This window comes from Gobio gobio, assembly GCF_949357685.1.
Source record: "Gobio gobio genome assembly, chromosome: 21".
Taxonomy (NCBI): domain Eukaryota; kingdom Metazoa; phylum Chordata; class Actinopteri; order Cypriniformes; family Gobionidae; genus Gobio; species Gobio gobio.
The window spans coordinates 2568685-2712863 of NC_137117.1; the positions used below are offsets into that span (position 1 = coordinate 2568685).

The 144179-nt window shown below is 40.9% G+C and overlaps 5 protein-coding genes across 8 annotated transcripts; all 5 read right to left on the bottom strand.

Moving 5' to 3' along the window:
• Positions 1-10771: 10771 nt before the first annotated feature.
• On the bottom strand, positions 10772-24379 carry LOC307117645 (E3 ubiquitin-protein ligase TRIM39-like). Of its 2 annotated transcripts, none has more exons than XM_079802620.1 (7): positions 24263-24379; positions 22219-22775; positions 18202-18297; positions 15673-15906; positions 13525-13678; positions 11615-11641; positions 10772-11498 (listed from the first exon to the last, which is right to left on the bottom strand). In XM_079802620.1, exons 2-7 carry the CDS (start codon positions 22771-22773, stop codon positions 10957-10959), a joined length of 1608 nt encoding a protein of 535 aa, XP_079658746.1. In that variant the 5' UTR covers positions 22774-22775; positions 24263-24379; the 3' UTR covers positions 10772-10956. The 2 variants fall into 2 exon arrangements, with proteins under 2 accessions (XP_079658746.1, XP_079658747.1); XM_079802621.1 differs by having other exon boundaries at positions 24248-24366.
• An 18824-nt stretch (positions 24380-43203) lies between these two features.
• Positions 43204-43968, bottom strand: LOC307118002 (E3 ubiquitin-protein ligase TRIM39-like; the record flags this gene model as incomplete). The annotated part of the gene is given in 3 exon segments (XM_079803295.1): positions 43204-43622; positions 43625-43790; positions 43945-43968. Coding segments are annotated over 3 exon segments (609 nt in total).
• LOC307117643 (E3 ubiquitin-protein ligase TRIM39-like) lies at positions 43822-100098 on the bottom strand. 2 transcript variants are annotated; one of them, XM_079802617.1, is made up of 7 exons: positions 100023-100098; positions 95533-96017; positions 73690-74228; positions 73293-73400; positions 51668-52046; positions 47370-47396; positions 43822-44915 (listed from the first exon to the last, which is right to left on the bottom strand). In XM_079802617.1, the coding sequence occupies exons 2-7, from the start codon at positions 95591-95593 to the stop codon at positions 44350-44352; spliced, it is 1680 nt and encodes a 559-aa protein (XP_079658743.1). In that variant the 5' UTR covers positions 95594-96017; positions 100023-100098; the 3' UTR covers positions 43822-44349. The 2 variants fall into 2 exon arrangements, with proteins under 2 accessions (XP_079658743.1, XP_079658744.1); XM_079802618.1 differs by lacking the exons at positions 95533-96017; positions 100023-100098 and adding an exon at positions 94161-94241.
• Positions 100099-105540: 5442 nt separating this feature from the next.
• Positions 105541-128843, bottom strand: LOC307118003 (uncharacterized protein; the record flags this gene model as incomplete). Its single annotated transcript, XM_079803296.1, has 10 exons — positions 105541-106082; positions 106695-106721; positions 107177-107327; positions 107858-107989; positions 111450-111912; positions 113570-113697; positions 117013-117240; positions 122467-122700; positions 124320-124415; positions 128289-128843. The coding sequence occupies 10 exons, from the start codon at positions 128841-128843 to the stop codon at positions 105541-105543; spliced, it is 2556 nt and encodes an 851-aa protein (XP_079659422.1).
• Positions 128844-133983: 5140 nt separating this feature from the next.
• On the bottom strand, positions 133984-139295 carry LOC307117656 (uncharacterized protein). Of its 2 annotated transcripts, XM_079802638.1 has the most exons (7): positions 139190-139284; positions 138560-138663; positions 136356-136618; positions 136052-136242; positions 135659-135749; positions 135357-135556; positions 134029-134581 (listed from the first exon to the last, which is right to left on the bottom strand). In XM_079802638.1, exons 4-7 carry the CDS (start codon positions 136191-136193, stop codon positions 134391-134393), a joined length of 624 nt encoding a protein of 207 aa, XP_079658764.1. In that variant the 5' UTR covers positions 136194-136242; positions 136356-136618; positions 138560-138663; positions 139190-139284; the 3' UTR covers positions 134029-134390. The 2 variants fall into 2 exon arrangements, with proteins under 2 accessions (XP_079658763.1, XP_079658764.1); XM_079802637.1 differs by lacking the exon at positions 138560-138663 and having other exon boundaries at positions 133984-134581; positions 139190-139295.
• Positions 139296-144179: the final 4884 nt, after the last annotated feature.

Below are 144179 nucleotides of genomic sequence, written 5' to 3' on the forward strand. Positions count from 1 at the left end.
TCACAAATCAGTTTTTTTTATAACTGTAAAACCTCTTTTCATGTGGTTGCGATGTTATATTGACGGGCCGTTTCCCCCTGATTTCTCTCTTGAAAAGCAAATCAGCAGGACTTGTCCCCGTAGTGTTATGTTCAATAGCTCTGTAGGTGGCCACATATCTGCAGAGATCCTTTTTCCAGTCTAGGCCTTCCACCTGAGCAATCCGTATGCGTTTCAGTATAGACGCATTCTGTCTCTCCACCTCGCCATTTGCCTGTGCCCACTTCGGCATAGTCTTTATATGCCGAATGCCATTTGTCTCACAGAATTGTTGAAATTGAGTAGACATAAACTGTGGACCACAATCTGATCTGAGGGTGCACGGCAGACTGTGACTGCTAAAAACCTCCTCCAAACAGTCAATGATTTTATCAGCTGTGGTAGACTTGAGTATAGCATACTCATAATAGCGGTTGTAATAATCCACTGTCACTAGTATGGACTCTCCTGTGGCAGAGGACCTAATATGTCTGTGGCTAGATCCTGCCAAGGGTCTTCAGGTAGGCAGGTAATTCTCAGAGGCTCTGGATTATCAAGTCTCATCACAAGTTGGCATGCATGGCATGACCTGACATGCCTTTCTGCGTCTTTATCCATGGCAGGCCACCATAATTTACTTTGAAGGTTCTGCTTGGTTCCTACTATACTCAAATGTCCTTCGTGAGCTAAATTTAATTTCTGAGTGACTCTGGTAGTACAATGCGTGTACCTTTTAAAACCAATTGTCCAATCACGCTTAACTCATTGGCAATGGGGCATACGACTTGCATTCGTCAAAACAACCAGTTTGTATGGCATGTCTGACCTTTCTTAACTCATCATCGACCCCTGATGTTTTTTCCATAGTTTGTGTTGTGAGTGCACTTGGAGTAGCCTTTACAGCCACAAATCGCACATACTCCTCAGCTTCATGCTTATGTGTCTGTTTTCCCATCTTTCCACAAACCAGACGCTAAAGTGAATCTGCTATGTTTTGCTTGCCGGGGATGTGGACTACACGAAAGTCATATGGTTGTAGTCTTAACACCCACCTCTCAATTTGAGCACATGATTTTGACCGCAGCTCATAGATAGTTTCTAGTGGCTTATGGTCAGTGACCAGGTCAAACTTTTGTCCATATATGTATGGATGGAGTCTCTCACACGCCCATACTAAGGACAACGTTCTCTGACCTCGACCACGGCACAAACCCTTTCAGCTGTTGAGCCAATCCCTTTGTCTGAAAGAAGCTTTCCCATGAACACAAGCTTATTCATTATTGTACTGACACTTTTCCTCATTGAGTGTCAGTCCACAATTCACAAGCCTCTGCAAGACAGCATGTAGTCTCTGATCATGTGTCTGCTGGGTTGGAGCATGTATAATAATGTTGTCAGAGATATTTTCCACTCCCTCTATACCGGCAAGAGCTGATGCAACTTCATGCTGATATTGCTCACTGGCTGATGACTCCGAAGATAAGTCTCTTGTATCGATATATGTGCCATTGTGAATGGCAAACGTGGTAATACATCTGGACTGTGGCGTAAGCTCTAGTTGGTGGTAACCTCACTTAAGGTCAAGCTTACTGAAAATGGAGTAGCCATTCGCACTCTGAAGGAGCTCATCTACGGTTGGAATCGAGTATCGGCCCCGAATTATGGGTTTATTTGCCTGCCTCATATCCAAACATAGCCTAATATCTTTGTCGGGTTTAGGTATAGTCACCACAGGATTTACCGATGGGGTGGTGCCAGAAACTGGTTCAATAATGTCCATCTCTAAAAGCTACTGAATCTTACGTTCCACTGCTTCTCTCAAGTGAAATGGAGATCATCGTAATGGTTGAGCTATTGGTGTCACGGTGTTATCAATGTGTAAGCTTATCTGTTTGGTGTTAAGTTTTCCAACTCCCCTAAACAGAATTGGATACTGTTCCCGAATTCTACTGATTGTAGCTACGTTGAAACTGACTTTCAGTACTCCTAGTTTAGTAGCAGTCTCTTTACCCAGTAGTGGCTCTCCTTTTCCTTCGATTACTGTGAATTCAGCCTGGGTGCTCCGTTTTCCGCATTTTATTTCAAGTCAAGTCAAGTCAGTCAAGTCAACTTTATTTATATAGCGCTTTTAACAATGTAGATTGTTTCAAAGCAGCTTTACAGTGTTAAACAGGAAAATAATGCAGCATAATTTTATTCAGCTGTATAGCCATTCTGGAAAAATTTCAAGTATCATACAGTGACAGTGTGGGCTTTAGATCAATAATTTGATCAGTAATTTAGTTTAAATGGTTAATTTAGTTTATTATTTAGATGTATTTCGATGTTTAGTTGAAAAATTTAGTGTCCCCAACTGAGCACGCCAAGCCAGAGGCAACAGTGGCAAGGAAACCAAAACCCCATTAGGTGACCTAATGGAGAAAAATAAACCTTGGGAGAAACCAGGCTCAGTCGGGGTGCCAGTTCTCCTCTGGCCAATTAACAAACAGCGTATTATTATTATTATTCTGGCAGTTTTACAGCTCGGAGGTCATAATAGATCAGAATATTCGAGGGACCGGGGGCAACATGCTGGAGACGGGTTTATTGAGGATGATGTTGATTAAATAATTATTAAAGTGCAATATTCGAATGATCGGAGGCAACACGCTGGAGACGGGTTTATTGAGATGCCGTGTCGATGAGGCAGTTTCAGGGGGAGTCTAATCACGGTCTCCCAGACACTTCGGGGTCCTGTGTTGGTCTTCTCTGGGCGCAGGTCCACCATCTGATCTGGATACGGCCCGGATCCAGCCGACTGCAGTAAACCTCGGGATAAAACAGAGAGACTAACATTAGCGTAGATGCCATTCTTCTGATGATGTAACGAGTACATCAGGTGTTATGGGAAGTGTTCCCAGTTCCGGCTGACCTAGTTAATGCAGCCTAACAATCATTTCATTGAAAAAGTGTTTTATGTGTATGCCACAGTAAAGAGATGTGTTTTTAGTCTAGATTTAAACTGACAGAGTGTGTCTGCATCCCGAACAATGTTAGGAAGACTGTTCCAGAGTTTAGGTGCTAAATAGGAAAAGGATCGACCGCCTGCAGTTGATTTGGATATTCTCGGTATGATCAACTGGCCAGAATTTTGAGACCGCAGTAGACGTGATGGAGTATAATATGTTAAGAGCTCGCTCAAGTATTGGGGAGCTAAACCATTTAGTGCTTTGTAAGTAATAAGTAAGATTTTAAAATTTATGCGATGTTTAATAGGCAGCCAGTGCAGTGTTGACAGAACTGGGCTAATATGGTCATACTTCCTGGTTCTAGTAAGAACTCGAGCTGCTGCGTTTTGGACCAGCTGGAGTTTATTTATTAAGCGAGCAGGGCAACCACCCAGTAGAGCATTACAATAATCTAACCTTGAGGTCATGAACGCATGAACTAACTGTTCAGCATTTTGCATTGAGAGCATGTGCCGTAATTTAGATATATTTTTAAGATGGTAGAAAGCAGTTTTACAGATGCTAGAAACGTGGCTTTCAAACGAAAGATTGGTATCAAAGAGCACACCCAGGTTCCTCACTGACGACGAGGACTTGACAGAACAGCCATCAAGTGTTAGACAGTATTCTAGGTTACTACTTGTGGAGCTTTTTTGTCCAATAATTACAAATTCAGTTTTTTCTGAATTGAGTGCAGGAAATTACCAGTCATCCAATGTTTTATATCAGCTATGCATTCCGTTAATCTTGTGAATTGGTAAGTTTCTTTAGGGCGTGAAGAAATATAGAGCTGAGTATCGTCAGCATAACAATGAAAACTAACGCCATGCTTCCTAATGATATCTCCCAGTGGTAGCATGTACAGGGTGAAGAGTAGCGGTCCTAGCACTGAGCCTTGCGGTACTCCATACTGAACTTGCGATCGGTGTGACATATCTTCATTTATTTACTACTACAAACTGATAACGGTCGCATAGGTATGATTTAAACCATGATAATGCAATTCCACTAATACCTACATAATTTTCGAGTCTATTCAAAAGAATGTTGTGGTCGATAGTATCAAATGCAGCGCTAAGATCGAGTAACACTAATAGAGAGATACAGCCACGATCGGATGATAAGAGCAAATCATTTGTAACTCTGACGAGAGCAGTCTCAGTGCTATGATACGGTCTAAATCCTGACTGGAAATCCTCACAGATACCATTTCTTTCTAAAAAGGAACATAATTGTGAAGACACTGCCTTTTCTAGTGTTTTTGACAGAAAGGGTAGATTTGAGATTGGTCTATAATTGACTAAATCTGTAGGATCAAGTTGCGGTTTTTTAATAAGTGGTTTAATAATAGCCAACTTAAAAGTTTTCGGTACATATCCTAATGACAAAGATGAATTAATGATATTAAGAAGAGGATCTATGACCTCTGGTAGGATCTCTTTTAATAGCCTAGTTGGTATAGGGTCGAGCATACATGTTGTCGATTTTGATGATTTAACGAGTTTAGCCAATTCTTCTTCTCCTATAGCAGTGAATGAGTGTAATTTTTCCTCAGTGACACTACAATGCTCTGTCTGATGTGATGCTGTATTAGACGGCTGCATGGTTAAAAAAATTTTCCTAATATTATCAATCTTACATGTGAAGAAGTTCATAAAGTCATTACTGCTGTGCTGTTTACAATCATCAGAAGTTGAAGCTTTATTTTTGGTTAATTTAGCCACTGTATCGAATAAATACCTTGGGTTGTGTTTGTTTTCTTCCAAGAGAGTTGAGAAATAAGCAGATCTAGCAGTTTTTACAGCCTTTCTGTATGTGATCATGTGCTCTTTCCACGAATTACGAAATACCTCTAATTTTGTTTTCTTCCAGCTGCGCTCCATTTTTCTGGCTGCTGTTTTAAGGGCCCGGGTGTGCTCATTGTACCACGGCGTTGGACTATTTTCTTTAATCTTCTTTAAGCGCAGAGGAGCAACTGTGTCTAAAGTACTGCAAAAGAGAGAGTCAATAGTTTCTGTTGCAACATCGAGTTCTTCTATACTATCTGGGATGCTGAGCAGATGATACTGATGAGGGAGATTATTTAAAAAGCAATCTTTAGTAGCGGCAGTGATTGTCCTGCCATTTTTAAAGCGAGGGGGCGGCTTTGCAACCTTAGCTAAATTAAGTATACATGATACTAAGTAATGATCTGAGATGTCATCGCTCTGCTGCAGAATTTCAACGGTATCAACATTTATTCCATGTGACAATATTAGGTCTAAAGTATGATTATGGCGATGAGTGGCTCCTGACACGTGTTGCCTAACTCCAATAGAGTTTAGTGTGTCTTTAAATGCTAATCCCAATACGTCTTTTCCGTTGTCAACATGGATATTAAAATCACCAACAATTAGTACTTTATCTACGGCCAGTACTAACTCTGATAGAAAATCAGCAAATTCTTTGATAAAGTCTGTATTATGCCCAGGTGGCCTGTAAACAGTAGCTAACACAAATGTTGAACGGGTTTTATCATGTACACTACATAGCGTTACATAAAGCACCAAAACTTCGAAGGAATTATATTTGAAACTAGACTTCTGAGTAATACTGAAGATATTATTATAAATTACAGCAACCCCTCCCCCATTACCTTTCAGACGCGGCTCATGTTTATAACAATAATCTTGGGGGGTGGACTCATTTAAGGTAATGTAGTCGTCAGGTTTTAGCCAGGTTTCTGTCAAACAGAGCACATCTAGATTATTATCTGTAATAATATCATTAACAATAAGCGCTTTTGGGGAAAGGGATCTAATATTCAGCAACCCAAGCTTTATCAATTGTTCATCTGTATTATATATTTTGTTTATTTGTTGGACGTCAATTAAATTTTTACTGTTGAATGGTTTTGATGTTTTTTTTTTTGTATTTACTAATTCGGGGAACATGTCCCCGAATTTTTCACATGTGAAAGCTCCTTTTATGGGCAGGGGTTCTTTAGAAGTCAAGTCAAGTCAAGTCAGCCTTATTTATATAGCGCTTTTAACAATGCAGATTGTTTCAAAGCAGCTTTACAGTGTTAAACAGGAAAATAATGCAGCATAATTTTATTCAGCCGCATAGCTACTCCGGAAAAAACACTGATGTCATCAGCCCATCTCAACCATCACACAGCGACAGTGTGGGCTTTAGATCAATAATTCGATCAGTAATTTAGTTTAAATGGTTAATTTAGTTTAATAATTAGATTTATTTGGATATTTAGTAGAAAAATTTAGTGTCCCCAACTGAGCACGCCAAGCCAGAGGCAACAGTGGCAAGGAAACCAAAACCCCATCAGGAGCAGAATGGAGGAAAATAAACCTTGGGAGAAACCAGGCTCAGTCGGGGTGCCAGTTCTTCTCTGGCCAATTAACAAACAGCGTATGATTATTATTCTGGCAACTTTACAGGTCAGAGGTCATAATAGATCGGAATATTCGAAAGATCGGAGGCAACACGCTGGAGACGGGTTTATTGAGGATGTCATATTGATTTAAGAATTATTAAATTGTAATATTCAAAGCATATTTAGAAGCATTAGCATATAGCTTTTTATCAGACTTGTATGAGTGGCACACAATTCTTCTGCTTTTCAATACTTCCCATGTAGCTTCATCTACGATATTGCTTGTGGCCCCGGATTCAATCAACATGTCCAACTCAACTCCACCAACAGCAAATGTATATCTGTTCGATTCACAGTCTTTCACTACAAATGCATATTGATTATCAGCAATTTTGTTCGTTTCTCCACTGACATATTTTGCTGTCTGTTTAGTTAAATTTTTGGTTTTGCACATTTTGGCAAAGTGATTGACGCCTTTGCATTTTCTGCATTCTTTGCCCCTTGCCGGACAGGTTGGGTCTTTGGCAAAATGATCCAGTCTCCCGCATCTATAACACTGTCTTTCTCTCTTTTCTGCCCCTTGTTTTGGGATTCTCTTTTGATATTACCCCCCTTTTTTCACAATCCGATGTACTGATTCTTTTTCACTTTCTGGCTAACTGACATGCATGGCAACTCCAGACGTTCACATGGCATGGCAATTTCGAGTGTAAGCGTCAATGTTTGTTCTGTCCCTTCTTCTAACAGTTTTCTCCGGATGTAATCCGAACTGCATTTGCTCAAAACTGCATCACGTAGCTGATTATCTCTGTCAACACCAAAATCACAGTCTTTTGCAGCTTGTCTGTTGTACAGTCTCACCTTGTTGCATGATTTGATAGAAGGACTGTCTCACCAATGCTGCCGATGTTTACTCTGGGAACAAAGTACGCATTTAAAGAGGCCACAGCAGCGTCTTAATCTGTTGCGGTTCGTGTGTCCTCCAATGTTGAAAATATATCTTGCAAATCTGTGCCCGCGTGATGAAGTAATAGTGCCCTTCTTCGCTGTTTCGTCGCGTCATTTGCGCCTTCTCCTAACAGCAATCCTTTTCCATCCGTAAACAGTTCAAATGCCGACAGCCATCTCGTCCAGCGTGGTCCCACTGCACTGATGCGGCAGAATCCATTTTCTGGTTTCAATTAACTCGCAATCACATTTAACTTGATACTCATCTACTTTCTGTTCCCATCGACATTGTTATATCATCGCTTAAACCAGCTGAAGACATCGGATTAAATCAGAATGGAGACAGACTGATGGTGTACTCAACTTGTTGAACTCAATGTGTCATCACACGCATTACACGTGAGACACGACAGTGTAAGTGTGTGTTTCCTCCTGGTGCTCCAGTTTCCCCCACACAGTCCAGACTATAAGAGGAACAGTCTTGGTTTATTTTCTCAATCTTAGATCTTAAATCTCATTCTCTATTTTGCACATTCAATCTGTCACAGTATGTTCAGTTACGTCATGTGTGAGAATCCATTGCGTTTAGTGTTGATGCTGAACCTGGTGAAACATCTAAAGGCGTCGTATTTGGATTCAGTTCATCATGAAACTCTCCATCATTGATTGTGTTTGTGCTGTTTCAGCCTCTAGAGGACGCTGTGCTGGGGAAAGAGTTGACAGTCAAGATCCCGTTCCTGAACCCGCTGTCACAAGTGTTGAGGAACGTTTTGTTCCGTATAGAGGGATTGGGAATGCAGAGCGTCAGGAAGATCCCGTATGGGTAAGACTTTCAGTGTTTAACAGCAGTTTAATTTCAGCTGTGACGTGTTCATGCACTTTAGATTGGTTCAGAAACATAGATTGTACTGCATTAAAGGGTAACTAAACCCTAAACCAACTTTTTTTAGTTAATGATCTGTAATACTGGGGCTTTATTAATGCTGTTCATTGATTCGAGTAAATGTTTTGACATTTGAGTATAAAGTGTTTTAATTCTATAAAATATGGTGTAAAACCGCCAAAGTGCTGCCCTCTTAAGGTTGAACGGTGGCTACTGCAGTTGAATTTTCCTACTGGACGTTGTGGTACATCGTGACGTAGGATGGTACTTCCAACGGCTCACTATCCGCGCCCCTGACACGAGCTCACCACGCCCTCAGAAAGTTTCCCCCAATCACACGATGAACGGCTTCACTCCAGTATGAACTGTCATGTTACATGAAGTAGAAACATTATGAATGAAACTCACTTGACACTTGCTTTAACATTGTAATGAAGAAAATACGGTTCAATAATGCAGTTGTCAGTACATGTCAGGCTTTTCTTGCGATATTATTGCCGCCCGTCATGTGTACAGATCATTTTCATACATGAGATGCGCTTTCAAACCCTGACACGCAAGTGGTTGCCTCGGTAACGAACAACAATACCGTGCTGGCGTATATAGTCTAACGCCGCATTCACACGGGGCGTCGGCGTCAACGCTTCTCGTTTACTTTGAATGGGTGACGTCATGTGTTGCCGAACTGAATTGTGCGTTCCGTCGCGGCGCTTCACTCGCGTTGCAAGCGGCAAAAGTTGAAGATTTCTCAACTTTTCAAGCGCCAACGCAGGCGTCATCCAATCAGATCACCCTATGCAAATATCCTAGAGCAGACGCTAGCCAATCGCGTTCGTTTAAAACACCGGTGAATGAAGAGTGAATGAAGAGTAAAGAACGATCTAAAATGGAGGAAAAGCTAATAATTCCGGTGGGTAATCACCCGGTCCTTTACTACCAATCATTATTTACATACCGGGACACAAACTGGAGAGACCAGGCCTGGAAGGAGGTGGCAGAGACGGTTGGAGAATCTGGAATGTATCATGCTTGTATTCCGTCCGTGTACTCTGTTTATCATTGAATGACAGCAGCATATCATATCATGTGTGGTTCAAATAGGCGCTATCCCCCAGCCAAATGAGGAATCAAATATTAAAGTGATCAGTTTTCATACACAAAATAGTCTCACAGACTAGCTGTCAAAAAAGGCGCTTTTTTGTGTTGTGTTGTGGTCCAAGCGGCAAGTAATGTGATTAGCTGTTGTCACTATGACGGTCGCGTCAGGCACCAAGCTTCAGCCACGCCCTCCATCAAGCGTTGACGCCGAAGCCCCGTGTGAATGCGCCGTAACTTATTTGAGGAAATCCGTTTATTATAGGCTTTTAGGTCTGAACTTATTGATTCAGTTAATTTGATTGAAAATACATCGTATGTATATCAGATATCTGATCTGTTTTTAGTGGCATTCAGTATAAGGATTTGACTGTTCATAGATTAGGTCAGTTCTCTTGCGCTGCTGCTTCATTGTCTGCATCGGGAGTTAACGCAGTTTGAGCAGCGGCTCGCATTGATAAGGCTCCGGGTTTGTGTCTACAGACCTTTCACCCTCCTCCACTTCAGGAGAAGGTAGGAGAATGACCGCTCTGTTGCAAAGCTGGCGTCACTCCAGTCATTCTCCATCTTTTGACTCGCGAGTCTGACAGCTGTCAATCAATCCATCACTGCGGTTCTCAGGTGCACGCCCTCCGCTCAGCCCCGCCCTCGGTTCGTCCCCTCTGTCTCCGCTGGGCTCTGCCCACTTTTCCAGCATTTTTTAAAAATTGACAGTGGGTGGAGTTAAGCTCTGAGCAGGGGTTTAGTTACCCTTTAAATATGATATTTAAAGAGTGAACAGCTTCCAGAGAGTTGATATTGTCTTTCTGTCTGTCAGTGATGTGGAGAAGCTTGCGACGGTTACACTGATGGAGAAGTTTGTTCCCACCGTCTCCGGCTCTCAGAAGCTCCTGGCATCACCTGCCGTCAGCTCACTCAGGTGCATGGATTCACTGTCACGATTCCTATTAGATTATATTAGAGTTTTTCTCCTAATTGTGCAATTTCATTCACAATCTTTGTGTCACAATCAATGAGATTCTGTTTTATTCTTATCCTGTCTGTCTGTTGTAATGTTTATGTGAGCAGATGCTCATGAACTTTCATTCTCTAATGTGTTTATATGATAATTATCTGTTTAGATTATAATCAATATCAGTTATAGAATTGAACACTTGTCTTTATTCAGATGCTGCACTTATTACAATATAAACCAAAAGCCTCAACATTTCACAAGACATTCAATATTAACAGCTGGAGATGAGAGAAAGAGAAAATGACTTCAGAAATTTCCTTACAAAATAACAATATAAACACTCTGGAAAGTTTGGAAATGTAGCATATTATGTAGAATCTCATAGTAGATTTGAAAAGCAAAAGCAAAGGAGAAATTAAAGAGAAAAACAAACAAATATTTGTGTTTGTGCCATTCAAATGTAGTGATGAAATATATATATATATATTTTTTTTTTTTTTCTTTTTTTTTTTCAAACAACATATAAATCACAAATATTTTATAGTTGATATTTTGTCAGTGGTTGGGCCTGAATATACAGTTCATTTTTGCACTTGTACACATTTTGCCCATCACATATTAATTTCTTTGTAATTGTTAGTAAAATCTTCTTGATTCCGGTTTGTGCAAATTATGTTTTTGTTTTTATTCACATATTCTAATTCATTAAAGGTGAGATGATCAGTGGGTTTGAGTTTTCACCTTCATCATTACGGCCAGGGCTGAAAAATGGATAGAGTTTCTCAGTGAAAGTCTGACCAGTGAAAGAGTAGAGATGAGATCTGGACTCCACGTCATAAAAAGAGACCAGACCCTCCTCATAATCCACAAACACACCCACCTTCTCAGGTTTCACTCTCAGAGATAAAGAGACAGGTGGACTTTCACAAGCTTCATATTCATTCTCATTACTCAGAATCACAGTCCAGAATCCATTATCAGGTCTCCGTGTGATCATCTCCTTCCTGTTAATGGATTCTCTGGCCACTCCTAATCTCCACTCAGTCTTTCCCTTCACCTGCACCTCATAGTAAAATCTCCCTGAACTGAATCCCTGCTTTGCCAGAACACAATAACCCTTATCAAATCTCTTTGGGTTTTCTGGGACGTTCCGCCTAATGCCTCCATGACTGACTTGTTTTCCATCCTCAGACAGGATGAGATATGGATCCGCTGTATCAGGATCCAGAGTCACATCCACTGAGAGAGATCAGACATTATCAATCAACTTCAGAACAAACATGTTCAGATGTACAGTATATAATACAGATTATAAACAGAAGTATTGTGAGTGTATTGTGTCAGTCACACTGTACCTGCAAACTTCTGCACAAACTTCAACCCTGTGAACACAGATGACAATATAATGATGAATTATTAATAGGAATAATTTCAGGTTAACAGTGAGTTTCTCTCTATTGGCAGCATCAGTGGTGTGTAGTGAGTTCTGCTGATGTGTTAGTGTTTGTCAGTGATGCCAGTAACGCGTTACTTAGTAACTTAGTTACTTAGTTACTTAGTAACGCGTTACTCTAATTTGACCACTTTTTCCAGTAACGAGTAATCTAACGCGTTACTATTTCCAAACCAGTAATCAGATTAAAGTAACTTATCCAAGTCACTGTGAGTTACTTTTTTTTTGTCATTTTCCTTAGTAAAAATATATATTTTTGCTTTCTTGTTTAGTCTCAGCAGGGTTTTTCCTGCATAGAGAATTATGAGTCGGCCGCTCCGTCTGTCGACAAAACTCAAGACAGGCAGTCACTTGTTCAGATTAGGCATGTCGTGATAATTAAATAATCATCAGAAATATATATTGTCACATTATCCTTCAGCAATCATTATTAGTATATTATTATTTGCTAGTAGCCTTCAAAGTCATCTAAAGCCATTCCATAGCTGAATGTCTTTCCTCCGCTGCTCTGTCATTCTCCGTTCAGCATTCAAACTGCGCGTCGTTCGGTTCCAGTCAGCAGTAGCACGGTAAAGCTCACTCCAATATGATATATTCCCGTTATAATACTTGATATGTTGATAAAATAATTTATCTTCCTGGAGTTTATCTTGCGGTTTCTGAAAGATGTTGTGCTCGCTACTCAGGTGACAACACAAGGACTATTAATTAGCATCACACGCACAATAACCAGAATTAAAAACTGTGAAGAAACAAATAATCAGTGAATGTTTGGACCGATAGGCTACATAGTAGACTAGGATTTGTGGGCCCGACGCTCATCTTCTCTTTATGCCGTGGACTTTTCAATGTGCACTCGCGCTGCACTGCACACTCTGATTCCATGTTGCTTTAAGCGCATCATTCTGCACCCGGGATGCGCAGAAGCGCTTTGTTGCCGCTCTGTTTTGAAGCGTTTCATATATTTTCATAGTTTTGTGCACTTAAAGATTATTAAAAAATATATTGTTCTCACGGATCGATCATATATTTGTTGTCCCTTTACAGAGCTGCACATTACGTTTACAATAAAATATAAATCTTGTAATTTTATATTATTTGTGTAGGCCCATATAATTATTTACATTCATATATAAATATAAATTAAAAATTAAATATAAATTGTTTTTCATAAATGTATTTAATAAAAACAAAGTAATTTGTACCTTTTCATTAACATGTTTAGGGTTTTATGTTTAGTGTTTTATGTTTAGTGTAGTGTAACATGTTTTATGTTTAGTGTTGGCAAAAACGGTTGTCATTTTTATGTTGAGGCTGCAGAGGTGTTGTCGGCAACTGATGAATGTAACTAATAAAGTAACTTGTAATCTAACTTAGTTACTTTTAAAATCAAGTAATCTGTAAAGTAACTTAGTTACTTTTAAAATCAAGTAATCTGTAAAGTAACTAAGTTACTTTTTCAAAGTAACTGTGGCAACACTGGTGTTTGTACACGGATAGTTACATCATGTTGCTTACATGTCTCTAAAGTAAGTTAAAGTCATAGTGTTTTAACTGATTATGACGTGAGTTAAATTTAAACTTTACCTAGACTGGGTTTAGTAAGTGATTTTATCACACCAGTCTAATGCTAACATGGCAGGTTGAAGTTATGTTGTGGTTATATTTATAAACAGTGTGATCTTTTGCAGACAGAGAAAAAATAATTCACAGGTCACAGATGCAAAAATATTATATATTTTCCTTGAATTTTTTTTTCCGTAGATATTTACTAACAAAAAAAAATCTGTACACTGTATGATATTCTCATACCAGTTTGACTGAGCTTTTCATTTAGTGTCTCATGAGTTTTCTTCAGTTCAGTCAGAGCTCTAATCAGAGAGTTCACATTCAGATTCACATCAGAGTCAATCCTGATCTCAGTCCAGTTTTTGGTGTGTGGACGACTGTACAGAGATGAGCTCATCTACAGGAGAGAGAGAGAGAGAGAGAGAGAGAGAGAGAGAGAGAGAGAGAGAGAGAGAGAGAGAGAGAGAGAGAGCATCAAATATTTTGTTGACATATTAGAGTTAAAGTCCCATTGAACCGTATGTTGCAACTGATTTTATTTCAGTGCTGTGGTGTATTTCGTGAACCGGAAGTTACTTTTCAGATTTTGATTAAAGATTACCACGCAAACCATTTTTTTCTGTGTATTAACTTGCACGGATTAATTGTTCACCCTAAGACCTGTAATCGATTTTGATTTCATGAGGACTTTTTTCTACGTACACAAATGGCCTATTTCTCTCAAATATTATTCACAAATCTGTCTAAATTTGTGTTAGTGAGCACTTCTCCTTTGCTGAGATAATCCATCCACCTCTTAATTTCTGATAAACATTTCAAAAGTTATGAGCAAAAAAAAAAAATTGGATCTCTTGACCATAGGTGTAGGTACAGTACATTTTATAATGTCAACTACTGAAATGGGCTTAATGTGAGATATTGAATGTGATCAGCATGAGAAGCGGAATCAGGTGTAAAGGTCTAAGAATTGTAATCCTATGACAAAGGGTTTAAAAGTTATAATCATTTGAAAAGTTAATGTTTGAGCTGGTTGTGGGGTTATAGAGTTGGTCCAAAAGACCCCAAAGTTGGTTAGGTTATTATTCATTACCATCACTACAAGTGTGCCCGTTTTCATAATTTTCCTACTAATGGTTCATAGGGCTGCCATAGACTCCCAGTGGGGAAAAATAATAATAAAACTAACAATTACCATAGGGGCTGATATTCTAGCAGTGGCTGCTGGTCAATAGAGGGCGCTGGGGCACCGCCCCCATCAACATTCCAGAAATATACATGTATACAAAAATGATATAAAAGTGAAATAAAAATAAAATAGTTTACTCATACGATGTGACGGCTGTTAGTAAGAGCCTCAGCATTTAATAAAAACTGGCTTTGATCGGTTAACTATTTTATATGTTCGTCAATATGTTTCATGCGGTTTCATGCGTGAGGGACGCCGGACAAATGGATGTCTATCTGAGTCTAAAAATATACGGGCAGCATGTGACCTGAAGCTGGTCTCTAATTGGTTCTTAAAGATCCTCCTCCGGACGCAGGTCCCTTGCGAATCAGAATTGGATGTGTGTTATTTTGTCCAATCTGATTGGTTCTCGTCACCTGTCATTCAACTTTACACTCTTGGCAACTAAAGCGAAAGTGACACATTCACTCCGACTCGCCAAAACCTTGCTATGATGATCACTTTCGTAGAGATGGCAGCAGTTAAACCAAATTCTTTCATAAGGCGTTCGCTGGAAGAAAACAAAAGGATCTCGAACCGGACCAACGCAATTTACAAATCCAGCAGCAGGCCAGTGAAAGAGGATGAAGCTGCACTCGGAGATTCACGCGCTTGTTATGAGAAACGTAGATGGCTGGCTGGATGTGTTGTTAGCAATGCCCTTTATTGCTTTCCCTGTCTTTTATTTCAAAGTGTCGGTACTGAAGTTTTTTATGGACAACAACGGGTGTAAGAGACCTCAAATATCTAACTGAACAATGCAAACATCATGATACTACTGAGATGACTGACTTTAATCATTGAGAAATTTGCTGGCCAGAAAGAAAGGAGAGCAAAATGTATGTTCAAGTAGTCAACATGCTAGTCGGTTGTTGCTGTTTTTGTTTTGTTTTTCCTTTCCTCATTCAATTATATGTGGGAAATGAATGTGTAAAAAGATAAAAGTGAAGACGTGAAGACGCCCCTTCCCCCCCCCGAAAAAAAATAATTATCACCAGCCGCCACTGCATAGGGGATATAGCACCTTCAGTGCACCTCTTTTGCTGTGGCTTGTTTGGAACTATTATGATTGGAGTGATACAGCAAAAACAGAATATGATCAAAGTCCCCCACCTCAGGTTTGTCCTGTAATATTGTACATGATGATGAGACAGATGTTGACAGACCTGTACGAAATGGAGATGATGGTCAGTGTGTGAGAGCTGCTCCAGCTCAGTGTTTCTCCTCTTCAGCTCAGTGATTTCCTGCTGCAGCTCTTTAATGAGATCTTCAGCCTGTTTCTCTGCTGCTTTCTGCTGTTCCTCCATCATCTTCAGCTGCTCAGACTGACATCTCTCAATGGAGCGGATCAGATCAGTGAAGAGCTCAACACTGGAGGATTTCTCTTCCTCTGTGTTTCTCTGATGAATGACAACAGTTTAGAGATGTTCTATTTGTTAATCTATTACGTATTATTTAAAGGAATACTTCACCACAAAATGAAAATTCTCTCATCATCAATTAACCTCATGTCTAGGGATGCACCGAATCCAGGATTCGGGTTCGGATTCGGCCGAATATTTGGCTTTGTGACTTGGTTTGGTTTCTGCCAAACCTTAGAATTTTTTTCCACCGAACCGAACCCTAGGCTTGCACTATGCGCGCTCCGCTGGTCGAACGTAATAACGCTGCTGTTGATTATGGGAAGGTGTTTACTAGCTGGACCGTTCGACTGCAGTCAGCTGTGAGAAAGTGAAAATGGAACTTGTGCACAGAAAACGTGATTTCTGGCAGTACTTTCAGTCAAAAGAAGGCGATTCAAGTCGAGCTACATGTTCAATTTGCAATGCCGATTTGTCTCGTGGTGGCAAGGACCCTAAACAATAGCCGCTGTTAAAACATTTGCGTAAACATCCGAAAGAATACGAGTTGTGCATGAACTACAGACAGCAGACAAAATGCAGCAACTTCAGGTAGGAAGGACAGTCATCCTGACATAATGATGCCTATTCTTCATTTAAATTAAATAAAAAATGCACTGCTGTTGGGATGCTCATTTTGGTTAATTTTTCCAACCGACAACCGCTGCTCATTATCCGATTATTAACCATTAGTTGATAAGATTATAATATTGAATTGGCATTAAATAAAAATATGATTGATGAGTGTCTATGACCCATTAAAAATATACTTTTTTCACAGGTTTATTTTACCGTGCAAACAGCAGCATACAGATCAAATAAAATATAAATAAAAAGAATAAAATAAATAGGCCTACACTAAATATTTTTCACTTAAATAATTACCAAATTAAGATTACAAAACGAAAATACACTGAATCCGTTTGAAGCTTTGAAGAACCGGAATAGTTTTTTTGTCAAATAAAAACAGCAGGCCTACCTCAACCCTTACCTTGTTGTTTTTTTTGTTTTTTTTTAAAGTAACATGTCTACGTGATGTGGGTTAGTCTGGAGCGCAGCCTGTTGACAGCCTTGTCTTGTTTATACTTTCGTCTGTCTCTGCAGTGCGAGCCTCCAACGACTTCTGCACTCTCCGTTGTGCTGTTCTTTGAAACGACAAAGGGCGACTCAGGGTAATTGTTCTATAAACCATCAGGAAACAGCGGCGAGAAGAACTTGCGTGACAATGTTTTCTTTAGTAAACTTGACCAAAACCACACTACGAAAAGCCTTAAACAAGGCATCAGATGGCACTGATGCCCCGGGAATACAGAGAGAATGCCTCGCTAGAGTGGCCAGCCTCGGGGAGAGCCTTTCATTTGCTTTCCACCAGTCAGGAGCTTGTGCTACTGCTGTATTTTAATACCGCATTGCATATTTTGCAGTATGAGCATTCCTACACTGCTGTGGACTTTGTTTACTTCATTAATGTGTTTACTGTGTTAATGGACTGAGGATGGGAGTAGGATTCGGTATTCGGTTTGGCTTCGGCAAAATCTTAACGAGTGGATTCGGTATTCGGCCGAACCCCAAAAATCTGGATTCGGTGCATCCCTACTCATGTCACTTAACTCTTTCCCCACCAGAGAGAAACGCATTTTTGTTAAAGACTACATCTGAATCGGATTCAGAAAGATGATCAAAACATAGATGGAGTAGATCGAGTCCATCAACACCCTAAAGCTTCATAGTCCTTTAGCTCTTCCTGGGTCGACATTTCATTAGGGTAACATGGGCAGTTTTGATTTATATGCTTTTTAATGTTGATTGCATTATTTTACGTATGCATATTCTTACATATGCAATCACTTGTTTCTGTTTTTTATTCACCTGTGTTTTAATCAGGAGATTCAGTTCTCAGCTCTTTCAGAAGATGTATAATAGTGCCCCCTACTGTATAACAGTGAAAACACAGAAAGCCGTAAATTTCCGGCAATGGCGGGGAAAGAGTTAAAATGTGTGATTTTCAGTGTAACACTAAATAAATGTTCATGCTGCTTTTGAGGACAAGCTGACAAAGCACTCCAATAAAACTGCATACAACTCGTGCAATAAACCAAGATTACTAAAAGATGGCAGAACTCTCAATGTATTCAACACCTTTATTAATTAGATTGAAATATTATGATGCATTAAATTTTTTGAGATGTATTTTTTGATAGGATAGTTGAAGAGTGATCAGAAAGTGAAATGGGAGAGGGGGATCGGAAATGACCATGAGAGAGGATATGAACTGGGGTTGATCGAAGCACAAACCTTTCTCAGCTCTACAGAGTGTTTGATCTCTTGAATCTTCTTCATTCTGTCCTGGATCATCTGATGAACGTCTGTCTGTGTCTGAACCAGCTGATTCTACAAACAGAGAAAAACACATTCATCACTGAATATAGCTTGTTTAATAGAATAAAACAAAACATTCAAAGATCATGTGAATTCAAAATTACAGTTTTGAATCTTTTAGTCCATGTCTGACAATTTTGGGGGTAACAGCTTTTATTACAAAGTAAAGCTTTTATTAGATGTAATGAAAGACTATTGGATTTAGCTGGGTTTTTTTGTTAAGGGTCAGGTTCTTCAACATGTCAAGACTAAGGAAAGAAAACATTTAGGTTACTAATGTCACCCCTATTGCCGGAAGGAGGGAATGGAGACGTTACGTCGGACTGAACTGACATAATGGGATCTCACCTGAGTGACTTTTACCAATCAACTTCAAGTGGTAATAGAACAAGCACATTGGCAAATGAGATTTGCACCGCAAGCCATTCCCCGCTTCCGGTATATAAGGCAAACTCTCACATTAAGTTTTCTGCTGAGGAGACGAGACGGAGTCCCTGCCGTTTCAGTGGAGTTGTGGCTATGGAACGTTATGTCTCTGTTACCTCTTTCAGGGAACAAGGGTTACATTAGTAATCTAGACCTTCCCTATCAGTCATTGATGGAAAGTGTTACAACAACTGCCCTGAGTAAGTGCCCTATGTCGATCACTTGTGTTCCTTCTGACCCTATACAGTGAGACTACATCCTGCCCGTAGGGAGGTAACATGTGGACTTACACATACAGACTGACGATTTGGGGAGTGCTACATATGAAAGATCTCTATGGGCAGAACCCGCCTTGTTCAGGGGTGGAGTCAATACCATTACAGAGTTGGTAGAGGATCACCTAGGAGGCATCTAGTCTAGTACAGGGGCCGACCAACCGGGCATACACACAAGTACTATACCTGGCATCAGCATCTGACTGCCGAGAATGCTGGAGGAACTCCAGGGTTCAACAGTTGGAGAACTCACCTGAGGAGCAGAATAGGCACTCGTATCCCGTCCTCAGAGGGGAATGGTGCAGCAAGAGAGACACTGAGCCAGCCTACCCGGCATATTACCTGTTTGTATCAAGGTAATATGCCGGGTAATATGCCACATAGGAAGAAACTAGCCCCCGTAAGCATGCCTCATCGAGGGGGCTTCAGCTGAAGTGATAGTGTCCCGGTGTGGGGGCCATGATTGTGGTGGCAAACTTACCTGGCTCCACAGTTCCCGTGAGGGAGAGGCTTGAGATGCATGAGAAGGCATTGTGTCATCGAACCACAGACAGCAGCAGCATTCTGCCGGGGCAGAATGTGTTTTATCGTCTCTGTCTGCATTTGTACTGCTGAGAACTGCTGGGCAAAGTTCTCAACAGAGTCGCTTTAAGTATTATTATCAGAGCCTGCTGAGCTCCCAGCTGAGCTCACTCAAGCAGTGAATAGTTTCTATTTAACGAGCGTTCCATGGCTGGCGCGGAAGCTGCGCATTTTCAGCCTCCGCGTGTGAAGACCGACGTAGGTAAAGACATCTGTATTCGACTCTTCCTCTGCGCGACTCCTCCGATGCAAGGACTCCGGTAAGGCACAGAGTTATCTCCGTTTCTTGTCCTCTTTCACCTCCCTTTCCTCTCTCTAACCATGTGTGTCCAGGCCATTCCCGTTATCTCTCAACCATGCCCCACTATTACACGTAGGCCTTCACGGCACCGTAACACTGCTAATCTACGTCCTGTTTCCTCCTCCTCTAATGTCCCTCCCTCTTTTTCTGTGGGGCTATGTAATTGTCGGTCAGCTGTCAATAAAGCTGACTTCATTCCAGGCTTTGCCACTCAATCCGCTCTCAAAATCTTGGCCTTGACTGAGACTTGGGTCCGCCCAGAAGACTCAGCAACACCTGCTGCTCCTTCTAATAACTTCTCTTTCTCCCACACCCCTCGCCAGACTGGGAGGGGTGGAGGAACGGGTCTTCTCATTTCTAACAACTGGAAATACTCAACTCATACATCTCTTTGCAATAACAACACATTTGAATACCACGCTATTACGCTTACAACCCCCTTTAAAATCCATATTGTAGTAGTTTACCGCTCCCCAGGTCCATTGACCACCTTTGTTGTCCTCATTCCCAGAGGATGGCAGCCCACTCATAGTCCTTGGCGACTTCAACATTCACCTGGACAAATCTTATACTTCAGATTTCCACTCCCTCCTAGCATCATTCGATCTCAAACGCCTCATCACTTCACATACCCACAAATCTGGTAATCATCTGGACCTCATTTACACATGCAACTGCTCTACAGGCAACATTTTGGTCAAACCTCTACACATCTCAGATCATTTCTTCATCACACCACCAGTTCCTCCACCAGTTACATTCAGGCGAAACCTGCGCTCACTTTCTCCTTCTAATCTCTCCTCTACTCTGTCATCCTCCCTTCCCTCATCCACACAATTCTCCTCTATGGATGTTAACACTGCAAGTGACACTTTATGCTCCACTTTAACTTCTTGTCTAGACAGTATTTGCCCTCTTTCTTTTAGGCCAGCACGAGCTACTCCCTCTAACCCTTGGTTATCTGATGTTATTCGTGAACACTGGACGATATTCAGGGCAGCAGAGAGAAAATGGCGTAAATCTAACCACCCATCTGATCTAGGTAAGTATCAGTCCTTGCTCTCATCCTTCTCGGATGAAGTACATGCAGCTAAATCTTCTTATTTCCAAAACAAGATCAACAGCACCTCAAACTCAAGCACACTTTTCAGAACATTTAACTGTCCTCCCCCACCACCTCCCTATCTTCAGACGATTTTGCCCAATTCTTCACAAACAAAACAACAACTATCAGCAGTCAGTTCTCACCCACACGCACTGTGGATTTTAGATCAGCCACATCCACAACCAAACATCCTCTCCCTTAATTTTCTACACTCATATCTCAGTCTTTATCTCAGCATTGCAATGGTCATCTTCCTGCAGTGGGTGCATGACTCATGAACAAATGCTACCTCAGCATGCTCGGGCTGTCAGACGAGGCCAGGAAATGAACACATCCAGAAATAAACGGGTGGAATGACATCTTAAAAAAGATGCAGCATCTGCATGTTTACTCTTTTACATAAATTGCTCTTTAGATGTTGAAGCGCCCTGGGGTACAGCCGCTGAACTTAACCGTGCAAGCACTCAACAGCCGCAATCTCCGCTGGAATGTGCCGTCACACCAACACAGGAACAGCTTCCCTCCTGATCAGTGGACTCACTGAATTATGATCGAAAAGTAGAGTGAAACAATGTCCGCTCTGCTCTGAAGCTCTCATGGTTCATGGGTTCATTGATTCATTCTCTCTCTGTTTGTGTGGTTGTGTTGGAGGCGTGGTTACTGATTGCTGCTCTGATCATCACATCCAGCTGCACCTGATTACCTCTCCCTATATATTCACCTCACTCACTCTTACGTGTTGTCAGTTAGTTACAGGCTTTGCTGTGTCGTGTGTGTGTGTTTCCCTGGGAGTTCTGCCCGTTTCGGTTCTGAAATTCTCCGCTGTGGATCTGCCCATTGCATCCCTGCGTCCCAGCCCTGCGTTTCATCCGCCTGTTCCTCTGCCTGCCTGGAAATCCTGGTCCTCCTCTGTAACTACGGACTTCCTGAGTGATCTTCCTCTGTGTGTTCTGAGAGCTAAATAAAGCACCATTTTACTTGCAATTGGATCCTATGTATCTTTCCCTGACAGAAGCAACAGCTTAATGTGTGAGTTTGCATGCTGCCTTATATACCCGGAAGCGGGGAGTGGCTTGCGATGCAAATCTGACTTGTTGGCTTGTTCTGTTGCCACTCGAAGGTGATTGGGCCCTCAGGCGAGATCCCTATAAGTCAGTTCAGTCCGACGTAACATTGAACGTGACTGACTGATAGGGAACTGCATTTCATGGGATATTTAAAGTGCTTTGTTTGTATCTCTTTACCTTCTTCTCTCGGCTCTCCTCCTCTATAGGAACAGTGTTGTGAGTCCTGTGTTCTCCTTCAGTGCAGAACAGACACACACACGTCTGATCATCTCTGCAGAACAGCTCCAGAGGTCTCTCGTGTTTCTGGCATATGTAATCCTCCAGATTTTCCACAGCATTGATGAGTTTGTGTTTCTTTAGACGTGGGACTCTGCGATGAGGCTCTAGATGAGTCTCACAGTAAGAGCTTGGACACGTCAGGCAGGTCTTCACAGCTTTCTGCTTTCTTTCATCACAGACATCACAGAACACCTCAGGTTCTCCTAGATTGAGCTTCTCCTTAAAGTGTTGCGCAACCTCTCTGAGTGTTGTATTAATCTTGAGATCAAGTCTTTTGCTGAATTTATCTTTACAGAGTGGACAGAAGCAGGGCTGTATGTCCGTCCAGCACTTGCTCAGGCAGGTTCTGCAGAAGTTGTGTCCACATGGAGTGGTGACTGGATCAGTGAACACTTCCAGACAGATGGAGCACTGGAGCTCCTCATTTAGTGCTGGACCACTGGAGGACGCCATGGCTGAAAAGATAAGTGATGACAATATATCATCTACATTACTGATGAGAGGGATTTTGATAATTATATGCACTGAATAAATTAGGCTATGGATTTTGCATGTTAAATACTCAGTTTTGGGGAATAACTTGTGACATATAATGGAGTTATGTAATTTAATTACAAAAAAAATTTAACTGTTATCAGTTACTGAGGAAAAAATGTGTAATTAAATTACAGTTAGTTATGAAAATGTTAATGATTACAAAAGAATATATCTGAATATCTTCTGTAAAAAGCTAGGATATGTTGAATAATATTAGTTTGTTGCTTTGCCTGTTTTTGATGTGTGTGAGGTCTCCTGCCATTTAAAGGCTGTTTAGTAAAGCGATGCTATTCTGATGCTTTTGATTGGTTCTCTTGTTTGAATTTGCAGCGCACGTCTGCCAATCACATCAATCCACATTGCCGCTGAAAGCTTTAGGCTACAATCTGTCTGAGAGTTGCCACCATGGCAAATTATGAAAATACGTTCCAGTGCTGGAAATTTAAAAATAATTTCATGCAGAAATCATAAAAGGGCGCAAATATAACAGTTCAGTGCAAAATATGTTGGCCAGCTATTAAAATGCTATCAACATCAAAGGTTTCAATGTCGAACCTGAGGAAGCATCTCCTATAATGAATGTTAACCTGAAGCGCCACCTAGTGGACAAATCTCTCGATTAGTTTGTCCCATTTTGACTTCTTTAACTACACAACGATTGGTCATTGAGTCTAAACAATATTTAAGGTGGAATATAACTTTTATTTAAAAAAATTATGACAGCTAAACAGTCTGTTTGGGTTGAATCTATTCTTGCTTATGTTAGTGAGAAATCAATATTAGCTCTTAATATATGGTATAATGCTTTCCCTTCATACACACAAAGTGGTAAAAAGGCTAGTATGCAGATTTTTATTCATTTTTTTGTATCAGTTAGAAGAAAAACATGAAATTAAGGTTGAACCACTTGGATTATTTTAACAATTTCTTTCTGGACCTTGAAATTGGTCATTAAATTGCTGTCTATGGAGGATCGGATTTCATCAAAAAAATATCTTAATTTGTGTTCTGAAGATGAACGAAGGTATTTTTGGGTGAACTAACAATTTAACTTCTAAATACAGAAACTAAACAGAAACTAAATATGCGTCTCTGGGAGCCACAGAACAGCAAACTTAACAGGTCTTTTACAACAACATTTTAAAACCATCATAAGATCTTTTATAAAAGACAACACAGAAAATTAGTGGAACTGTAATTTTTCAAACAAATAACTTACTAAATAAACACCAAGTGTCATTTCTGTTTAATGGAGTTATGATTTTCTCTGAACTTTGTTTATTCTGTCTGCAGTTCACACACTTCCTGTTTCTGATATGTGACATGAACACAGACTTTGATTTGACAAACATTCTTATATTGCATCATGACATTAAACTAGTGAACTTACATTCCCATCGCTTACCTGTGAGTGAATATCAGATCTGATCGTTGATTTCAGAGTTTCTGAATGTTGTTGTGAAGAAGCTTCAGGTTCATCTGTTCAGTTTCACTTTCACTGAAGTCTTCACACACATGCAGTGATGTCATAGAGCTCCACCCATAATCATGAATATGAAGCAGTTCCTGATTCATCCCTGATGAAAACAGTGTAAGAAACTGTTAGAATATGTGTGTAGTTGTGATTAGTTCCTCAATGTTGTGTTTGCTCTGGACGGTGTGTGAGTCTCAGTGTGGACTGACTTGAGGAGAAAGCGAGACCTGAGCCCTGATCCTCCAGAGATGAAGGTGTTGTGTTTCTCCACTGCCAGTGGCGGCGCTAATGCACTATTGAGTAGTTTAAGATCGTCAGAGATCCAGAGACACACAGGACTCACTTTACTCTGTGACACTGACGCTCAGGAGAGTGTGTGTGACAGTCATGGATCCACCGATCAAACCTGCACAGAGTCTCTGGGTTCAGACTGGAGAACAGCAGATGATGAAGATGAAGAGAGAAACCACAGCTGAGGAACAACACAGCCACGAGGATTTAATCCTTCAGGTGTGTTTCTTCCTTTAATGTTTTTACCTTTTCATGACATTTGTCTGCTATGACAGTAACTGATGGTTTCAAATCAGTCGAGTTGCTTTTAAAGTCACTTTTTTCCCCTCATATGTGTAAAACTCTTGTAAAAACTGGCTTTTAGATTCATTTGGTAAGGGCTGCAATTGAGGCTATTTTGATTATCTGCCATTTATTTCTTGTTTTATTAAGACAAAACACGTTATTAATCTCTCAACAGATTGAGTTCAGTAACTGTGAATTCATTAGTGAATCTGGATTAGTCTCTTTTGTGGGCAGTGACACTAATAATGATGATTCTTGGTCTTGACAAGCCGTTTTCTACTATATTTGATCGTATAAACATGACAGAATTGACCTTAAGCATGTAAAAACAAATACTTCAGTTTCTGGTTCCCTTCCATTTCCCTTTGCTTTACATTTTCCACAATATAATTGATTTTTGACAATTTGCTGTGGTCATTTTTAGACTTGATGGATGTGAAAAACTGAGCGAAGTGGAGAAGAAACATCAGCGTCAGAAACCTCATGATCTCAGAACTGAAGAAAAGTCTTTCAAAGGCCATCAACGTGGAAAGAGTTTCATTCAGAAAGGTATTAACATCACAAACCGTACTAATGCAATCAGTGTGGGAGAAGTTTCTCACAAAGAGGAAACCTTGAAATGCATATAAATATTCCCACTGGAGAGAAACCGTATTCATGTCACGAGTGTGGAAAGAGTTTCACTCGGGCAGAGACTGTCAAAGATCATCATCTCTGAATTCACTCTGGAGTAAAGTCATTTAAACTGAGCAGTAAAACATTGAGAATCTGTGCAAATGAGAAGACTGTAGACTATTTAATCTTTTGAGCATTTATTTTGATACGTATTTAATGTCTATCGATATAAAATGACAGTATTCGCACAAGTCAGGGTTGTGATCTGCATTTAATACTGTCCTAAAATGGCCGCCCGCTTCGGCTCCAAGCCGACTCTGTATCCGTCGTCCAGCGACGTGAGCGTTGAGATCGTCATGGACGGGGCAGGACCTCGTATCGGTGGAGACGCCAAACTCTCCATCGTCCTGAAGAACAAGAGCTCAAAGCAGCGCAGGGCCAGTCTGCTGTATGAGGAGCTGGTCATGAACTACACCGGAGCGATGAAAGACACCGTGAAGAAGGACCGGATTCCTGTCCACCTCAAACCACAAGAGAGTGAGTGAGTTTGACTATTAAACTGACTTTTCTCTGATAATTGTGGCCCAGAATGTCTGAGTTAGTAGTTGCACTTCTTAAAAATCACTTGATGATGACGCCTGATTCAGATTCAGCCCAGAAATGTTCAGTGGGGTTCAGGTCAGAGCATATAATGCGTTCGGTTACGTGTCACGTGTGAGAATCCATTGCGTTTAGTGCTGATGCTCAACCTGGTGAAACATCTAAAGGCGTCGTATTTGGATTCAGTTCATCATAAAGAAACTCTCCATCATTGATTGTGTTTGTGCTGTTTCAGCCTCTAGAGGACGCTGTGCTGGGGAAAGAGTTGACAGTCAAGATCCCGTTCCTGAACCCGCTGTCACAAGTGTTGAGGAACGTTTTGTTCCGTATAGAGGGATTGGGAATGCAGAGCGTCAGGAAGATCCCGTATGGGTAAGACTTTCAGTGTTTAACAGCAGTTTAATTTCAGCTGTGACGTGTTCATGCACTTTAGATTGGTTCAGAAACATAGATTGTACTGCATTAAATATGATATTTAAAGAGTGAACAGCTTCCAGAGAGTTGATATTGTCTTTCTGTCTGTCAGTGATGTGGAGAAGCTTGCGACGGTTTATGTTTTATTCATATTCTTTCTGTTGTAATGTTTTTGTGAGCAGATATTAATCATTATTAATAATTTCCCAATGTGTATTTGCATAATAATTAGCAAACTATTTATATTACAATATAATTTATATTACAAAATAAACCAAAGACCTAAAAATTCCACAAGTAATTCAGTTTTAACAGCTGGAAAAGAGAGACATGGCTTCAGAGATTTCTTTACAAAATAACAATAGAAACACTGGAAAGTTTGGAAATGTAGCATATGTCAGATTTGACCATATAATATTAAATTATGTAAAATGTCATGCAGTTGTGCATTATCAAAAAATATGTTTATGCAAGTTATATATATATTAAATATATAATATCAGTAGGAATTCAGTACAATAAATGAGTTCAATGAGTACAAAGAAAGAGTTGATTTATCTGTCCATATCTTTTTAGCAATCAATCTCAGTCAGGTTTTTTAAAATAGTTTGCCAGGTCTGAAACCCTACATAAAGAGGTTATTACACATTATTAAGCAAGTCACAGTTCGAATGACTGCATTGTGTAAAGTTTGGTGAAGGGGGATTATGGTGTAGGGTTTTTTTTCAGGGGTTGAGCTTTGCCCTTTAGTTCCAGTGAAAGGAACTCTTAATGCTTCACCAAGACATTTTGGACAATTTCATGCTCCCAACTTTGTGGGAACAGTTTGGGGACGGGCCCTTCCTGTCCCAACATGACTACGCTCCAGTGCACAAAGCGTCGCTCCATAAAGACATGGATGAGCGAGTTTGGTGTGGAGGAACTTGACCGGCCTGCACAGAGTCCTGACCTCAACCCGATAGAACAGCTTTGGGATGAATTAGAGCGGAGACTGAGAGACAGGCCTTCTCGCCCAACATCAGTGCCTGACCTCACAAATGCACTTCTAGGAGAATGGTCAAGAATTCCCATAAACACACTCCTAGACCTTGTGGAAAGCCTTCTCAGAAGAGCTGAAGCTGTTAGAGCTGCAAAGGGTGGGCTGACTCCATATTAAACCCTACGGAGAAAGAATGGGATGGCATTATAGTTCATGTACATGTAAAGGCAGACGTCCCAAAACTTTTGGCAATATAGTGTATATCGTCCATAGGGTTGGGTACCGAAATCCGGTTCCAATATGGCACCGGTACTTATATAACCGGTATGTACCGGACCGAATCAGAACGCAGATTTCGGTTCCTCATTTCGGTGCCAAAATTCAAACGTGCTTTCGCATGCTTTGGCTGCACCGAGCCAGAGACAGACGCTCAGCGCTGGACACATCACAACTCATGACAACTATTCAGTGTTTTCAACGACATCATGTTTATTTCAGGTTTCAGACATTTAAATGTTCATAAGTACTAGCAAAAAACACACACTGATGTCTATGAAAGCGGCAATGACAATCCTTTCAGACGGTTATAATTTGACTAACGTTACGTGTTTTATTCACATCAGATAAATGCACATTATATAGTAACTATATAGTTTACTCTATTCTTCTTCCAGTTCACTGGTCACTTACTTTCATGTATTTCGTGAGACGAGAATGAACTCAAGTGTTGTAAATCCGACAGATCCGATTCTGAGGCGCAAACTAACATGGCGCCGCCCATTGCGCTTTATAGATCAACTAACACACATTCACTCACACATTTGAACATCAGATAGTTCGTGACACAGTTAAGAAGTTTGTGAATATTTTGAATAAAAAGAAAAAACGAAATAAACCCGATACAGCTGAGCTGTCAGCGCTATTGCGGCTGCTGTGTCATGTGAGAAACATGACGCGTCGCCATGGAAACATTAAGGCGATGTGTTCTAAAATATTTAGCCAGAGAATATGATCATATTTCAAAATAAAGCTGAAGCTCGAAGCTGGTTTGTAGCAGAGCAAGAATACAGACGACTGCTGTTATTACTGTAACTGTTTAGTTATATTAGGCTTGTTGTAGTTGGGTGGCTTAGGTTTTACTGTGAATTTGTAAATATGTCAATTATAATTTGTAAATAAGTAAATTGTGTTTTGTATTTATTTATATTCATACATTAAAGTATACATTGAACTTTTAATAAATGGTTCAATTTAAATAATAAATAAATAAATAAATAAAAAGCCATTTAATGTCATCCACCTCGTTTGGTGGCCTTTAAAAAAAAAAAAAGTATCGGTTCAGGCACCGTTTAGGCACCGGAACCGTTTTAAAAGTATCGGTTTGGCACCGGAATCGAAAAAAAAACAAACTATACCCAACCCTAATCGTCCAGCCCTAAAACTTGTATAGTTTTTGTTTAAAGTTTTTTGTTTAAAAAACAGATTATCCAGAATATACGATGGTAAATATTTCATTGAGTAATCAATACAATATTTAACAATACAGTATATAGGGTATGATTTTATCCTAACTCAACATATTGACAAAATGATAACTGCAAATCCAATGCTGACGCTCAGTCTTTTTGGCACTCAGTGGGCACTGACTGACAGATGCGATGCGTTTGCACAAAGCCGATATAAACATATACACAGAATTACAGTATTTCAAAATATCTCTCTTGGCAAGTATTCATGCATTGCAAACATTATCTGTTATAATATATGTTTAATTTATATAGCGCCTTCCCAAGCTCAAGGACGCTTTACAAGCAGTAACAGAATAGACAATCGATTCACATAATAATAAACAGCCATTCCATATAGTTAATTAATCATTTAAATGGACGGTAGACATTTGCCCAGTCCAGAAATAGATATGAGATGCAGTTGCAAATCATAGTACATTTACGAACTTAAAACAGGGGTACAGCACATAATTATTAAGTAAACAAAATCAAAATGAAGTAGAACACAGAAAATAAATATTGAGAGAAAAACAAAAACAGCTGGTACATTATGACTGATAGTATTGGGTGAACAAGTAGGTTTTGAGTTGTGATTTAAATACAGAGAGTGAGGTTACAGTCCTTAGTGCCAGTGGTAAAGAGTTCCATAGTTTAGATGCAATGACGGAAAAAGACCTTCCGCCCATTGATGACAAACAAAATCTGGGTACAGTAAGAAGTTCACAACCAGAAGATCGAAGAGATCGAGATAGAACATAAGGAGACAGTAGATAAGAGAGGTAAGGAGGAGTGATACCATTGACTGATTAAAAGGCAAACAGAAGAATTTTGTAAGTAGTCCAATGGAGGTTAAATAAAATCGGGGTAATATGAGCAGATCGTTTGTGTGTTAATATTCGGCAGCAGAATTTTGAATGTTTTGCAGGAAATAGAGTGCAATCATAAGGGCAAGCATAAGAACAAAGTTTGGTTATACTGCGAAGCATTTTTGGAGCATGCTCATCTAAAACATCAGAAATAACAGAGCAATATAGGTCAGATATCACAGATGGACAGGTAAAATTGAAAACATCAGGAAGAGTAGAGGAAGCAGCAAAATCAGTTACATTGATAGCATTAATTTTGCGATAAGAAATGGTGGTATTAGTAGTACAATTAGTAGAATGCAATTGTAACGGAGGCCAGCTAGTAGTTGCTGTGCGATAGGGCTGGACGATTCATCGAAAAGTAATCGAAACCAAAATTTAGAACCTCTAACCAACGTAATTTTCCCATGTCGGTTATTTCGGTTTTAGTCACGTGACTCTACCCCGTCCGTCACATCAAGTGCAGTTTGTAGGCACACAGAAAGATGCAGCCATGCAGGAGCAGTTATCTTTGTTTATAGATGCTCAGAATTTCTATGGTAATTGCATGTTTTACACAGTTTATACATGTAAGTTAATAGCCGTTCTAATATGCACTGATACACACACACAGAGACGGCGCACGCAACCCCCGGAGCCAGATCACTTTCACTTGCGTTCTCATGAAGTTTGTCAATTAAATGCGTTTAAAGGCTTGCCAGTTTGAACATTAAAGTGATTGTGCACTATTCAAGAACAACAATACGGAAAACTTCTCCGTTCAGTGCTCATGAGCTTTTTTCTGTGACACAGAGCCGAGCCGTGTCGCGTCTCTGACAAGGCAGACCTCTTTCACTTGCGTCCTCACAAAGCTTTGTCATTTTGTATGTTTTAAGGCCTGCCAGTTTGAACATTGAAGCGAGTTTTAGACCATCAGATGTGTATTTGTTCGTGTCACAATATATCAGGCATTAGTTCAACATAAATTATGTAGCAGACAGAAGCTCGCACATCACGTGAAGATCACGCGCAGAGAGGAGCGAAGAAACTCATTGTCAACGCTGCCCTGTGATGTATCACTAAAGTAGCTTAGAAACTCAACCGTTATTTTAATACTTTTGAAGTAAAGTACAAACCACAGCTTCGTAATTAATAGAGACGGTATGACTAATTCACACACAATCACTCTCTCATTAATGCATTCAGATAAATGTAATGTAGTCCTGTGCGCTAATTTATCTGTATCTGATGTACAACAAACAAAAATCTGCCCCATAGACAATAACTGCTGAAAGTGAACCGATTCCTTCAAGTATTTTAAAATCACAAAGAAATTCACTTTTTCATTAGAAAAAAATATCCCACCTTTAAAAAAATAATAAAGAAGAAGAAGAACTTCAAAATAATCGTTCATTTATCGTAATCGAGGTAAAATGTTCAATTAATCAAGATTTTTATTTTTGGTCAAATCGTTACAGCCCTTTTGTGCGAGTAAACCTCACTCCTCTGATCTCAAGAGATGCTCTAGCGACTGACTAGAGGTTGCAGCCTTTAGCCTCATTATTAGAGCATTTGACTCTCATGCTGGTGGACCCGGGTTCGAGTCCCGCTTGGAGTGGGGCGGTTCGAACAGGCGGGGGTTACACAATAACGTAAAGTCAAAAGTAATAAGCTTATGATCAGAGATAGGGATAGCTTGACTGCTGATGGAGATATTCATTATTCATACCAGACGTACAAACTAAGTCAAGTCTATGACCATGAGTGTGAGTTGAGAAATTAACATTCTGGATAAGATTGAAGCAGTCCAATACAGCCATTAATTTAGTGCTGTTAGAGCAGACAGTATCAACATGAATGTTAAAGTCACCAAGTAAGATAACCGGGGATGATGCAGCACAAACTAAAGTTAATAGTTCACAAAGTTCAGAGAAAAAATCAGTTTGTTGCTTGGGTGGCCTATAAATTAGAATAATTATAAGAGGACAGCTTGAGCCAACTTTCAGAACCATGTACTCAAAGGATTTAGGATTGTGAAAATCCAGCTGAGTGATAGAAAAACAGTTACTGTAGATGACCGCAAGACCGCCCCTTTTCGGTGTCAGCAGGTTAAGATGTACAAAGTCATTCTGTGTTTGCCATGTTTCAGTAAGAAATAACATATCCAGGTTGTTGTCTGTAGTTAGTTCATTTACATTTGGACCCTTATCCGAGATTAAGTGACAGTTGAGGAGAGCAAAGTGATTTTGCAATGCACAATTTTTCAATTGTGTTGTTATTGAAGTTTGTCCTATTTATGTAAACAAGCGACCATGGTGGACAATAGTAGTTTATAGATGTAGACGTAGACGTTTATTCGTAGGTCTGTTATTTGACCAAATACAAGGAATACCAGTAGGTGATGGCTGGTAAGCAGTGAAAAACCTGTGGGTCGAACGATGCATGTAGTGCGGGCATTGAATAATGCTAAGTGAACAACAGTGCTCGTACGTCGCTACATCAAGGCGTCAATGCCCGTTAAGCAGTGGTGGAGGAAGTAGTGAATGTCAGTACTTAAGTAAAAGTACAAATACCCAGAGATATATTTACTTTAGTCAAAGTAGAAGTACCACAATGACAACCCTACTTAAGTAAAAAGTACCTGATTTTAAATGTACTTTAAGTATTGTTGTGAACTTCTGTTGTTTCTTGAAGTAGAGACCAGGAGAACTTGGATAGGTTTTTCAGCAGGATCCTTTATTGAGAAAAACGTGCTGTCTTTCCGCTGACGTTCCAAATAGGAAGTTAATAAGGAGTTATATATTGTATTTTATCTACATTTTAGGGGGAGGGATTATACAGCAGGGGAGGAGACACTCTGAACAATACAATGCAAATGTTGTATAGGTAAAAGGACACACCCTACATAACTGTGTCACCTGTCCAGATTCAATCAGCATAACAGTGTCATTCAAATTCATAGATGCTAATCCAATCACTCAAGGGCTCCAAGAGCCATTCAAGACAAATGGTGCTCATTTTACTTACAATGAAGAGAACAGGAACTGGCCGGGAAAATACAGGTTTTGGGAAACCTGCCCAGACAGAGTACCACCAATCTCTGAGCTCTTTATGCTAAATGGTCAGGAAGAGCATAAAGACAAAAGACTTAATATCTCCAACCCATGGGCTGATTAACTTGATCATGTTAGAATGTAGTCAATCTTTACCTTAAACTGTTCCACAATATATTTCAAACATTAATACATTTGTAATCTTACATTTCCCCCTTTGAGAGTTCTAATAACTCTTACAAAATACAAATTTAGACACTTAAAAGTTCATTCTTGTAACTTGTGATCGTTACAGGCACATATCACTGTTTCTGTGTTGATTGTCTGTAGTGACGAATGACATGCTGACACAGAAACAAACATGCCACTAAGGGTCCGTGTAGTTCATTACGGGTAATGTTCTTTTGTGGTTGGAACAGTCCTTGTGAGTCCTTTGTTGACCTTACAGGTTTCTGAACCATGAAGAATTATCTTAAGTCATCTGATGTAATTTTGCTGAAAGATCAAGAATGTCTTGTTGGATTTTGTTCAAGAGTACTTGACCATCATGTCTGTGCATAAGGGAGTCCTTGAATCTTCTTTGTTGGTGGTAGGAGCTGAAATATGTAGCAACCAGGGTGCACCTGCCATTGAATTGGCTGAGCAGGATGTTATATACAGACATTCCTCCCATCATGTGCCACCCATGGGATTCCTGCTCCTACTGAAGGCAGGTGTGGCATGCAAACGTTCTTTCCAGCAAACAAGGTGTTTCTTGACATATTCATCAGCTCTAAGAATATGTTGTTTCTGGAGTCTACAGTTTGTACGATGTCCATAATGAGTAGTAGCAAAGCAATCTTGATCATGTTGATGAATGACTGAAGTTCCCGTAGGTGATTCTCTGCGTTGTGTATTTTTTTATTTTTTTCTTCTTCTTGACAGTTGACTCAGTACTGGGTCTAGTTGTCCTTCAGAGGTTGTAGCTTCATACGCAGGTGAGGAAGTCTGTGCATATGGGTCTGGGGACAGCCATCAAGTGGTATCTGCACAGATTAAGAACGAAAAACAAACGACAACAGAGCAGTATTTGTTCTAAAAGACAGCAAACATTAGGGTTGTATCCTCTGTTCAATCTGATTCTGCTATTGTTGTTCCTTCTTTCCCTATTTCTTAATTCATGCGACACCTAAAAAAACAGTGAGGAAAGGATGGACTAGTGGATGGGGAAAGGCCTATAAGGAAGTCTTCACCGCAGGGTTGGCCCCCGAAGCTTATTGCATTCGGTTCTTTCCTGGGCTCCTCACTGTTCCGTGTCCTATCCTATCCCTGTTGGTGGGGGAACAACTTTACAGTGTGACACATGACTCCAGGTTTTCCTTCCCTGACACAACACTGCAGCTGCTGTAATGTTACCTTCAATCACTTGAGCTGAACCATCATCAAACAACTCCAATTCTGCCTTTTCAATGGGAGTTTCTGCTGTTTCATTCATTGCTGCGTATGTAAGCATAACACAATCATGAGTCATTTCATCCTCTAACAAAACTTCAGTCATTGCAGACATCATACATGAGGATGGGTTTGTGACTGGTGCCCGCTGTAAAACAATGCGAGGGGATGTGAGGGTCGTAAACCAATTTCCCCAACGAGAGGAGGTGACACAAGTGACTTTTGCTTGATTCATTGGTGCGGACACTTCGTGAGGGCATCTTACATTTATCGTCTGTCCTAACCCCATTCCTGATGAAGCCTGAAGGGCTAGATGAACTGCCTGCACTGCTCTAAGACAAGGGACCCATCCCTTGAGCGACTATGTCAAGTTTACCAGAATAGTAATGAATTGGGCGTAAACTGCCCCCACGATCTTGCATTAGACATGCAGTCATGAAGCCTAAGTGTTCATGTACATAAAGCACAAAAGGCCTATCAGATTGAGCAATTCCTAATGCTGGTGCTTGACATAGTGCTCTCTTCAAATCATTGAAAGCTTTGAGCTGAAATTCTTCCATACAAACAGTATCAGAATCTTTAACTTGGCCTTTCAACAAGTCATAGAGAGGCTGTGCAATTGAGGCATATTCTTCAATCCAAGGTCTACAGTAACCTACTGTTCCTAAAAATGATCTGAGAGTTTTAATTGTATTAGGCAGAGGTATAGCTCTGACAAAAGCTGCTCGATCCTGTGTAATAGATCCATTTCCTGAATCTTCACCTATTACACCAGTTAAACAAAGTTCAGTTTTCTTGTACGGAATGTTTAAATCTTTAGCCAATTTTGTAGGAATTACGGTAATTTCTGCACCTGTATCAAGCAAAAATTCAATCTTGTTCTCTTGTATGCTACCTTTCACAAAAATTCTTTGGTCATTTTGATGGATTACTGGGGAAAGGTAGCTACTCACAGCCCCCACAATCAGTTTTTTGCCTGTTCTTTTTGTGCTCTTAGAAGAGCCTGAGTAAGCTGTCCTAAAATTCCACTGTATCCTGGCTGAACTATTCAGGGTTGTAGGCGGGCTGAGAAGGAACAGAATTATGCAAAATATTTATTTTACTATCTCGCAACTTCTTCCTACACTCTTTCTCCCAATGTCCTAATTTTCCACAGTAGTGGCATTTGCCTTTTTTCTTAGGCAATCTATTGTCTGAATTCCTTGTGCTAAACGTAGCTGCTGCTACTCTCACTTTTGCCTTAACATCAGCATCCCTTTCCCATATAGCTAACCTTTCTAGGTTACTTCTGAGGGTTTTGTTAGACCAAGTTAGATCAAGGAATGGCAATGCTTTTCTGTACTCGGCTAAAAGGCCATCTGACCAGACGCGAACAAAAACTCCCTGGTCATCTAGCACACATTCAGAATCATCAACTATCCCACTATAAGTTACAGCTGACTGACAAAATCTTTCAGTGAATTCACTTACAGTTTTTTCTTTCCTTTGCACACAGTTAGTGATTCTGGACCAGTCTATTTTGGGTTCCATGATATTCTTTAGAATTTTCAAAACACCTTCTCTCAAATCGCCTTCACTGGCATGTTGTAGTTCAGAAGTAACAGCAGACTCAAAACTTTTGAATTCAGATTCAGTTAGAATCTGTGACATTAGCTGTGTGACTTCTGTTAACGACATGTAGAGACGCATTTTGCATAACAATGTCCTTCTAAATTCAGAAAAATGTGTACGTGCTGAGGGCAAGCTCTGGGATAATCTTTCGATGTCTCTAGGTCCTAGCAATTTGGCAGTTTGAACTTGGACAACAGAATTAGCAGGAATACTTTCAATTCCCTCAATTCCCTGTGACCGTCTCCTAGTGCCACATACTTTCACTGAATCAACAGGCACATCAGATACTGATTGAATGGCTACATCTGTTTCAAAGAAAGCTTGCAAGTCAGGATAAACTTTATCAGGCTGACTAACTTCATTCACGTGAAGTTTTAGTAACTAATTTCGGGAGGAGCACGTCCAGATAATTAAACCTATCTAAACAATGGAGCACGCCAGATAATGTAACCTAATCAAACCCAAGAGGAGCACCCTCAGATAATTAAACCTAATTAAACACATGTGGAGCATATCAAGCCAATCGATTTAATCAACGATAAGAGGTGTGTGTATATATACAGCATATTTACCTTCTTTCGTTGACCGTTTTTATTTTTTAGCATCCCTCCACCACCCCATCTCCTCACTTTGATTTAATAAACTCATTAGACGTCAACACAATCCATAATAAAATACAGTCTAGTTCTAGACTATCTTCATCATGGGGGGGATACTCTAGGTTCGGGCCAAATTCCGAGCCCGAAGCCCTCCCCCGGACAGCACGCCAAATACGCATAATCTTTACTCCATTTAATTGGATGTACGTGTGAACTCGTGAAATCAGTTTTCTCTGCAGCTTTATTGTGGTTCAATTTCTTAGTCAAAGATGCTACTCTAGCACAGAGTTCTTTGTTCTGTTTCTCTAGCTCTGAGATGTTCTGAGACTGTTGTCTAGCTAGCGCTAAACCAAATTCTCTGTGACAACAAATAATGCCTTTCACATTGTTCTTGCGAATACATGCTCCTAAAACTTTTTTTACATTCATCAATCGACCAAGTCTTGTCTGGATGGATCTCATATTTCTGCATTAGTTCTTGCCTAACTTTCTCTGTGACAATTAAGTCCATCTGCACTCCTAACTGTGATTTGAAATCACTGTCTGTCCACAAAGGAGCTGCGAGACCACCTTTTTCAGTTGTGGGGGTCAGTCTAGCATTCTTGCCAAACATTTTTGAATTTCTTTGTTACCACACACTCACAAACACGTACTTCTCTGATCAACAAACTTGTTAACACAGCTCAACTATTGTTAACTTTCTTTGGCAAAAACAGAGGACAACACAAAAATTAGCCTGTATGTTAATCTTCCCTGCTTGAAAACAGAGGATAACTCATCTCTAAAACAAACTTTTTTAGAGGGTATTTTAGTTAACCAAACCCTACAGCTGTCTGATAACTCTTCTCTCACAGCGCAGAGGAAAACAAATTTGTACTGGTCTTTAAGGTTCTTTTGGATAGAGCAGCACTCACCACAACCCTTGGTTGAGAGAAAGATTCAGTCTGGAAATCTTTGTTCAGCTGGAAGTTTCGCTCTGGATTCCAGTCTGCAACGTAGGCAGATCTTTATCTTTGAGCTTGAAGTTTCAATCTGGATTTCAGGTGAGGAAGCTGGAAACTCTATCCGGGTCACAGAGCACCAAAACTGTTGTGAAATTCTGTTGTTTCTTGAAGTAGAGACCAGGAGAACTTGGATAGGTTTTTCAGCAGGATTCTTTATTGAGAAAAACGTGCTGTCTTTCCGCTGAGGTTCCAAGTCTAACAAGGAGTTATACATTGTATTTTATCTACATTTTAGGGGGAGGGATTATACAGGAGGGGAGGAGACACTCTGAACAATACAATGCAAATGTTGTAAAGGTAAAAGGACACACCCTACATAACTGTGTCACCTGTCCAGATTCAATCAGCATAACAGTGTCATTCAAATTCATAGATGCTAATCCAATCACTCAAGGGCTCCAAGAGCCATTCAAGACAAATGGTGCTCATTTTACTTACAATGAATGTAAGTAAAACTTAATGTCTCCAACCCATGGGCTGATTAACTTGATCATTTTAGAATGTAGTTAATCTTTACCTTAAACTGTTCCACAATATATTTCAAACATTAATACATTTGTAATCTTACAGCATTAAAAGTAAAGGTACTTGCATAACAATTTATTCTCTTAATGTCTATATTGTAATAAATAAATAAAAAAACAGTATGGGATGTGGCATTTTAATTAAGTTAGTTTTGGGTAATTGTGCTTACCATCTGTGGCCCAGTTTACATTCTGACTTACAATTCTGGTTATCTATAAGGGTGATCTGCAGAATTAAATATCATTATTCTGAAGCAATATTCTCACCAGTGTTCAATCAGCTTTGACGTATTTAAATCTGCATATTTATTACATTTTTCCCTAATCGTATTATAAATGGTAAATGGACTGCATTTATATAGCGCTTTTAACAGACCTACGGCCATCCAAAGCGCTTTTACATTTGCCTCACATTCACCCATTCATACACTCATTCACACACCGACGGCGGTGTCAGCCATGCAAGGCGCCATCCAGCTCGTCGGGAGCAGCTGGGGTTAGGTGTCTTGCTCATGGACACCTCGGCACTTGGTCAGGTGGAACCGGGGATTGAACCACCAACCTTCCAGTTTGTAGACAACCTACATGAACCACTGAGCCACTGCCACCCCTGCCACATTATATATAGGCTATGCTTCAGCTTTCCTTTTATTTTCTTAAATTTGATTACAAACTGCATTAAATAATGTTATGAGATTGTTTTACATATTTTTGAATACAAATAAGAAATGTTGGAAAGAATGTTTAAACATGAAAGTAAACTACCAGTAGGTGGCAGCAGGTGACCGTCTGAATGAGTCAGTCATTGAGTCAATTCGTCCAAATGGCTGATTCATTCAATAATGGGGCAGTCGTTTATGAACAGGTCATTGAATCTTTGATTCAACCGATTCATTCAAACTGCTGAATCATTCAGTAAAGAGATGTATAGTAACGAAGTAGAACTACTTCACTACTGTACTTAAGTACTAAAAGGCAGTATCTGTACTTTACTAGAGTATTATTTTTTTCTCCTACTTCCACTTTTACTTCAGTACATATTTTCGATGAGTTTAATACTTTTACTCCGATATTTTTTTATGTGCTGCATCGTTACTCGTTACAATTATAAAAATGTTACGAATCATTCCATTCCAAACCTACATTACCGCGCATGAGAGAGAGAGCGCGCGCGAGAGAGAGAGAGAGAGCGCGAGAGAGAGAGAGAGAGCGCGAGAGAGAGAGAACGCGAGAGAGAGAGAGCGCGCGCGCGCGAGAGAGAGAGAGAGCGCGCGAGAGAACCCCACGAGCACGCATTCACTGTCTCGAGCGTCTTGCGCTCAAATTGCTCTCTATTTGTTTACATAGTTAATGTGCACTGTGAAGTAACATATACAAACAATGAACAGCTGTATTTTTAATAACTAAGATTAACAAAGATTAATAAATACAGTAACAAATGTATTGATCATGGTTAGTTCATGGTTAGTTCTAATATATTAACTAATGTAATGTTAACAAATCAAACCATATTGTAAAGTGTTACAAACAAATCATTTACTCAGAACACCTCTTGAAATGAGAATATAAGTGTGCTTACCCCATTTTTTTTTTTTAGTAAGAGTGGTTATAGTAAGATTTAATCTTAATGAACTACAGCATTTTCAGGTTATTTATATGACAATATGTAGAAAAATTACCTACCAACATTGTGATTGTCCTTTAGCTTAATCATTTGAAATAATACAAACTTTTGACTACTTTCTTTAATAACTACATAACACAATACTTGTACTTTTACTTTCAGTACTTGAGTAGTACATTGTAAAATAAACTACTTGCAATACTTAAGTACAAAAAATGTTGAATACTTTAGTACTTCTACTTAAGTGTGGTGCTTAAAGAGCACTTCAACTTCTACTCAAGTCACTTTTTTGATAAGGAACTTGTACTTTTACTCAAGTATGTGTCTCTAGTACTTTATACATCTCTGATTCAGTAACACATGTTGCTGTGAGATGCGTACGGTTCTGCTGTGATCTTAGAAATATTTTCGCTGCTGAAATGGAACAAAAGCAGTCAATATTGCATCTAAAATGTAAGTGACTTGTTAATTAATTGTGTATGGAACTGTCATATGAAATCAGTGTCACATTTTAGTCATGATGATATTCAGGAAAACAGCACTCTTGCTAGTTTTATGTTGTTTAACTGAGCCAGTTTTCTGCAAAACTACGTAAGCCAAAACCACAACCATCACAGCACCTAGGGCTTACGGAAAAGTAAGCTACCCAACCAGACAGTAAGCACATATGATGACTGATAAGAGGAGTGCTAACTCACCTCACAGTCAATCCAACAGGTGGAGGATAGAGGGGTTAGAAGGCTCGTAGCAGACCGACAACCAAGCGTTTCCGCTGATAGAAGGCGGACAGCAGAAGTCAGTCCAGTTGCAGAGGATGTATTGACCAACAAAGCCAGAATAATCCTTTGTAGTAAACAGCAAAAGTGACAAACACAAATAAAAAAAAACAACAACAACCCAGCGTGGAGCGGCAGCCAGAGGCGTGCTGTTGGAAAACCCCTAACCCCTGATGGGGTTTTGGTTTCCTTGCCACTGTCGCCTCTGGCTTGGCGTGCTCAGTTGGGGACACAACATTTTAACTAAATATCGAAATAAATCTAATTATTAAACTAAATTAACCATATAAACTAAATTAATGATCTAATTACTGATCTAAATCCCACTCTGTCACTGTATGATAATTGACATGAACTGATGACATCACCGTTTTCTCCAGAATGGCTATACGGCTGAATAAAATTATGCTGCATTATTTTCCTGTTTAACACTGTAAAGCTGCTTTGAAACAATCTGCATTGTTAAAAGCGCTATATAAATAAAGTTGACTTGACTTGACTGTTATTACCAGGGATTTTAAGGTATGGTTACCTGGTGATTTTTGTTTTGTAACCTTCAGAAAACTTTAACTTGATCATTTCGAAAGTTTTTTAATAGTGAATGTGAACAATAACAACATTTTTTTGCGAGTCATTTTCCCAGCATGGGTCACATACATTGGACTAGACTCTGAATTATCCACTTTGAATTACCCATCACTCAAAAAATTATTTTATGATGCTGTTCACTTTATTTAAGCACAATTAGATTAGATTAGATTAGATTCAACTTTATTGTCATTACACAAGTACAAGTACAAGGCAACGAAATGCAGTTTAGGTCTAACCAGAAGTGCAATAGCAGCAAGTGCAGGATATATACAATGGTTGCGTAAGTGCAGGACATAAAAATGTTCTGAATATATATAAATATGTATAAGTAGAGAGATGGTTATTACTATAAGTAGAACTGAATTTACAGATGAATATATACAGTGAATAAATATACAGATGGCTATTACTATAAACAGAATTTACAGGTGAATATGTACTAGAATATAATATACAGATGGCTATTACTATAAACAGAATTTACAGGTGAATATGTACTATGAATATAATATACAGATGGCTATTACTATAAACAGAATTTACAGGTGACTATGTACTATGAATAAATATACAGACGGTTATTACTTGAACAGAATTTTACAGTTAGAGGTATACAATAATATGTTAGGCTAATATGAGGAATATAGCAGTGGATTAAGTTAGTACAATAAATTATGGACAGAGCTATCCGAATTATATCAAGTTTCTGGTTCAAATGTAATTGATTCATGTTAAACTGACTTAAAACCGTTACTCTTTGACATAACTTGATGTTTTCATTTTGAAATAACATGTTTCAATCAAGTAACCCTAACAAACAGGATGTTCACTTCCCATCATGCTTTGCAAAGGGGCTGAATTCGGAGATTAAATGTTTAAATAAAGTGCTAGTTGATGCATTTTTAACAAGATGAGAAAATGGAGAGACTTTTTAATGCTTAATGTTTTATGTTGGTATTTAAAAGTTTTTGTTATGTTTAGAGATGTTCCGATACCCTTTTTCCCTTCCCGATACCGATTCCGATACCTGGGCTCAGGGTATCGGCCGATACCGAGTACTGATCCGATACCTGGGTGTGTATCTGTATATAAAGCTGTATACACTCCTAGCCCTGTATGAATTGCTAGAATTATTTTATGGTGTGCTTCAGACCTATCCCTTAATAAAACATGAACAAATACATACAGTGAACTACTGTATTCATTACAGTATTTTTATTATCTGACATGCATTTGATAGTTATATTATTTATTTTTCTTAAGCGAAAAAGTACTTCAAATGCAGCCACAAATCTAACACTGCAAACTGATTGGTTGTAGGTATATCCAATTGATTGCAGTTGCATTTTCTTTGCTGTCTCGGTTAAAACATGCCCCATAATCACAGCCCAATGGAGCAGTATCAGACTCATATTCTGACTAGAATTGAGTATGACTACGTCAAGCTAGTTAATGCCCATGTATTTCTGTTAATTCCGATGGAAAGTTTCCAGTCTTGAAAATTCCCGTAACTTTGCAACCCTAATTGAAATAGACACTGTATGATATTCCTTATGTTAGTGTTTTTGGAGGTTACCATTGTGGTGAAGTAGAGCATGTGCTTGGGGTGAGGACCTGATAATAACAATTAAAGTTGTTTTAATAATAAAAAACAACTAATTTGGGCATGCCATGGATGTAACAAAACCATCTTCTGGCTAGCCAATAAGACCTTGTAAAAGGTTTTGTAAATGTTGTCAAAATAGTATTTCACTAAATAAAAATAATCAGTTATACTGGATTATTTGTTTTGGTTTGTTTTTTATATTCATTTTAGAATAATTAAATTGAATAATTTTGGACAAAATTAAGAATGTTAACTTGATTTAACTAAAGGGCATTGAATTAACCTTACGTAAAAAACTTAAGTTTACTGAAATAAACAATTTTAATTATATTCAACATAACCCAATTACGTGGAACCTGTTGACATAAAAAAAATTAAGTAAAACCCACGTATAATTTTTTTGATTGATGTACTTAGTGTGCAGTTTTGCATATTCTAATCCTTTAATCATTTGGCATATATATCTTTCCAGATTTCCCGTTTCATATTTTGGAGGGATGTATTTGTTCATTTTAATTAGGTAAGTGAGATGATCAGTGGACTGGAGTTTTTACCTTTATCATTAAGGCCTGGGTCAAACGCTGGATAGAGTTTGTCAGTGAAAGTCTGACCAGTGAAAGAGTAGAGATGAGATCTGGACTCCACGTCATAAAAAGAGACCAGACCCTCCTCATAATCCACAAACACACCCACCTTCTCAGGTTTCTCTCTCAGAGATAAAGAGACATATTGATTATCACAAGCTAAATATTGATTCTCATTCACCAGCATCAGAATCCAGACTCCATTATTAGGACTCCTTGTGATCTCCTCCTTCCTGTTAATGGATTCTCTGGCCACTCCTAGACACCAATGAGTCTTTCCCTTCACCTGCACCTCATAGTAAAATCTCCCTGAACTGAATCCCTGCTTTGCCAGAACAGATCTGTCAACTAATCTCTTTCTGGGATTTCTGGGACGTTCCGCCTAATGTCTCCATAATGGACTTGTTTTCCATCATCAGACAGGATGAGATATGGATCCGCTGTATCAGGATCCAGAGTCACATCCACTGAGAGAGAACTGAAGCTTCTAATGCTCTCGCTTCTCTTGAAGAATATGCACTAGATTGAAGAGTCATCTACACTGAATGATAATATTAGTGTTTTCATTCACAATCTTTATTATTGAATTACATAATAATTATCTGTTTAGATTATAATCAATATCAGTTATAGAATTGAACACTTGTCTTTATTCAGATGCTGCAGTTATTACAATATAAACCAAAAACCTCAACATTTCACAAGACATTCAATATTAACAGCTGGAGAGAAAAAAGAGAAAATGACTTCAGAAATTTCCAAATGAAATAAAAATAGAAACACTCTGGAAAGTTTGGAAATGTAGCATATTATGTAGAATTTCATAGTAGATTTGAAAAGATAAAGCAAAGTATAAATGAAAGAGAAAAACAAACAAATATTTGTGCTGAATAGAAAATATATAGAATCATAACAAATTGACCGTTCAAATGTAGTGATGATAATATATTTTTTCCAAACAACACATAACTCACAAATAATTCATTATATTTGATGTTTTGATTTGATTTTTTTAAAGGCCTGAATATACAGTTCATTTTTGCACTTGTACACATTTTGTCCATCACATATTCATTTCTTAATAATTCCAGGTAAAATCTTCTTGATTCAGTAAAGGTGAGATGATCAGTGGGTTTGAGTTTTTACCTTTATCATTAGGCCATGGGCTAAAAAATGGATAGAGTTTGTCAGTGAAAGTCTGACCAGTGAAAGAGTAGAGATGAGATCTGGACTCCACATCATAAAAAGAGACCAGACCCTCCTCATAATCCACAAACACACCCACCTTCTCAGGTTTCACTCTCAGAGATAAAGAGACAGATGGACCTGCACAAGCTTCATATTCATTCTCATTCCTCAGAATCATAGTCCAGACTCCATCATCAGGACTCAGTGTGATCTTCCCCTTCCTGTTAATGGATTCTCTGGCCACTCCTAAACCCCACCCAGTCTTTCCCTTCACCTGCACCTCATAGTAAAATCTCCCTGAACTGAATCCCTGCTTTGCCAGAACACAAACGGCGTGATCAAATCTCTTTGGGTTTTCTGGGACGTTCCGCTTAATGTCTCCACGACTGACTTGTTCTCCATCATCAGACAGGATGAGATATGGATTCGCTGTATCATGATCCAGAGTCACATTCACTGAGAGAGATCAGACATTATCAATCAACTTCAGAACACACATGTTCAGATGTACAGTATATATTCAGGGGTGCACATAACTCGTTTGGTCTGGTTCTCAAGGGGAGAAGCTGATTGGTGCTCACACTTATCCTACACGCTGACATCATCACTTTCCTCCTGACTGCTCTCCTCACCGTCTTCTTTTCTCTTCAACATGGCAGATGATATTCCGGTTTATTTTTTAATTCCGTTTTTTTTTTTTTTTTTTTTTCATTTTAAGTTTTTGGGCTCTATCTTAATTGTTAAATAATATTTTAGTAATCAAAAAGCATGTCTAATTAATTGAAATCTTGAAATGTATACAATTTAAAGGTCCCATGGCATGGATTTTTTTAATTATGTTTCCTGAGGTGTATTTATATTGTTAGCATGGTTTTTACATAAGTCATAATTTAGAAATAAAAAGCATTTTTTTCTATACTGATATTAGCCTCTGGCTCGAATGCTCTGTTTCAAGGGGCGTGCATCAAGACGGCCAGCGGCGGGACTTACAGTATTAGAAAGATAGAAAGAGTTAGAAAGAAAGTCTGTGTGAACTTGAATGATTAGCTACACATCAGAAATCACTGATCACAGATCAGGCATTAATGAACACTGTAGCTCACTGTTTGTGGCGGTGCTGTCAAATCCATATCTTAAAAGTCTGTTTGTAAAGCCTGTGCTGATATTGCAAAACGTAATCCATTTTCTCCAAATTATATTTACATTTACATTTACATTTAGTCATTTAGCAGACGCTTTTATCCAAAGCGACTTACAAATGAGAGCAAAAGAAGCAACTAGAACAGTCAAGGGCAACAGTATGCAAGTGCTGTAGCAAGTCTCAGTTAATCTAGCTCAGAACACACAGGACATATATATATATATATTTTTTTTAATAAATTAGACAGAGAATGAATAGAATGATAAGTGCTAATCTTGATTGGTGAGGTGCTGCTGGAAGAGATGTGTCTTTAGGTGTTTTTTGAAAATGGCTACAGACTCGGCCTCTCAAATTCATAGTAGATTTGTCTATAATTATCTGGGCGGGCAAAGCAGAGGAAGGGGACCGTTCCCTGTATGTCGAAGATAGGGAAGATTCCAGATCGGCTCGTCTGAGCTCTCATTTTTTCAAAGGCAGAGACCCAGAACTCGGTTTACACCTATCAAACCTAGCCACTTGGGGACCATATACAGGCTAGGGGAACTCATATTAATGTTAAAAAACCTTATGAAATGATAATTATACCATGGGACCTTTAACAATTTATAAAAAAAAATGTAGGGCCCTATGAAATATGTTGTTTTTTCAGCTTTATTTTTTACCAAATTCTGTTTTCCTTTTTTAAGATTTCTGGATGGTTTAATTAAATTGTAATAATCAAAAAGCATGTCTAATTAGTTAAATTCATAAAGACAACAATTTCAATGAAATGTTTTATTTTTATCCTCAAATTCTGTGTTGTGTATTTTCTTGTAATAAAATGAAGATTTGTCTTTTAATTGATCTTTTAATCATATGAAATTAAACAAACTGTTCAGCACAATGAGCTTTACTTTTCAAATTAAAACATGGATGAAAAATTTTGATTATTCCTTTAAAAAACAATTATTGATCATTTATTATTATTAGTGTTAGTTACATTAAGACGTATCTAAATTCAACCAAACTTATTTTGACGCATTGCCGTGAATAGGTTTCTGTTTCTGTGTGTTTATGTGACGGTAGTTTTTCTCAAATGAAACTGTGAAATGCTCATGAAGTGACTCTCAGAGCAGCTCTGGAGATGAAGTTCATGCGTTCACGTCCTCATATAGTGAGGCTGAAAACACCACGAGTGTGTGTGTGTGTGTGTGTGTGTGTGTGTGGTAAATGAAACTGCATGTCTGTGCCATTCGTCTGTGCCATTCATTCACACATAGATACGCACACACAGAACATGCAGGATTTATATTTAAATAGTCTTTTGGTGGTTTAATAGTCACAGACACTCTATCATTATTTGATTTAAGTGTACTTACCGGTTTTTTATTTATTCATCAAAAAATTTGACAAATTCTGAGAAATTCCGCATTATACAGTAAATTCTGTTTTTATGACTGGATTCCTCGATTTCATCTGTGTTTTCAGCATCGCGGAAATCATAGGTCCCTAGAAAAAGCCAACTATAAAGACATTTAACAATTAATAATTAGTAAGATAGCAATCATGATGATATGCATGTTCATTAGAGATGGAGACAAATCCTTCTCCAGTAACTAAACATGTTCCTGTCCTCAAAAAAGTTGGTACGTAAAAGCGCTTCCCTCCACGTTTTCTGCTGCGCATTGTTTATTTTTACCACGTATGCGCACCAGTTATGTGCAACCCTGTATATAATACAGATTATAAACAGAAATATTGTGAGTGTATTGGTGTCAGTCACACTGTACCTGCAAACGTTTGAGCCCACTTCAACCCTGTGAACACAGATGACAATATAATGATGAATTATTTATAAGAATAATTTCAGGTTGACAGTGAGTTTCTCTCTATTGGCAGCATCAGTGGTGTGTAAATGTTGTTTGTCCATCTGTTTGTAACACAGAATGCAGAATGTGTTAAACATAAATGCACTTACAAAGGAGGTCTATGAGACCATCAGACCAGAGGGGTTGAAAGCAGAAATGCCTAATGTTGGTCAACCAGTCAGAAACAGGGAATAACAAACAGTCCAGCACCCCAAATCACAGCCTTTCCTTAGGATCAGTTAGTACCATAAGCTTGGCTCAGTCTTTGTTCGGTTGAAGGATAAATTAAGAAAACAGTACTTAAAGTTCGGGATGGTTCCCCAGCCAAATTCGACTGGAAGAGAGGGCCTCAATGTCTGAAATATAGCTTTGGGTTAACGCCAGGTAACAGTCAAACAGTAGATGGAAATCAATCCTCTTAGTTCCATCTTCTCAGTTTTATAATCCACCAAGTGCTCCTATGCCAAGAACACAAACCCTCTGTAAAAACATTCAAACAAACAAACCATAACCATATACTTCAAATGATGATTGTTAAAGAAAGAAGAAGAAAACACTGAAGAGCACGGTCTCAAATAGAGCACGGTGAAGAATATCACCTATTACAAGTCACCATCCCCCCGATCTGCTGAGAATCAACAACTGGCCGATTAGCTTAATGCTTTTTACTGCAGATTTGAAAAGCCCAGTCTCACACCACACACCCGCTCTGATCTGCAATTCACATGTCCCCCATCACCTCCTGCACCCCCTCTCCTCCCCCCTCCTGCCATCCAACCTGAGCTTAAGGTCTGTGTGGAGGATGTGAGTCGAGTCTTCAAAAAACAGAAGACTAGGAAAGCTTCGGGCCCAGACGGCATCTCATCTGCCTGTTTGAAACCCTGCGCTGACCAACTGGCCCCAGTCTTCACGCAGATCTTCAACGGATCATTGGAGCAGTGTGAAGTTCCCTGCTGCTTCAAACGGTCCACTATCATTTTTGTCCCCAAAAAACCCCAAATCACTGGACTTAATGTCTACAGAACTGTCGCTCTCACTTCTGTGGTCATGAAGTCGTTTAAAAGACTGGTTCTGGCCCACCTGAAGGACATCACTGGACCCTTGCTCGATCCTCTTCAATTTGCCTACAGAGCAAACAGGCCTGTGGATGATGCAGTCAACATGGGACTGCATTTTATCCTGCAACATCTCGACAGACTTGGGATCTTATTTGTGGACTTCAGTTCGGCCTGATCTTCTCTCAGCTAAACTGACCCAGCTCTCCATGCCATCCTCAATATATCAGTGGATCTCCAGCTTCCTGACAGACCGACAACAGCTTGTGAGACTGGGGAAACTAACATCCAGGACTCTCACTACCAGCACTGCCGCCCCCGAGGGGTGTGTTCTCTCCCCACTGCTCTTCTCCCTGTACACCAATGACTGCACTTCTAAAGACCCCTCTGTGAAGCTCCTGAAATTTGCAGACGACACCACTGTCATCGGCCTCATCCAAAACGGTGACGAGTCTGGTGCGGTTATAACAACCTTGAGCTCAACACCCTCAAAACGGTGGAGATGATAGTGGACTTCAGGAGGAACAGCCCAGCTCTCCCCCGACTCACTATCATGAACAGCACTGTGGAAGCAGTGGAGTCATTCAGGTTCCTGGGCACTACCATCTCTCAGGACCTGAAGTGGGACAATCACATTGACTCCATTGTGAAAAAGGCCCAGCAGAGACTTTACTTCCTTTGTCAGCTGAGGAAGTTCAACCTCCCACAAAAGCTGCTGATTCAGTTCTACTCGGCTGTCATTGAGTCTGTGTTATGCACTTCCATCACTGTCTGGTTTGGTTCAGCTACCAAATCTGACATCAAGAGACTACAACGCACAATCCGGACTGCGGAGAGGATTATTGGTGGTCCCCTGCCAACCCTCCAGGACCTGTACTCTTCCAGAGTGGGGAAGAAGCTAGGGGAAGATTATTTATATTTATATATTCATGCTACTCAAATACTGTAAATATGTTCATAATCTGTAAATGTTTAGTCTGACTAAACGTAACTGTGACCTTTTTTATACTATTTTTCATATTTTTATTCTTAGAATTTGTGTTACTATGTTCTTGTTGTGTTTGTATTGTATATGTGCACTGGAAGCTTCAGCACCAAGAAAAATTCCTTGTGTGTGCAAGCACACTTGGCAATAAAGTTATTTCTGATTCTGATTCTGATTCTGAGGTAAGTGTCTCCATGAAGGTTGAGAATCAATTTCCTATTGTTTCTTCTTCTCTGTTCCTTTAAGTAGGTAAGCTCTAGCAGTTTTTAACCAGAGTGCCCTCTAATGCTCAGGTGAATAATAGCACTGCTGCACTGAGAAGCTATCAATACCAGGAAAACTTTTACACCGTAATGAATTAGCTGCAAGGAACATGAAATGTAATGCTACACTATATTGCCAAAAGTATTGGCACACTCCTCCAAATCACTGAATTCAGGTGTTCAGTCACTTCATGGCCACAGGTGTATAAATCAAGCACTAGGCATGCAGACGCTTCTACAAACATTTGTGAAAGAATGGGTTGCTCTCAGGAGCTCAGTGAACTTAAGCGTTGTACCGTGATAGGTTGCCACCTGAGGTTGCCACTACTCAGCGCATGCTGAGGGTCACAGTGCACAGAAGTCGCCAACTTTCTGCAAAGTCAATAGCTACTGACCTCCAAACTTTGTGTAGAGAGCTTCATGGAATGGGTTTCCATGGCCGAGCAGCTCATCTAAGCCTTACATCACTAAGTGCAATGCAAAGCGTGGGATGAGGTGGGGTAAAGCACGCCGCCACTGGACTCTAGAGCAGTGGAGATGTGTTCTCTGAGTGACCAATCACGCTTCTCTTTCTGCCAATTCCATGGACGAGTCTGGGTTTGGCGGTTGCCAAAAATTCCCATAAACACACTCCTAAACCTTGAGGAAAGCCTTCCCAGAAGAGTTGAAGCTGTTAGAGCAGCAAAGGGTGGGCCAACTCCATATTAAACCATACGACTAAGAATGGGATGTCATTAAAGTTCATATGCATGTAAAGGCAGGCGTCCCAAAACTTGTCTGCTTGTTATTTTCATCTGATGTGGATTACACTTGCTGGAAATGTTATTTCACCCTGTATCCCATGAATTTCACACCACTATGGATATTACTCTATTACTCAGGCTTCCTTCACATGTCATTACCCTGTCAAATGTGCGTTCGGTAAGCAACAAACTAGATTAACTTATGCTAGGGGGCTGAACTTGATTGTGAATTCAGACAGAGCAACCTCATTTGCCCAACAGAAACTTGGCTCAAAGATCATCATGACACCTCGTGCCAAACAGGGTATGCAAAAATACGAGTGGACAGAGACGAGCATAGCTCACTTAAATCCATTGGAGGGCTTTGTGTGTTCGTTGTAATGAAGGCTGTAATGAAGAGAATGAATCCTGTCACCAAGCAAATACTGGTGTGTTCTGACAGGTGTAAAGATGGACTGCATCGAGGAGACTAGCTGGGACATTTTCTTTCAATCCTGCCAGGAATGCTGATAAATTTACGGACAGCATTACGCTGTATATCAAATTTTGTGAGATATTGTGTCTGAAACTAAAACTGTGAAAGTTTTCTCTATCTTCTCAAAAAACTCAGTGGCCTCAGTATTAGTCAGCATCTCAGAACTTGTGTGTAAATCTATTGTTAAGAGTGTTCCAACATTTCATCTCTCTCCCTGGTATGGTCACATAAATTGTAGATTTAAGAATAAACTTTCTAGAATTGTGTCAATGGCAAGTAAAATAAACCCCAGAAGTCCTAAACACAACGTTTAACAGAAAGGGCAAGGAAGAAGGCAAGGAGATATCTCCCATCCTCTCTTCAGCCAGTTTGAGCCGCTGAAATCTGGGAGGGGCTATAGAGCCCCTTCTCCTGTTAGTTTCTCTGTATTCACAGAGTTTGTACAGGGATAGTTTTTTAAAGAAGTATCATGTGAACTCTAGTGACATGTAAAGCACATGACGTGCTTTACATGTCACTAAAATTCACATATTTCTTTAACTGGTAATGACATGAGTTGAAGATATAACTTTAAGTGATTTTATAAAGTGGCAATCACCAGCACATCACAGATGCTTAAAACTTTACACTTTTCTTAAAAAATAAAATAAAATAAAATCTTAGTGACTGACAAAAACCCTGAATTGGATATTCACATACCAGTTTGAATGTTTCTCCTCTTCAGCTCAGCGATTTCCTGCTCCAGCTCAGTGTTTCTCCTCTGCAGCTCAGTGTTTCTCATCTGCAGCTCAGTGTTGTCCTGCTCCAGCTCAGTGTTTCTCCTCTGCAGCTCATTGCTTCTTCTCTTCAGCTCAGTGTTGTCCTTCTCCAGCTCAGTGTTTCTCCTCTGCAGCTCAGTGGTTCTCCTCTCCAGCTCAGTGTTTCTCCTCTTCAGCTCAGTGTTTTCCTGCTGCAGCTCAGTGTTTCTCCTCTTCAGCTCAGTGTTTTCCTGCTGCAGCTCTTTAATGAGATCTTCAGCCTGTTTCTCTGCTGCTTTCTGCTGTTCCTCCATCATCTTCAGCTGCTCAGACTGACATCTCTAAATGGATTGGATTAGATTAGAGAAGAGCTCAACACTGAATGATTTCTCTTTATCTGTGTTCCCCACCCCCCAATTGGGAAAAATTACATTATTAAGCTCATCAATGTCAAAATGACTGAGATGGACAATCAAATCAGTCAAATCAAATTATAAAAAAGAAGGCAGTGCTCACAGAATTTGAGCAAGGAGCTTCAGTTTTTAATGGTGAAAGAGTGAGGAGTAAGATGTAAGTACCTAAACATTTAATGCTAGTATTTGACAAATGTTTGTCAGGGTTGGGGTAAGGGATGAGGCGAGAACTGGGGAAATGGGTTTCCCTTTCAGTCCGTCACATATGTCGCCATACCGGACTGATCTACTAATAGGAATCTATTTTGAAGGTTAAAACCTGCTAGCAACTCGAGGCAATTGCGACACTGCAACTGTTGCATACATCAACCAACAAGTTGGTCTACGCTCCGGTCACATGTCACAACTCACCCGCCATCTCCTCCTCTGGAGTCAGAAGCAGCTGAGGTCGATTTGGGCAATTCATGTTCCCAGTGTGCTCAATCGTGTGGCCGACGAGTTCTCACGAGGGCCCCAGGGCCTGCGCAAATATGCGTTCCCAGTGAGCCTACTCGCACAGACCCTGGGAGACAGAGGAGCAGGTCTTGCTAGTTGCATCCTATTGGCCCAACTGGACCGGGTTCCCAGAACTGATGCTTCTCGCTACAGTCTCTCCCTGGCAGATTCCTCTTAGAAAGGATCTACTTTCTCAGAGATGGGGCACCCTGTGGCACCCGCGTCCAGACCTCTGGAAACTACATGTCTGGTCCCTGGATGGAGGTTCTAGGTGACTTACCCCAAGAGTTAGTTAACACCATCACTTCGGCTTGGGCACCATCTACGAGACACACTTACACATTAAAGTGGAACCTGTTCGTCGAGTGATGTTCTTCTCCAAGAAGACCCCCAAAGATGTTCGATCAGTGCTGTGCTTGTAGTGTAGATGTAGTGAAGGCTGTCTCCCTCTACCCTCAAAGTGTATGCTGCCGCAATATCTGCATATCACGACCCCATAGGAGGTAAGTTGGTCGGGAAGCATGACCTGGTCGTCAGTTCCTTATGGAGGTGAGACGATTAAATCCTCCTTGTCCTCCCTACATACCCTCCTGGGACCTTACTCTGGGTCTTACACTTCAGAATGCCACATTTGAGCATTTAGACAAAATTCTGTCTATGAAGACTTAGCTTCTGATTGCACTGGCCTCTATCAAGAGGGTAGGGATACCAGCAGGCATTTTTCAGGCCGGGTGACACCCACGTGGTATTGAGACCCCGGCCTGGCTATGTGCCCAAGGTTCCAACCACTCCTTTCAAGAACCAGGTGGTGAACCTGCAAGCGCAGACTCAGCCCTGGCTTTGCTCTGTCCTGTCCACAGCCTGCGACTGTTCTTGGACAGAACACAAAGCTTTAGGACCTCAGAGCAGCTCTTTTTCTGTCTCCAAGCAGAGGATGGCCCACTGGATAGTGGATGCCATCACTTTGGCTCATCAAAGCCAAGGCATGCCCTGCCCGCTCAGGTTGAGAACTCACTGTACAAGTGTTGCATCCCCCAGGGCACTGGCACGTGATGCCTTGCTGACAGATATATGTAGAGCTGCGGGCTGGGAGACATCCAACATGTTTGCTAGATAGCCATTGTGTAGAAGGATATATAATCTCTTGTGTTCTCAACTCAAACGGGTAGAAGACACAGAGAGGACCCGACTTAGTGTAGACTTGCTGCGCCAAGACATGCACTCATATTGCTCCAGAGAGTTCCCTGTTGGGCAAAGCCTGTTGAGCTCCTTCATCACCCTCGGCAGTCGGACGTGACTGAGCTTCTGGCACCAGGCCTTCAGCTGTTGTATTCATGAGCACCGGTGCTAGGCTGGGTGCCCATATGTAGTGACCCAGAGGGGGTCCCATATGTGTATTCTTCCAGGGCTTGGCTCCTAAATGGAAGCGTGTGTCTTTTCCATCTGTGGGGGAAAACGGGACTGGTCAGAGACTTGGTAGCAGGACATGACATGGCATCAGGGATTAGGACACAAGGAATGTTAGACAACGAACTGGCACAATACTGAAATCACAAGGAACAGCTAATGAGAACATTCATTGCTTTCTTGATGTGTCGCACATGCTCGTTTTATTTGGCCTTATTTTTTTACCAGGTGCTACACAGAACACAACACATGCGAACAGAAGAGCATATGCCCAGAGCGAACTCAAAACTGCAGAGCTCACACAACAAGACAGAGCGCACAGAGAATGAGCAAATGCTCGTCCCGTGCGCTCACAACAGAAGACAAACACATGGATCATGATTGTCCAAACCCAGACACAGAACGGAAACCAAACTAGACTGAAGTGTCTTAATTCGAACACATCGCTCCGCACACAAAACAACTCACATGGATGGAAGAGCATACCGCACACTCACAATTACAAGACGAGAGAATAGCAGTGCCAGATCTGTTTATTCTTAATCCAAGAATCCAAGTAATATCATGTGATGCACATTCAACTTTATTTTTTCAATATTTAATATATATATATTTTAAATTTGGTTGTTTTGAAATTAAATTTTAATTTACTTGATTTATGTAATTCATTGACTGACGAGACTAGAAGCATTTTTCCATTCCAACAGAGTTTAAAAGAAAATTAATTCTAAATGTATTCATGGTGTTTAATTACATGAAATTAGAGGTTAAAATAAATCAAATGGTGTTTTAGTCCCCCTAGTGGTTATCGCATAGCAGACATTCAGTATTTTGTCCTTGTGTGCCTACCGTAGTTCAGCAGAAAATGGCTGACACAGCGGTGGGTAACTTAAACGTGTTTCTTCTCTCTTCTGTGTATTGGGTATACAAATGTGATTAGTGTTTCATACGATTTTGATTCAAATGTAAACGTTTGTAGTGATTATATCAACAAATGTAGTCGGATGGGTTTATATGTCCGATGTAAACTTTGATTAATTAACGTTGTGCCTCGTATCTCATACTGAACACCGTTTCTCTTAAAGAGAGAGTTTGTTCATTTTGTTTTTCTGATTTCAGTGGTTTATGTCTGCAGTGTTTGCAACCAATTTAATAAATTTTAATGTATTCCTCAGGTATGTGATTTTTCATGTTTGTTTATTTTGTTAACATGGAATTGTTATAAGTTGTATGGAGTTCAGCAAAAATGGCTGACACTCCTGTGGTGGTTTATGTTTGCAGTGTTTGCCACCAATTTAATACATTTTAATGTATTTCTCAGAACATTGCTATGGAGAATAAAAGAACAGACAACCAGAGTTTTGTTGGCGTCGTTTGTGACGGTTGTGTGGATGAGTAAAGGCCACATTGGAAACTACAATCGTTACACTGGTGCTGTGACTCTTTGGATCGTTGGAGTGTTGTTTCAGTGTCAAATATTTCCACTGTTTGAATTATATTTTATATATTCATTTTCTTATTGCTTGTAAGGAACAGTGACTGAATAATGCCTGAAACTAATGATTGTGACGCTGATATGGATAGGACATTCATGGAAGCCACTGGTTTTCCCAGAGGGAGGGGTGGTTGGCTTGTGGGTGCTTCTGGCAATGGTTAGGTTTTCAGTGAAAGTGGCAGAAGAGGGGTGGGACAGTCAAGGTCTCAAACTGACCACAGTGGGGGTTGTGGTTTAAATTTAACTACAAATAATTCCCCTGTTGGGCGTTGTAGCGTCTGGAGTGTCTCCCAGCTAGGATCAAAGTGATCAGAGATGCTTTCCTCCAAACAGCTCTGCATATAAATTAAATTTCTGCCCCACTGGCTCCAACCTGACTGGGACAAATGGCGCCTCCGACTGTTTAATGACCAGCTAGAGCCTGACCAGAATTGTTAGTGATGGCCCTTTCTGAACTTCAATCAGATGTTAATCAGCCAGAACAGTTCCCTCACCCTTCAGTCTGGAGGGGCCATGGGTCGTGTGACTCTAATACACACACACACACACACACACACACACACACACACACACACACACACACACACACACACACACACACACACACACACACACACCCACACCCACAAGCATTCCCCTCTATTTAGCCTTTAATTAAACTATCCCAGAAATTACATATATGATGATTTCTTAAGTGTATGCATGCTCCCTATATTTCTTATGCTTGTGTGATGTAAGAGCGATCTTAAACGCTCCAAATCGCTCTGTATAGAAGATGCACTGCCTTCATGTCTGTAAACCCAGGCATGTCTGATGTCTAAATGCTCCTCTTTCTCTGTCTCAGTCAATGGTACAAAGTATATGATTATGAGACGTACCACTAGTATGGTTAGGTCTTTGGAGTGAAACTTTACTAATTCTGGCTCCCAGCGAGAACATTCCATTGAGTAATAAAGCCCGAACAAAGAAACTCTCTCCCGCCTGAAATTCACACCAACGATTGGTTGCCGCCGGGAAAGTGGGCGTAGTTAATGGACGTTAAAGGACAGAAACACCTACACATTGTTGCTCAGTCACCTTGCAAGGACCCCGGACGAGACAAATTCCCTTTTCCTCCCATCTCATCAGCGCGGCTCGCGGGTTTTCGACCTGCGAGCCGGCGCGGTCCAGCCAAGCTGATGTTTCCTTTGAAGATCGACGCGCTCCGCGACGCAGTCAGCGGACGCACTTAGCTGGACGAGATGAACTTTCCCTCCAAGACGACACCTTTAAAAGTCCCGCGGACCAACGAAGCTCTGGAAGAACCAAACGGAGAGAACGCTTCAGCGCGCAAACTCTCTGAGAAACGCCAACGCACGTATCTTGCTTTACACAACACCAAGAAACCATGCAAGTATCAATTCTACCGAAATTTAGATGCGTTTTAAAGATTGTACCCCTGTTTAAGGTGATATTTCTTGCTGGCTCCAATGGTTTTGTCTGGGAAGGTGTCGGATCGGACACGATCTTACCCTCCTTCCTTTCCTTTCCCTTCCCCTCATCCTCCTCTTTACTTTCCACTATTCTGTAAATACATGTATTCTTTATGTAGTCATATGTAATCATAGTATTAATCTTTATTAAAACCATGATATTCACGTTTTAATTGTCATTGTTTGCTCACGGAACACGAGTCCCTTTAATGTCAGATCTAAGCTACGAGCTCTTATAAGCATCGTTGAATGCTTTAATTAATACCATAACTCGGAAAGTTTGTCCTTTGTGGCCAGAGGGATAAACTTCCCGAAAATTGGGTAGGAAGAATAGACCTGGTGAGTGGATAAGGAATCTCCGCTCGTTCTTTAAACGGAACGGAGAGGAATTTTGAAACAACTCCCTTGGGGTTATTCTGTGATTATTTAATATAGATATATCTGTAGTTAATTACAATAAATTGTTGTTAACCATATATATATATATATATATTATATTGCATAAATACCGAGGTGAGGTATTCCCATTTTGGGTGATTTTGGAGATTGGTGATTAGATTATAACCCGTTATGATTAATCATAAATCCCTAAATATTAATACCCACAATTCCCTATTGAGCTAATTTTTAATTTAAATATATATGTAACCCTAATACGCTACATATTTTGGTGGAGAATGCGGGCACATTCTAAACTCTGTTTTGTGAGCAACTTTGTCAATTTTATGCGTATATCATTTGTGTTAATTATTGTCTTATATGCGCGCTTCAGTGAGACAAGTCGCAATCGCGAACTCGCGTATCTGTAACTGAAAAGCCCAAAGCTCATTTCAGTTAGTCCTATGTTAACAGCGTCTATTTTGGTCAAACATTTTGGTCACTGTTAATTGTTAAAAAGAAACTGCAGTTCATAATATTAAAACTGTCTCTGTAAAGGGAAAAAAACTTCTTTTGCAGAACATTTTAATATTATCAATCCCACCTGTTAGAACGAAGAAATCTTCTTTCAGCGTGATGCCACCTGTGCGTGATGCCACCTGTGCGTGATGCCACCTGTTAGAACGAAGAAATCTTCTTTCAGCGTGATGCCACCTGTGCGTGATGCCACCTGTGAGAACGAAGAAATCTTCTCTCAGTGTGATGACAATTTGAGCGTATTCCTCTTATTCGTTTTGTAAAAGGCCTTATCAATCGCTAGCGATCTCACCCCCTTAGGTGGAGTTTTGGCATAGCTAACCAGAACGCACACCTTGCACAAATCAACCAGAAAAAAACTGCTGGCCAGTATCTGCTTGATGTGTGAATGGGAGTATTTTATTTTAACCTTGATCACGTTAAAATTTGTTGCAGAGAAAATGCTCTGTTCTACATTTGTGTGTATATGCGGTAAATAAATCCGTCCACACACTCTGTGCTTCAAAATTGGCAAAAAGGAAATTTGAAAACAAATTCTCTTCACACTTGTGATTGCAGTTAAATTGCTGCATTAGGAAGCTGGACCCTCCCCATTGTCGGACGCTCAAGCTTCATAATCACCTAATTTTGGGTAGTGTAATACCTCCGAGTAACACAAGGGGGCAGCCCGCTAGGTGTGCTGCACCTCTCAAATTACCCACGCCTGACTCCACTACGCCATCTTGTGGACGTCTGCAGATGTTTGCCTTATTAAACTCTCTCAAGCGAACTCTCGTTATTTTATTTGTTTACTATTATAATTATTTTCATTTATTTCCTGTTATTGCTATTGTTTGGTATCATTCAATCTTTCGGGTTCAATGACTTCTCACACTTATTTAAATTTGGTTTAAACAAAGTTTGAATTTGAATTTAAATTAAGTTCTCCTTTCAGCCAGTGATGCTACCTAAGGGGAATAGGCCCCTTTTGTGACATCTCCTGCTAAGTCAGTTTCCCTTTCTTTCTCATTGTTTCAATTTGAGTTATTTTTGCTTGTCTGTTCTTTTCTTTCCTTTTTATTGTTATTTGTTTATCAATTGGTTTCTTCCATTTCATACCAGTCTGATACCCTGCACTTATTTAAATTTTGGTTTAAGCAAGTTTGAACCTGAATTTAAATTAAGCCTTCTCTTTTCAGCCTGCGACAGCCACTTATCAGTAGCACGCCCCCTGTTGGGCACTCTCATAAGTTGGCTCTCCTCTCTCTCTTCTCCTTTGGCTCCATTTCTGAATAGATTAATTTAATTAATTCTATTTCTCCCTTTTTCAAGGTTGTTCTGATAATTACCAACATTATCATCATTTTATGTTTTAGTACTATTTATTGAATAGTCTTTTACCTCACTCACTTTACAGAATTATTTGAATTTGGTTCAAACAAGTTTAAGCTAAGCTGATGTCACGTTTTCCTTGTTAGCCATTTATATATTTACAGGTAGTACCTCCCCTAGTGCTTGTGGTGAATTTCCGGTTGTCTTCTGGCTGGGTTCCGGTGAGTGGAGTCACCTGGCCTGCGTAACTGACACCGGTCGTGTGTGAATCGCAGACACCTGTCTCCGTACCATTGGCTGCGGCACGCAGCAGACTAAGCATTTCGGGCACTCCAGGGAGAAGTCAACGAGTCCAACTGAACCGCTCAAGGGCATCTTGGTTAATTACTCTGATCCTCCGTTTGGACTCCAAAGGGATTTCAGAGGAAACCCAATTTCAACCCTTCAGTCTGGCCGTTGACCAAACTTACCTGAGTGCTGCCCAGTCATGCTAAAAGTCACACGCTGTTTGAGTGGGCGCACCGTGGTACCAAGGGACGAGGATCTGGGAACACCGCGGTCGAGTGTCCAGGGACGGCCGGCGAGATTGACCTCACCATCGGTTCTCACCTGAAGCGACCCCGATTCACCCCAGGCATAGTAAGTTAAATAAGCCCATTCACCTATTGCAAGCCCTAGAATATACATATTCCCGGTCACTTAAGTGTTTGGCCACACCTTTCTTTTTTTTGTAAGCCATACCTTTCCCCTAGGCTTTATAGCTCAACAGCGCCCCCTCACTCGTTGGCCCTGTCATAAACCCTAGCATTGGTATTAAGCTTAGAGCCTTCCCATATCTATCTCTTCTCATGTTCTCATTCTGTTTTATTTCGTGCCTTCTTAGTATTCTTGGATATTTCGCCCTTTTCTTTTCTTTTCTACTCTACTATTCTGTTGTTTAGTTTCTTCCAGTTCACCTAAAGACAGAACCTATGAGAGCCATCAAGGAAAGCTGAATAATAGATTGACGATCAGCAGCCAGTGTCAGTAAATGACCCACTAGGCTACCGCACTGTCAAAATTGTTATTTAAATCCGGCACTCACCCACACAAATCGGCCCCACCTGGCCGCTCACGGCCAAGACAACAGGTGCACGGCCTAGATTCCACTAACTGTCTGCACCAGTTAGTCCAAAATTGCACACACAATTAAATAGTCACATATGGCTATAAGCACTACACCCTATACGGACTTGCATTGGCCTATTTTGTGTTGTCTCTCTCTTGCCCACAGTAAGCGGTGTGTCCCGTTCATCCAGCCCCACCGCCACTGGGATCACGTCGAGACCTGATCGAGCACCAGGACGACTGCGTTCCTGCCTAAAGCCACGGTGACCTGCAGCCCCTGAGCCAAGAACGGCAGCGTTGAAGCTCCATGCCGAGGAGGCCCGTAGGAACCAGGACCACGCGCAGAGTCGATTAGATCAGCTACTCCTCGAGACCCAGGACCGACGCGGACGGAAGGACGGAACGGACCTACAACTTCGGGAGGAAGTTGAGAGACTCCAAAATGCCCCGGCAGAACTTCGTATAGAGACAAGCACAGAGAGCAGTTGGAGAAAGAATCCGAAGAGGAACCAAAAGAAAAACTCCAACGAGGTGAAGCTCTCCTAACAAGAGCAAAGATTGAACTGAAAGAAAGAAACAGCAAGGCCAAAGCTTGTGAAACCCACTTGCAAACGCCCATGCCAAGGTCCAAGATTTGGTTAAAAAAAAAACAAAAAAAAAAGACTATTCAAGACAAAGAACTTGAAACTGTTCACAGAGAACTGAAGTTCACATGTACATCGCATAGTGAACAGCAAGGGGAAACACGCACCACACAGTTTCCCCTGACAAGTGGGACAAGAAACCCCCAGCCAAGAGTTCCAAGCTCAAAAGGGGGGTGAAAGCCCACTGCCCAAGTTGTCACCAGCCAGCATGCTGAGAAAGTATGTGTCTGCCAACCAGAAAGACTGGGATGTGAAACGTCCATTGGTGCTCATGACCATCAGAGCCACCCCGCATGAATCAACTCATGTGTCTACTTTTGAACTTGTGACTGGGTGTCAGACGACCCTGCTGCATCAAACAAGAGACTCTAGTTTTGTCAGAACTTACACTGCTCACCAGCACATTGACAAACTACACCTGAAGTGGCTCAGACAGCTGTTGAACCATGAGAGCAGCTGGACAGATCAAACACATGCAGAACTGTCACTATGGCAAACGCCAAGTACCAGACAAGCCACTGGGCGGAGCCACGGAAGACAGCGCGTCCACCCTGCGCACACCACAGGATGTCCCACAGCCGTCGACAACAACGCCCTCTGCCAAACCCTTCACGCAGGTGTCAAGCGGAGGCTGCACAGGGACAGCTGGACACTACTATCTCAGGGTCACAGGAGCTGCTGACACCAGCAAAATAGCCCCTGAACAGGACTCACCAGATGAGGACTGCAAAGGACAAGCTTCCAACTCCTTGCCACACACAGCTCAGGCAAGCTCACAACAGCACTGCCACAAGAAGCAGAGCAGAACTCCGATCCTTCTGACTTCTCGTGACTGAGAGGCTAACAACTACCTGCTTCCCTCCTGTCACCAGCACTAGGTCAGTCTGAAACCCTCTTCAGGCCACACAGACCCCTTACCACTTCCTGAGACCACAAGCAGAAACCTGCGCCACACAGACGGACTTCAGGATGACAGGTGACGCACCGTCATGGCACCTGCTGCCTCGACACCTGTTGCACAAGGTCAGAGACCTGAACTTGGCTACTGCCTGCCTTATCTGCCGTGGAGTGACCATCACTCCAGGGGACACAAACGACCAGAGTGTGTGGATTCACGTACCAAAGGGTGCCATCCTCCACCTTGATGATCTGGCATCGTAATACCTCCCAAGTGAAGAGCACTGGTCAGAGCTGGAAACCCCACCCTTCTTCAAGAATCACAACTTCACTCTAGATCCAGAACTGGAACTAAAGATTGAGAAAGGGGGTCCTAGCCAATTGACACAGCTCTTTACCTTGCTACAGCATTATGCTACACGCTAACACTGGGCCTGGCTTTCATCCTATTCAAGAGGGTCCACGAAATGCGAGAGCCCATGACCAAGAACACGGCCTCTCTCCTCCTGGGATTCAAACGAAACCCACGGAAGGGAGGTACCAAGACAGAGACAATGCCAAATCTCATCGAGATGGACTCTCAGCCTGAGGAACCAAAGGCTGAGAACAAGTAGAGACCACCTGCCACTCGACCACCATGATCCACCTGCCATCCGACCATCATGACCCACCTGGACCTCGTCACTCGGACCTCGTCACATGACAAAATGGGAATGTAGCGTCTGGAGTGTCTCCCAGCTAGGATCAAAGTGATCAGAGATGCTTTCCTCCAAACAGCTCTGCATATAAATTAAATTTCTGCCCCACTGGCTCCAACCTGACTGGGACAAATGGCGCCTCCGACTGTTTAATGACCAGCTAGAGCCTGACCAGAATTGTTAGTGATGGCCCTTTCTGAACTTCAATCAGATGTTAATCAGCCAGAACAGTTCCCTCACCCTTCAGTCTGGAGGGGCCATGGGTCGTGTGACTCTAATACACACACACACACACACACACACACACCCACAAGCATTCCCCTCTATTTAGCCTTTAATTAAACTATCCCAGAAATTACATATATGATGATTTCTTAAGTGTATGCATGCTCCCTATATTTCTTATGCTTGTGTGATGTAAGAGCGATCTTAAACGCTCCAAATCGCTCTGTATAGAAGATGCACTGCCTTCATGTCTGTAAACCCAGGCATGTCTGATGTCTAAATGCTCCTCTTTCTCTGTCTCAGTCAATGGTACAAAGTATATGATTATGAGACGTACCACTAGTATGGTTAGGTCTTTGGAGTGAAACTTTACTAATTCTGGCTCCCAGCGAGAACATTCCATTGAGTAATAAAGTCCGAACAAAGAAACTCTCTCCCGCCTGAAATGCACACCAACGATTGGTTGCCGCCGGGAAAGTGGGCGTAGTTAATGGACGTTAAAGGACAGAAACACCTACACATTGTTGCTCAGTCACCTTGCAAGGACCCCGGACGAGACAAATTCCCTTTTCCTCCCATCTCATCAGTGCGGCTCGCGGGTTTTCGACCTGCGAGCCGGCGCGGTCCAGCCAAGCTGATGTTTCCTTTGAAGATCGACGCGTTCCGCGACGCAGTCAGCGGACGCACTTAGCTGGACGAGATGAACTTTCCCTCCAAGACGACACCTTTAAAAGTCCCGCGGACCAACGAAGCTCTGGAAGAACCAAACGGAGAGAACGCTTCAGCGCGCAAACTCTCTGAGAAACGCCAACGCACGCATCTTGCTTTACACAACACCAAGAAACCATGCAAGTATCAATTCTACCGAAATTTAGATGCGTTTTAAAGATTGTACCCCTGTTTAAGGTGATATTTCTTGCTGGCTCCAATGGTTTTGTCTGGGAAGGTGTCGGATCGGACACGATCTTACCCTCCTTCCTTTCCTTTCCCTTCCCCTCATCCTCCTCTTTACTTTCCACTATTCTGTAAATACATGTATTCTTTATGTAGTCATATGTAATCGTAGTATTAATCTTTATTAAAACCATGATATTCACGTTTTGATTGTCATTGTTTGCTCACGGAACACGAGTCCCTTTAATGTCAGATCTAAGCTACGAGCTCTTATAAGCATCGTTGAATGCTTTAATTAATACCATAACTCGGAAAGTTTGTCCTTTGTGGCCAGAGGGATAAACTTCCCGAAAATTGGGTAGGAAGAATAGACCTGGTGAGTGGATAAGGAATCTCCGCTCGTTCTTTAAACGGAACGGAGAGGAATTTTGAAACAACTCCCTTGGGGTTATTCTGTGATTATTTAATATAGATATATCTGTAGTTAATTACAATAAATTGTTGTTAACCATATATATATATATATATTATATTGCATAAATACCGAGGTGAGGTATTCCCATTTTGGGTGATTTTGGAGATTGGTGATTAGATTATAACCCGTTATGATTAATCATAAATCCCTAAATAGTAATACCCACAATTCCCTATTGAGCTAATTTTTAATTTAAATATATATGTAACCCTAATACGCTACAGCGTGCCGCAGCTGATTTCCCTTGTACTTCAACACCTAACGTTGAGAGGGATGCTCTTAGCCACCTCACAGATAGGGTGGGCCAGTTAGGTTCACAGATTGGAGAATCAATCGTCTCAATATTACTTTCAGCAGGCTTAGAAAATGCAAGCAACAACTGCCAGAGCGATTCGTTTGACCACACTCGATCTCAGATGATACCAGAACAATCTATGCCAATGATAGTACCACAAGTGTCAGTACTCGTGGGATCAGAACATGACATGTTCCGTGGTGACCGATCTGACAAGTATTGTATAAAAGAGTGGGTTAATAGAACCAAAGCTTGTATAAGAAAGCAGAAATGTCCCATCTCAGAACAAGCAGAGGAAATTATGAGCAGGCTTGCTGGAAAAGCAAAAGATGTCGTTAAGATCAGTCTGCGTAGTGATTGCACGCTTGATGCACAGCAGTACCCTGATCTGATTTACAATATTTTGCTACAGTATTTCAGTGATACTTCTTCATGCCTACCTCTTGCAGATTTCTATTCTACTCTTCCCAGAGCCAGAGAGAATCCAGTAGATTATTGTATCCGGATCAACAAGGCTGCTGATCTGGCGAATGATGGCCTTCATAGACAAGGTATGACAAGCTAAAGACATACAGAGCAGGATTGACGACTATCAAAGAGAATACATGGGTCGTGCTGGCAGAGTCCTGCACGGGTCCGATTTTGTAAATCCGCACCCGCCCGTACCCGCAGTGCTTAAAACCACATTCTACCTGTTTTCCGACAACAGCACTAAATCAAATCCGCACCCGACCCGATCCGCTTAAAACAGAACCGACACCCGACCCGTACCCGCAATAAAATCAGTTTAGCATATCACATTATAGACACACTTACAAAACAGTTTATTGCCAGCATAAAGAAGTTATTACACGACCATTAACACAAGGACAACTTCAGCCGGGACATTCTAAAACGCTTAACGTGAAAAACGCTTAACAAGGCTTAATGTACTAAGACACTGTTATTAAGAGAACAAACTCAGGAAACATAACAAAAATACAGTTCGATAGAACCGCTTGTGCTTGGTTTGTTACCACAGTTATCTGCGTGCTTCCTCAGCGATGAAGTTCCACATTTGTGGCTATCTTTTCTTCAACTCCTCAGGATCCATCTCGGCGACTGCAGTGCAGGCAGAGCGCGCGCGCGCGGCGCACGGCCACAAATAAACTGATATGGATTTGAAATTATTTTATCAACTTGAAATACAGGCAAGGCATATTTTTGTATATGCATATTTTTAGGAACACATCTACAATATACATGCATATATTTTTATATATAGGCCTATATTCGTTTGCACGTGACTTTTTAAAACCCGTGTTTAGACCCGTGTTTCTCCCTTGTCCGACCCGACCCGCACCCGTATCCGACATAGTAGGATGTTTTTCACCCGTTTCAGCAATATTCGCTGGTCACCCGTACCCGTGCAGGACTCTGCGTGCTGGTGTGTATGTGACGAGCCACACTTCAGTAGTGCTTAACAAGGAATGTACTGTGCATGATGATCATGTGAGTTTTCCACAGTCTGCTGCTCAGGACATATCGAGTTCATCATTGGTGATAATTACATGTAAGCAGCCGGAACTCTTGGTGGAGCCCAGTACTATTCAACGTCGGCCATGTCCTGCTCCAAATCTGCCTGCAGTCCAAACTGTGATACAGAATACACAGCAGCCTGAAGGTCAAGTGCTCTCACGAATGATGGAGATGTTAGAGCAGCTGATGGATAGAGTTTAGACACGTGAAGTTCCCTCTCACAGAGGCAGTTCGAGGTTCCAACAGCACTTTAGCAGAAATAACTTTCGGGAATGCGGTGACAGCAAGCACAGCACAGTGACGCACTGCATGTCGGGTAAGTTGTGTTTTGTTTGCTTCTCACCTAGACATGCAAAACTTGAATGTCCAAAACGTTCTTCTGTCCGGGACGATATGGAGGGAAACTAGTGGACCCATATTTGGAGGGAGGCAGTACGGGTCATTCTTGGAATTCACTCCCAAGTTGTTACTGAGTGTGAAGATGTATGCCAATTGATTGAAAACAGTGTTGATTAACAAAATATTGTGCATCAGAACATGCAAGTTGTTGGGGGACACGATAGCCTCTTTTATAGACCTGTGAAAATCGGAGAAAGTGACATTGGGAGCCATGATGGATAGTGGACCAATGGCATGCACCTTAAATGACGCAGCTGTGATGAAGCTGAGAAAAGCGGGAGTAGTTGATGGAAGCAGTGAGCTGAGCACTGATGTAGTCCTTGTGGGCTGTGGTGGATTGCTTTTCAAGCCTAAATCCGTATTCAATCTGACAATGGAAGTTTATGGCTTGAAGATGACTGTACCTACTTTAGTGGTTCCCGGCCAGCATGACGAACTCATAATTGGAACTAATGTCATCAAACATATTCTGTGACATTTCAAGAAGTGTGAGGGTTTCTGGAGAGCTGTGTCTGGCCCTACATCAATGGATCCTGAATCTGAGAGCTTTCTGTCTATGCTCGCTGGACTAAATCACTGGAGAGGTAAAGATATGCCTGAGAAACTTGGCACAGTAAGATGCAATTCAGCTGTTTGTCTTGAGCCTGGTTTTGAATATTTGGTGTGGGGGAGATTGAAATCAGCTGTTTCCTCACCAGGCAGTGCTGTCATGACAGAGCCCACCACTTCTCATTCGATACCCAGAGGTATCATGGTGGCCAGACTTGTCACATCGTTGTGGCGTGACAGATGGGTCCCTTTGAAGGTGATCAACACATCAGGGAGACTTGTGCTGCTGAGACGGAATTCAAAACTGGCTGACCTATACCCTTGCATTGCACTTGAGGATGTTGATAGTGCGGAAAGACTCATACCTCCCCTTGTCAGTTGCTCCATGGGTTTGTCTGCCAGCAGGGCCCAGTCGACATCTGCAAGTGAAAGGTTAAAATCCATTGGACTGTCTGACCTTGATGTAGAGTCATGTGACGTTTCTGACCAGTGCAAGAAGCGATTAGTCAGTTTGATCTTAACTTATGAGGACATCTTTTCAAGAAATCACCTTGACTGTGGAGAGGCTACGGGCTTCATACATAGAATCCACCTCTCGGTCCCCAGGCCGTTCCGACTTCCATTTAGGTGAGTAGTCCCTAGCCAATAACAGAAGCTGCACCAGGTCCTGACGGAGATGGAGGAAAAAGAACAAAGTGAGTATGCATCTCCACTTGTTTTAGTGTGGAAGAAGAATGGGGATCTTCGGGTTTGTACTGACTTCTGTTGGTTAAACAGAAGAACATTTAAGGATGCCCACCCTCTTTCACATCAAGCAGATTGCCTGGCGGCGCTTGGTGGTAATGCTCTGTTCAGTACGATGGACCTCACGTCAGGTTTTTACAACATGTCGCTTCATGAGGATGATCATAAATTCACTTCCTTTACCACGCCTATGGGCCTGTTTGAGTACAACAGGCTACCTCAAGGTCTTTGCAATAGCCCTGGCTGCTTTATGCGGATGATGAACAGTATTTTTGGCGATCAAAACTTTCTCAGCATTCTGTGTTATATAGACAATCTGATCGTCTTTGGCCCGAATTAGCAAGTAGCACTTGATCGTTTGGAGATGGTGTTCGGAAGGTTAAGAGCCCATGGCCTGAAACTTGCTCCAAAAAAATGTCACCTCTTGAGATTGTAAGTGAAGTTTCTGGGACATGTTATAAACAAGGACGGAGTGTCTACGGATCCTAATAAGGTAGAGTGCATTTCCAAGTTGAACAGTTCTGACCTGATTGAAGCGGATGGGAAGACACCATCTCAGCAGAGAATTAGATCATTTTTGGGAATGGTGAACTATTATCAACATTTCATTCCAAATTATTCTGTCAAAGCAAAACCACTCTTCGCTCTTCTTCAAGGCCAGAAGGTCAGGGAAAAACAGGAAGTTGAGGCCTGAGGATTGGACTGAAGCACAGCATGATGCGGTTGAGCAGCTGAAATTGTCTCTGGTTGGGAGTGTTGTTCTAGCTCACCTGGATTTCTCGCGTCACTTCATATTGGCGACGGATGCTTCCTTGGATGGTATCGGAGCTGTCTTGTCACAAGTCCAGGAGGGAGAGACTAGAGCGAGACCAGTTGCTTTCGCCAGCAAGTCCCTATCACTTTCACAGCGGAACTATCCGGCACACCGGTTGGAATTTCTGGCCCTGAAATGGTCCGTTTGTGAAAGTTCAGCCATTGGCTCAAGGGGCACAATTTCACCATTCTGACAGACAACAATCCGCTTGCCCATATACTCACAAAGCCTAAGCTCGACTGCTGCGAACAGCGCTGGGTGGCAAAACTGGCAAAACTCAGAATGTCATTGCTGATTCCCTCAGCAGAGTCCCTTTTGTCAAGAGTGGGGTGACGCAAAGACTGCTTCGAGTGCCCTAAGATACCAGTCTGGCAGATATGAGAGGGATGTCATCTAACTCTGTGTAGGATGCTTTCAGATGTTCGTGTGATAAAAATCAGGAAGAGAGTGTTATACAACAAGGACAGTCATGCACAGTCAATGATCATTTTAGTATGGACCATACTGTTGTTGCAAGCTCTGATGTCTCTGCTGTCTTGACTTCACATGTGGATTGGGAACTTGGTGCTGATACACGGGCTATGGCAGTTGTGGATCACTAACCTCAGATAGTTCCTACGGACCAGGACACATTGCCAGCGTTTTCTGTGGAGGACCTGTGTGACAAACCGATAAATGACAGAGTGTTGTCAAGAGTCATATCTTACATTGAGAGTCGCCAGAGACCTACAAGACGAGAGAGCAGGAGAGTCACCAGCGGTGCTTCGTTACCTCAAACACTGGGAGAAGTTGATTGTGAGGAATGGTGTTCTCTACAGGGTGTCTCGTGACCAGTTGTCAAGGATGAAACGCTTCCAGTATGTTGTCCCAGACTCGTTGGTGGATATAGTTCTGAGAAGTGTTCATGATGACAGTGGACATCAAGGTCAATTCAGGAGTGCTAGCTTGGCGAAGCAGCGTTTTTTTCTGGTTAAACATGGAGCATAGAGTATGTGACTGTGCATCACTGTCAACGCTGCATCATAAGTAAAAGTCCTGACCCTTCTGGCAGAGCTTCTTTGGAGACTATAACATCTACGAAACAGCTAGAGCTGGTCTGTATTGATTTTTGGTCTGCAGAAGATGCTAAGAATAAATCTGTCGACATCTTAGTTGTGACTGACCATTTCACAAGGCTAGCACAGGCATTTGTGTGTCGAGACCAATCTGCCAAGCAAGTTGCCAGAGTTCTGTGGTACAGATATTTTTGTATATATGGCCTACCGGAACGTATCCACAGTGACCAAGGTGCAAGTTTCGAGAGTCGGCTGATAAGAGACTTCCTCAGGGTATCAGGGGTGAAGAAATCACACACCACCCCCTACCACCCTATGGGCAACGGTAGTGTGGAACGTTTTAACAGGACGCTGGGCAACATGATCCGTGCTCTATCTCCGGACGTCAAGAGGGATTGGCCGAGACGTTTGCAGATGTTGACGTTCCTGTATAATTGCACGACACATGAGTCGACAGGCTATGCACCCTGTTATTTGATGTTCGGAAGGGTGCCACGTCTTCCGGTCGATATTCTCTTCTGTTCCGTCTTGAACGACCAGAATGTGATCAGCTACGACAAGTTTGTGAACACACTTGTTAAAGACCTCAAAGAGGCCATGGTGATTGCACAAGAGCATTTCACAAAGGAACAGAAAAGACATGCAGCTCTATATAACCGTCGAGTGAAGGGGCTCATCATCAATGTGGGTGACCAAGTGCTGTTGGCGAATAAGGCTGAGAGGGGAAAAAGAAAAGTTGCAGATCGATGGGAGTCCACGGTTTACACTGTGGTGGACTGCAAGCCTCAAACTCACACTTACAGGATTTGGAACCCTGCCACTGGTCAAGAGAAAGTGGTCCATCGCAATCTCTTGTTGCTGGTTGATTTTCTACCTGTGCCTGAAGAGATCTCTGTGGCTTGTCCGGGTCCAGCTGTGAGTGGCCCCTGTAGCAACATGCCTTCAAGTTCATCGTCAAGCCTGAAAGACGGCTCAGTGATGTTAAGTGAAGCCGTGCCAACACACATGGATGATGACATTTCCTGCGAGAACGTTCCTCTGACCAGTCGTGTGAATGACGATACTGATAGAACATTGAGTTGGGTTTCTCACTTACCTGTTGTGAGTCAAGCACTTTCTTCAACTGTGATCTCAGCTGAAGTTATAGTTAACCCGACTCCCCAAATTGCTCCATCAATGTCTATTGAAAGTGTATCTGAGGAGTCAGATGAAGAAACGGCTGATGTGACTGTCACTGAAGATGAATGCCGTTCAGATTCAGGAAGCATAGAATCTGCAAGTGCTGTTATGCCTGCTCGAGCACACTCACAGTCCTCCGGTATGACTCTGAACACACATGCGGCAGATGACGCTAGTTCCACCAGACAGATCAGATCACCCTTTGGCCGTGTCATCAAACCAGTTGACAGATTAATTCAAACAATGTCAGGCCAGGCTGTGATTCAGGATGCAAAGCGTAATGTTGAGGCTGTTTACAAGTCTATGTTTCGTGCTTTTGCTAATTAGGAAAGTAAATCTACTTTTATGGAACATTTGAGAAAGCTTTTTCTTCTCCCTTTCCTAGTTTATCTGGACTGGTTTAAGGTCCTTGGTTCATGTTCAAGTAATATACCTGAGGATGAGGAGTACCATTGACCGTTGGGGGGGCCTCTCTAATTACCCAATTATTAAGCATTTTGTTGGGTTATTTCCTTTGTTGATTATTCTGTGAATGAGATTGTGGAATGTATGTGGACATTCTATTGTCGATTGTTGATATGGGAGCTTAGCGCTGCTCTCTTATCGATTCATCCTTATGGGATAATTGTCATATTGTCTTTTTATGGAAGGTTCTTCTTTGATGTGAAATGCATATTACATGTGAATGCTTTATTGTACCTTGGGTGATGCCTAAGTTTCAAGTAATTATGTGGGGGTGAATGTAACAGAGTTAAAAAGAAAATTAATTCTAAATGTATTCATGGGGCCCTATCTTGCACCCAGCGCAATTGACTTTGTACACAGACGCATGTGTCATTCCTATTTTGCACCCGCGCAAAGCGCGCTTTTCCCTCCACAGAAGCACGTCGCTAAACTAGTGAATGAACTTGCGCTACCTGGGCGGTTCAGCGCAAAAAAGGAGGCGTGTTCCGGCGCAAACAATCCCTGGTGCTATTTTGCTGTTCCATTAAACAATTGCGCCACTGACCAGAAAAAACCTAGTCTAAAGTCAGTGGCGCGTTGCGCGTTGTTCATTATGCTATTTTAAGGGCGCATGCTTGACCATAATGTATAGCGTGCACAACGCGCACTTTGCTCATGTAATCTACACAGATGCAACAGTTATTTTTGCAAATCATAAATTGTTACACTAAAAAAATATTAATACATGAGATGACGGAAATCATTGTGGTGTGCCACGAAGATGTGAAAAAAAATAGGCATAAATCTAGCTTACAAATGATTCAGGCTAATTGTAATAATTAAGGATAAGACCTGTTTGCCCAATAGTGGCAAGACATATATGTATATAAGGACATCTGACAAATTGGTTTGTCCGTCAAGAACCAGGAAAAAAAATCGACTGAAAAACTGAAAAAACTGAAAGACTGAAAAAAAAAAGACTGTGAAATCACCTTTACCATAATGTACAACATTACAACTTCACTTCTCTGTCTTTCACTGCTCTTACAAGAACATCAGTCTCCTCGGCTGTGAACCGCTCCTGGCGTGCGCCTGGTAAATACGCCATAATAATAGCAATCCATAATGGAACTTGCGCACCTGCTTTTAAAGGGAATGTTGGATGACGCTCGGATTGGTTTATTCACGTTACGCCCAAACCACACCTATGAATAATGAAGCTACTTCAGACCAACCCATTTTAGATTTGCGCCGGGCGCAAGAGCCATTTATCCCGCCGGGAAAATAGCAACAGCGCCGAGACCCGCCCACAAAGTTACTTGCGCTTCACGCTTTGACACTTGCGTTTCAGATCGTTAAAATAGGGCCCATGGTGTTTAATTACATGAAATTAGAGGTTAAAATAAATCAAATGGGGTTTTAGTGGCCCCTAGTGGTTAACGCATTGCAGACATTCAGTATTTTGTCCTTGCGTGCATACTGTAGTTCAGCAGAAAATGTCTGACACTGACGATTTTGATTCAGATGTAAACGTTTGTAGTTATTATATAAACAAATGTACAATGAGTCGGATGGGTTAATATGTCCGATGTAAACTTTGAGTAATTAACGTTGTGCCTCGTATCTCATACTGAACACACAGTTACTCTTAGAGAGAGAGTTTGTTCATTTTATGTTTTTTCTGATTTCAGTGGTTTATGTCTGCAGTGTTTGCAACCAATTTAATACATTTTAATGTATTCCTCAGGTATGTGATTTTTCATGTTTGTTTATTTTGTTAACATGGAATTGTTATAAGTTGTATGGAGTTCAGCAGAAAATGTCTGACACTGCTGTGGTGGTTTATGTTTGCAGTGTTTGCCACCAATTTAATACATTTTAATGTTTTCCTTAGAACATTGGTGTGGAGAATAAAAGAACAGACAACCAGAGTTTTGTTTACGTCGTCCATTAAGTTTGTGACGGTTGTGTGGATGTGTAAAGGCCACATCGGAAACTACAATCATTACAGGTGCATGTTTAAAAAAAAATAATTATATTATTTATAAACGGTTACAAAAAAATCGTATTCTTTTACTGTTCTTTTTTATTTTAGTCCCCCCCCCCACACCCTTAAACCAATGCACTTACACACACACTTACTGTATACAGCAATACTGCTACCAACAGGATACCCAGACCAATAATCATCACGTTTGAAATGTGGACGGTTCGAGATGAAGTAAGGATACAGTCATTGGAGGCGAGAGTCTGCAAAAAGAGAGAGAGCCAGTTAAAGGAACACTTGTTGAAGAACAATAGCAAAGTTTGTACCAAGTTGTGGCCCAAAGTACAAGACTTCTGCTGCTCGTCTGTGTGTGTCTGAACCAGCTTATTCTACATACAGAGAAAAACACCAACACATTTATCACTGAATATGGCTTTCCATATTCTGATCAAAAAATCTGTGAACTTTGAAGGTAACATTGAATTCTCAAAAATTGACAAAATTTCTGTTGTATGATGTACAGTATAAAGTGCTTTGTTTGTAACTCTTTACCTTCTCTCGACTCTCCTCCTCTATAGGAACAGTGTTGTGAGTCCTGTGTTCTCCTTCAGTGCAGGACAGACACACACGCGTCTGATCATCTCTGCAGAACAGCTCCAGAGGTCTCTCGTGTTTCTGGCATATATAATCCTCCAGATTTTCCACAGCATTGATGAGTTTGTGTTTCTTTAGACGTGGGACTCTGAGATGAGGCTCCAGATGAGAGTCACAGTAAGAGCTTTGACACATCAGGCAGGTCTTCACAGCTTTCTGCTTTCTTTCACCACAGACGTCACAGAACACCTCAGGTTCTTGATTTAGCTTAAAGTGTTGCACAAGCTTTCCGAGTGTTGTATTAATCTTGAGATCAGGTCTTTTGCTGAATCTTTCTTTACAGAGTGGACAGAAGCAGGTCTGTGTGTCCGTCCAGCACTTGCTCAGGCAGGTTCTGCAGAAGTTGTGTCCACATGGAGTGGTGACTGGATCAGTGACCAGACAGATGGAGCACCTGAGCTCCTCATTTAGTGCTGGACCACTGGAGGATACCATGACTGAAAAGATAAGTGATGACAATATATCATCTTCAGTACATAATTGAACAATGTGTGTGGATAATACTTATAAGTTGCACTAAAATATTGCTGGCTGATATGAGTTTGGCTGACTACAGTTCTTCAACAACTACCACCACAGGTGTGGAGAGTAAATTGCTTGTAGGGTACAACAGGGTTAAAGGCGCATTTGACTTTATTCTCTTTTAAACTACTAGATGGCATAAAACGTGGTTGATCTTTTACGTGATCGCCGACAGCAACACAAAGCTGATTCTGCATTAACATCATCTAATATTTTATGTATTTTAAAATGTTGAAAATGTATGTAGAATCGATAAAATGAATGTCTATATTTTAAGAAAAATGTTTTTTGTTCAAGTTAATTAAAGCAACAGTTTTAACAGAAGATTGTGTAAAAGTATGGCATTTGTTACTACTGTTAAGCTTTATATAATTATTATGGGATTTATGGGGTCTCGTTATTTATTTAATCTATTTAATGCAATCTTTACTTTTTTTAATAATTTTGTTTCTGTATTTTTAAAATGAATATTGTAATGACAGTATATTTATTGAACAAATATATATTTTATTTATCAAACTAAACCAAATATAGTGCAAACTTTGCTAAAGTGATTGTTTTGAGCGTGTATTAACTTGGACATTATTAAAACACAGCTAAAGTACTTGTGTAAATACTTTGTGTCTTTTGCCCTGTGCTGGTTTCCGTGTGTCTGTGGGGTAAAAGGTCCCTCTCTCCACCTCATACATTTATAAGACTTAATACAAAATAAACCACTTTTATGATATATTTTCACACAAAATCTGTTGCTCCTTCAATGTTCAGTACAAACACATATTTGTTCTGCAGTCATGCACTATAGGAGTTGTGAAAGCACATTTTTCTTAACCCTTATGTGCTGTTGGGGATGTTTTCATCCACTATGGGGGGTTTTTGAGTCTTAATTTGGCCATAACTTTCTCTGTTTCAGCAAATGGAATGATCTTTGGTGACAAATCTTATTTTAACATATATTTTGGAAAAATGCTTTAAAATTTTTCAAAAACTCAACAGTACACTCTGGGCAAATTAACTACCCTTTTGTTATGTTCGTGGATGAAAACAGCCACTAAATTAAACTGCTGTAAAAATGTATCAGATAAATATTTTTTTTTAAATATTTTTGCATAAATCTATTAATCAACCTCAGTCCTGCTCAAAACTACTAAATGTTTAAAAAAAAAATCAGGATTTTAACTCTTTAATTGCTAAATTCATAAATTATGTCACTGATTTGGGGAAAAAAACACAAAATTACTATTTTCAATATAAAATGAGATTGTGGACTGGATTTCTTTTTACCTTTTATCACAGTCTTGGACATGTCAAAGAAACAACATTGGCTTTGATGCATTGTTAGTTTTTGTGTAGCATCAGATTTTATTTTTTTCTCCCTCATTTACTGTTCGTGGCTGTTTTTGCCCCATTGACTTCCATTATAACCACATTTTTTGATTGCAATACCATGACACCATATACTCATGCATTTTTGATTGTTGATGGTTTTCCCTGTTGGGAAGAGGTAAAATGTGTAAATTTTCCAGTTGATAACCAGGTGGCACCATTGACCCTTTAGATAGGACTTTGCAAAAAAAGCTCCGCTTAGTTTCTGGCTTTTCAATGGAGTTTTCTATGGACTTTTATAAGGAGTATAAAAGCATATTATTGTGTGTGTATCTGTGCGTGCGTGCGTGAGAGCGGGAGAGAGAGAGAGGGCGCGAGAGAGAGAGAGAGAGAGAGAGACCTTACATCAACTTACCTTGATGTATCTGAGAAAATCAAAATATGCACCTCAGCTCTCAGAACTACATGGAGTAAACAAAAACAAAGTACATTTATTTATGCACCTGCTGCCTTTTAATGGTGAGAATTGCAGACTAAACAAAAACAAGGTAAGTGGATTTACACACTTGCATGCCATCCTGCTGGTCACTTGCTGGTGAGAAGAGAAGCAAGCAACATGAGAAGGGGCTTGAATTGTACCGAAGGTTTAGAAATGATTATGCAGCCTGACCCCTCCAGTGAGCTGCAGGATGTATCATCTTCTCCCTCTGACACCACAGACTCAGGAGAGTCAGATCCTGATTTTGTTGTGGCACCCTCATCATCCTCTCCAGCTTCCACTGAAGGCGAGGAGGATTCAGAGTATCCTGGATCTGGGTGGATTGGGAGAAACGGCAAAGTGCGGTTTTCCACCAATGTGGAGACAACTCCCTTTCCTCAGCCTGCCAGAGGCGTGACTCCAGGGCCAATGTGCTATGCTGAGAGCTGAAGTGCATATTTTGATTTTCTCAGATACATCAAGGTAAGTTGACATAAGGTCTCTCTCTCTCTCTCTCTCTCTCTCTCTCTCTCTCTCTCTCTCTGCACGCACGCACACACAGACACAATAATATGCTGTTATACTCCATATAAAAGTCCATAGAAAACTCCATTGAAAAGCCAGAAACTAAGCTTTTTTTTTTGCACAGGCCTATCTAAAGGGTTAATGGTTCCACCTGGTTATCAACTGTAAAATGTACAATTTTTACCTCTTCCCAGGGGCGTAGTCAGAATGTTTTTTCAGGGGTGGCCAGGCAAGACCCAGTGATTTTATTGGGGTCGCCACATTTTTTTACTACTGACTAAGACATGCTGTACCAAAGCAAATTCTACTGAAATAATAAATCACAAACAAACTAAAAAAAATTAAATTGTCAATTTCTTTACAATGTCATACAAAATAAGGAAAATATGTATGCTGATCATTTTAGGGGAAAAAAGACAAAGCTTACTTACGTTTTTTTTTTTATTCACTTAGGGAAAAATTATGAGACTTTAATGTTAAGAGCCTGAAAATAACCTAAATATAAAACTGAATGTCTGAACATGTTTTGATTCAAATTTGAGGATGCTCTCAGTAATGTAGCTTCTATAAGCTTTTATGTCAACAAAAGTCTAGGCGTCCTTTCAAAAAGGTAATTTATTTCAGAGCATTTGTAATTGTTAAAGAGTAGTTTTTCATTCAAATAAATCTGCAATAAACTGCTAATTATAATGGAAATACAGTTACTAAAAAACTAAAGTAACTATTTACAGAATTTGCAAAAACGAATTCAGTTGATAAGAAGTGTCAGTCATAGAGTCTGCGCTCCATTGCGTGTGTGCGCAAAACTGGCAGGCACGCACGCACCGCTGCCATAGAGAGGAGTGAGCACGAGCAATAGTGATTCTATGCTTACAAACAATGCGCAAGATGACGACGATGCACTCATGCACCGATCAGCCGGTGGTGAGGGTTTGCAGGTGTTTTGTGTTGGTTGCCAGGGCGACGCTGATTCCTCCGAGGACGCTTGTCACATTCCCCCCCCCCCTAAGCGTCGTTCTGGTCCTGTGAACAAATGGAGACAGCAGGGGTGATGTAAGGGGAGGGTGGGGAATGACCCCTGACAGACCTGCATAAGCTGTCCAGATCCGTGAGAGGCCATCGGCGTTCGCGTTGGCGGCCCCGGCCCGATGTTGTACCTCAAAGTGGAAGTCCTGGAGCGCTAGGAACCAGCGAGTCACCCTGGCGTTGGTGTCCTTGGCGCGGGCCATCCATTGTAGGGGCGCGTGGTCTGTGACCAGGGTGAACTTGCGGCCTAGGAGGTAGTACCGGAGCTCCAGGACTGCCCACTTGATGGCCAGGGCTTCCTTCTCCACGGTGGCGTACTTCCTCTCGGCCGGGGACAGCTTCCTGCTGATGTAAATGATCGGATGCTCCTCACCTTCCTGGATTTGGGACAGGACGGCTCCCAGTCCTGTGTCGGAGGCATCCGTCTGCAGCAGGAAGGGGCAGCTAAAGTCCGGAGCGCGGAGTACGGGTGAGGACGTCAGCGCTGCTTTGACCTGGGCGAAGGCCTCCTCGACCGATGGGGTCCAGCATACTTTCTCCGGCTGCCCCTTCATGGTCAGGTCTGTCAGGGGGGTGGCTAAAGAGGAGAAGTTGGGGATAAAACATCGGTAATAACCCGCCAACCCCAAGAAGGCTCGTACCTGGGTCTTTGTCCGGGGTCTCGGGGCAGAGTGGATGGCCTCCACTTTCTTCTCCTGCGGCCGTATGAGGCCTCGGCCGACTTGGAAGCCCAGGTACTTGGCCTCGGAGAGGGCTAGGTGGCATTTGCGGGGGTTGGCGGTTAGTCCAGCCCGCCGGAGCTCCGAGAGCACCCTCCGCAGACGATCCAGATGTTCCTCCCATGCCTCGGAGTGGATCACCACGTCATCTATGTAGGCGGCTGTGTACGCCTGGTGGGGCCGCAGGATGACGTCCATCATCCTCTGGAACGTTGCGGGGGCCCCGTGCAGGCCAAAGGGATAGGGGGTGGGAGAGTGGAGAGTGGCAGAGAGTGGCAGAGAGTGGTACCTGCCAATAGCCCTTGGTGAGGTCTAGGGTGCTGATGTACCGGGCCCTTCCGAGGCGGTCCAGCAGCTCGTCGACCCGAGGCATGGGGTTCCCGTTGAATTCGGAGACTTCGTTCAGGCGGCGGAAGTCGTTACAAAAGCGGAGGGTGCCATCCGGCTTTGGGACCATCACAATGGGACTGGACCACGGACTCCGGGATGGTTCAATTACCCCCAACTTCAGCATTTGTTGGATCTCATCCTCAATAGCCTGCCGACGAGCTTCCGGGACGCGGTAGGGCCGTTGCCTGACGATGACTCCTGGGGGTGTTTTGATGTCATGCTGGATCACGTTGGTCTGCCCGGGTTGGGAAGAGAACACATCCTGGAACTGACTGACCAGGTGCTGCAGCTCCGCCTTCTGGGCAGCCGAGAGATGAGGGTTGACGTCAACAACCACGGGATCGGTGAGACTCAAAGCAGCCAGCTGGTCCCGGGTCCCCACCCACTTCTTCAGGAGGTTGATATGATAGAGTTGCTCTGTCTGCCGTCGTCCAGGTTGCCTCAGCCGGTACGTGACTGGTCCAATTCTTTCCAGTACCGTATATGGTCCCTTCCAGGAGGCCAGGAACTTGCAGGTAGAGCTGGGGACCAGTACCATGACGCGGTCTCCGGGCTGGAATTCCCGTGGTTGGGCTGCCCGGTCGTAGTGGCGTTGCTGCGATTGTTGGGCCTTGCTGAGGTGTTCCCGGACCAATGGCATCACTCGATCGATCCGTTCTCTCATCTGTCGAACGTGTTCGATGATGGTGCGATGAGGTGCAGGCTGCTGCTCCCAAGCTTCCCTGGCGACGTCAAGGAGCCCACGTGGTTGACGGCCGAACAGGAGCTCAAAGGGGGTGAAGCCAGTTGAGGCTTGGGGAACTTCGCGGATCCCAAAGAGCACGTAGGGAATCATGAGGTCCCAATCCCGCTTATCCTCCGCCGCCATGCGTCTAAGCATCTGCTTGAGGGTCTGGTTGAATCTCTCTACAAGTCCGTCCGTCTGAGGGTGGTAGACCGTGGTCCTCAACTGCTTCACCCGCAGCAGCCTACAGAGATCTGCCATTAGCCGGGACATGAACGGGGTCCCCTGGTCAGTCAGGATCTCCGAGGGGAGGCCGACTCGGCTGGCCAGCAGAAACAGCTCCTGAGCGATGGACTTCGCGGTGGCCTTACGAAGGGGGACTGCTTCTGGGTTTCCCGGGTGGCGTAGTCGACGATTACCAGGATGTGTTCGTGTCCGCGGGCAGACTTTGGCAACGGCCCCACTATGTCCATTCCTATCCGCTCGAAGGGCACCTCGATGATAGGCAGCGGGATGAGCGGGCTGGGGGGAGGGGTCCTGGGCGACGTGACCTGGCAGGTCGGGCAGGCTTGGCAGAACCGTTTCACTTCAGCCTCCAGGCCCGGCCAAAGGAAGCGGCCGCGGATGCGCTGAGTGGTGTTGCCCGCCCCGAGATGACCTGCCATGGGATGGGAATGCGCCAGCTCCAGGATGGTTTCGGTCTTAGCTCGGGGTACCACCAGCAATTTCTTCTCCTCCCCCCTCCGCTGAGCGACACAGTACAGCAGGCCATTCTCAACGACAAAATGCGGGAGAGGATGGGGCCGTGGGAGGACGTCTCTTCCCTCGACGACTCGCACCTGAGCCCAACAGTGCTTGAGCCGATCGTCCTCCCGCTGTTCCTTGGCGAATGAGCCCCCTCCAGCAGCCTGTTGGTAAATATCATAGAACAGATTAGTAGTCTGGGAGGGGGACTCACCATCTCTCCCGCTGTCGGAGGCGAGCAGGGCCGGTCGGCGGCGGGGTCCACGAGGCCGTCTCCGTCTCTTCGACGGTTCCCCTCCGGGCTGGCAGGCTGGGTAGCAGCGTTGAGCAGTCTGTCGAAGCCGGGCCAATCCCTCCCAAGCAGTACGGCCACCGGCAGGTCCTTCACCAGGCCCGCCTCTACCCGCCAGGTGCCTTGGGGTGACGAGATGGTGACTCTACGGGCCGGTACTTGGCGAGTGTCTCCATGCACACAGGTAATTGGTAAGAAGGTTTTCTGGCCGCTTCGAGGGGCGCACAACCGCGACTGGATTAGGGTGACCACACTGCCTGAGTCCAGCAGGGCCCGGAAACGTTTCCCATCCACCATCACTTCTGCTTCGGGGGCTCCCGATGGCACATGCTGGTGGACGATGCAACCTGCCAGCCATGCTCGCGGGGGTGATGGTGGTCCAGCGCTGGGCATGGGCTCATCTCGCGGTGGGGGAACCGTCGGCCTGCTGACTGGTCGCGGGGTCCCTTCGAGCGGGCGTCGCTCCTGGATGACTCTCCGGGGGAACGGCGGCGGCCGGTCCCAGGCCTCGCGATGATGGACGGCATCCGCCAGCTCGATCGCCCACTACCTGTTCCGCTACCTGTTTTTGTTCGATCGACCACTACCTGTTCCGCTACCTGTACTGCGGTGGGGTTCCCCTCCAATAGCCAGTGATGCGCGATGCGGCTGAGCTCGGCTGCCTGGGCTTGGGCTGGCACCCGGGGCTTGAATTCCCATTCGTGGAACTGCGGGGCGGCGCAGACCGGTGAGAGGCCGAGCCTTGCTAATATTTCCCTCTTGACTTCGATATAGTTTTCAGCGATCTCAAGGGGAAGCGAGAAATAAGCCCGTTGGGTTTCTCCGGTGAGGAGAGGTGCCAGCGCACGCGCCCAATCATCCTCAGGCAATGCCTCACGTTGGGCGGTGTTTTCAAAGACCTGTAGGAAGGCTTCCACATCGTCATCAGCAGTCATCTTTGGCAGTAGGCGGGTTGCTTGGGCGCGAGGATCAGGTAGCGGAACGCGTTGGGCGGCGGCGGCTCGGATGGCGAAGAGCTCGTCCTCTGTCCTGCCCTGGTGAGTGGCGAGGTGTTCCACTATCTGTTGCTGGCGGATGCTCACTTCCGCGAGGCGCTGTAATACTTCCTCCATCACGGGGACGAGCGCGCCGTGTTCCCCAACACTGTGGTGTACAAACAGGAAGAGAAAGAAAAAAAAGGATTAGGGAGTGGGGCGGTGAACTTGTCTGTGATTCCTCTCAAAAATGCCCGCATTCTCCACCACTGTCACGGGGTGAAGAACCACTCGACAAGGCAGGCTTCGTGAAAAGGCCCCTGGAGGGTAGATTTATTTACAGTCAAATTAAAACTGGTGAAAGAAGGTGAGCCGGTGCGTGATGGCTGGTGCTTTAAGTGCTCTTCAGTGCTCAATCCAAACGAAAGTGGGTGTCCAAAACGTGCTCCAAGTGGTGGGCTGTCGGTCACTCGCTGCTTTCTGGGGAGAACAGAGAAACAAGGTTAGTCCAGCGTTTCAGTCGGCTCAAGACCTGAGTCTGCCTGTTTGCTCAGCATGTGCTGCTTATGTGGCTGTGGGCTGATTGGGAGCAGCTGTGACCGATCAGCCGGTGGTGAGGGTGTGCAGGTGTTTTGTGTTGGTTGCCAGGGCGACGCTGATTCCTCCGAGGACGCTCGTCACACTATGTACTACTGTACACTCAAAGTGTACAGCCTCCACTTGGATGATGCAAGGGCAGCCACAGTACAATGGCACCACTGCGCTCACCACACACCAGCTATAGGTGGAGAGGAAGCCACAGTACAATGGCACCACTGCGCTCACCACACACCAGCTATAGGTGGAGAGGAGAGAGAGCACTTGAAAACCAAAGCACTTGAAAACCAAAATGCACTAGATAGTGCACATGCGCCGAAAGCACCTTTCCATCAATGTGGCCAATGGAGTAGGTTATACTTTGAAGAACTCACGCTCTCGGCTGTACCCTCTTAAGGAACCGAAAATGCACGCTTTAGCCCAGCACCATTAATGCCCTCATGAAAGCCGAAACAGTCGCCCAATAAACTTCCAGCATGAAATGGGAGTGACTTTCCTTCGGAGAAGAAAACAGTATTCCCTCAATCAGGCACTGACACGGTGATACAGATCTTCACCTGCACCAAACTTCAAACCAAACATTTTGTAGCTACAATCAGATTCTCCCTCTCTCAACATGTAGGCCCCTGGAGACCACAGTTCCGACCGAGGGTGCAGAATCTACCTCCTGCCTGGGACAGCAGGTCCCTGCATAGGGGAAGACACCATGGTATGTGTCCTTAACAGAAATGCCATGATGCTTGTGTACCATGTCTCTTTTTTTTTCCTGGCCAGCAAGATGCCACCAAAATCAGTGATGGACCCTTCTGCATACAGCAGAATCCTGGGCTATACATGTGTTGGGACATCCACCCCCTACGGGGCACTCCTGTCCATAATCAAGAAAACAGCGAAAGGCACATGTTTTCTGCAGATGCAAAAAGATCCACATTTCTGCACCCGATCTGCACCACTATTCAAGTGTGCACAAGCCACCGCAGGTCTGCCCCGTATCAAGAGCATCCATGCCAATTTCAGCAGAGAGGGAGTACCTCCTTGCCTATTGTCATATTTTCCATTCTGAATAATGCTTGCCCTGCTGGGTCAAGTATTTCAGCACCAGGAGAACTACTCCACATAAATGTATGTGAAGCTCTTACAGCGCCGTCAACCACTCTCCTTTTACAGAGTTTCTCGACCGTGTTGTGACGTTTGTCATCACTAATGAACATGCCTTAACCCTGCCCTGGGGAATTCCTTCTGTTAACAGATCTAGGACTCCCAGGGACCATGGTCTGAACGCCCAACAGCGCTATTGAACCATGCTTAAATGTCACATGGCATATAGCAAGTTACCGAACACCCAGCGCCGGAACTGCATACACAAAGAGGAGAATCCAGCCGTACTACTGCTATCGAGGCCATGAGCCCCAGCAGTCTCAATACTGCAAAAGTCCTCTGCCCTCTGTTCGGTTCTGAATCTATCCCCAGACCGAGATATAACAGACCGAGATATAACAGCACCTTTTGAGATTATCTGAAAATCCCAGAGCTCGTAAATGGAAAACAAGCGCATGTGTTTTATAACACTGCTTGTTCCCTGCTGTCTGCAGCCAGGAGCACTTCATCCCAAAATGAGAACAATATTGTGCTCTGATGGCACAGCAGCAGAACCAACACCGCTTCAACCTATTTCTCCATTTTCCCTTGTGGCAAAACTCGAATTGCCATTTTGCTGAGGAAAGCACGGATTTCCCCTCTCGAGCAACAAAGTTGCAATTACTCCGCCGAACCAGAGGGGCGTGAGAGAAACCGCAACCGACAGCCCTTGTGTCGGCCTTTCGTTGTAGGCCGTGGATTCCGGGAATAGTGATTTAAGTATTTGCCGTCTTCATTTCAAAATTAAATTTATTTTATTAAACATAAGTTCCAATTTAAAAACGTTTCTAAATTAAGGTCATAATTCCAACAAACGAAAAATCTAGCAAAGAAAATGAAAAGTGGTCAAAAAACTGTGAAAAACCACCATCCCAAATCCAAACATTAGTTCTATGTCACTTCCCATCCTGCCCATATGCGGTGATGTATAGCTTGTGCACCTGCCAGGTGTCCGATAGTGAAATTCCTAATACAAATAAATATGCACATAGCAAATAATAATAATAATAATATTAATAATAATAATAAACAAATAATTTATAAAACATAAACTTAGACAAACGGCTACAACATTCCAGCCCCTAATTCTTGTTTACAAGTACTGTAATTAGTATACCAAACATGAAACATTTCATTATACATTTCTCATTTCAAGTCCATATGGTCGATAGATTTGAATTCAAATGCAAAAAAGGTACTTAAACCTTTAATGTCCAAAATTGTCCATAGTCTTTCAACAACAAAAATCTTCTTTCAAAAAAAAAAAGAAGTTATGTAAGTGTTTGGTGTGTGTGTGTGTGTGTGTGTGTGTGTGTGTGTGTGTGTGTGTGTGTGTGTGTGTGTGTGTGTGTAGGTTTGTCAGCATATGTGAGTCAGTGTAAATGGTAAATGGACTGCATTTATATAGCGCTTTTAACAGACCTACAGCCATCCAAAGCGCTTTACATTTGCCTCATATTCACCCATTCATACACTCATTCACACACCGACGGCGGTGTCAGCCATGCAAGGCGCCATCCAGCTCGCCGGGAGCAGCTGGGGTTAGGTGTCTTGCTCATGGACACCTCGACACTTGGTCAGGTGGAACCCAGGGATTGAACCACCAACCTTCCGATTTGTAGACAACCTACATGAACCACTGAGCCACTGCCGCTGAGCCACTGTAAATGTAGAGTCAAAAGCTTAAAAAATATTTGACTCTAAAGTTCAGCAGGCTGCTTCCATAAGCAGGCATAGCTTATTGATGGGTCTTTCTAGTTCACTTGTTTGCATCTTCAGGCGCACCCGACGAACAAATCCTTTAGAATCAGCCATCGTTTCTGTAATGCATCCTAAAGGCCAAGAGCTTCTAGGTGCCGTTTCATCGACCACAAGAACCACATCTCCGATGCTGAAGTTTCGGCGAAGTTTATTCCATTTCTGTCTGCTAAATATTGAACTTGTCTCCAGCGTCTTCGGACATACAAGTCCTCTTTCTTAAACAGACCACATGGTAAAACCGGCTTTGCTTTGAGCTGAATGATATGATTGGGTGTCAACGCTTCAAGGTCTTCAGGATCGTCAGAAGATGGAGTGATCGGACGGTCATTCGGTATGGCTTCTATTTCACATAAAACAGTATGCAAAGCTTCATCGTCTAGCATTTGCTGTTTCACTACTGAATAAAGCACTTTCTTGACTTGTTGGATTAAGCGCTCCCAAACACCGCCGTGATGGGCACCATGAGGCGGGTTGAAGGTCCAGTGAATTTGAAACTGGAATCGTGCGAAGAAGTGTTGTTAGTGTTCGAGGCAGACAGCGAGGATTCCCAGGCATCACCTGTGGAATCCCGCGTCCTTCTGCAAACATTGCTGTAAATTGCATAATACTGTATTATCCTCCTCTGACGGCACACGGCCAGACTGTGAGGTTAGAGGTTCCAGTGCCTTCTGATTGTTTTAACAAATCAACTCATGAGGTCTTGTATGCTCAACACACATTTTATTGACAACATACTTAAACTGAACCCGCTATTTGCCCAATCTGGATAGATCGGCAGGCGAGTTTGCATCGCTGATTTTACAGGAATCAAACAGAACCCGCAAGCTTCTCTGTATCACGGCAGGACTATTGACAAACTTTGTTGCCGCTCTCCAATACAGATCAATGCAAGGGCCATCACTTCACTTCCACCCACCTCGGGGAGCCGCGATCTGCCCGGCTTGAAAATATATATCATCAGAGCATTCCTCGCCTGCTCTCTAGTGAGACCAAATCACCCCGTGAACGCTATACCGACACTCCTCGGTCTATACCCGATCGTCCCAACTCTCTGTGTCCTCCAAAACCGGCGATTACCTCATCTGGATCGGCACCTGAAGACAGGAGCGGGCCGTGTTCAGCCACGGCCCCGCCAAGCGGAACGGTAGAGCTGCCGGTAGTTCACAGCAAGGCAAGACAAGGCAAGTTTATTTGTATAGCACATTTCATACACAGTGGCAATTCAAAGTGCTTTACACAGAAATGAAGTTAAAATAGTCATACGTGAATAAAATAAAAATAAAAATATATATACTGTAGTACAACAGTTATAATAGGAATTAAAAGAAAAGAAAAAATAAAATAAAGATGAAATCCCCTATCTGGGGTGGAAGAAAATGGAGAGTCAGGTTTACTTTAAAAATATCGCTCCCCCGTCTCTCAACCTCTTCCCCCCAGACAGCATAAACAAAATAAAATAAAAAAATAATTAAAAAATAAAAATAAAACTGTTAAATTGAAACACATAATTAAAGTGCAAGCAGTTCGGAGCACAGAGATCATTCAGTAAATGCATAAGATAAGGTGCAATCAGTCGGACGTACAGTGGCACAGCTCATTCAGTAAATGCACAGCTAAACAGATGTGTTTTGAGTCTGGACAGATGTGCACAGATGTGTTTTGAGTCTGAATTTGAAAGTGGCTACTGTTGGAGCACATCTGATCTGTTCAGGAAGCTGGTTCCAGCTACGGCTGGCATAATGGCTAAAAGCAGACTCTCCTTGCTTTGAGTGAACCCTTGGTATTTCTAATTGGCTTGATCCTGATGATCTGAGTGATCTGTTGGGTTTGTACTTTATCAGCATATCTGCAATGTATTTAGGTCCAAGGTCATTGAGTGATTTATATACAAGTAATAGTACTTTAAAATCGATCCTAGATGTAACTGGAAGCCAGTGTAAAGATCTGAGGACTGCTGTGACATGGTCATATTTTCTGGTTCTGCTCAGAATCCTGGCAGCAGCGTTCTGTATAAGCTGCAGCTGTCTAATGGTCTTTTTGGCAAGGCCGGTGAGGAGACCATTACAATAGTCCACCCTGCTGGTGATAAAAGCATGAACGAGTTTCTTGCCTGGAAACAAAGCATCTAATTCTTGCAATATTTTTCAGATGATAGTAAGCTGATTTAGTTATTGCTTTGACATGACTACTGAAACTCAGGTCTGACTCAAAAATCACACCAAGATTCCTGACTTGATTTTTTTTATTTTAGACCTTTAGCCTCAAGATATGCGTTCACCTTGAGAATTTCATCTTTGTTTCCAAATGTAGTGATTTCAGTTTTGTCTTTGTTTAACTGAAGAAAGTTTTGACACATCCAGCTGTTAACTTAATCAATGCATTTGCACAGAGAATCAATGGGGCTGTAGTCATTAGGTGATAGGGCTAAGTAGATCTGGGTGTCGTCAGCATAGCTGTGGTAAGCCATTTTGTTATTTTTCATTATTTGGCTCAGTGGCAGCATATACAGGTTGAATAGGAGTGGTGCAAGAATTTACCCTCGTGGGACTCCGCATGTCATGGATGTCCACTCAGACTTATGGTCACCTATACTCACATAATAACCTCTCCCTTCTAAGTATGACCTGAACCATTTGAGGACCATTCCAGAAAGCCCAACCCAATTTTCTAGCCTGTCAAGAAGTATGTTGTGGTCAACAGTGTCGAATGCAGCACTGAGTAGTACCAGAATTTATGTTTTGCCTGTATCTGTATTGAGGTGAATATCATTTATTATCTTTATGAGCGCTGTCTCGGTGCTGTGATGCGGTCGGAAACCAGATTGAAAATTGTCAAAGTATCCGTTTGAGTTCAAGAATTTGTTCAACTGACTGAAAACAACTTTTTCAATGATCTTGCCTATGAAGGGGATATTTGAGATTGGTCTGTAGTTGCTCAGTATGGAGTTATCCAGATTTCTCTTTTTCAGGAGAGGCTTTACTACTGCGGTTTTAAGGGAGTTTGGAAAAGTGAGGCATTTACCACTTCTAGGAGATCTGCTTCTAAACAGTTAAACACACTTTTGAAAAAAGAAGTGGGGAGTGTGTCAAGGGCGCAGGTTGATGTTTTAAGGTGCTGTACCGTTTCTTCTAAAATTTTACCATCAATTGCTTCAAAATCAGTCATAGTAACTTTCTGAGGTTGTGGTCTGATCTGACTCACCTCAGAGCAACTCAACGATGTGCTGATCGCATTTCTGATATTATTGATTTTCTCGGAGAAGAAGAAAGCAAACTCACTACATTTGCTGTCTGAGAGCATTTCACTGGGAATGTGACTCGGAGGGTTTGTTAGTCTCTCTACAGTAGCAAAAAGAGTGTGCGTGTTGTTTATTTTTCTGTTTATAATATTTGAAAAGAAGGTCTGTCTAGCTTTGCCTAGTTCCACATTGAAAGCACGAAGACTGTTTTTATAGATGTTGTAATGGACTTTTGTCTTTTGTCAAGTTTTGTCTTTCGCCACGTGCATTCAGATTTTCTGCATTGTCTTTTCATTAATTGCACTGCTGTTGAGTTTCTCCAAGGTGCTTTTTGTTTGCCACTCTTTTTTCTGACTTTCACAGGAGCAATATCATCAATTACACTCTTAACTTTTCAGTTAAAAGAGTCAAGGAGAAAATCAGCAGAGTCTGCAGAAATGCTTGGTGTTAGAGATATAGCCTTCATAAACAGCACACTAGTGTTCTCATTTAAGCATCTCTTTTTGACAGAGACAGATCTAGTTTCAATGGCAGGAGAGATTGATATATCAAAGAAAATACAGAAATGATCAGACAGTGCCACATCCTTAATAACTATCGATGAAATGTTTAGACCCTTACTGATAAGTAAATCTAGAGTGTGTCCACGATCATGTGTGGGTCCGTGTACATGTTGTGTCAAATCAAAAGTTTTAAGAACAGTCATGAGATCTTTTGTTGTACTGGATTCAGCATTGTCAATGTGAATGTTAAAATCCCCAGCAATAGCAAACCGTCATACTCAGATGAGATTGCTGATAACAGCTCTGTAAAGTCATCAATATAGGCTGGACAATATTTTGGAGGCCTGTAAATAATGATAAGCAGGATGCGTGGAGCACCTTTTAGCACAATGCCCAGATATTCTAGAGACAAATAGTCACCAAATGATACTTGCTTACATTGATATACATCTTAAATAGAGCAGCTAAACCTCCACCCCTCCTGACTGGTCTGCAGACACTAATAAAAGTAAAGTTAGGAGGGGCTGTTTCATTGAAGACTGTTGCACTGCTGCTGTCTTCTAGCCACGTTTCATTTAGAAGCAAAAAATCTAGGTTGTTTGTGGTTATTAAGTCGTTGAATAGAAATTATTTGTTTTTAAGTGAATGGATGTTTAAAAGTGCTAACTTAACAGTATTCATTTAAATTTTTTCCTGGTGAGGGGGGCTGTTCCTCCTGTGTTACCGGAAGCTGCAATATGTTATCGTCCGGTTCATGGAGTGACTTAGACATTTCTTCCAGCTTATTGCTCAGACCACACATAAGGCGTATAAGTTCTCCAGTCTGACCCCCGATGGTCCCCATTTTTACCGGTGCCTCCACAGACTCCACAGTCTGGGCTGAGATGTTACTGTTTAATGCCTCGATCTGTGTCACTTGCAGCAGTTCTAATCCGTCACAGTCTGTCTGTGGTGAGCTCTGAGGGCGGAGCTCAGCTGGGAGTATGTCAATGAGAAGTGGTTGTTGTGGCTGCGTGGTGTTATCATTGTCCTTGTGGGGTGTATCAACCGCATGTCCATTCAGATGCTGAAATGAAGTCCTGTGATCGTCCATACTCTGTACTGGTGTGTGTGTGCCATCCAGGTTGAGTGGGTTGGCACACACAGCTGAAGGATGATGAAGGGAAAAATAAATATTGTCCTTTAGCACTCTTGCACCGAGTTTGTTTGGGTGGAGGCCATTTGATGTTGTTACGGCCCTTTATCTAATTTGGCTCGTTTAACTCACACATAAGACAAAGACCAAACATATTAGAAATCACAGACGATGGGTGGAATCTCTGACATTAATCACGCCATAAGTTTTAATAAAGTCCATGGAGACAGGAGTACACTTTAGAATAAACAATAAACAAACTAATAGCACAGGTAGGGCAGCAACAGATAACAGAAACCCTAAACGAAACCTATCGTTGCTGGAGAGATCTTACCTATACTCCCGACAAAACAACAAACAGGTTAGTCTTCCGGGCCACTGCTTCCCTACGCTATTCTAACTAAATAACAAAAGTGAACAAAGAAAATAACCACTACCTGGCTTTAAAATGATGAAACCAAACTCAAAACATAACCAAGAGGTCGCTCCAGCATGGTGAAGTGAAACGAAGCCCAGCGCGTTTTCACCACGAGGCAAGAAACCCCAGCTGGCTCTGATCAGGAACGGAGGCGGAGACCGAGGCGGCCCAAGAGAACAGGAGGAACAGAGAGACCCGCCCTCACCACCGGACCGGCTTAAATGCAAGGATTCCCATGACGTCACTCATTCCGCAAATCAGGGAGAGCCTCATAAATCCACCTGATAACTCCGATACAAGCAATCAATAACACACTCAATAGTTCAATACACACCAACGTAACAGATGTAAATAGTTGTCTCTGACTCCAGAAGAGATTAAAATTGTCGATAAAGTTCACTCCCTTCATGTTGCAGGTTTTTTGCAGCCATGTATTGAGCCCAAGTAGCCGTGAGAACCTATTTGTTCCTCTTGCTGGAAGTGGTCCACTGATGAACTGCTGAACTTTCAGTTTTCTAAGTGTTTCAAAAAGTTAATTGAAATCACTCTTAAGAAGTTCTGACTCCTCTCTCTGAATATCGTTCTTTCCCACATTAATGATAAGTCGATTTGCAGTCTTATGTTTCATTAGAATGTTCTTAAGTTCCCTGTTTACATCAGAAACTGTTGCTTGTGGAAGGCAGCATGTGGTATTATCCCTGCTGCTAATGTTTCTGACTGTGGAGTCACCCACTATCAGAGTCCTGGGCTCGGCTGCCCTCTGAGCTGAGGGCCGCTATCTGACCTTGAGCGCCTGTTAGCATCAGTGTTAGCTACGGGCTGATTCGATCTGTGTTCGGTCACATTCATTACGTTTGGGGATTCCTCACCCACATTCATTAATACTTCAAATCTGTTTTCACAATGTATATTTGGTGGTCGGAAACTAGTGTTTGCAATACTTGTGTCTGGGGTAGAGCATGCTACTACGGCAATATGTGATGCTCGTGACAATCTGATGTCTCGAGTGCCTTTTGGTCTTGCTCCCTGTTTGTGCCATCGATTAGTGTGTTGATCTTGTTTCTCTACCTGTTGAGTAGCACTACATTTATGGGACTCACCGGCAGTGTGCAGAGGGCGATCATGATGAAGCTCTGCTGTGTGATTCATCTGGTTGGATGGTTCCGCAAATAACTTTGTTTCAAGAACTGCAATCCTTTGTAAAAGTCTATGGCAGTTTGTGCAGCAAGTAGATTCTAGAAGAGGCATTTTCTTATCCTTTTGAATGTAGGCAGTTGTGTTTTCCCTTCTCCGGAATGTAAGCTGAAGGCAGTGGGAGGCTGGTCGGTTGAAATATTCCACTTTTTGTTTAGTAATCCAGCAAACCAGAGTTTCTAATTTTATCATTGGAGTCAAGCTTTGTCGTTTGAGCACTGTGCTGAATTGCTGAAGTTGAAATGATGAGATAAAATATAGAAGCGATAGAGCAAAGCACGGAGCAGTAAGCAAGAGCGTCCGAGCAGTAGCGAAGCAGGCTGTGTACATGCACTGGGGTTGGAGAGACCTAGTCCAGCAGCCTAGCGCGGACATTCCAAACACACTGCTCATAATTATACCATGAACACCCACATGCCATAGGACAGGGGCGAGAGCCTGTTCAGATATTTATCATGACAAAGTTTATTAGCCATTTGTTAGTTGTACTAAACTCAAGCCAAAAACTTCTCTTGTATGTCTTTTCCATTAACAAGAGTCACCACTGTGGGTTATCTTGTGAATGTGGCATAAGTTTAAACATTTTGTTTGAGAAAAACGTATTAGCCTTCGTTAGCAAAGCTAAACTTGTTGCTAAAAAAGCGTTCTCTTTCTGCCTTAATTTCAACAAGAATCACCACCGTGGGCTTATCATCCGAAAATGTGGCGTGATGGTGTTCTAGCAGCACGGTGAAGAGCTGAAGAACAAAGGGACTGACGCATACGACTGCATTTATATGCTGTGTGCACGTGACCCCGCCCCCATGCGTCATTGGCCTTTCAGGCGTGAATAAAGGTGTCTTCAGCAGATGGCGCTTGAGCGCGATATCCCATAGTCATGTGTTGTACCGAGTTGACCGACTGAATGGGAACCTCTATTGTAGCCTATGCAAACATTTGTTTCTGCTAAGGAAACATTCGCATTACCACAACTTTAACAAACTTTAGGAAAAATTAGGTAAATAACATTGACTTTCATTTTTTAAATTTTTTATGTATTTGGCAGACTCTTTTTATCCAAAGCGACTTGCATTGCATTCAAGGTACACATTTTTCATTTTGTCAGTTCTTGCTTTCCCTGGGAATCGAACCCATGACCTTGGCGTTGCTAACGCCATGCTCTACTTTTTGAGCTACAGGAAAGCCTGTTAGCTTTCCTAACCTGATCATCACCGTATCCTCTTGCGTTGCTCGGCTTGTGCTGAACTTGAAATATTACTGCTCGCTTCTACCCTGTAGGTTAAACACGGAGGTCTGTGCACAAACCACAGTGCCAAACCACTTCACCAGAAACCCTGCCCTGCAGCTTATTTCATTGGTTAAGGTTACAGTAACGGGTAGGTTTAGGGATCAGTGTTTGGTCCGTACTGTGATTGACATGACCAATAAAATCGTAAATCATCGAGCTGTTCAGAATAGCGCAGAGTAGTTCAGAATAGCGCAGCGGCGAAGTAAAAGTCAGCTCTTTGTCATTGTCAAAAGTGCTTTTCAGCTTGCACATCAGGGGTGGCCAGAGGGGTGACCAAGCTTCAAACAGGGGTGGCACTGGCCCCTTAGCTTCGCCGCCTGCGCATTCCCAACAGGGAAAACAATCAACAATCAAAAAGCATGAGTATAGGGTGTCATGGCGTTGCAATAAAAAAATGTGGTTATAATGGAAGTCAATGGGGCAAAAACAGCCACGAACAGTAAATGAGGGAGAAAAAATTAAAATCTGATACTGCACAAAAACTAACCATGCATCAAAGCCAATGTTGTTTCTAATCTTTGACATGTCCAAGACTGTGGACTGGATTTTTTTTAACCTTTTAATCAATCACTTTTTATATATTGAAAATAGTCATTTTGTATGTGTTTTTTCCCTAAATCAGTGACATCATTTATGAATTTGGCAATTAAAGAGTTAAAATCCGGATATTTTTTTTTTTTAACATTTAGTGGTTTTAACATTTTTGATCAGGACTGACGTTGATTAATAGTTTTATGCAAAAAAAATATTTATATATCTGATACATTTTTACAGCAGTTTAATTTAGTGGCTGTTTTCATCCACGGACATAACCGAAGGGTAGTGAATTTGAACAATGCACAATGGTTAAGGTGTGCCTTTAGCCCTGTTGTGCCCTATTCATTCTTCTGAACTAGTTTAACTTGTGGATTAACTTGTGTCAAGTTTATTTCAATTGTATTTTACCTTTTCAAAAAAAAGTAATGTCATTCATATTTGTGCTAATGTTTAGTCTCATAAACTGGTAAAGGTAGCAAAACAAAAGAAAAGATAATTTTATATTTGGAGTTTAAATATTTCACTGAGCCCAGATATAAAAAGACAAACTAATAAACGCTGAGTCAAAGTCAAAAAGTACCTGAAGTAAAAGTGAATGTGTGTCTCCAGTACGTAAGAGGTCTTTACAACAACATTATCATAACACAAAGTTCTTTCTAGATAAAGACAACACAAAATAGGGTGAAATTTTAATTTTTTAAGCAGTATCACATGTAAACACTACGTGTAATTTAATGTAGTTTAATGTATTGATAATTTTAACTGTAGTTTTTAAGATATCAAACTTTACCGATACTATTTTAAAGTGTAAAACCTCTGAAAGCTCTTACTTTCCATCTCTTACCTGAGTGAATATCAGCGGTGATCACAAGTTTCAGTGTGTGTGAATAAAGACGTGTGTGTCTGAAGAAGCTTCAGTTCATCTGTTATAGTTTCACCTTCACTGAAGTCTTTCACTCACCTGCAGTGATGTCACACAGTAGCTACGCCCCTTCATGAATATTGATTAGATCCTAATGCGTCCTTGCTGAGTGTTTTCTAATGCATGTGTTATGTTTAGTGCCTTGTTTTATTACAGAAGTGGCAAATATCGAGTTATCAGTTTTAACGGGTAACTTCAGTGATTTAGCATTAAGCTTTGTATTTACACTGGGTCATTTATGTATTAGAAATGTGAAATTATTTTTGAATTTGGTGCCTTCTAGACTGAGAAAAGACAGAAAATGTATTTTTGTCTCATGTGGATGAAAGACAACAACTCCCAGAATGCACTTGCTTCGCTGCCCTACGAGGCCACTCCGTACACCGTCGTTTTGATCTTCATGGTAATACAATCATTTCGTTCAGTTAGAGCAGTGGTCACCAACCTTTTCAAGCCAAAGATCCCTGACCTCAGCCTTGATGAAAGGCAAGATCTACCTATAGATTTTTCATGGCCGATTCAGAGGTTTTTTTTATTTCCGAGACATCTGTCATTTTTTTTCTTTATTTAAGCAAATGTATTTGTTGGTTATTTGCTCTATAACAGGCCAAACTGACCTTAAAAAAAATTGCCATTTGAAATGTGAGGCAACCACTGCATTTTAATTACGATCCAAACAAAGATACACATATGTAGCATGAGCAGTTGTTTTTTATTTAAATTATTGCATATTTTCAAGACTTAAATAAAGAATGCTCTGACTTTAGCTTTGTGAAATTGTAACATAAGACACACCTGCACAAAACAAAAACAGATGGACTGAATAAAAATGCTAATTCACTCTCTGACAGTAGGAGGTGCTTATGGAAAACAAGCGTTTATTTGGGTACCGCTGTAAAATGCCATAGAAACTATTCTGAAGACAGTCAGTTTTGTTCAGGGATACATTCATGTAACCCCCCCTCCCCTCCCCAATTCAATATCTATATTTTTCTTCCTATATTTCAAGCTTCCCGAAGAGTGATCTTGCTGGGCCTATTAGGCTGGTCTACTTCATGTGTTTTTACAGATCAGATATTTATCTGATTTATCAGAACCATTCCATTTACACTTGGCCACATAAATGTGTCTCCACAAAACGGATATAAATCCAATCTTCAATTCCCACGCTATATGCCTGTTCACATCACGTATATGAGTTCACATCACCAAAATTGTATTGATCAACAGTTAATTCAAGGACCGCGAAATGAGAGAGAGAGTGGCATAAGAACTGATCAATTAGTATCTTTACCTTTAATGATGATGATGATTGTGTATTGAGCGTCTGCAACAGTCTCTCGTGTTTCTGGCATATATAATCCTCCAGATTTTCCACAGCATTGATGAGTTTGTGTTTCTTTAGACGTGGGACTCTGAGATGAGGCTCCAGATGAGAGTCACAGTAAGAGCTTTGACACATCAGGCAGGTCTTCACAGCTTTCTGCTTTCTTTCACCACAGACGTCACAGAACACCTCAGATTCTCCTAGATTGAGCTTCTCCTTAAAGTGTTGCGCAACCTCTCTGAGTGTTGTATTAATCTTGAGATCAGGTCTTTTGCTGAATGTGTCTTTACAGAGTGGACAGAAGCAGGTCTGTGTGTCCGTCCAGCACTTGCTCAGGCAGGTTCTGCAGAAGTTGTGTCCACATGGAGTGGTGACTGGATCAGTGAACAGTTCCAGACAGATGGAGCACTGGAGCTCCTCATTTAGTGCTGGACCACTGGAGGACGCCATGGCTGAAAAGATAAGTAATGACAATATATCATCTATAGTACTGAAGAGAGCAATTTTGATAACAGTAAGGTGAACTTAAATATTTTAAGTATTTATCAAATGACGGCCCCCCAAAAGAAGTTGTATATTCTGAAAAAGTATGTATCTTCCAAGTGTCATGTAAATCACACATATTTCACTGAATATGCTGCTTATGAAATCCATGGCATGCAACAATAGTTAAGAGAAGTGTTTGGGACTGTGTGAACTCTTGTACTGCTTTCCAATTATGTTTGGAGTAGTATTATTCAAAATCCAAATATAAAATGATCTTAGTTTGTTTCATAGCTGTTTGTATGACATGAAACATGAACAAGAAAATTAGCATAAACTTACTTAAATTTCAGGTTTTTGAAGGGGAAATACACAAGTTACCCCACAAGTTAGACAAGTTTACAAGAACGATAAGAATTTAACTGTTGAAGTGCTGTCATACCTGTGGTTGCATAGCCTGGAGTTGTTAGTTGTTAAAGTGATGCATCAATCATGACCACTTTGTTTCTGTTTCAGTCATGTAAACTGGTCTAACTTGTTCATTTCTCCTTCAGAAATCTTAAATTCATGTTCATATCCTTGTTCATGTTTTATGTCATACGAACACTCATAAAGCCAAGAAAATAAGATAATTTTATGTTTGGAGTTTAAATAATAGTGAGCCTGCTAATTATAATTTTCTACACGTTAACCTACACCCCTAGCCTAGAAATCTAGATGCACCCTAGCGGCAGAATTTTTTTTGAGGGCTGGAAAAAACAAACTCTGGTCAGACCAATCACAGCATGTGTAGAGTCGATGGGCGGGCTTAACATAATGACGGTTCCACGTGCTACTCGTAAACAAAGCTGACGAACAGCTGTCTTTTGAATCGGCTTTGGTCGCAACTCTGGAAGACACAGAGTTAAGCTTTTATTTGAGAAAAGAACAAAGAACAGCACTGAAGTCATTCTTAAGAAAAGAAGATATGTTCGAAGTTTTGCCGACCGGATACGGCGAAAGTCTATCAACTAACGTTAGCTCGGCTTCACCTTCTTCTTTGCTGTGTTTGGTTGGTTGTGGCGCTCATTGCGCTATCCAATTGCATGCAGAGGGAATTTGAAAGACAACCGTTTATGCCGCCCCTCGGATTGAGCCCTGTCAATGGTGAGTTTCCAGACCCAACATCTTGATGTGGGTCTGGCTTGTCAGGCTACTACACCCCTGTTGTTGAGAATTTTCTGAAAACGACATACCCAAATAAAATTTTCTGCAGTTTTTAAACCCTATGGATTATATTCATAAATATGATCTTATTTTAAACTAGACACTTTAAATATTGTTACCCTAGAGTCATAATAATAGCCTAGAAAAATCTAGACGCACCCTAGCGGCAGCAAATATAATTTGCAGCCAGGGTAGTCTAGCAACTCTCCGTTGGCTTGCGAGCTGGAAAAAACAAACTCTGGTCAGGCCAATCACATCGTGTATAGAGTTGGTGGGCGGGCTTAACATAATGACGGCAGAGTTGCAGTGGTTCTACGTGCTACTTTTATCAAAGAAGCTGGCGAACAGTGGTCTTTTGAATCGGCTTTGGCCGCGACTCTGGAAGACGAAGCTTTTCTTTGAGAAAAGTACAAAGAACGGCACTGAAGTCATTCTTAAGAAAAGATATGTTCGAAGTTTTGCCGACCGGATACGGCCAAAGTTTAATCTATCAACTAGCTCCGCTTCACCTTCTTCGCTGCTCTGGTTGGTTGTAGCGCTATCCTATTGAATTTGAAAGACAACCGTTTATCCCGCCCCTCGGATTAAGCCCTGTCAATGGTGTGTTCCCAGACCCAACATCTTGATGTGGGTCTGGCTTGTCAGGCTATCATAACTCAAAGTAGTATAGGAACAGAGTAATCTACATGTAAATATACGTGAATTTTTAAAAAATTGAAATTCACTTAGAGAAAAATGTATGAGACTTTAATGTTAAGGGCCTGGAAATAACCTAAATATAAAACTGAATGTCTGATCATGTTTCGATTCAAATTTGAGGATGATTCTCTCAAAAATGTAGCTTCTGTAAGCTTTTATGTCAAGAAAAGTCTAGGCGTCCTTTCAAAAAGGCCCATTATTTCAGAACATTTGTAATTGTAAAGAGTAGTTTTTCATTCAAATAAATCTGCAATAAACTGCTAATTATAATGGATATACAGTTACTGAAAAACTAAAGCAACTATTTACAGAATAAACAAAGTGTAAAAAACTAATTTAGTTGATAAGAAGTGTCAGTCATAAGCTGTGTCTCATTTCGAAAGGCTGTGTCCTCCAGAGGCCGCATTTGAAGGCTGCATGCGTCATCAAGTCTCATTTCAGAAAAGTAAGTAGGACACTCTGAATGCGGCCTTCAAATGCGTTCTTCTTTCACAGGAATTTGGAGTGTGCATGAGGTGTATCCTCAATGCTGCAGATAACCCACAATGCTTTGCGTCGCCATTAACAACCGTCATGTTTTTTAAATATTATTTGAAAAGATGTGGTGTTTAATTTTAAGTAGTTTCAAGCTTGTTTTAGTTTTTAAGCTGTATCACCTTAAATATATAGTTGTGGTAAACAGGATTACAAGTGTTTAGTGATTTTTTTAAACGTTTATAAGAGTACTTTGAAACATTTCATAGTCATTTTCAAGTTATAAATAATTTTCATTCATATAACTGGTGTGAGCGCAACGGCGATGTGAACGTGTTGGCATAGCAACGTGATTCTTACTGCCTGTGTGTCCTACGAAGGATGTCTCGTTTAATTCTGATTAACGTATACCGCATACTTCACAGGAGGTGTCCTTCGAAATTAAATGAGACACAGCTATAGAGTCTGCGCGCTCCACTGCGCGCCCGTGTGTCATGGAAACGGAACCACGAGTAGTATTTACCAATAATGCTTACAAACACTGCACAAGATAATGCCTTTTGATTGGTTACTACGTCCATCAATTAAACCTTTGTTGGCAAGGCATTGGCTAGGCATTGACTGGCTTTAGCCAATGAAAACCATGGGCGCTTTGATTGACAGCTCGCGGAGCCAATAATGCCCTTCCAGTATATGATGACTCATCAGAAAGCCTGTGATTGAAGCAGAGAGACCTGGGAGGATTTAACTTGAGAGGAAGAGTCCAAAGTACAGGGGAGATCGCCAGAATACTGAATAGAATCGATATTTCATTGAAAATGTACATGTTTGATTACTCTAACTCAAAACGCTCATGCAAACAAAGGAGGGCTTTTTGGTTTTTTCCCTATTTTTTTGTTGTTTTGGATTAAAAAGTGGGATGCATTTTGAAGAGTGGACCCTTACGCTGACATGTATGCTGGTGTTTATTAGATTCGTCCGATATGATCTGAACGATACGAGATGAAAGATGAGTACAGGATTTATTATGCAAATGTTTACATGGCTGGTCCTTTAGCATTTCATTTAACCCTTTCCTCTCTGGTGTATTTATTGCAAAAACAAGTTCAGAATATGAATCTTGAGTGCTTTAGCTTTGAAATGATACATAGTTTATGATAGTGGATTGAATATTTTGTATAAAACAAAAGTAAATAAAAGTACAGACACGCCCACTTCCTTCCGTAACCCCCCATTCACCCCGCCCCCCCGGACACTTCTTGACAGTAACCAGTTAAACTAGTAACCACTGCTTTTATCAGAATCAAAGTACTTGATATTAATTTCTGTCCTGTCGAGAGAAAAAAAACTAAATACTGAAAATAGTATCTCTCCTGGAGAGCCTGTCTTAGTATTAAACTGATCATACAGCAAGGTTTTTTATGTATATGAAAGACAACACATCAAGAAAAGGCAGTTCTTTCTGTTTCTGAAGTTGTGTGACATGACAGAAGATATAAAAATTTACAGCCAGTTAAATGACATGCTCATTAACAATCTGATAGTATTCCAGAGTTTAAAACTGCCGAACAAGCTCTTACATTTCCATCACTTACCTTTGAGTGAATGTCAGATGTGATCACTAGTTTCTGTGTCTGACTAAAGTTGGTTGCAGAAGCTTCCAGTTCATCTGATTTATTTAGTTTCACCTTCACTGGATTATTACTCTCAGCAGCTGTGATGTCATAGCTCCGCCCACAATCATGAATATGGAATAGTTTCTTATTCATCCATGCTGAGAGTGCAAACACTTTAACATGCTTTTTAAATCCATCCAACGTCCATCACATTAGCAAACAAAAATCTTTTCGTTGTCAGACAAATCAACCCCTGGATTTCAGTTTTTTTAGTTGCCAGGACAACCACTGTAGGGATGCACACATCGCGACCCTATTGCGCGAATCTCTGCCTATTAAATTTTAGCGGTTATCTTGGTGGTCCGCCTCAGTGGAATCTGTTGGTTCATCAAACTAAATCGTGTGAGTATTGCTTTTGCTTAATTTTTGTCAGAACAATGTAAATCATTACGCAAACCCTGCACTTTGGGACTTTTTTAAGTAAAATACTTTTTATAAGTCTTCATTGAATTTATCAAATTCTCGTCAAGCACAGGAGACCCACCGGTAAAAAAAGAAAAAGAAAAGCGCTCACAAGAGTATAAAAGGTGTGTAGTGCTTCTTGCACAGCAGAAAACATGTTTGGTAAGTAAGTGAGATTCATTAGTATTTAGCTTCAATAAATCTAGTGCTGATTCTCTCTCCTTAGGTAAATGAAACACAAAAGTTTATAGCAATTTTAGGGGATGTGTTACATCAAGAGAAAATAAAAGACAAATTTATACATATGTAAATGAAAGACAAATGTATAAACAAACACCAAGTCTAACACTTATAACACATCCAACTAACTTCTATGAATAAATAACCTCCTATAAGTAAGATAATCCTAGGTGTACTTTTACCTGCCTTTTAAAATTCAATTTCTGTGTTATTTGAACTAATGACAATGGTAGAGAATTCCATGCTTTCATTGTCCTATATACTACTGTATGTTTGAGGAAATTCGTTTTTGCTTTAGGGAGTGAAAATCTGCTTTCTGTTGCCTGTCTAGTGGAATATATATAAGACTCTAAATTGCATTTCAATTGATCGTATCGATCCACTGGAATTTTAAACCATAAAACCTTCCATGTTGCTAATAAGATTGCTTCAATCATCCGGTCTTCCACCCTTAACCAATTAAGATGAAGATGCATGCTATTAATATTTGTGCCAAATGGACATTGTTGGGCAAGTCGTGCCGCCATGTTCTGTACTAGCTGGAGTTTGCTTAAATCTTTTTGGGTGGCATTATCTTAAATTATGTTGCAATAGTCTAGCTGTGAAAAGAAAAGAGTACGTAATACCATTTTCGTTATTTCCGATGTAAAATATTTCCTGCATCACCTTACTACAGCTAACACCTTAACCATTTTCTTCACCATATTGTCATTGTGTTTTGACCAAGACAATTTATTATCAAGGGTAATACCCAATAGCTTAGTTTCCTTCACTTGCTGAATAAGTGTTTTATTTATGTACAGTCTAAGCCCTGGTTCCGACCTTAAAGAATGATTTGAACCAAATACTATACTCTTTGTTTTAGATGTATTAAGTATCAGTTTGTTTTCTAAAATCCACTTTCCTATAGTATCAAACTCCTCTTTCAGGATGGCAGTCAATTCAGCAGATGTTGGTGCAGATGCATATACTGTAATATCATCTGCACACATTGTTAATTTAGCGCTTTTTAAAACGAGTGATAAATCATTAGTAAAAATGGAATACATGAGTGGTCCTAGACAGCTCCCTTGAGGAACTCCACATTCCACTATTCTCTCTGAATAGCTTCCATTGAAAAATACTCTTTGCGATCTGTTTATTAAATAACTTTCTATCCAAGCAACTGCTGAAGGTCTGAATCCATAATGGTGCGTTCACACCGGACGTGATTCGTGCGAGTGATTTACATGTTAAGTCAATGCAGAGACGCAAAATGGCATTCTGCATCGCGATTCGCGCGAATGAGGCAGCGCGAATGACGCAAATTGAGCATTTTGAATCGCTCAAGTTGAAAAATCTGAACTTTGGCGGATATTTCGCGCCGCGTTAACCAATCAGGAGCTTGCTCTAGTAGTGACAACAATGAGGAGAAAATCTGTATATTAATATCTGGTTCAGACAATATGATTATCACTGTGATAACATTAAATGACATGAAACACAACCCAGTCTCTTTTTGTTAAATGCAAGTTTATGTATGATCAATAATACAAAAGTATAAGTAAAAGGTATAATAAGCTACACATGAAATAAAGCAAACAATTCAGTCAAACATTCAAAGTCAGTGCTAGTAGGCTAACGTTACAACTGTAACGTACAGTTATAGCCTAAAAATATAAAGTAATGAAACTTCTCTTTGCCCTCAGCCTAAACGATTTGCCAAGGAACAAATTATAGATCCATGAGACCAAAGATCGGCCGTTACAAGACAAATTGTAGCTGAATATTGTGGCAGAACGGAAAAATCCGGATGCCACTTCTTTACTTTCACTTTCATTGCACGAACGGTAAAAGGGAGGTGTGCATATCAATTAAGGAGGGAAGTGAATATAAGGGTGGAGCGCACACACCGGAGGGGGAAGAGACGTCACAAGTGAACACAGTTGAGTTGAGAGTGGTGGGAGAGAAGTCGAGTCCGGTACCGTGGGGAGTGTGGCTCATGTTCCTGTCGGCCTGACGTTTCCAGATCTGCTACACGAGCTTGTGAACTGGCGCAAAGTTACCTTCACGTCTAAGCATCGCTAAGCCATCCAAATGGGAACGCTGGTCGTAACCAGGATCATCGTTGAGTCCACTACGGTCCCTAGACACTCTTCAATAGCCCTGTGATCAGCTGCACTTGGGTCAGTGACGAAAATCCTTTCATTTCCCCAAACAATCGAGCACTGACGCGCTCTCTCTCCGACACACCCACACGCACACACATACACGCACACATACACAAACATATACAGATTGAGGCTATTGTTGGTTTATTTTTATTTTTTTGTTGTGGTGATTCTATTACCCTTCTACGAAACTACTTATTCATTAGTGTTTTTTTTTTTATGGACAAATTTGGGTTTAAAACGGACATGTGAATACTATTGCATGTGAATGAACTGTGACGTCTAAATGCAAACCAACCAAGAGAATAAATAGTGGGGTCTGAAATTGTTCATCTGGTCTTTGTTTTGTTTTGTTTGTTCCTTATGAGTTATATATATGTTGTTGTTTTTCATATTTATCAAACTAAGTTTAATGGTTTTTCTTATTTGTGGTGGGTGTTTTATGTAAACCCATTTGAGTAAACTTGGAAAAACAAAAGACTGAATATTTTGAGTTTATTGAATGTAACGGGTGGTTATTTAAAACTATCCTGTGTTTTTTGGTGCAGGCCTATACCTGCCTGGCGCCCGAACAAGTTTGATTAAAAAACCAAAAACAATTTATTGATTTTTTTTTTTTAAATTTTTTTTTTATTGACTATAAATATAATTATAGCTTAACATGGCCGAGGAAAGGCTGCTCTCGCCGGGGTTAATGAGCGCCACTGATCCACTGGAGCTCACAACTCCGAAAACGCCAGATAAAATGTTCAAATAGGCACTCTCTTTATAAATAAACCACAGATATGAGCTTTAAACAACTACATTATCGACTGAAAAAGTCTTTAAACTGTTTTGTCACACATTAATAGTAGATTTTAACAAAAAAAGACGTGTAAACACAGCCCATGCCAGCCATTTTTCAACGAGACGAGCCGCTGGCTGAAGCCCCGCCCATGAGGCGAATTCGCGTCTGTTGTGCAGTGAATTTCACGCGTGAATGAAGCGAGTAAACTCAAAATGTTCAAGCGTCCACCTTCGTGCGAATCGCGTCTGGTGTGAACGCCACATTACACTCCAACTTTTCCAGAAGAAGCTTGTGATCATTAAGATCAAATGTTGCTGTAAAATCTAATAAAACCGCTCCACATAACATTTTATTATCCAAATCCCTATACCAGTCATCTGTGATTTGTTCTAAAGCTGTGCATGTAGTGTCCCTTTCTGTTTTTTTTTTATCAGATTATTGTCTGAAAAGTATCCTTGTATTTGATCAAATACTGCCTTCTCTTGGATCTTGCTGAGCGCTGGTAACAAACTTACTGGACAACTATTAGGGCCACTAAATGGTATTTTTCTATCTTTAGGCAATGGAATAATTTTTGTCTCTTTCCATGCCTGTGGAAATGTTAGTCTTCTAAGGCTTGTATTTAATATATGACAGATTGGAGCCGCAACATAATCTATGGCAAATTGGCAATTCGAATCAATTTATCATCTATATTATTAATGCCTGATTGTTTATCCTTACATGTAGACTTTATTGACTTATTAACAGTTTCTTCTTCCAATTCGCTAAACTCAAAATGACAATGTTTACCCCAATGTTTAGTATTCTTTTGCAATACATTAGTTAGACGTTAAAGCGTTTGACGTTTGCTCTGAAATCTGGTGATTTTTACTCACCTTTAGCATTAAATGAGCGCGAGAGAGACGAGAGTTGGTCTTATTCAAACTCTGTGTTGTCTGAGGATGAGCCACAGTCGTCATGGTAACTCTCAAACTCTCAACTGCCACTCAGAATTTAGAAAATGCAGTTTAATTCCCTGCAATACACACTCATTATAACACATTAATGTAATAAAACACCTTACAGTGCACTTTCAGTGTTTAACAGCGGTTTAATTTCAGCTGTGACGTGTTCATGCACTTTAGATTGGTTCAGAAACCCAGATTGTACTGCATTAAATATGATATTTAAAGAGTGAACATCTTCCAGAGAGTTGATATTGTCTTTCTGTGTGTCAGTGATGTGGAGAAGCTTGTGACGGTTACACTGATGGAGAAGTTTGTTCCCACCGTCTCCGGCTCTCAGAAGCTCCTGGCATCGATGGACTGCCGTCAGCTCACTCAGGTGCACGCATTCACTGATATTGAGCTCAAACCAAAGGCAAAAACACTGTCAATGTGAAGCTTCTAATGCTCTCGCTTCTCTAGAAGAATATGCACTAGATTGAAGAGTCATCAACACTAAATAATAATATTAGTATTTTCATTCACAATCTTTATTGTTGGATAAAAATCATTTATTCGACAATAAATATCCCACGTTTTATTCTTATCCTGTCTGTCTGTTGAAATGTTAATGTGAGCAGATGTTCATGAAGTTTCATTCTCTAATGTGTTTATATAATAATTATCTGTTTAGATTATAATCAATATCAGTTCTAGAATTCAACACTTGTCTTTATTCAGATGCTGCAGTTATTACAATATAAACCAAAAACCTCAACATTTCACAAGACATTCAATATTAACAGCTGGAGAGAAAATGACTTCAGAGATTTCCTTATAAAATAACAATAGAAACACTCTGGAAAGTTTTAAGGGCCTGAATATACAGTTCATTCTGCACTTGTACAAATTTTGGTTTTCATTCATATATTCTAATCCAGTAAAGGTGAGATGATCAGTGGGTTTGAGTTTTTACCTTTATCATTACGGCCTGGGCTGAAAAATGGATAGAGTTTGTCAGAGAAAGTCTGACCAGTGAAAGAGTAGAGATGAGATCTGGACTCCACATCATAAAAAGAGACCAGACCCTCCTCATAATCCACAAACACACCCACCTTCTCAGGTTTCACTCTCAGAGATAAAGAGACAAGTGATTTTTCACAAGCTGAATATTCATTCTCATTCCTCAGAATCACAGCCCAGAATCCATCATCAGGAGTCAGTCTGATCACCTCCCCTTTCCTGTTAATGGATTCTCTGGCCACTCCTAAATCCCACTCAGTCTTTCCCTTTACCTGCACCTCATAGTAAAATCTCCCTGAACTGAATCCCTGCTTTGCCAGAACACAAACGGCCTCAAATCTCTTTGGGTTTTCTGGGACGTCCTGCTCAATGTCTCCATCACTGACTTGTTTTCCATCCTCAGACAGGATGAGATATGGATCCGCTGTATCAGGATCCAGAGTCACATCCACTGAGAGAGATCAGACATTATCAATCAACTTCAGAATCATGTTCAGATGTTCAGTATATATTCAGGGGTGCACATAACTCGTTTGGTCTGGTTCTCAAGGGCAGAAGCTGATTGGTGCTCACACTTATCCTACACGCTGACATCATCACTTTCCTCCTGACTGCTCTCCTCACCGTCTTCTTTTCTCTTCAACATGGCAGATGATATTATGTTTATTTTTTTATTCGTTTTTTTTTTTTTTTCATTTTAAGTTTTTGGCCTCTTTTAATGGTCAAATACATTTTTTGAAATCAAAAAGCATGTCTAAATTATTGAAATCTTGAAACTTATAAAATTTTACAATTTATTTACTAGTTACTAGTTACTTCATAGCTTAGCTTATATAGCAACAATACAATAACGTTAATATTTAGATATATATTGAATTTAAATTGTTTTTATTATCAAAATGAGATATCCAAATCCTTCTCCAGTAAGTAAACATGTGCAAAAGCGCTTTCCTTCACGTTTTCTGCTGAGCATCGTTTATTTGTACCAGTTATGAGCAACCCTGTATATAATACAGATTATTAACAGAAGTATTGTGAGTGTATTGTGTCAGTCACACTGTACCTGCAAACGTCTGAGCCCACGTCAACCCTGCGAACACAGATGACAATATAATGATGAATTATTAATATGAATAATTTCAGGTTAACAGTGAGTTTCTCTCTATTGGCAGCATCAGTGGTGTGTAGTGAGTTCTGCTGATGTGTTAGTGTTTGTACACGGATAGTTACATCATGTTGCTTACATGTCTCTAAAGTAAGTTACAGTAATAGTGTTTTAACTGATTATGACGCGAGTTAAATTTAAACTTTACATACACTGGGTTTAGTAAGTGATTTTATCACACCAGTCTAATGCTAACATGGCAGGTTGAAGTTATGTTGCAGTTATATTTATGAACAGTGTGATCTTTTGCAGACAGAGATAAAATAATTCACAGGTCACTGATGCTAAAATGTTATTTAATCCATAATTTTCCTTGAAATTGCTTTTTTCCTAGACAGTTACTACAAAACAAATCTATACACTGTATGATATTCACACACCAGTTTGACAGAGTTTTTCATGTAGAGTCACATCTAGAGTTTTCTTCAGTTCAGTCAGAGCTGAAATCAGAGACTTCAGATTCACATCACAGTCAATCCTGATCTCAGTCCAGTTCTTGCTGTGTGGACGACTGTACAGAGATGAGCTCATCTACGAGAGAGAGAGAGAGAGAGAGAGAGAGAGAGAGAGAGAGAGAGAGAGAGAGCCTACTTACAGTACATTTATACATACATTTATTTTTATTTTTTTTTTAAATATTAAACAGCAAACACTCATCAACATCAACATCACAAATACAATGGTTTACAGCCCATTTACCTTTAAACATCTCCATATCATTAACCAATTTGTAATATGTAAACTCAATTTTAATACGATATTTTAATAATCCCTTTAAGACAGACACAACATCAGTTGACCCAGCATCAATCATGCGATGTTTTCTTGATAGCCATATTGCCAATTTTGCCTGACCGAAAAGAAAATTTAACAGAACATGTACTTCCCTCCTACTTTTAAAATACTTTGGTCCATAAATAAAAAGCCCTGGAGTAAAAACGTCTCCCTTATTTTTGAACCCACTCTTCTAAGATACAAAACAAGGATTGAAGTCTTTCACACTTTAAAAACAAATGAAAAACAGTCTTCTCCTCACTACAGAAAGGACAACCCACCCCTACCTCTGGATCCAGGTGTGCTCTGTGTCTGTTTGTAGCTATACTCCCGTGCACTACTCTCCACTGAAGGTCACCTGACCGTTTCTCAATGGGTAGCTTATACAGGGACCTCCAGCGTCCTTTAGGGGATTCACTCTGTAGTGTGTTAAGATGCCACACTTTCACACACATAGTGTAAATGTCTTTCTTATTCGCATCACCAAAGGCAGCCAAAAAAGGTGTCTTAAAAGACAATAGACAGCCCTCCTTCTCTTGCCATGTACCAGTCTTTGCTGACAAAAACAATTCTGGAAAGTCACAGTTATCAGCCTCTTCATCAAAAGTCTCCATTGCCTGTCGAAAGTCCTGAGGCAGAGACTCTAAAATCTGAGTCAACATATTTTGTGCCATCCTGACTGATTTTATTCCAAGTTTTGAAGCAAAATTTTCAGGGCTTATCCAACTTTTATTATCTTTTAAGTGTCCAATCTTTGTCATATTTGCAGCCCACATGGCTTTTCTGAAAGTGTCTGATTTAAAAACACTTGAGTCCAATTCAGAATTGAAAAAGAGGGGTTCCTCCTTCAGCCATAATTTTCCTGTGGTATCTGCACTCCGTGAAACCATAAAAAGTGTCCATGACTTTAAAATTGATCTGTAAAAGACACTCAGTCCACTTAAGTTCAGTTTATCAAAGTCCATCAAGAACAAATGGCGGTCCAGCCCCATATTTCCAGCTCTTCTTAGGAGGGCACAGGCCACTTCAGCCCAGCTCACATCCACTCCATAGAGCAGTCTTTGTGCCGTCTGCATTCTGAATGTCCTGAGTCTCGCTCTGATGTCCACCAATCCCTGGCCTCCTTCTTGTCTGGGGAGATACAGTACCGCCGCCTTCAGCCAGTGCTGCCCCGACCAGAAAAAATCCACTAGTCGCTTTTGTATTCCTTGCACTAGATCCTCAGGAGGTTCAAGTATTGTCATTCTATGCCAGAGTGAAGAAGCAACCAAATTGTTGCAGATTAGGACCCTCCCCCTATATGACAACTGGGGTAGCAACCATTTCCATCGAGACAACTTTGCACACACTTTCTCCAAGAGGCCCTCCCAATTTTTTTTCTTAAACTCCCCAAAAACACTCCTAAATAATTAAACCCTGCACTTCCCCACTGTAATCCACCAGGAAGATTTGGACCTTTGAAAACTCTACCACACCATAGAGCATCGCTCTTTCCCCAGTTAACTACTGCTGATGAGGCTCTTCCATACAACTCTAATGTCTGTTTAAGCGCCTGAATGTCACTTTGATCTCTGATTATAACGGTGACATCATCAGCATAGGCAGAGAGTTTAACAGAACAGTTTAGGGTGTTGATCTGCAGGCCCTTTAACTCTCTTCTCATTTTACATAGCAAAGGTTCAATCACAATGCTGTATAGTTGGCCCGAAATTGGACAACCTTGTCTGATTCCTCTTTTAACATTAATAGGGATACTCAAGCCACCACCCATTTTTATCATGCATGTCGCTTCGGCATATAAAAGTCTAATCCTTGAAATACATTTTTCCCCAAAACCAAAAGCTTTAAGAGTATCAAACATAAAAACATGATCAACCCTGTCAAAGGCCTTTTCCTGATCCAGAGACACCAGGCCTATATTAACATCTTTACAATAAGCATAATCAACAACATCCCTGATTAAATGAAGATTATCCATGATTGATCTATTTTTAACACAATATGACTGATCTTTTTGTACCACTTCATACAACACATTATTTAATCTATTTGCAAGAACCTTAGAATAAATTTTATACTCTGTACACAAAATTGCCACAGGTCTCCAGTTCCTTAAAAGTGTTAAATCTCCTTTTTTCGGGAGCAAAGATAAAACAGCACGTTGACAGCTAGTTGGAAGAACACCTTCACTAAAACATTTCTGAAGGACTTCAAAATAATCATGTCCAATTATTGTCCAAAATGATTTATAAAACTCGGCCGGTAGTCCATCCAGGCCAGGACTCTTGCCTGAAGAGAGACCCTTTACAGCCAGAGAGACCTCCTCAAAGGAGATATCAGTCTCTAAGAACTCTTTATTATCCTCAGATAACACCGGTAAGTCGTTTAGCAGCTCTCTTCTGCAATGTTCATCAGATATTTCATCCGTGTACAAATTAGAGTAAAACTCAACAGCAAGCTTTCGCATCTTCTGTGGGTCTGAAGTAACATGTCCATTATTGTCCTTCAATGAAAGCATCAATTTCTGCTGGCCCACTTTACGCTCTAAATTGAAAAAGAAAGTAGTAGGAGCATCCATGTCCTTTAGGGTTAAGTAACGACTTCTTATGAGCGCTCCTTTAACCCGTTCATCCAGCATTAACCTTAAATGATTTTTCTTTTCAGTCCAACATTCTTTTAAATTTACATCATCATTGACAGTCATTTCCATTTCAATATCAACAATCTCTTTTTCAAGCCACTTTAAAGTATTTTTTAACACAACAGATGAATAAGCAGAAAATTTCTGAGAGAAATCTCTTATGTGCACTTTTCCAACTTCCCACCACTGTATAATACTTTCAAAAAGACTCTTTTCTGTTTGCCATGCTTCCCAAAAAAGCTTAAAAGTTTCAAAAAACTCTCTATCTTTTAAAAGTTTAGTGTTAAAGTGCCAGTAACAGCTCTTCTGTGTGCTTTTAGACAGTGTGAACCCAACCCTAATGAGTTTATGATCAGAAAGTGTGTTAGGAATAATTTCTGTACTAACAACTCTATTTTTCAAGTTACGAGATATATAAAACCGATCCAAACGAGCAGCAGAAATCCTATCATTACAGACCTTCACCCATGTATATTGTTTTACAGAAGGATTGTGTTCTCTCCATACATCCAAGAGATTCAAATTTCCTATAACACCAGCTAAAGAGGAAGCTGACGATGCATGAGCTTCTTCCCCATTTCTGTCAAGAGTAAAATCAAGAGTGCAATTCCAGTCCCCCCCCCCACAACAATATACACATCTTCATTTTCTTCTCTAACTATTTGTTCAAATTTCTTGAAAAGTAAACTCCTTTCTGCTCCAACATTTGGAGCATAAATATTTACGAACAAGAATTTAAAATTATCAATTTCAGCTTTAACGGTTAAAAACCTTCCTGGCTCTACTTCATTTTTGGATAGCACCTTAACATTTACAGTAGGAGAGAAAAGAATAGCCACCCCAGCACTTAAATTGGTCCCATGACTGAGAACATGCTCTCCTTTCCACCACAACCCCCATTTCACTTCATTACTAAAACTACTATGAGTTTCTTGCAAGAATGTAACACTCAATTCTTTTAGATTAATGATTTCAGACAAAACCTAATTCTTTCTCCCATCCCTCATCCCATTGATATTGAGAGAACCAACCCTTAAGATCTCCATAAGAAAATTAGAGAAAAGGAGAAAACAGATCAGATAGAAAGAGAAACTTTCAGCCATTATCATTATTTAGATTTCCCCCTCGCTTTTCCCATCCTTTTTCCTGATCTAACAACAGTTAAGTACTTTTTAAGACGGAATCTTTTCTGTTGTGAAAGTTCATCATAGCTACTTTTTTTCCCGCGCCCACATTACTGAGGCAATAAATTTGTCAACATCAGGGAAATAATCTGTTATTTCAACACCCGCCTTTCCTTTTGTTTTATCCAGAAACGAATTAATCTGCTCAAGGGGATATAAATCCTCTACAACTTTATCCTCTCTCATTCCATCATCAGTGTACTGTGATAAAGTCTCAGTCTCATCAGCCATATCTTCCTCAGAAACACATTTCTGTACAACATCATCATCAGCATCACTCTGATCATCATCATCATCATCACTCACATCTTTTCCAGGTAGATAAACACATCCAGGTTTCTCCACACTAGCATTCTCATCTAGCTCACTCACCTCCTCCTGTTGCTCGTCTCCTCCCTCTGGAGCTTCTTTATCCTGCTCCTCAGTTCTCTCCTTTTCCGTGTTATTTACCGGTAACGTTACTTGATTAACTACATCATTTCCTTCATCACGAGATGTAGAAGGGCGCTGTTCAACTCTATGTGGACACATTTAACGCTTATGGCCCAAATCTCCACATTCAAAACACTTCAGACTCACTGTACTCGCATAGACCATGAAAGAATTCTCTCCGTGAGAAACACGGAAAGAAACTTCCAAAGTCCTCTCCGGCGAACTGAGAAACATATAAACGTGTCGTTTGAAAGACAAAACGTGCTTTAATGCGGCGTCCTTACATCCGAGTGGGACTGCTTTTATAGGGCTGGCTATCTTACCAAATCTCAGTAACTCTTTCACGATAGCTTCATTAGATATGAAGGGGGGAGCATTGGAGACTATTACTTTAGTCGCTGGAGCAGATAGCGGGGTTACCGGAACAAACGTTTCCTTCACCCATATTCCGCTCACCGTCAGTTCACTAACGAGTAATTCCGTTTTCAAAAACACGACTATCGCTTTGTTCATCCGTGACGCCGAGACGATGTTTGCAAACCCAAGTTTCTGACCAATTACTAGGAGTAAATCCTCCACTGTCACTCCAGCCTCAGGAACACACCTGCAGCCATTCCGGAGTGACAGTGGAGATGTTCCCTGCGCGTGGGCAGTCGCCATCCCGGCAACTACAAAACGCACACACACGAAAAAACTTTTCTCCCTATACTAATAATTTTAAAATCACAGCGAAGGGAAAAAATAAATAATACATAAGCAGAAAGGAAACACCGAAAAACACCTCAAACACTCTCAACAACGCTCTCAACACGCGCTCAGCACCTCCACAAACTCCCAGCATGCACCAGAGAGAGAGAGAGAGAGAGAGAGAGAGAGAGAGAGAGGTTTAACAAAACTTTATTATATCACAAAACAATTCATCATAACTTCACTCCAACATCTAACCTCAAATAAACAATATATATAAATAATCACTTAAAACAGAGATGGAGAAAAAACAAAACAAAACAAAAAACAAAAACAAAAAAACACTTTAAAAATGTAAAAACAGCACTTCATCATCTCCAACTGCTTGCACAGCCCAAATACTTGCAAATTCGAATACATTATTAACCATATTAAAATAGGAAAACTCAATCTTAATTCGAGCAGCAACCAACCCTTTCAATACCATCTCTACATCAAGTGATCCAGTACCCAATATTTTATTCTTCCTAGTTATCCATATTGCCATCTTTGCTGATCCTAACAAATAGTTTATTAAACACACTTTTTTTCGTTTCTGGACATTATATTTCAGACCACTAATAAAACCTTAATGAGAAAAATTCACACCAAAACCATCAAACCAACTTTTTAAAAAGTCAAAAAGACCTCCTAATCTCTCACAATAAATAAACAAATGATCTACAGTTTCTTCTATTCCACAAAAGGGACACTGTTTTACTACTTCTGGATTCAGGTGCGCCACGTGTCTGTTCGTAGCTATGATACCATGAATTAGTCTCCACTGTAGATCTGCTGTACGTTTCTCTATAGGAGGCTTGTACAGAGATCTCCAGCAACCCCTAAAGTCTGGCCCAAATAAATCTGACCACCTCCAAGCCCTGACTCTCTTCAAAACATGCCAATGGGACATTTTGACACACACCGAATATATTGCTTTTTTGCTGATGTCCTGAAAAGGACATCCCAATTGTGGTGTTTTAAAAGTCAATATTGTGCCACTTTCTTCTTGGTACTCCTCCTTTGCTGCAGCAGACACTGAAATCAATGGGATCTTGCATACTTTCCCTCTCTCTAGTCCTGGCTGAAGTTCTAAAGCTTCTCGGCAGACTCCTGGTAAAGCTTCATTCACTTCCTTCAGAAGCTGAGACAAGAGGCGTATAGAGTTTATTCCTGTATCTTTCTGTAGCGATTCTACCGTTTTCCACCCTTTGTCATCTCTGAGATTCTCAACTTTTGTACATCCAGCTCTAATCAGACAGTTCCTCAAACCTCCTGAAGACAGACATTTCATCTGAATCAATGAATTGTAAAACAGAGGTTGCCCCATGATCCAGTCTTGTGGTTGATCAATTCCTCTGCTTACAGAAAAAGTCCTATTCCACGCTTGTAGCATGGAGCGATAGAATGGAGTCAATTTATTCAAGTCCAGTTCATCAGTTCTGATTAAAAACAGTTGCTTGTCATATTCAAGACTTGATGCCCTTCTCAGCAAAACACATGCCACATTGCTCCACTCTGTCTCCTCCGCATACAGCAGCCTCTGTGCTGCTTGTAACCGAAATGTGTTAATCCGACTTCTAATGTCCACAAGACCTTGTCCTCCTTCTTGAATTGGTAAATACAAAGCTGGCCCAGGAATCCAGTGTTGGCCCGACCAGAAGAACTCCACCAACTTCCTCTGGATTTCCTTAATCAGTCCATCAGGTGGCTCTAGCACATTCAGCCTGTGCCATAACATGGAGGCAGCCAAATTATTTATGACCAAGACTCTACCCCTGTAGGATAGTTCAGGTAATAGCCATTTCCATTTAGACAACTTGGCTAACACCTTATCCAGCATACCTTCCCAATTATTTTTTCTATAGTTATCAGAACCCAAGAAAACACCTAACATTTTAATACCTTCTTTTCCCCACTTTAAACCTCCTGGAATGTGAGGTATCCCACCATTCCTCCAATCCCCCATAATAAAGCCCTCACTCTTTCCCCAGTTTACCTTTGCAGAGGATACTTTTTCAAACAGGGCTAAGCTCTTACAAAGTATTTGAATATCTTCCTGCCCAGTTATAAAAACAGTTACATCATCTGCATATGCAGATACGGAACATTTGAACTGTTCTGAAACATGAAAACCTTTCAATTTATTTCTTAAATCACCCAAAAGGGGCTCAATTACTAAGCTATATAGTTGCCCTGAAAGAGGACATCCCTGCCTAATGCCTCTTTTAACAAATACTGGACTACTCAAACCACCCCCTACCTTGATCATTACAGAGGCCTTATTGTACAACAACTTTATCCAAGAGATCATTTTTTTTCCAAAACCAAAAACTTCTAAAACCTTAAAAAGATATGCATGCCCAACCCGGTCAAAGGCTTTTTCTTGATCAATTGACAAAAGTCCGATATCACAGTTATTAATAGTTGAAACATCAATGACATCCCTTATTAAAAACAAATTGTCCATAATCGTACGACCAGGAATGCAATATGTTTGTTCCTTCTTCACCACTATATGTAAATATTTCTTAAGCCTATTGGCTAAACACTTAGATATAATTTTATAATCTAAACACATTAAAGACACTGGCCTCCAATTTTTCAACAAAGCCAAATCTCCTTTTTTTGGAAGTAGGGATAACACAGCCCTTTGACAACTAGTTGGAAGTAGTCCTTTTTCAAAACACTCACAAATTACTTCATAAAAATCCATGCCTAAAATACACCAGAAAGTCTTATAAAATTCTGCAGGCAGACCATCAATTCCTGGTACTCGACCAGTAGAGAGTTGTTGAATGGCTTCAGAAAGTTCATTAAACGTGATCATCTTCTCAAGCTTTTCTTTGTCCACATGTTCCAGTTTAGGCAACCCTTGCAACAGTTCATTCAGTTGATCCAAACAGTTCCTCATAAAAGTCAATAGTCATTTTTCTCATTTCCAATGGATTTGAAGTCAATGTCCCATTCTCACGACGCAAACAATGTAAAACTTTCTGTTGCGCAGCTTTACGCTCTAAATTAAAAAAGTAAGAAGTAGGAGCATCAGTCTCTTTAATAGACATTATCCTTGCTCTAATCAAAGCACCCTTGACTCTTTCCTCCAAAAGAACTTTCAGATCCATTTTCTTATCCTTTAAACCCTTAATTATGCTTGCATCATTGACATCAATCACACGTTCCATATCGTGAATGTCTTTCTCCAACTGTATTATTTTCTTTTTTATATTGACCGTGGAATTACAAGAATACTCCTGACAAAATATCCTGATCTGTGTTTTCCCAATCTCCCACCATTGAGTCAAACTTTCAAAATGCTTCTTGTTCAATTTCCACATTTCCCAAAAAAAACGAAATTTCTCACAGAAAGAATTATCTTGCAATAATTTAATATTAAAATGCCAATAATAATTTGGACGTGACTCTTTGATCATATTAAAATCAATCGTAACAAAATGATGGTCAGAAAAACCATTCGGAAACATATTTGCATTCATGATTCTGTTGTTTTCATTCTTACTAACATATATTCTATCTAGTCTTGCACCAGTAATAGAAGAATCCAACATCTTAATCCATGTGTACTGTTTAATCATCTGGTTTCTATCCCTCCACACATCTATTAATTCAAACTCTTTAGTTAAATTGAGAAGTGCATGACTTGACTGTGGGTGAGACTCTTCTCCATTTCTATCTAATAAAGAATTAATGGTGCAATTCCAGTCTCCACCCATTATCACACAAAAATCTTCATTTTGTTGTCTCAAAATATTTTGTAATTTTCTAAAAAGTTCTACACGATCTGGCCCTTTATTAGGAGCATAAACATTAATGAACAAAAATACAAACCCCTTAATTTCTACTTTAACTATTAAAACTCTTCCTTTTTCTAGTTCCATGGTTGACAAAACTTTCACATCCAATTTCTTTGAAAAAAGGATAGCCACACCCGCACTTGTGTTTGATCCATGACTAATAAAGCATTTTCCCTCCCACCATCTATACCAATCTATCTTATTGTTACAATCAGTATGTGTTTCTTGTAGAAATGTAACATTTATATTTTTTAAATTTATGATTTCAGCAACCATCGCTCTCTTGCTCCTGTCTCTTCCCCCATTGATATTTAAAGAGCCCACTCTTATAATCTCCATAAGAAGACTAAAAGTAAGAAGAGACAGACAGAAAAAGAAGGGTAGTAAAGTCACCTTAAGTGAAGTACAACTCATTTAGCCCAGCTGAATTTACGTTTTGCATGACTTTTTCCTTTTCTAAGCTTTGAAAGTATCTTTTTTAACCGGAATCTTTTTCTCTGACTCAAGCCATCTTCCCCCACCCTCTTCTGCCAGTAAAGAACTGAGGTTTCAAACTTTTTCAAATCAGAAAAAAAATTCTTTACATCAACAGTTTTTCCAAAAGTCTCATCCATGAACTCATTTATTTCTTCCAACGAATATACTTGATCACAGGTAATCTGCGAGACATCAGATATATCTGAAAAATCAGATTGAACACTCTCATCATCACCACCATCCTCATTACCCATTTCCTTATCAGTTTCCAACACTAACTTTGGTGAAGGAAAAACATCACCACCTTCAGCCTTGGATTCTCCTTCCTCTCTGCTTTCAGTAACCATCTGATCTTCTCTCCTTATCTCATCCTCAACTTCAATTAGCTCCTGAACCTGTTTACAACAAACTTTTACATCACTTACAACAGGCTTACCATTCACAGCACGTTTCTGCTTTTGAACATTACCAGAACTGATTTCCTTCTGCTCTTCACTACTACACAATTGAGCATCAGTAACACCTCCCTCTTGAAACTGTTCCAAACTATTTTCAACGCGATTCTCACTATTTAGCGATTTATCTTCACTGCTCCTAGTTTTTTCTATCACTGTATGCTCCGTTCTCCCGTCCGAAATATTACTCGGACCAGCCTCACTCTCTTCACTTCTAAAAGGACACAACAATTTTACATGTCCCATTGAGCCACATTCAAAACACCTCATTTCTCCAGCACTGGCATACACCATATACGACTTCCCATCAAAAACACATCTAAACGAAACATTCAGATTCGGTGAATTCAGAAACATATACACCTGTCGTCGAAACGACAACACATGCTTCAAGGCTGCACTCTTGCATCCGAGCGGGACCATTTTAATGCCGCTTGCAAACTTCCCAAAGCGAGACAGTTCTCTTTCTATATCCGCGTCGGGAATAAACGGCGGAACATTGGAGATCGTTACTTTTGTTGTCGGAGAAACCAAAGGTTGAACTGGAACAAAATTTCCACTTACCGTAATTCCGCTTTCAACCAATCGATTAACAAGTTGCTCATCTTTCAAAAACACCACTACAGCCTTGTTCATCCGAGACGCTGATATAATATTTCCATGTCCCACTCTTTCTCCTACATCCAGCAATACATCTTCCACCGAAACTCCCGCATTAATAACACATCTAACCCCGTGTTTGAGTGACAAGGATGACGCTCCCACACTCAGGTGAGACGCCATCCCTCCCAAACACGAGGTCGGATTTCAAAATGCACAGTAAATTGAGAACTAACTATAATCCAATTGTAGATTGTCACAAAATTTTCCAAAAATGAGCTATACTTAAATAAGAGAAAAAAAGAAATAAAGACAAGAAACAGTTTTTAAATTTCCCTCTCACCAACACGCTCACCCTCCCATGCACTAGCTTCCCACTTCCCAGCATGCACCAGAGAGAGAGAGAGAGAGAGAGAGAGGGAGAGGGAGAGAGAGAGAGAGAGAGAGGGAGGGAGGGAGGGAGGGAGAGACACTCTGACTGTTAAATATGTTTATTATTTCTAAATAAGTTCAATATGTTTTATGCAGGAGCTGCTGAGGCAAAACACCGCAGGTGAAAAGGGTAAAATATCCAATTTCTGAATATTTAAATATTCAGAACTGACATCTGTACATGGATATTGTATATTCATTTATATATTGTATATAACATTGGATATTCAGAATGTTGGATAAAGTCAGATTCAAAGTTCTTGTTTGACTTTGTTGACATTAGAGTTAAAGGTTTTTACTGAGGGGATTCTGGATTTCTCTTTTTTTCACTCCATAAATCAGAAAATACTGTCAACAGCCATAAAAAAAGCATTGTGAGTTTATTGAAGAGAATTATATATGAACACACCTTCAGAGGTGTGTGTGTGTGTGTGTGTGTGTGTGTGTGTGTGTGTGTGTGTGTGTGTGTGTGTGTGTGTGTGTGTGTGTGTGTGTGTGTGTGTGTGTGTGTGTGTGTGTGTGTGTGTGTGTGTGTGTGTGTGTGTGTGTGTGTGTGTGTGTGTGTGTGTGTGTGTGTGTGTGTGTGTGTGTGTGTGTGTGTGTGTGTGTGTTGCAAGTGCTGCAGAAGTGGAGATTTCTGACGCTTAATATAGTTAACTGACACTAAAAACCCACACACTCAAAAAATCCAAACACATGCCAGGGGAACATTTTTCACTTTTATTTAGTGTAACTTGATGTACTAAAATAACTGAAATAAAAATGAGTAAAAATTATAGACATTAAAAAAGACGTATAAAAATTACAAAATAAATAAAATGAAAATATAAAAGTATTAAATAAAATCACTGCTTAAGAGAAACTGTCATAAACTTTAAAGATATGTATTGCAATTTCAATCTACAGAAACTAATAGATAAGTGCACTAAAATAAACACATAAACGTGTATATTGGATGTTTTCTTTCCACTAGTGTGAAACAACACGTTATAAAAAAACAAAATCTCTAAATTGACCAGCGCATAAACATCTTGCCTTAACTCATTTACCTATTGTGATTTTATTACTAGGGCTGGGTGTTGACACAAATCGATTTAGATTCACAAGCTTTCAATTCGATTTTCGATTCAATTCAATATCGATTATTTTGGAAATGTATCAGGCACAAAACATGGAACATTTTCTCAAGGAAAACAAATTTCTGAACTAATGTTGTAAACTATGGGAGTCAGCTGATTGACCTTGTAGTGGACAGCACATTCCAGGGCCCAGTTTATGGCCGGGCCACTCTCTGTCCATAATAGTGGACAAAGGTTTGCTACATTTTGATTGGATCTTGGTAGACTGAGACTGAGACTGAGACAAACAAACTGTCCAACGCCATCAGATAAGATGCTATGACAACATCCAGACACCTCTTAGAGGCCAAAAAGACCAGCTCTTGTACCAAGCCCAGGAAGGACAAGACATCTCATTGGTCCACATGCAGTTTCTGCCCTTCACCCACATCCCTAATGTCCTGGTCTATGACTGCCATAAAAATCAGAAAATCAGAAAATCGTTCAGAGTTTTAGTCCAGCGAGACTACCGCACGTCCCGAGTCTCCATGCCAGAGAGACTAAAGCGGATTGACCAAGTCCTGAGTGTCTGACCCACAGAGTCAGAAGACACACAGAGACATTTGCAACAAGGTTAAGCTCAGGAGAGCAAACCTTCACTTTGAGGTTCCTTCATCTGCGTGTTCCAGATTTTAGGACCCTTTGGTGCTCCAGGAGATCAGCATCCCACAGATCTTCGTGTTCAAGACTGTTGAAACGGATTTCCAGCTCCTTTCCCACTGCATTGTCACCCAGCACAACCAGTGGAAGAATCACCTCCATCGGACTGCTTACTCAACCACGTGGAAAGTAAATATCACTTAACCAAACCTCTTTCCAGAAACCTTGGCATTGTTGTATATTATCAGTATATGATTTTCTAATTTACATTAGAGTTAATTTAACTGATGCTAGTTAATAACAAATAATCTTTCGTTTATTTGTTTGATGCATAATAAGGTTCTTCACCTTAGTTTCAGAGAAACAACAGTTTATCTTTCCATAAGATAACGCAACTCTTCCATAGCCACACTCAACTTAATCACATGTATTTTATGTATCTTATGCACTTCCTTTATCATTCATTGTATTCATTTAGTAGTTGTGTTAGTTATTCTTGTTTATCTTTTTTAAATAAAATCCGGGAAGACAAATTTTTTTTATTACAATTGTGTCTTACTTGTGCTGATAATACAGAAAAGGCTCTACAAGTTAGAAAACCCACCAATCTTTCAGATAAATCAGCTGACCAACTCTCCCCACTTTACATTCAATCTAAAATGATTGAACAGCCTCCTGTGTGGAGTGTTCTCATAGGGCCAAGGTAAAAGACCTTGACTAATGTCCCCAACTAAGAGAGGGGGAAGGTGGTCATCTGATGTACTCATAACCACACCTTAAGTGACATGTGATCCAGAAATCACAACATCAGCGGTGACGTGAGTACCAATCACTTCCTTACTTAACGTCCTTGGATGGACGAAGGTAAAATCACTACATAATTGGCGTCCCTGGGTGGGCCCAAAAGTGAAATTATTACAACCTTGAGTACATTAGCATACTAATATTGAAGGTAAAAATTAACTTAAGATATAATATTAACTTAACATTTACATAATCATAATTCTACTCCAATTCGTTTTTTGAAATATAAACATTTAAATGGTGGCTGTCATAAAACTTGCCAGATTTATTCGTACATACATCCATTAAATATTGAAGAACATTAAAAATGACAATGAATATCCTATGTAATGTGGTGCATATAATTAGCAAAATGCTCCTCTCTAGAGTTAATTTTTCTAGCTGACTAACGAGTTTATGGACACTGGATATGGTTTTTCTGAGGTAAATGTGAAGTTACATGACATTGTTTACAAGCTGTTTTACTTGCATCTTTCTGCGGTTGAAACCATAGACTGTAAAAAAATATGGACATAGGTGTCCGTGACGTCACCCATAGGATTCTGATGAGCAGTTTTGAAGCTCAAAGTATGGAAGAGATGGCCGTTGAAACACTGATTGAGCTATTCTATGTGACATGATACGATTTCGGTAAGTTGTCCTGTATCTTTTAACACACTTTCAGAAGCTCATTCATGTTTATTATCATATTTTGCGCTGTTACTGGTATTAAGGTGGAAGAGAAGATCCGTTCATGTTTTCTCAGCGCTCCTCTTGAGCTGAGCGAGAGAGCGATCTCACGCCACAGCGCCAAAACGGTATTTATGTTTTTGAATTTCGTTAAAAAAAATAGACTCAATTTGAAATCTGAGACTTTGTTTCACATCAATAGTAATAAAGCACAAAGATTGTTGCAATTTATTGGATTGGAGGCGTGCTACAATGATTATTTCATTCATTAACTGAAAACAGGATGAGTAATCGATTCTTTGGATTTAAGAATCGATATTGTTTTATAAAAGTAAGAATCGATTATCCAGCCCTAGTTATTACTGCTTCTTTCAGTTCTGTATGATTTCTAAAGCATGATAAAATGGTCAGAGCCTTTGTTTTACAATGTCTTAAGCCAAAGCTGTGACCGTCAAGCCTTGATCAGTATCAGCACCTCTTGTGACTTTAGGAATTACAAATGGTGGTAAGAAAGAGTGGGTTTGAACAGGAAAGCAAAAAGTCTTTGTTGATTTTCATTCTTACAGAAACTGTAAAGCTGAAATAACCTTTTTATGAAAAACCTTATATCTCTGGGACACTGGGTGGCTCTGTGTTCAAACTTCTCAGTTTCCTTCAGGACATGCTGACAATGAATCCTACCAAATTCGATATGTCAAAGTGTTAAAAACAGTCAGTATTGATGCTTTCGGCATGACCCAAGGAATCTGAGACCCCAAGCTCTTAATTTTCTGATAAACATTTCAAAAATTTCGGTGCACCTCTTTTGCTGTGGCTTGTTTGGAACTATTGTCATTGGAGAAATAGAGCAAAAACAGAATATGATCATGTGACTCAAGACCCCCACCTCTGGTTTGTCCTGTATTATTGTACATGATGGCTGATGAGACAGATGTTGACTGACCTGTAGGAGTTTGAGATGATCGTCAGTGTGTGAGAGCTGCTCCAGCTCAGTGTTTCTCCTCTTCAGCTCAGTGATTTCCTGCTCCAGCTCTTTAATGAGATCTTCAGCCTGTTTCTCTGCTGCTTTCTGCTGTTCCTCCATCATCTTCAGCTGCTCAGACTGACATCTCTCAATGGAGCGGATCAGATCAGTGAAGAGCTCAACACTGGAGGATTTCTCTTTCTCTGTGTTTCTCTGATGAATGACAACAGTTAAACGATGTTCCATTTGTTAATCGATTATGTATTCACATATTATTTAAAGGAATACTTCACCACAAAATGAAACTTCTCTCATCATCAATTAAACTCTTACTCTTCGCCTCTTACTCAACTCTTTCCCCACCAGCAATTTTTTTTAAAAGTTGCCAATCACTGCCAGCATTTTTGATAATTTTCACAAAATTTCCATGCCCCCCAGAATAGAGTTTAATTCTATCTTAATGTATTCTTTTTTATCAACTGGTTAAGTTTAATAAAAAAAACAATATTTTGAGCAAAAATGCATTTTTGGATCAGATTCAGAAAGATGGTCAAAACATAGATGATGAGCTCGATTGAGCTCATCAACACCCCCAAAAGCTTTATAGTCCTATAGCTCGTCCTGGGTCGACATTTCATTAGGGTAACATGAGCAGTTTTGATTTCTGTTTAAAGGTCCCGTTTTTCCTGTTTTTTTGAAGCTTTGATTGTGTTTACAGTGTGCAATATAACACGTGTTCATGTTTCGCGTGTATAAAAACACAGTATTTTTCACACAATTTACTGATCTGTATACCGCTGTTTTCACTGTCCTCAAAACGTCTTGAAAGATTTCCCTGTTCTATGAAGTCCCTTTTTCAGAAATACGTAACGAGTTCTGATTGGGCCAGCGGTTCCCGTGTTGTGATTGGACAGCAGCTTAGCGCACGTTGCCCAGAAAGGTCACGTCTCTTACCATAACGGGGAGATGCATACACTCAAACTACAGCGTCCCTGGCCAAAGAAAGGTGATTTGACTCCGGGATGAAAATAACAGCGTCTCGACAACATGGCGACAAACTCACTATACAAACGCAACCGAACGCAACACTTCCTCTTCTCCACGTGGGAGAGCAACAAGACCACGCCCCCTTTTTTGCGTATTCTTGAGGGCGGAGTTTAGTCAACACGACGTCATTAAAGCAGGAAGTACAGGGATGTAGTCCAAACCGGCCGTTCACTGTAGGCTTTGAAAGGGAACTTCTGTTAAATAAAATATCTCGCTTGACATTGAACTTTGAGCTTTATAATTTTACAGGCATTATTTATGCTCTAACATTAACATTACACACTAACTAAAGTTTGAAAAATGGGATCACGAAGAACAGGACCTTTTATGTTGATTGCATTATTTTACATATGCATATGCTTACATATGCAATCACTTGTTTCTGGTTCTTCTTCACCTGTGTTTTGATCAGGAGATTCAGTTCTCAGCTCTTTCAGATGATGTATAATAGCAGAAAGCCGTACATTTCCGTCAATGGCGGGGAAAGAGTTAAAATGTGTGATTTTCAGTGTAACACAAAACAAATGTTCATGCTGCTCTTGAGGACGAGCTGTCAAAGCACTCCAATAGAACTGCATACAACTCAAGTGCAATAAACCAAGATTACTAAAAGATGGTAGAACTCTCAACTTATTCAACACCTTTATTAATTAGATTGAAATATTATGACGCATAACATTTTTTGTAGATGTATTTTTTGATAGGATAGTTGGAGAGTGAACAGAAAGTGAAATCGGAAGTGACCATAAGTCCGGATATGAACTTGGGTTGATCGAAGCACAAACCTTTCTCATCTCTACTGAGTGTTTGATCTCTTGAATCTTTTTCATTCTGTCCTGGATCGTCTGATAAACGTCTGTCTGTGTCTGAACCAGCTGATTCTACATACAGAGAAAAACACAGACGCATTTATCACTGAATATATCTTTCCATCTTCTGACAGTCTTACATGTCAATGTCAAGACACAGGAAAGAAAACATTTAGGTTACTAATGTAACCCCTATTCCCTGAAGGAGGGAATGGAGACGTTACATCGGACTGAACTGACATAATGGGATCTCAACTTTCAGTGGTAACAGAACAAGCCAATGCACATTGGCAAGTTAGATTTGCATCACAAGCCCTTCCCCGCTTCTGGGTATACTGTATAAGCCAAACTCTCACATTAAGTTTTCTGCTGAGGAGTCGAGACGGACTCCCTGCCGTTTCAGCGGAGATACAGGAGTTGAGGTGATGGGACGCAACGTTACATTAGTAACCTAGAGTTCCCTATCAGTCATTCAAGTTTAATGTTATGATGGTCTGAACTGATGTATTGGGATCCCTTTGGAAAGTGTTACAACAACTGCCCTGAGTAAGCCGCCTATTCCCCCTGCACCTGTTGGGGTGGAAGAAAGGACATGGCTTTGCATGGAGAATGCCGATCACTTGTGTTCCTTCTGACCCTATACAGTGAGACTACTTGATAACACTGGGAAAGTGTGCCTATTCCAACCAGAGAGGAATGCTACGGAAACCACATCCTGCCCGTAGGGAGATAATATGTGGAGTTAAACATATAGACTGTCGATTTGGCCAGTGCTATGAAAGATCTCTATGGTAGAACCCGCTTTGTTCAGGGGTGGAGTCAATACTGTTACAGAGTTGGCAGACTATAACCTAGGAAAGTAATCACAACATGTAGGCATCTAGTCTAGTACAGGGGCCGACCAACCTGGCATACACAGAAGTACTAGACCTGGCATCAGCATCTGACTGGCGAGGATGCTGGAGGAATTCCACCAGGGTTTAACAATTGGGGAACTCACCTGAAGAGCAGAATAGGCACTTGTATCCCGTCCTCAGAGGGGAATGGCGCAGCAAGAGAGACCGAGCCAGCCTACCCAGCATATTACCTGTTTGTACCAACACACAGGAAGAAACTGGCCCCACTCTGAGATTGTAGAATCTCGCAAATGTGTTAGGTGTTGCCCAGCACTCAGCTCTACATATGCCTGCCAGAGAGGTGTTATGCGCCAATGCCCAGGAGGAAGCAACACTCTGAGCAGAGTGAGCTCTCACTCCAAGGGGGCACGGCTCGCCTTGGGATTAGTAAGCCAAGCAATGGTATCTACTTTCAAGTGGGCCAACCTCGATTTGGAGACAGCCTTTTTCTTCTACTGGCCTCCATTGCAGACAAAGAGCTGTTCTGAAGTTCTGCGTGAGGTCCACGTACAAACACAAGGTGTGAATAGGACACAGCAATGCAACTGACATGGCTGAGGATTAAATCGACTAAGCTGTGTTTCCCCAGAGACTTACACTTTCAGATTGGAGGGAGACAGCCTTTGCTCCAACCTGTTTTGCAGGGCATCTACACAGGTTTTCCCTGCAAGAAGACAACCAGCAACAAAGGGGCTCCACTTCAAAGTGTAAGCGTGCCTCATAAAGGGAGATCTAAATAGTGATAGTGTCAACTACCGCTGGAGGTAGGCCACTTTAGCTCTCTGTGTCCCATCCAGAGACCACACATGAAGATTCCAGAGTTCTGGATGCCGGTGCCAATTGGTGCCCCTTCCATGAGAAAGCAGGTCCTTCCTCAGGGGGATCCGCCAGGGAGGGGCTGGCTTGAGGAGCATGAGTTCTGGGAACCAGGTCCGGATGGGCACAGGGTCTGTGTGAGCAGGCTCACTGGGGGAAACGCATACTTGCGTAGGCCCCGGGGCCAGCTGTGTGTCAGTACATCCATGCTGAGGGTTAACAACTGGCAGTGGGTTGTCTCCTGAGTTAGGATCGACACATGAAAATACATGTGTTTCTTGTCGATTGCTGCAAACCAATCTTGGTGGCGAACGCATGTGAGGATGCGTTTCTGCGTAGGAATCTTGAACGGAAGCTTGATCCAAGATAACCCACCGCCTTTCTTGGGCACAATGAAGTAAAACCCTGACTTCATATCGGCTGGAGGGACCGGCTCTATTGCATCCTTCGCCAGTAGGACTGCGATCTCCACATGCAGCATAGGAGCATCCTTGTCTGCCACTGAGGTAAACTGGTGGTAAAGTGAAGAGCTGTGGAGCACAGGGGCCAGCCTCTGAAGGCTCAGAGTCCTGGTGTGGGGGCCGTGAGTGTGGTGGCAAACTTACCTTGCTCCACAGTTCCCGTGTGGGAGAGGCTTGAGATGGATGAGACGGCATTGTGTCATCGAATCACAGACAGCAGCAGCATTCTGCAGGGGCAGGATGTGTTTGATCGCCTTTGTCTGCTTTTGTACTGCCGTGAATGGCTGGGCAAAGTTCTCAACAGAGTCGCAGAAGAAGCCGGCCTGGGAGATGGGGGAGTTGAGAAATCGACCTTTGTCAACTTCCTTTATCTTGGCCAGGTTCAGCCAGAGATGGCATTCTTGGACCACTGGCGTGGACATTGTCTGCCTATGAAACCGCTGTGACTTTCATTGCCCTGAGGGCGAGGTCCATCGCTGTCTAAAGCTCCTGTATCAACCCTGCACCAGCTCTACCCTCGTGCAGCTCTTTTTTTGGTTTGACCTCATATACCTGCAGGAGGGCTATAGCATGCAGGGCAGAGGTGGGCTGTCCAGCGGTGCTGTAAGCCTTGGCTGAGAATGTAGCCAAGAACTTACAGGCCTTGGATGGGAGACACAGACGACCCTGCCAGGTAGAAGCCTTTTGCGGGCATAACTGCACCACAACTGCACGCTCCACTTGAGGGATCTCCACGTATCCTTTGGCCACCCCGCCATCGAGGGTAGTGCGAGCGGAGGAGGCAGCGGAACGGTTTCTGGCAGAAAAAGGTGCCTTCCACGACATTGTGACTTCCTCGTGCACTTCCGGGAAGAAAGGGACTGGATTGGGAAGCTGCTGTTCACTGTGCGCCGCCCAGAGACACCAATCATCCAGCCGGCCCGGGAAATCATGCCAGTCAGTTCCAGGTTGGAATCAAACAACATTGCTACTCTCCCCGAAGGGGACAGAGCAGTCGAATCTTCAGTCGATCGACACCTGGTTCTCTGCGGGAGCCCCGAATGAGATGCTGGGTCCCCATGGGAAGGAAGAGCAACCGCAGCAGGAAGCGCCACAGCCTCTGATGTGAAAGATGAGTGGGAGAGCTCCCACTGTATCACCCTGTGTATTAACCGAAGGGGCTCTCTGCTGCGTAGAAAGACCAGATCGGGGAATAGAAGAGGGGAATCCACCTTTTTCAAGGTATCTCAGTCTTTATCTCAGCATCGCAATGGTCATCTTCCCGCAGTGGGGGCATGACTCATGAACGAATGTTACCTCAGCATGCTTGGGCTGTCAGACGAGGCCAGGAAATGACCACATCCCTTTTACATAAATTGCTCTTTAGATGTTGAAGCGCCCAGGGGTACAGCCGCTGCACTTAACCGTGCAAGCACTCAGCAACCGCGATCTCTGCTGGAATGTGCCGTCACACCAACACAGTAACAGCTTCCCTCTTGTTTAGTAGAATCACTAAATGATGATCGAAGAGCAGAGTGAAACAATGTCCGCTCTGCTCTGAAGCAAAAGCTTAATGTGCGAGTTTGCATGCTTCCTTATATACCCGGAAGCGGGGAGTGGCTTGCGATGCAAATCTGACTTGTTGGCTTGTTCTGTTAACACTCAAAGGTGTTTGGGCTCACAGGCAAGATCCCTATATGTTCAGTTCAGTCCGACGTAACATTGAATGTGACTGACTGATAGGGAACTGCATTTCATGGGGTGTTTAAAGTGTTTTGTCTGTATCTCTTTACCTTCTTCTCTCGACTCTCTTCCTCTATAGGAACAGTGTTGTGAGTCCTGTGTTCAGCTTCAGTGCAGAACAGACACACACACGTCTGATCATCTCTGCAGAACAGCTCCAGAGGTCTCTCGTGTTTCTGGCATATATAATCCTCCAGATTTTCCACAGCATTGATGAGTTTGTGTTTCTTTAGACGTGGGACTCTGAGATGAGGCTCTAGATGAGTCTCACAGTAAGAGCTTGGACACGTAAGGCAGGTCTTCACAGCTTTCTGCTTTCTTTCATCACAGACGTCACAGAACACCTCAGGTTCTCCTAGATTGAGCTTCTCCTTAAAGTGTTGCACAACCTCTCTGAGTGTTGTATTAATCTTGAGATCAGGTCTTTTGCTGAATGTGTCTTTACAGAGTGGACAGAAGCAGGTCTGTGTATCTGTCCAGCACTTGCTCAGGCAGGTTCTGCAGAAGTTGTGTCCACATGGAGTGGTGACTGGATCAGTGAACACTTCCAGACAGATGGAGCACTGGAGCTCCTCATTTAGTGCTGGACCACTGGAGGACGCCATGACTGAAAAGATAAGTAATGACAATATATTATCTACACGGCTAAAGAGAGCAATTTTGATAATTATATGCACTGAATAAATTAGGCTATGGATTTTGCATGTTAAATACTCAGTGCTGGGGAGTAACTAGTGACATGTAACGCAGTTATGTAATTTAATTCCAAAACAAATGTAACTGAAAAAATGTGTAATTAAATTTCAGCTACTTATGAAAATTTTAATGATTAAAAAAGGATATATCTGAATATTTTCTGTAAAAAGCTAGGATATGTTTAATAATATTAGTTTGTTGCTTTGCCTGTTTTTGATGTGCGCGAGGTCTCCTGTCATTTAAAGGCTGTTTAGTAAAGCAATGCTATTCTGATGCTTTTGATTGCACCACGTCTGCCAATCACATCAATCCACATTGCCCCTGAAAGCTTTAGTCTACAATCTGTCTGAGAGTTGCCACTATGGTGAGGGATAAAAATGCGTTCCAGTGCTGGAAATTTAAAAATAATTTCATGCAGAAATCAGAAAAGGGCGAGAATATAACAAGACAAAATATAAAGTAAAAATAAAGCAAAATATGTTGGCCAGCTATTAAAATGCTTTATACATCGAAGGTTTCAATGTTGAACCTGAGGAAGCATCTCCTATGATGAATGTTAACATGAAGCGCCACCTAGAGGAAAAATCTCTTGAGTAGTTTGTCCCATTTTGACTTATTTAACTAAACAACGATTGGTCAGAGTCTAAAACATATTTTAGGGGGAATATAACTTTATTTTATTTTTTTATTGTTTATGACAGCTACACAGTCTGTTTGGGTTGGATCTATTCTTGATTCTGTTATTGAGAAATCAATATTAGGTCTTATATGGTATAATATTTTCTAGAGGTCGACCGATTCATCGGTTTTGCCGATTAATCGGCACCGATAGTTTATTGGTGGAACAATCGGTTATCGGCAAAAATCCACACCGATAGTTTTTCCGTGATGCGTCCGTTGCTGGAGCGGCTGAGAAGGGTGCGCTGTTATTACACACTATGAGAGAAGGGCCTGCTGCCATTGTATAGCGCGAGAGCGGCCTCTAGAGGCAAAAAAAACCCCCTCACTGACGCCTTGTGTTTTCATTCACACGTGAGGCTGCTCGCTGCAAGGAAAGCACACGCTGCACGGAGAGCGCTGACATGTCAGATGCGTGTTTAAAACACGACAGCGAAACGGTATGAATACTGAACACTGCAGTACTTGTTGCCAAATCATTATAAAGTAATTCATTTCTTGACTAGATGCTGCATTAACAGGTAAAGAACAGCAGTGTGTATGTTTGTCGACGAGGCTGAGAGGACGCTAAAAAATAAGCAGTACCTTAAGCAGTTAAAACAATGTGATAAAAACACACGCAAGTCCGACGCAAATGTTGCATATATAAAACTAGTGATGTGAGAAAGCAAACTGTATCGTCATGCTGCCGACAGAAACATAAACAAAGCAGAAGCACATTTGTTTTTTATTAGACACTTGCATTCTAAAAAAGCTGACTGTTTGGATTTATATGAAATTGTAACACTACAATAAGATTCCATTTGTAACATTAACTACGGTTAATAAATGCTATGGAAGTATTGTTCATTGTTAGTATGTTAATTTCAACATTAAATTGAGTTTGAATGTTTATTTTATCTGGTAACCTTGGTTAATGCACTATGAACTAACATGAATGATCAAGGTACAATATTGCTCTTATTAAATGCTGTAAAAATGCATAAGGCATATAGTTCATGTAAGCTAACACATCCTTGTTGTAACACATCCTACATGCATGTTTCTAGGTTATAGGTAAAGAAACACATTTGACCTGTAATATTTAATGTTTAAATTATTTTCTGAAGAATTTCTGTTAGAACTTCTTATTTTAATATTCATATTTATTTGTTATTCATTTAGCACATTTTCATGGATCAGTACTGTTTTTTTTTTTCTTGTTATAAAGTTCAGCACTGTTTTACTTATGTTTTTTTATCCAGTATCCATTTTAAAAACTATCGGTCGATTAATCGGTTATCGGCAAGTGCGGTCCAACCTAGTTATCGGTATCGGTAGAATCCACTATCGGTCGACCTCTAATATTTTCCCTTCATACACACAAAGTAGTTAAAAGGCTAGTATGCAGATTTTTACTCATTTTTTTGTATCAGTTAGAAGAAAAACATGAAATTAAGGTTGAACCACTGTAGTCACATGGATTATTTTAACAATGTCTTTCTGGACCTTGAAAGTGGTCATTAAATTGCTGCCTATGGAGGATCAGAGAGTCTCGGATTTCATCATAAATATCTTCATTTGTGTTCTGAAGATGAATGAAGGTCTTTTTGGGTGAACTAACACTTTAACTTCTGGTCTGAGACGCGGGTCTGTCATTTCTGATGAATCTGTGGCACTGCAGCTGATACTATTGAGAAGAACAAACTGAAGAAACTCAACAGAAACTAAATATGCGTCTCTGAGAGCCACAAAACTGAAACATTTTAATACCATCATAAGATCTTTTATAAAAGACAACACAATAACTAAATAAACACCAAGTGTCATTTCTGTTTAATGGAGTTATGATTTTCACTGAACTTCGTTTATTCTGTCTGCAGTTCACACACTTCCTGTTTCTGATATGTGACACAAACATTCTTATATTGCATCATGACATTAAACTAGTGAACTTGGTCCGTGTATCATCTGATCATTCAATTATTTCATTTAATCTGGCAAACGAAAAACGGGCAAACAGGTCGATATTTCGTTTTTCGGTGGTTCTGTATGAACCAAAAAATGAAAGCTGGTGTCTTTTTTCCGGTTTTCAGCTCGAAACCGAAAAACCAATAAACCGAAAAACCAAAACGAAATAATACGGCTAATTTACGTTTTTCTTTATTTTTCCTGTTCTCACGGTGTTTACAGCTGCGCTTTGCGCATGCGCAGTGAATAGCCGCGCAATAAGCCTGTGATTATTTCTGGTGACTGGTATGCCGAAAGACCCACAATGGCATCACTCGAGTCATACATGCCAGTAATTTATGATATGTTTGTGAATGGAGTGACATATAGGGAGATGTCTGAAAGGCTGCGAGAAATAGGTGTCCAGCGGGGAAACTCTGAGATCAGTATCCGGAGACAACTTGCCAAACATAATTTGCGGAGAAAAGGACACTCTTCTGATTCATACCTTGAAATTGCAGTCTCTCGAGCAATACATCAGGTATGAATAATGAATAAGCGATAGTAAAAAAAAAATTATAATAATGCTGTACTATTTGATAGAGCGTGTGTGTGTGTTTTAACAGACTGGATCAACTTATGGTCGTAAAATGATGACAGGCTTCCTATCATCAGTTGGAGTACGTGCAGGAGAATGCAGAATCGGACGTGTTCTGAGAGCAGCCCATGCCCCATACCACGAAGAACGGTGTAAAGTATGTTATTAAGCAGTTATAAGTTTCATGTTTTTACAAGAATTTATAAGAGTAACGATTTGTATTCCACACACATGCATGTCTATGTTGACCTAAGTTATTCATATATTTTCTTGCTTGTATAGGGTACCCGTAACTTTAACCCAACCCCATATACTGCAGAATACATGGGGCACAAGCTACACATGGACCAAAACGAAAAATTGGTCATGTTTGGAGTGACTCATGTAATTGCTGTGGATGGATACAGCAAGAAAATTGTTGCAAATGCAATAATGCCTACCAAAAACAATCTAGCAATCTATGATGCTGTGTACAGGTCAGTATTGTATGTTAAGTATAGGCCTACAATTTAATATTTGAAGTGTCATAACAGAAAGAAATTGTCATACTTGTTAATGTAGACCTGCAGTAACACATTATGGAATGTGGGATCAACTTCGTGTGGATCATGGCAAAGAATTTTACCTCAGTCTGTACATGCAAGAGAGGATGTCAGAATATAGACACAACCAGCAAAGAGCACCATACCTCCAAACTCAGTCAACAAGGGTAATGTTATTAGTTTGCAAGCTGTCAACTAGCCTTAAAAAGTAATATTTTGGCCAATTATTGCTTTTAAGTAAAAGTTTGTGGTTCCTGTACTTGAGTATATCCATGTTCTGCTACTCTATACTCCACTGCAGTAATAATGACAAACACGTTGGCCAGTTTACAAGAGTGGTTACATTTTGGAACTTCCAGTACATTTAGCTAAAAATACTTACTGTACGATTTCTATGGTTGTGTACCTCAACATCATGATGTTGGTGCTTTGAGTATTTCATCCATCCCACACATTCTTTCTTTGATTGCTTGTTTCTATAGTTTCTAAATGTGTACAGGCCTCTTCCGAACTTTTATTTTTATTATTATTTTATCAGAATCACACAGTGGAAAGGATGTGGCCAGAAATCAACAACCGGGTAAATTACCCACTAAAAGAGGCCCTGATACAACTACAAGATCAGGAAGCAATAGATATGGAGGACAGCCTGACAAGGTTCTGCACATCCAATCTGACTGGCCAGATGTGCCAGATTGGAGTAAATAGATTTGTGCATTCATGGAATGCTCACAGGATCCCAGGTATGTTACGTTATGCAAATTGGATTCGTTCATATGGATCCAGATGGATTTGTTAATAATGCTTTCAGGCTATTTTACAAACACAAACTACATAGGTTCTAGAAGAGATTTACTATTAAACATAAGAAATTGTTTGCGTTGATACAGGGAGAGGGATCCCAAATCAGCTGGCTGGGACAGGAACACCGAGAAAAATCACAGCAGATCTTCTACCAGATGCCACGCTAGCAGCTGACATGTATGACAGGGACATGGGATCATCCCTCACCAGGATATCTTCTTTCGGAAGTGACCCCTTTCAGGCTGAGGCAGACAAAGTGAGAGTAGAGCAGCACTTTTCACAGCATTACCCCGACCTTGTAGTTGTTTTTGACAATGTTGCCAATTACAACTATGTCCCATTCAAACAGGCTTTGATCTACCTCATTAATATAACAAAGAGATTTTCCTAATTTCATGTCTTGGATCATGTGAAACCTTGTCATTAATTGAGGGATAGCCTCAGCCATGAGGATCTTGTTACTATTTAAACAATTAATTAAATAAATAAATCCACTTTGATATTTTCATTGTATTAATTACACACTATACACTGGACTGTTTTGTGGGGAAAAATATATTTGAAAAAATAATGTATTATAGAACCAGAAAGAGCTTAATGATAAAACACAAAAATGTTGTAAACAAATTAGGTCCAACTTTAGGAATCACATAAGATAAACAAAAAAACAACACCTTTAAATCAGTGGAGTGAGCTCAAAACAACAAAGCAATGTAAAACAACATTGCCAATTTTTCTACCTCTAATAAAATCCCTGTCAGCTCAGAACAGAGCAATATAAAACATTTAGTCTCTTAAAACTCTTATAAAATTCCTGTGAGTTTACACTAAGATGCCGCATAAAACATATCCACCAATTTCTCATGAACACTGTGAAAAAATGGATTTAGTGGCAAGAACAGTGTTTACTCGCATGCCAATCCTCTAACTACATTCACTAGGTCAGTAAAGCCAGTGACTCTATGCATGTTGGTGGAAAAATTTTCCGTTCGACATTTCAGACACTGTGAAGAATTTTGGAGCCACAAAGTTGTGCAGGATCTGCAACCAACTAGGCTTTCGCAGCAGGCTGCAAAAACCGGATCTTCCATGAATCCTGATGGGAGAGAGAAAAAAAAAAAGAAAGTTTTTTGTGTTGAGTTTTTTTTTTTTTTTTAATTGACGCAGTGGTTATTTCGATTTCAGACAGCATTACAAAAAGCCACCTTGAGTGTACTTTAAGAAAAGCTTTGAGCAACACCTGGCTCTGTGGGAATGAATTCTTTCTGTGCCTTCAGATGCTCCAAGCACAAACATAAATGTCAATGTTATATGTTAACAATGTTATACTGCTGTGCCCAATTAATAATTTGTCTCCCAGTGATCTCACCATGAGCTCCCAGGGTACTCGTGATGTGGTCACAATGTGAGCTATACATTTTATTGGACGTGGACTCCGACAGCGCTCAGACGTCAAATGTTGGTTGAAAATTAAAATTGTGTAGAAGTCTAAACATATGTTTGACGTCAGGCTCCAACATCATTACACAACTCCACAAACAGCATTACCAGCTTGACTTATTTCACGAGTTCACACTTACATAGAAATATAGAGAGAGTAGAGTTTTAATGCGTATTTGGCGTGATGTCCGGGGGGAGGCCTCCGAGCTCTGAATTTGGCCCGAACCCACAGTAATCCGCCCATAAATGTAACAATGACATTTCTAGCTGGTGTGACCTCACATTGTGTGAGCACACAGTGAGAGCGCTGTGAGGTTACACTTTTAGATCACTGAGACCACAGGGTGAGATCACTGTGAGTTCAGAATGCTGACTGGGTGTAATGGATGCATAACCATTTTTAATAAATTCCATACAAAAAAAAGACTGACCTCTGCAAACTAGACAAGTGAAGACATCCCTCACATTCCTGGACTGTTCTTCAGTCAGTACCAATGTTGTCTTCCTGTTTTGGACCAGGTCAGACAGTTCATGGATGGCAGTGGTCACCTCAGATAAACCCTGAGCAGCCAGGACAACCTCCTCGATCTTCTCCAACACACTGTCCATTCCCCCTTCATCATCCCTGCGTCTATGAATCAGAAACATGTCATTTATATATTCGTTTTTAATATAAATGTTATTTTTTAAGCACACACAGGAAACTAGGACTGCATTTGGTATTGTAACTTACGAAATTCTCCGCCTCTTTTGTTGCATAGCTTGGAAATCAGCCTCAAGTACAGCCATGATTTTTCTTGAGTTTTGCTTCCAGTAAAAGGACCCTAAATGAGTACACAAAAATGTATAATTTGTGAGAATGATATATGAATGCATTTCTAATTTAGCAGCAAAAGTTTGACATTGTTTATGGTAGTAGTTTGTGATGTGGGACTTCATAAATGTTGAAGCATCAATATAAAGCCCACCACATATTTGCAGCCTAATTGTTAAGCATGCAAAAGTTTATACCACTGCAAAAAGTTAACTTTTTAAGACACACGGATACGTAAACTTTACTTAGATACATGGTAAATAATAGTTAATGAGATACATAAAGGTAAATAACATTTTTCAACTGAAGCACCTCTTGTTCCTTCGGAGTCTAATATTTCAATCCCATTGTGGTCTGTCAAAATGACTGGGTCATTGGTTCCTAGGGCATCTTTCACTTTTGCGGTCAAAATTGGGACACTGGCCTCCTGATCTGTGAATCTTACCACCACCATTCTGCTGGTGACAAGCTTTCCACTTTGAAACTCTCCCAGGCTGACCGTCCTGGAATTCAAAACAGCTTAATTTAGGATCTTGCATAATGATGAACATTACATGTAAAAAAAAATATATATTTTATTGCCAGGGCCAATAATTTAAAAAGAAAATTAGCTTACTTTGTAAAGTATTTCAGGGATTGGGCCCTGGGTGGCAGTGAGGGACTCGCTGAGATACCAGGCCTGGAGAAGCGAAACTGGCTGCTTGAGGATGGAGGTGGCCCAGAGGCAGCAGCATTACTACTTGTGTTGGGTACAGCCCCAAATCCATGTACCTCATAGTGGCCCTTGTCCCTGAGATCTAATGAACTGAAGTGGCCATCTGCTCTGGGGAACACTGCCACATTAGCATCATCAGTGAGGTACAGGTTTTGGCTGGATACCTAAAGAAAATAAGGTTTTCTTAAGTAGGCACAACCAACATGAAATTCATTGTACCATTTATTTTTTAGATATGTATAGGAATCACTACAATCAGATGCCATATTTTAGGTTCACTAAGCTAAAACTAATAAAATCAAACACAGCAGTCCTTCAATGAATAATAGCTAGTTATAATATTCAGTTTTGCTGAAAGTGTTTTTTAGAGAAGCATTGCCTCAAGTGTATCATTTTGGAGTATGCAGTTTGTGGTGTTATTGAATTGTATTGCACAGAAACGTGTTTCTGTCATTGAGCTGAGCTAAGATGATCTAAATGGGTTAGACAAAATAATAAAACCTGTCAGTACACCACAATACATTTCAACAGAACCAGTAACTGCAACCACATGACCGCATCCAAACTCTCTAAATCAGTTTTAATACAATCTGAACATTATAACCACAAAGATAATTACTATATAGCAGAATGTTTAAGATCATGATAACTCTCTAGTAATGACTGAAATCATAGCTTTTGAGGTTTTTGTAAGGTTTTGGATAGCAACTCAGTCACTACTAGAGAGTTATCATGTTTTTCACTTTAGAATGAATTATATATTATGTATTATTCACATTACTTTTGAACCTGTATATAGTAGCCTTGTCCTTAGTAGTGAGTAGTTTTATACTGTGAGGAATGAAAAAATAGTAGTCACTGATTAGCTAATAGTGAACTACCACATTCAACTGAGCTCTATTACTACTAATATATTAATCAGAGTTTCTTGATAGTTAATAGTAGTTACTAGAGTGTCAATAATGCATTACTCATTTGTTCCTATGTATTTATTAATTAATGATGGAACAGTAAGTGTTACCATCAGTTGTCCAACAAACTACCATGCCTAAATGCTAGCAAAACCATGGTTAATTTGTGGTTTACGTACAATAATTTTTGTAGTAAAAACATGGTTATTTTTGTAAAGGTATCCACTCAATGTTACACATTCAAAAATAAATGCCAGCAAACCTCCATTAATAAGCTGAAAAGGGACCGGTCATACTAGTTCGCCCATATTACCTGAAATATTTTAGAAATGTTTTCAACCATCATGTCTTCCTCTTTCAATGTTACCCTTCTAGACGAAGCCGAAGCGAAAAGAACAAATGATACATCCATTTCGTCGCAATTATGTTGCCTCCAAGTGTACATAAAACACATGCGGTTATGGCTAGCGGCCAGTGTTGCCAACTCTCGCGAGACAAATAAGCAACCGCAGCTTCAAAAACAAGCCCAAAACAAGCCCAATATTATTATATTATTTAATTAATTATTTTTTTTATCAATAAATGAGCAACATATTAAACTGAAACCTCTCAGAGTGTGAAAAGCAAAAACAGATGTGATTTTACAAAAATCATCAAATTGCAATAAAGGACACACAATATCCTCTGATCAGATGTGAACAGAAGAGGTTTGGAGATGGAAAAAGAGAAAAAGTGACATGAAGGCCAATTATGGTAACCCATAGTCGGAGTTAGTGCACACATATTAGGGGCAGTAAGTAGTGAACACACACTGCAAACCGTGAAAAAGACAAGCCCTGCGTCTCATTGTGCACACTATCTGCCCTAAATAGTACTGAAAATTACTAATGTCACACTATTTAGGATGGATAGTACATTGGGACACAAGCACTAAGGGAGCGCTGCAATATAGCCACATATTTAAAATAAAATAAATTAGAACCATACCTACTGTTATTATTAGTAGACTTGTTTTTTTATAATAGCCTGTAATTTTAAATACATTACAAAAATATTTGTTTAATTAAATTATAGGTGCCTCTCCTCCCTGTTTCCTCTCCATCTCTGTACACTGCTGGTGGTATTGTTTGTAAAAATGTATATGTCTATTTAAGTCTACTAACTATCATTACGTGCATTTATAACGTCACATACCTGCACGTTGAATGTAATTTTTCTTCAATGAAGGGGAGAAGGAAGCGGGATATTTGAGGACGGATTATTACAGCACTTGTATCGTTGCACTGAATGCCTATTAGCTGTGAGAAGACAGTGTCAGTCAATGTATTGGACAAAACAGCGACCATAAATGTAAAGAAACGTTGTAAAATAAAAGTTGCTTATTATATTTTCCTAACAAGCAACCACATTTTTTTAAATAAGCCCAAAAAACCGCAACCCGCGACTCGTGATTTCTTAACGCGACTTGCCAAAAAAAGAAGCCCAAAGTCGCGTGTTATACGCGGACTTGGCAACTATGCTAGCGGCCTTACATTCATTGCGCATGCGCATAGCGCGGCGCGCAGCTGTAAACACCGTGAGAACAGGAAAAATAAAGAAAAACGTAAATTAGCCGTGTTATTTCGTTTTGGTTTTTCGGTTTATTGGTTTTTCGGTTTCGAGCTGAAAACCGGAAAAAAGACACCAGCTTTCATTTTTTGGTTCATACAGAACCACCGAAAAACGAAATATCGACCTGTTTGCCCGTTTTTCGTTTGCCAGATTAAATGAAATAATTGAATGATCAGATGACACACGGACCGAACTTACATTCCCATCGCTTACCTGTGAGTGAATATCGGATCTGATCGTTGATTTCAGAGTTTCTGATTGTTGTTGTGAAGAAGCTTCAGGTTCATCTGTTCAGTTTCACTTTCACTGAAGTCTTCACACACATGCAGTGATGTCATAGAGCTCCGCCCATAATCATGAATATGAAGCAGTTCCTGATTCATCCCTGATGAAAACAGTGTAAGAAACTGTTAGAATATGTGTGTAGTTGTGATTAGTTCCTCAATGTTGTGTTTGCTCTGGACGGTGTGTGAGTCTCAGTGTGGACTGACTTGAGGAGAAAGCGAGACCTGAGCCCTGATCCTCCAGAGATGAAGGTGTTGTGTTTCTCCACTGCCAGTGGCGGCGCTAATGCACTATTGAGTAGTTTAAGATCGTCAGAGATCCAGAGACACACAGGACTCACTTTACTCTGTGACACTGACGCTCAGGAGAGTGTGTGTGACAGTCATGGATCCACCGATCAAACCTGCACAGAGTCTCTGGGTTCAGACTGGAGAACAGCAGATGATGAAGATGAAGAGAGAAACCACAGCTGAGGAACAACACAGCCACGAGGATTTAATCCTTCAGGTGTGTTTCTTCCTTTAATGTTTCATTTTCATGTTGATTGTTTCAAATCACTTGAGTTGCTTTTAAAGTCACTTTTTTCCCCTCATCTGTGTAAAAACTGGCTTTTAGATTCATTATTAAGGGCTGCAATTGAGGCTATTCTGCCATTTATTTCTTGTTTTATTAAGAGAAAACACGTTATTAATCTCTCAACAGATTGAGTTCAGTAACTGTGAATTCATTAGTGAATCTGGATTAGTCTCTTTTGTGGGCAGTGACACTAATAATGATGATTTTTGCTCTTGACAAGCTGTTTTCTACTATATTTGATCGTATAAACATCGTCACTTAATTCCTGACTTGTAAGACATTATGAGATCCACAGGTGAGTGCATAATTCTAACGATCTAATTTAGACATTTTTCTTTTAACACTGATTAACGCACATACATAAGATCATTTAAATATAATGAAATCTCCAGCGTTCGTTTCAACCAGTGACGTTACTTTAGACCTAATATTTGCACGCATACTATTGCACTATTTACATCCGCGAAAGACATACCCAACTCTGTTTATGTGACTACTCACTAAAGATTGACATTTTTGACATCATTTTGTGTGTATTTGACTGAGGAAAAACAATTTAATTTGGAATGCGCGAGCTCTTTAGGCCTGAGCTCTTTAGGCCTGTGTGTGTGTGTGTGTGTGTGTGTGTTTGTTGTTGGCATGAGCGCAAAGAAAGCTCTCTCTCAAAGAGCTCTCATCCCATATGTATTACGAAATGCTATAAAATCGCTTGCATGTTCAAATTGGCGAGGTTTAAAAAGACGTGGGCAGTGATTTCCGTCAGCTGTCCCACAACGGAAGCGAAAGTGTTGAATCTGAGCGCGCAGATGCTTTTATAGTGCATGCATGATGTCTTTTGAAGCCAGAAGCAATTTGCTCATTTTGAGAGAATGGAGACGCGCAGTAATGCTGAAATTACTTACAAAAAAGTTTCCAAATGACTGATTAATGTGATAATCTTTGTTGATTAATTTAATAATAAACATTTGCGGTAATTTCCCGCTTCATAAACCCAAAACTTGCGAGAGTGAGTAAAATTATGCGCAATACCCGCATCAAAATTCAGACCCTGTATGGTATCGATTTAATATCGGTACTTCGGTATTAGATTGTGGTACCGTACTGAAGACAAAATTGTGGTATCGAGCCATCCCTAGTCCTCCGTGAAATGTGCAGCGCGCGCGCGTCATGATTCCACGCACCGGCAGTGTTTTTTTCACGCAGCTGACGTTGTGCAAATCTGGCATTGAAATCCCGAAGACGGTGGATGTTTTCCTCTGTTAGATGTGCTGCAGGGAGCCCTGCGCGCGCCTGATTCCCCGCTGACTCAAACACACGTGCATATAACATGCTGTGTGTTAAACGCTCTGCAACGCCCCCCTGTCCCTATGAAGGCTGAACAGAGCAAGTACCCCAGACCTGCAATCCGGATGAAAATAACAGCGTTTCCTCGGCATCGCGGCAACAACACTCCAGCCTAACTATACCACAACAGCGCCGCGATACAAAATGGCCTCACCCCCCCTTATTTAATATTTTCGGAGGAGGGGTTTATGTAAATATTGAGCCTGTTGATGTCACCAACCCTGGAGGAATGTGTGTAGTCGCCTACTGGCTGTTTGCTGTAGTCCTTAGAAACTGATTTCTTTAAAAGCAAATATCTCCCTTTGCTTTAAACTTTGAAGGTTGTAACTTTGCAGATGTTGTTTATGCTCAAGCAGCAACATTACACGCTAGCTAAAGTTAGAATAGTGAAATCGTGGTTTACCACCCCTTTAAAACAACACGAGCGTCTTGCGCTCAAATTGCTCTCTATTTGTTTCCATAGTTAATGTGCACTGTGAAGTAACATATACAAACAATGAACAGCTGTATTTTTATTAACTAAGATTAACAAAGATTAATAAATACAGTAACAAATGTATTGATCATGGTTAGTTCATGTTAGTTATTAGTCTAATACATTAACTAATGTAATGTTAACAAATCAAACTATATTGTAAAGTGTTACAAACAAATAATTTACTCAGAACACCTCTTGAAATGAGAATATAAGTGTGCTTACCCCATTTTTTTTTTAGTAAGAGTGGTTATAGTAAGATTTAATCTTAATGAACTACAGTATTTTCAGGTTATTTATATGACAATATGTAGAAAAATTACCTACCAACATTGTGATTGTCCTTTAGCTTAATCATTTGAAATAATAAAAACAATATGATGTTCAAACTTTTGACTACTTTCTTTAATAACTACATAACACACATTTTTCAAATAAACATCGAAATAAATCTAAATAATAAACTAAATTAACCATTTAAACTAAATTACTGATCGAATTATTGATCTAAAGCCCACACTGTCGCTGTGTGATGGTTGAGATGGGCTGATGACATCAGCGTTTTTTCCGGAGTGGCTATGCGGCTGAATAAAATTATGCTGCATTATTTTCCTGTTTAACACTGTAAAGCTGCTTTGAAACAATCTACTTTGTGAAAAGCGCTATATAAATAAAGTTGACTTGACTTGACTTGACCAGGCAAAGACCAGTGCAGCAAAGAAGGCTACTGCAGTTGCAGTCAACATCCTTTCCACACCACCAGAGAGTCCCGAGTCTGGTCACCAAGAAGTAGATTGCCAAGAACCAGGCCCTTCAAGACAACATCGAGAGGGAAGGAAACGGTCAAAACAACACACACAAAAATAACTTCACTGCTGTCACGGCTGGAAAAAGAGCTGAAAAAGGAATGCAAACAGAAGGAGAAATTTAAGAAAAGATGCCAACGGCAGAAGAAACAACAAATGTCCCCAAGGTCAAAGATAAACCTCGAGCTGCGAAGTTCACCTACAGTGGTAAGGAAACGTCTCCTTTTCCATGCGGCCCTTACCAACGACCTAAGAGCACGCTACCAAAATGCCACTGGCGAAAAGGAAAGGCAGATGATTGCGAAAATATGTGCCGGGGGTAAAATTATCCGGAAGTACAGGCTGAGGAAGTACGCAGAGGCAGCATTGGGTTTCTCCAAAAAAAAGGTGGAGAATGTCTAACAAAGAACCCCTGGCATTTCAACGTAAAGGAAACGCACGAATTGGAGAGACAGTCGAGAGACAATCGTTTTTTCGGGTCACGGATAGAAAACAGAAACACGACTTCAAATCTCGTTTTCCACTTGTGGGCGGTCATTACACGCCCCTTTCCGCCGATTGGTGAATCAAATCTGAGACAGTGACGTCATCATCAGTTCGTTCACCAAAATAACAGTCCTCTGCTGCTATATCAGAATATCATCTTTCTTCTGTGTAACCTAAAGCGTATTTCACAGAAACATGAATGCACAGATAATTAAAAAAAAACCACAGTAAATTTAATTAAATCTGTTGTTAACATTTATAGGCTAAGTACGCTCTCATTTGTATTCATGTGTTTTAATTTATATTTAAAGATTTCAGATGAAAAAGCCTCCAAGTGCAATCTGAAATTTTCTTCCAAAACGTGCAATTTTATCAAGCTCATATGTTTATGTCCGGTTATTTCACTTTAATGGCAATGCCTTAAACAGCTTAAGGCATTGTGTTTTTAAATGCAAAATGTAAATGCCTCTACATATGTAGCCAAAGCACATGACGGGCTACTACCACCGATCTATAGGCTATATATAATGATAGGCTATTCTCTATTCAGTTCCATTCAGTATTCTCTATCAGTGGCTACTGCACTCTTTTTTTATAATTATTTTAATGTTTTGTTTACATTTAATACATTTAAATTAAATCATTTAGCAGACGCATTCCTTGCAGTATATAGTAGGATATGCAGTCATTTATAATAATTGCAAAATAGGCTATCCACTAGGTGGCGCACAGGGACAACAATCACCATGGACGCGTCAAAAGGCGATCGCGATCCTTTGCCCCGCAGTAGCTTTTTTTCATATTTTCAGTGTTATTAATGCAATATTAAATTGCTGCTAAGTGTGTGTGTTACATTTGTTTTCACCATGTAGCCTATAGACCAAAACAAAAAACCAACAAATTTGAAATATAATAAGGCTAATGAAACTGTTATTCCTATTTGACATCCCTTAAATTAAACATTTCCCTAGAAATGTAATTAACATAATGAATATTATTATATGTCACACTTTATTTGCTATCCTCACTTTTGCTGTCTTTCCTTCGCTTTTAAATGAATTGGCCGTTAACATTTTACTTTCAATTTTTAATCGCAATTAGCGATTCTGCATCAATTGCTTCAATGGAAAAGAGCAAAACAAAAACTCTCGTAGGCCTATATTAAACATAGAACTTTTATTAACATAATGAACAAAACTACCACGCTGTAGAGCAGGCCTGGCGCTGTGGG

Excerpts from the sequence above, each read along its gene's own strand:
- LOC307117645 (XM_079802620.1), bottom strand. The coding sequence starts at position 22,773 with ATGGCGTCCTCCAGTGGTCCAGCACTAAATGAGGAGCTCCAGTGCTCC. Across the intron at positions 15,907-18,201 it reads ACTCTGTAGAGCTGAGAAAG|AGAAACACAGAGGAAGAGAA; the intron begins GTTTGTGCTTCG and ends GTCATTCATCAG. Across the intron at positions 11,642-13,524 it reads TGAAAAGCTCAGTCAAACTG|GGTTGAAGTTTGTGCAGAAG; the intron begins GTATGAGAATAT and ends CTGTGTTCACAG.
- LOC307117656 (XM_079802637.1), bottom strand. The coding sequence starts at position 136,193 with ATGGTGGTGGTAAGATTCACAGATCAGGAGGCCAGTGTCCCAATTTTG. Across the intron at positions 135,750-136,051 it reads AGACTCCGAAGGAACAAGAG|GGTCCTTTTACTGGAAGCAA; the intron begins GTGCTTCAGTTG and ends GTACTCATTTAG. Across the intron at positions 135,557-135,658 it reads CAAAAGAGGCGGAGAATTTC|ACGCAGGGATGATGAAGGGG; the intron begins GTAAGTTACAAT and ends TCTGATTCATAG.
- LOC307117643 (XM_079802617.1), bottom strand. The coding sequence starts at position 95,593 with ATGCCAGAAACACGAGAGACTGTTGCAGACGCTCAATACACAATCATC. Across the intron at positions 52,047-73,292 it reads TAGCAGTATTGCTGTATACA|AGATGTCAGTCTGAGCAGCT; the intron begins GTAAGTGTGTGT and ends CAATCCATTTAG. Across the intron at positions 44,916-47,369 it reads GTGGGCTCAAACGTTTGCAG|TGAATGTGACTCTGGATCAT; the intron begins GTACAGTGTGAC and ends GATCTCTCTCAG.